Source organism: Rhamphochromis sp. 'chilingali' (genome assembly GCF_963969265.1).
Source record: "Rhamphochromis sp. 'chilingali' genome assembly, chromosome: 20".
NCBI lineage: Eukaryota > Metazoa > Chordata > Actinopteri > Cichliformes > Cichlidae > Rhamphochromis > Rhamphochromis sp. 'chilingali'.
The window spans coordinates 31,044,947-31,186,969 of NC_137947.1; the positions used below are offsets into that span (position 1 = coordinate 31,044,947).

The window sequence follows — 142,023 nt, forward strand, 5'->3', positions numbered from 1 at the left end:
TCAGTCGCCTCAAAAAATAGAGACGACTCTGGCCCTTCCTGTAAAGTGCTGTGGTGTTTTTAGCCCAGTCCAGTTTATTGTCAATGTGTACTCCAAGGTATTTATAGTCCTCCACAATGTCAACACTGACCCCCTGGATTGAAACAGGGGTCAAGTGTTTCCTGGTCTTCCTGAAGTCCACGATCAGTTCCTTGGTCTTTGCCACGTTGAGCTGCAGATGATTCTGCTCACACCACGTGACAAAGGAGTCGACCACAGCCCGGTACTCTGTCTCATCATCCCTGCTGATGCATCCAACCACCGCAGAGTCATCAGAAAACTTCTGAAGATGGCAGGTCTCTGTGCAGTGGCTGAAGTCTGTGGTGTAGAGGGTGAAGAGGAAGGGGGAGAGGACAGTCCCCTGTGGTGCCCCTGTTTTGCTGATCAGATGATGATCACACACACACACACGCAGACACACACCAGCCTCCTCCTCTAGTTGAGTTTAATTACACACATTATCACATCAATTTGCCGGATAAAAAACTACGTCACACTTGGCAGGATTTTCTTTGCTGCCACAGTAACATGGAGCATGACTGTGTGACCTCTGACCTTTGATTGGAGCCTTAAAGGTATTTTGCCAACAGCTGCTGGCCTCTACCCTCGCTCTGCTCACATGACGGCAGCAGCAGTCAGATGATTCATCGGGAAAAGAGTTGGCCAGATGTGGCCTGGCTCAGGCTAGCTGACACGTCAGACACAATGCTGCTGGAGGAGGAGGAGGAGGAGGAAGGCTGACTTCACTTAAACTGTTTCCTTTCAATAGTGCAGAAGGACAGCTCTGAAGCTGCCAAATGATGCTAACTGTTAACTGATGGTTTAATAATGGTTTGGCTCCTTAAATAAGACTCCAGTAAATCCAGCCCGGTGCAGCTCTGCAGTCTCTGTACCAGAAAGCAGGGAGACATTCACATTGCGACTGTCACAGTCTGCTGCGTGCTCCATAGCACAGATGTTGTTGGGACATCTTCCTGCTGCAGCGATATTTCAGACAATAGTGTGTTTGTCCAGCTCGGTGGAAACAGTCCTGGCTTTCAGGTTTGGCTGTTTCCTGTTTCAGTGTAAATGGTAAACGGACTGGTTCTTAAATAGCACTTTTCTACTCTTCTGAGCACTCAAAGCGCTTTACATAACTTGTTCATTCACCCAGTCACACCCATTCGCACAAGCACATTTTTTGCTTTCTCACTAACATTCACACACACATTCATACTCCGATGGATGGATCGGAGAGCAATTTGGGGTTAGTATCTTGCCCAAGGATATTTGTCATGCAGACTAGGAATCAAACCACCAACCTGCTCTACCGCCTGAGCTACAGCCACCCCAAAGTGTCACAATGGCTTCATGCACAAAGCCAGATCCCACAGAGAAAGTGCTTTCCCACTTTGGTTTGGTAGAACGTGCATGAAAAAGCTTTGCAACCTGTGGTAAACAAGCCGGAGCAAAAACTCCATCCAGCATCGACTGGACTTTAGCGTAGCTGCATGGGAGGAAAAACCCCAGCAGGTGTTCCAGTTAAAGATCTCTGAATGTGACTGCTGAGAGCTGTTTCACAGCTTCTTCAATGTAAACAAAATAAAAAAGTTTAACTTTGCTCAAGTGCATAAATAAAGCAGAAAGTGCATGGGATGGGACTGCAGGCGCAGTGTTCATGGCTCTATTTTCCAACAGCAAGCAGGCAGCAACCCCCAGGACAGCTCCAGAGTGCAGTTCCTCTAACATCCACTAGGGGCTGGCTCCAGAAGTCCTGCAAAGAAACTGTTCTGGTCTCTATAGGTGACTTCTGCTTAATAACAACTGTACTGAGGGTACGGTTATATCTCACCTGTTTAAACTGCATTACAGCTAAAAGTTTGCATTATTAGGGGGTGTGGCCTCTTTGACTAACAGGTGGGTATAGCTGCTAGCTGCCTGCTAGACTTTACCACAGCTAATTCGCAGGTGAGTTGCAGCACTTTGCAGTCTGTTTACGTTTATAAATTGGATGTCAGTTATTTGCAGATGATTAGTTCTTACCTCACAGTGTGAAGCTTATTTCCCCTCTCTGTGCTGGAGGCAACATTTACATGAAGACATTCAGAATTCACTGACGAGGCTTCAAACTCTGACTTGAACATGAACACGTACAGTCTGCAGCCTGCCCTGAGAAAATGAAGTGCTCGTGTTCCCACAACGCAAACGGTTCAGAAAAACGTAAAATCTCAATAACTGATGAAGAAAAGGTGCCGACAGAAGGAAAGAGGACAACTGAGTTTGCAGGTGGACACAGCTGGGTGTGCTTTAAAATAATCAGCGTTTTTGTTAAGACCTCGAGTGGACATGGAGGACACACAGCGAGTAACGCTGAAAGCAAACAGAGCCTTTATTGTGCCTGCGGAGCTCGTTTAACGCCTCGCCCGCAGTTTCTGAGTCCTAAGGCTTCTACCTTCCACTGTTTATCTGATTTTCCAACATAGCAGCTCATGTTTCTGCTCAGATGATTCACCCAGGAGAGTTTCATGCCCTTATAAAGGACCGACTGTGGCTGGGAGCAGATTAAACACCCTGGGCGGAGGAGGATGATGATGATATGATTGTGTGTGTTTAAAGAGCCAACCTGCTCCGCGGTCGGCGTGGAGGCGAGGTCTTTGCTCGTATCGCCTTCTCTGGCTGCTGTCTTGCCAAACAGTCGCCACCCTGCTGAGCTGTGAGATGTCGCTTTGGGCTCTTTGGGTTTCCTAGAAAACAGGCTCCTGAAAGAGAGCACAGACTGAGCTTAGCAAACATGTATCAGAGTCAACAGGAAGGAAATAAACTTCATCTCTCAAAATCATATGAAGGACAAGCAAAATGTTACAAATAAAACTTCTCTTCATTATTAAGTATAAGAGTTTTTATGCATTAGCTGATGTATTTTAATAAACTTATAAAATGTTACAGATTTTCTTATTATTATTAACTTGTGTATAAACTCGTTTTATTTCACTTCCCTAATTTACAGTTTTGACCTCGTATTTTTGTGTATTTTCTTGTTTGTTTCTTTGCTTATTTCTGCTTCATTTTGCAAATTCAAAGGGTGACAAGAGGTCAGAGTGTTGCCTCGACGACAGAGATGGTGTCTTCTAATCAGGAGGGAAAATAAATGAATGAATAAAATTAACTTTACATTTGATGCCTTTTGATCGACTCTACAGTTTCCTTTACAGTTTTATTTAGTAATTGTAATCATTTTATACATTTCACTAATCTACCTTAGAAACTAATAAAATGAATCATCACTAATATTAAACACAAAAGTAAAACATCATTAATGTAAATTGTGACATTGCTTCTGTACCTATTTACCTTTTTCATTAATTGTTTATTTATTCGTTTTAGCTCCACACTAATCTGATGACCTGTTCAGGGTGTGCACTGCTTTATGCGATGGGCTCCATAAATCAGTCAGAAGGAATCCTGGTATCGAACATAGATAAAAAGGAGACCTTTCATTTGCTCTAACTTGTCCTGAGCAGCACCTGCTCCGCATGTTGATATGAGTCTTGAAAGCTGGCACCGTTTGAAATAATCAGAAACCAGATCAAACATGCAGACTATCGATGCTGCTTTCTGCTCCGCTGCATCTGACAGATCCCATCATAGCGACGCTCCACGTTAGCCAGACTTTGGCTTTAGATTGTGAAGTTTAGTTTTTAACTGAGCATTAATATTTTTCAGCACTGAAAACTTAATGTGCTGTAATTATGAAGTCATGAATATAAACAAACTGCACCCCCTACATATCTGAGGGCCTGTAACTGTGCAGATATTCATGAAGGTCAGATTCTGCATGGCGTCATTAAATGTACTAAAGTCAGTGTATAAAACTCTGCTCATCCTCACACAGGTTACATGGTCAGTGTCCCTCTGACCTCCTTCAGTGTGCTGATAAAACGTCTTCCCCTTAAAGAGATTCCTGTAAGCGTTCCCTATCACTCAGACATTTCAACACACTGGCAGGTTCCCATTTCATTAGAAGTCCAGCCATCTGTGAAGAATGTAAACTCTGGTCAGAAAAGCTGCAGAGGCCGATTTCAGTTCCTCAAACAAACGAGGAAAGACACGCAGCAAAGACGTAATGCGGTAAATGCTGCAGCTACAGCAGTTTTTTAAGATGATGCCAAAGGAAAAAAGACTGTTTAGGAAAAGCTGCCATATCGACAGTTTTCATTGGGAGAGTCTGCTGGTCAGCCGGCGGGAAGAGAACAAACAGACACAGATATGCATGGGAGCCGGCTCCGAAGAGACGGCAGAGCAAATATTATCCCACCTCGCGCTCTGCAGGTCAAGTTTGTTCACAGCTTCAAAGACCCACACGCTGCATCTGCTGCAGCTCAGCTGTCTGTGCACCACTGCAGCAGCTGAAAAGAATAAGCGGAGCCACAATCGCCGTGTCCCTACACTTTCATTCACTTTGATTACAGAAAACTTGGCTCTTACTCCCTCAGCTGAGATAAATGCTATTGCTGAAGCGTCTGTGGCTCATTCAAAACTTTCAGTCATTTAAAAGGTAATAGAAGGTAATTGTAGACTTAAGTGTAATTAAAACTAGACTATTTTCTTCTCGGTGTAAGCGACAGTGTTTTAGCAGTTCTGTGAAATAAAATCCTTGTTTTTATTATTTTAATGCCAAAATGACAGATAAACACAACTTTATAACTGATGGAAAAACTCCACTATCACACTGATGTCAGTTTTAAAACCAAACAAACTCGTAGATGCTGACAGACTTTGGTTAAAAACTGAACTGTGTGTTGATCTTCTTCCTCTCTTGCGGCTGCAGTTGTAACAAGTGAGAGAAACTCCAGAAATAGAAAAAGGAGAAGTTGCTTTCTCACTAACAGCAGAGGCTCTTTATCTGAGCAACAATGTGACTCTGGTGTAATTACAGAAGAAAGATCACAAACACAAAGAAAGTGAAATGTTCATTCACAGCGTCCTGCCAGGATTCTCCAAACCGCCGAGGAGTGCGCACATTAATCATGCAGAAGAAGAAATGCAGCAGGTTAGACTGTCACTGCTCCTTCCTCAGAAGAACAGCTGACGCGTAGCTTTGTGCTGGTTACATCAAACTGTCCCTCAGATCAGAAGCCTCGTTTAAAGCTGTGGCTGCTGTGACGTTCAGCCTCTGTGGGTGTTTATGTGTGATAAGACCTAACCTCAGTGTTTCACACACAAACTTCAGTAGTGGGAGCCATTCAAGTATCAATTTGTGCTTATTTTGACAGAAATAATCCCAGACTCTTGACTTCCTGTTCCACAGGGCGCTCTCCCGAGCTTGTCCTGACTGATGTAGAAGTCAGAGGCTGTAGAAGAGAATTCAGTAAATTGTGGGGTAAACATTATTCTGAGACAAACCTAACCGAGCAGTTTTTGTAGCGTAAGCTTTGCTCTGTTCTGTTGATCTGCTGCAAGCTGCAGCCTGAAGCAGATGGCCTGGATGTGCTGGGAGTCACTGACGGGAGGCGCAGCTGTTTATCATCTATTATCTATTCCTGCAAAAGTATACGAGGGTCTTTTTATGACTTTGTTTTTAAAAGACACCGTGCTGCCATCACAAATAGAGCGCAACTCTGTGTGAAACACTGAGGCTGCACTACACACTGCATTAATAATTAACTGCAGAGGTGAGCACATCTAACAAAGACCTTAAATAATTAAAGGCTGGTTCGGTGTTATTCCAACAGCTGATTAGAAGCAGGACGTGAGCACAAAGCTGTGCATGTTCAGAGCTGCAGTTCCACTTGTTGTTTAATCTTGGGCTCTTTCATAGTTTAAATGAATCTTTCATTTAAGCCATCTTTCTTCTGATTGGCTGCCCCTCACAAACAGAAGGTTTGAGTGGGAAAACACCAACTAAAACTGACCCAGACGCACGTGTACATAAGCTTAACTTTAACATCCACCTCTGGAAGAGGAGGTGGGTGACAGGAAATAAGGAACAGCACAGGTCCACTTTAAAGTAGCACTGCTGCCTGTATGTGACCCTGGCTGACCTGCCTGAGCTCTGTGGGCCACACAGCCAGAGTGGAGTTTTTCCAGCCGGGCTGTTTTCCCCTTGGCCTTCCTCCTCCGTCTGTCTGGATTTCCTCTGAGACGCTGTGACATTCAAGCCAGCTGCAGGGCTCGCATCCAACCCAAAAAACCAGCCCAGACCCAGATGCAGATTTAACAAACATAAATTTTCCTGCACCTGCCAGTCGGGGACTGTTTTACTACTTCATTAGTCAAACAGAGAAAAATCCAACGCTCAAGTTTCTGAATGCGACCAAACTTTAGGGAAACTCTCTGCTGCTGCATTTCTCTCTTTTTCACTTCCTTGTGTGGCTCAGAGGAACGTTGGAGCTCTTCCAGTAACTATCAACGTAATATAACATCTTTATTCTGCTGCTGGAGTCACTGTTCAAGTCACGAGGGAGGAAATCATGCAGTCAGTTCAGGATGAAACAAAGCAATCCTCCTTTACAGCACAATAAAAACAGGAAACCGAACTTCACCTGCAGCCTTATCTGCTCAAAGCAATTATAAGTAACTGTAGAAGGCAAATATCTGCAGCATATTAAATCATGTGAACTGAGTGCAGCCTCGTGCCCCCAGAGATTCAATTCCACGGTTATCATTCTGATGTTTCAGCCTGCTCTCGTGGAAAAATGCAGAATAGTGATGGAAAATGATCCCATCTGTTCATGCATGCAAAATGTCCTGGTGCTTTTTTTCCTAAAATCACAAACAATCAGAGTAGTTTCGGCACCAGAACTTCAATAAATACTGAATTAGTGCATCTTAGTGTTAAAGTCATATGAAGCAGAGATGATGTGTTCTGTGTGGGACTGTGGTCTCTGGTGTGAGGGGCAGAGTGGACGGCTGGTTTCAATGAGTCACACCGGTCGATGAACAACAACAAAAAGCCACGATGATTGTTTTTGCCATTTACAGACGACTTCAAGCAAATATGAACTCAACGTGGAGCAGCAATGGTCATGATTTCAGATCATAACCCTAAAGCACCAACACTGAAGTGAGGTTAGCTGTTCCAACAGGAGAGACAAATGAAGCCAAAGAGAACGACGGCACTCACAAAGTTCAGCAAAACAAACTAAAACTGGGCTGTTAGATAAACCGAGCCATGTCCCGGAGCGCCCGGCGGGTTTCCACCGCTGCCGAGGATCGTTTGACTAACGAGGTTATGGATGAGCACATATCCGCCAGCAGATCAATCTCCAACCTTGAGACTTCAAGTTTGCTTTCTGTTTGGGTGCTCTGGGTTAATCATCAGTTACCGACAGAGCGTCTCTTCTGTACTCTCAAACAGATACTGCGCACACCTGCATCCACACTTCCTGGCTCTGACTGAGCAGTAATCAATGAGCGCGGCACCAGACCACACCGAGCATGATTAAAATCAGCAGGGCTCAGCATCGGGACCAAATTAGCAGGGTCTGGATGTCCTAACCACCTGCGGTGTTGTGGTTACAGCGGACAAACAAGAAAACTGACTCCAGACCAAATCTAATCAGTCGAATGACAAAAAACGGACCGCATTTCAGGCAAAGATACAAACTTAGACGTTCTCAGCTCTGAACAAACAGCCCTTCAGCTATCAGCCTGCAGGAGGCCGCTGCTTTCAGGTCCTCACCCAACCTGCTCTCCTCTGATTTCTGAGAAGGCCCTGTGTGCTTCCTGTTGAACTGCAGACAATCTGATACATGTAATCGTTTCTTGTCTGAAGACCGACTCCAACAACTGAGGAATTCTGTCAAGTATTTGACCGGAAATTTGACTTTTAATGCAAAGCACGAGTGTGTACTTCCAGCTGTTACAAAACAGGAAGAGATGCACTACAATAAAAAAGACTGCACATAGCAGGAGTAGGTGATAAGGACCAGAACAGAATACAGAACATAGAGTGGGACTTTACAAACAGCTGACTGAAATAAAATGCAAAAAAAAAATGAATTCAGTGTTCGTATGCTGCATTTTTAAACGTGGATGCTGCGTTTTCAGTGCTTCACTCTGACGAGGATGTGAAGCCATCACATTCCACCAGACTCCATTCACAAAAACGGGAATTTTACCTCCAAAAATGTGTGAGATTGTTGTCTAATCGCCTTTGGTTTTTAAAACAAACAAACTCTTGTTTCCTGTGAAATAAAATGATCATTTTTTGTCAGGAGTCTGGTAGAGCTGAAAAGAACGACTCCTTTCCCAGCACGCCATTTCTGCAAATTAACTCTCTTTGTTGCTTTATTCAAAAGTTTAACATTTAATCAACATATACCTTCAAACTTTGACTTATTACTTATCGCAGGACCAGTGCCGTCTCCCTTTAAGAGAAGACGGACAACACTTTACGTCATGCAACATAAAACCGCATTATCTGATTTTATATCTCATTTGAAATGTCGTGTTTAGTCCCGTCAGCTAACATTATCCAGTCCAACAACAGGAGGTTACTTGTATATTTGCTAAGAGGGTCTGTGTGGCGTGTATGGGAAATGACGCCATCAATCTGTCATCTCAAAACGAGACAAAGCAGGAGGAGGGCGTTTCCCCCTGTTTCATTGGGAATATGGAGAGCGCCCACTTCCCTCGGCCTGGGGCTCATGCAATCATTGAAGATCTACTCGACTCTTTCTTGGAACAACAAGAACCAAATTAAAATGACCAAAGAACGGCCATCTTGGTTTGAATAAATAAAAGACCGAAACAAAGCAATCAAATTCAGGATGCACTCAATAGCAGGCTCATAATGGACCAACAGGTGGAGATAACACAGATTCACACAGGTTATGAACTAGCGTTGCTTTTTAGCACCAACACTGTAGGAGTGAAACCTCAAAGGTCACTGAGTCACTGCCCTGTTTATGTGGCAAAGAGTGAGAGGGAGACAGCGCTGTCCCTGCATCAGGACAGCAGCAAAATCATCACAAAGTCATCAACAATCTGAAAATAATCCAGTAACCCACAGCTCAAATCTCTCCAGCTTTGCTCTTATATGTTTGGAGGTTTTGTACATTAAGAGCTAAAGCTTAGTAATTCAGCCTCTCCTTCATTTATTCACCTTCTCTTTTGCTTCAGCGTGACTCGCTTCTTTGGTTAAAAAGGGGAAACGTGTTCCTGTGTTGCTGCTCTGTTGCCTTAATTCTAGCACAGAGGCTAAAAAGCTCCATCTAAAGAGCCCAGACTCTGTTTCAAAGCCTTTTAGTTCAACCACCTGTGCGTGTGGGGTTTATTCAAAGTCGATGTGACACGTCTAATAATCAGCTTTTCAGGAACTGAGAGCATGTAATCTCATTCGTGCCTGATCAGCACACAGTCACAGCATCTGGGCAGCTGCACGGTGGTTACACGGCGTGATCAATCGCCTCTAATGGCTGAAACCGCTCCGGGAAAAGAGCAAAGGGAGCGGTGAAGCCCCGGGGAAAGAGGCAGCTCTGAGTCGATGCTCGCTGATGCCTGCTGTGTCACACATACAGAACTGAGATGTGATTAACGTGCAGGATTTTACAGTGTTACAGGCCCCAGACAGCAGCTCTGAGAGGTCGTCTGTTTAATACAATAAGTGACCTTTAATGTGGAAAGGTGGAGCGAGAAGAGTAGGCGGAGACAGCTGCTGGATGCAAGGATGCATCTTCATCACCGAGCATTTAAATCTGTACATCATGAGCTTTATTTCCTAAAATCTGCATTTGGAAGCACAAATTAATAAAAGTGTGTTTTATATTTTTCAGCCTTATGTTGTTTATTTCCATGAATCTTAAGGACAGATAAGTAAATAAAAGAAGGTATTTCCTATATGGAAAATGTATTTTAATAACGCTAACTAAAGTCCAATCAGCTTTTAAATCTTTATTTTTTTCTGTTTTATTCTTTAAATTATGAGCTTCTTTACTAAAATAATTGAGCCTGGATTGACTGAGAATTAAAACCTTGTATTTTATCCTTTTCAGTTGTCTTCGTGTTGTTTACTTATATTTTAATACAGTAGTAAGACTAAAGCCTTAAGACCATACGAGGAGGGAGGGGGTCCTTGGGAGTTAGCACGTGCACTCTTTATTGCCCCGCAGACCACGTGATCATTTTACCTGGTGAAGAAATCTGCGATGCCGAACCTCTTTGGCATCTGCTTGGGGTCCGAGCTGTCCTGGTTCAGGTCCGGGAGCGTGTCCGGAGCGCTCTGCCGGCGACCCGCCTCCAAAACGCCCCTCAGGTCTTCGTCGTACCCTTCAAAATAAAAGCCCCCATCCTCCTCATCCTCTGGGGACAGCGGGGTGGCGTCACAGCTGAGGGACACGGCCACGTTGGGGTTAGTCCTCAGACTCTGCGGCCTGACGGGAGGTGAGCTGGGGTCACTGAAACCCTCCTCATCGTCCTCCACCTCCTCTTCATCCCTGGTGTTGCGCTCAGAGAGCGGGCTGCCACTGGATGAAGGGCAGGAAGAGGGGGATTTGGCACTTAATCCAGGGGACCCTACCCTCTTCTCATGCCTAGACTTCGATTTAAACTGACAGTCAGGGGTGTTTTCAGGTGAGCAGCCCGAGTCCAGGTCCTGGTCATGTGTGTGGAAACCCCCGTTGGCCACTTTCACTTCTTCACAGTCGCAAACGCAAAGCTGCTGGGTGGGAAATAACCCTGCCTCCCCCTCACAGCTGTCGGCAGCCCCGTTGGGCATGTTTACCCCCGCGGTGCAGGCGCAGTTCCGCCGGTGCTCCCTCACCGCGCATACCAGCTCATGGCCGGGCAGAGCAGTCCTGATACACCCGCCTCCTGTGGCCTCTCCCCCCGGGCTAACACAGTCTGAGTCCCGGGCTTCTTCTTTGCTGTCCCCCCGCATCTTCTCCACTGAGAACACAGCTGGACAGGAAGCAGCTGTGGTGCCCTCAAGGCCAAGCCCTCCTCCTACTTCCAACTCGACCACCGACAGCTCCTCCTCAGTGAACCCGTTCAGGCCACTGTGGTCCCCGCAGACCCCTGAAACCTGGCCGGGGAACAGCCTCTCCAGCATTATCTTCCCTTTCAAGGAGGCGTCAGTGTTTACATCCCTGCCGAGGCCGGTGAAAGCCTTCCCAGCGTCTTGCACCGCGCTGACCCCGGCTAGCAGCGCGATGCTGCGGTCTCTGAGTGCTGATTTCCCCGCTCCGCCACCTCTTTCTCCCTCTTCGTTCTCGTTCAAGTCGACTCCGAACGACCCTCCGTTCTCCCTCACAGTCTCCATGACTTCTCAGTCCGCCAAGCGAGCCTCTGCCGCGGGCGTAAGTTCCTGCAACGAGTCCCCCTGCCCGGTGGGCCGAGCTCCGCAGCAGCAGGTTTTGTTGTTCTTGGAGGAAGGGGCTACCTGCATTTTCAGAGCCGGTTTAACGCTACCTGACACACACCCGGCGCAACATTTCCGTCTCAGGTGTTTAATGCAGACAAAGGAACGCTTCACGGCCGCTTTCTTGCGTCGCCACCGGGCAGAAGATTAATTAAATCCCCCAACTGTTAGCTAGTCGCAGCAGCAGTGGCATCCCGGCCACAGTCCAGCGCCATCTTGAAAATTCCCCAACAATGACGTCATTCACCACAACTGTGTTTTGATTCGCTGAAGAGGTTTACAGTGACACCCTGTGGTCAATCTGTGTAACTGCACCTCAAACCTTTGTTGACCCCATTAAAAAAAGGCACACAAACACTCAAACAAACTCAGAGTTATTACAGTTAACGAATACTAATCTGAAGACTAGACTGGAAAACATTTAGTTCAATTTTTGTTTATATAGCATTAAATCACAACAACAACTGTCTCAAGACACAGTATGTTGTAAGGTAAGACGTTATATTAATACAAAGATGGAGAAACCCTGTAATCAGATGATCACCATTTGAGCAAGCGCCTGGCAGAACTATGCTCTGTGTGCTTTTAACAATCTAGAAAAAAAACTGAAATTATACTATTCGAGAAATCACCTGAGCTTTTGTCATTGTGGTCAAATTTATCAAGCCAGAAATCACAAGGAGGATCCAGTCCTGACAAATACACTCAGCATTACTCACACAAACTAAATGTTTTGGAACAATAAAAACTAAACTGATATGAGCAACTAACTGAAACAAAAATAATAATTCAAAATGAAGTAAAACTAATGAAAAAAATCAAAACTACAATGATGCTGTCCTGATCTTTCATAGTTCATCAGTCAAATCTGATTGTTTATCCTTAATGTCTGCTGGCATATTGACCAGGTCACTCTTGCAGAGAGATCAAACTTTATTCTTAAGTTTTATTCAGGGTAGCGCAGGTCAAAGAGATTCACAGATAAGATGGCAGAAAAAAGTAATTAAAAAATATAAAAAGCCTGAAAAAGATCAGCGTTTGAAGACTGATATTTGATATCTGACACATGATTAACACTGAAAATGAAGCAAAAACTTGCATTTCCTTTTCAAACTCTGGGTTTTGCTGCCCCAAGCCATCGCAGGTCCCCAGAGATATCATAAGGCTGGATTTAGAAGAGAGGCCTGTTTATTCTCTGTGGAAAACGTTATTGATGGATTCGCTCTCTTTCTCACTACCTGGGACTCTACACCGTATTGTTGATCTCCACTGAATACACAAATGTGACAGCTGTAGTCATGTTCCTGATCTTCAGCAGTGGATCAGTGTTCAGGTGTGAACGGCCGCTAAATCTGCTAAAATATACAAGGTCAATGGCGTCTTCCATCCACTCAGCCAGGAAAAATGCTGCACAGGAAACCAGAGAATGTGCTATCTTTACCTTCAATCAGGAAACACTGGCTGCAAAGACAGACTGGCCCAACCGCTCTGCATAACCTCCTGCTCTTTCACTCTGACAGTAACCTGTTAACCTCCCACAGCTCATCAGTGAAACACTCACAGAACCATGAATGAGGGCTGTTGGTCAAAACCATGTTTGGGGATTCTGGGGGAATCCGTTTTCTTTTAGTGCTTTGGAGTGCTGTGCAAAAGTCTTGAGCCAAAGATAACACACTTTGAGATAAAATAACACTTTTGCACCAACACACATTTACAAAGGTGTGCACCACGTTGTTAAAAAATCTGAGGAAACTGGACAAAAGAAGAAGTGTGAGGTCTAAAAACTTTCTACAGCAGATGAGCAGCGAAGGTCACGTCTTTCAGAAAGAGGAAAGCATCCAGCAAAGACCTGACACAGGACCTGAGAGACTTAGAGCAAAATTTGGGTAGCTGGACCACAAAGGTGCAAAAGTAAAGAAGAGAAAACGTATATGTGAGTGAACTATACACATGGTGTATGTGTAAGAAACACTGAAACAGAAACATTGTGGGGCTGCATACAAGGGCAGTTATATAATAAATAAATAAATAAGTCCAGTGAGGGGAGTGGACAGCATCTCTGCACTTCTGATGACCCTCTGTAGGCTCGCTGTTGTGCAACCAGCGTACCGCACAGGGATGGCGTGCACCAGCATGCTCTCGATAGTGGCACGGCAGAAGGACAGGAGGTCAGTCTGCAGCCTGTTCCATCTCAGGACCCTCAGAAAATGGAGGCGCTGCTGGGCTTTCATCACCAGGGCTCATGTGTTTGTGGACCAAGATCGGTCCTCAGATATGTGGGTGCCGAGGAACTTAGAGGAGGACACCCTCTCCACACAGTCACCTTTCATGGAGAGGGGAGGGGGATCAGTTCTTGTTCTGCAGAAGTCCATGACCACTTCCTTGGTTTTCTTGGTGTTTAGGGTGAGGTTATTGTAGTTACACCAATCTGACAGCCGCTGGATCTCATCTCTGTAGGCGGTGTCATCATCGTTGGTGATGAGAGGATCCAGTGAAGGACGGCTGTCAACTGGACCGAAGATCAGAGGAACAGGTCTGACGGAGAGATGAACCCACATCTGACGTGTTTGGCTCAGATTATAGTCAGTATGGCTGTTGGAGATATGAATTATTAACACAGAAAGTTCCATCATATTTTGATCTGCCATACAATACCAGCAGCTTCCTGTTCCAGCAAACACACTTCAGTGCAGTGAAAGCACACGTGGATATAATAACACACCGCAGGACACCAACAGTCATGGAAGGGCCTCCACAGAGCCGACCTCAGCCTGACTGAAGCAGTGTGGGATCATCCTGACAGGGACCAGAACAAAGAAGAAGCCTGGAGACGTCATCCCGAGGATGCTGACAGAGCTGCTCACAACAAAGATTCAGTTTCAAGCTTGTTAGAGTTGTACAAACTCGTTCACCTTGTGTGCTGCACTTCTGCGTTTGTACATTTCACTGAATCATTGCAGCATTTTCAAATTTTGACTCAATCATAGTATTTTTTCTGCTTTGTATCACAGTTATTTGGTACTTCTCGGTTTTGTTTTTCAGTTTTAATTCAAATAAATTCTGAAAAACACAACAGACTCGTACTTGGAGGATGCAGAGCTGTAACTAAGCTGCAGTCTGCAGTGAGAGCAGCACCAGCTTTGCTTCCTTTCTGTTCTTCTGCGTCTGTATGCATCTTTATATTTTGCAAACATTTCTGGTTTTTATTTGTTTGAAATTGTTTCTAAATTGTTTTTCATTGATTTAAATACTGTGTTTTGCCAGTGAAGCTTTTTGTACCTGTATGTGTGATCTGGGCCACACAAATAAAACTCTAGAGTGGAGCTGTTCTCTCTGTGGACACTGCTGCTGCAGGAGAGGACACTGTGTATAACAGCTGACTCCTTGATGAAGCCACACCAAGCTGTTACAACAGAAACCCAAGCTTGTAAAACAACCACAGCAAACAGACTTTATCTGATAACTATTTTGCTTTAAAAAGTAAAATATTCACTTTTATCTACAGCAGGAAATTAAGGCGGTGGTTCAGCTTCAGCTGTGTGTGTTTCTGCATTTACGAAGAGTCTTTCGTTTGTCCACAAACACACAGCCGCCCAACACGGAGCCAGGATCGCCAAGGATCTCATCACAGCCCCTGAAAGTGTGACACAGAGTCCACAGCCGGGGTTTTCTCCTGGTAGAGCGGATTATCGATGGGCTCGCTGTCGCTCTCACTCACCAGGTTCTTCATCCTGCAGGAGAAAGTTTTCACACGCTGTTTCCTCATTATTGAGGATCTCCATCTTCTTTCCTGACTGCTCCCACTCTCCATCATCCTTCTTCCAGAAGTACTCAACAGGCCCATTTTGATCAGCGTCTCCATCACAGCTCAGTCCTCTGAGTTCACGCGACACGCTGGCGGCTGCACGCTCACCTCAGGCTGGGGCACATCTTTGATCTCCACAGTCTGATAAACCAACACTGGACCTGGTTGTTGATCTCCACTGAATACACTCCAGTATCCGCTGCAGTCATGTTGTGGATTTCCAACACCCCGGTGGTCGTGTTCAGGTCTGAGCGGCCTTTAAATCTGCTTTAATATCTCAGAGGAATCGAGCCTTTCACCCACTCAGCCAGCAGGTTTTTACCGTAGGCCCAGGCAGGACTGAGGACCAGTGTGCCACCAACCTTGAAGTATGAGAGAAAAATCTGGGCTCCAGAAGAGTTCAGTGCAGCAAACAGCATGTCCACCAATCAGCACTGAAGTGACAGATGTATGCAAGGGCTTGAACCACTCTCTGCACTGCTGTGTTTCCCTTCAGTGACTGCGGTGAGACCTGTGGCGAAAACTTGAAAGAAGTCAAACCCCAAATTCAAATAGTTATTTTGTTTCTGCTTCAGGGAAACTTTGATGTGCAGCAAAACTTCTCACCTCTGCCTCAAGCTTCCTGGCCAAGCACTCCCTCACACTGAGCCTCACTGACACTGCAGCATGCAACAACCTTAGCAAGAAAAACGTAAACATTTTCACTCAGGAAGACAATTCAACACGCAAAAGGAGCTAACTGAGTTTGCACACTTGTACTCGGGTTTTCACCACTGCATGACAGTGATTTACCAGAAACAGTTGCCTCAGTAAGATATAAGAAGGTGCAGTGTTTGGGCTGAGATGCAGAGCTGCTGTGCACAGCACTGTTACCTTACAGGAGGAAGGGTCGCTGTTCAAACTTCCTGCCGACCTTTCTGTGGAGCATGCACGTTCTTCCACTGTTCAAACACACACGCAGGCTCACTGCAGAGTGTAGATGTCCCTCTGATGACAGATCGAGATCCTCCAGCCCACAGCTTGGGTGATGCTGATCAGTCACAGTGGGTCATGACTGCAGGCTGAGCCGTGCAGAGGCGTCATTATAAAGCAAGCTGGCTTCACTTTTCAGACCAAGAAGCAAAGTCCACCTTTTATGTTGTGTGAGACGTGACGGCATCATGACTCACTGCCCTCTGGCTGGTATAACGTCTTTATGGTGGATTTGGGAAATAAACGGGCTTTTACATACTGTGTGTGGACAAATAAGTGGCTCCCACAGCCCAGTACCACATAATTGGCTTTAAAACCTGTGGACTGGCTTCAGTAATCAAGTGCATGTTTGCTCCCCTCAGCATCAGCAGTAACGGCACTTTGAGCTTTCCAGTCTGACAAACTTCATCATCACTTGTTGTTTTCCAGTCTCATCTGGGACTTCAGCACTTTCAGACCGTTTGCTGTCCTCTTCCAACACTGGCTCACAGCGCCACCCTGTGGTATTGGATGATATTACACAGAAGTAGATGGTGAATGGTTGGCTTTTCTACTCTCGTAGCGCTTTGCCCAACGTGCCTCATTCACACCCGTTTTTTCTCTGTGTTTTCTATGTAAGTACTTTCTATCTCACATACATGCACAGTATGCAGCATCACAGCTGCTGGTAGCATTCTCCTGTAAGCTACTTTGCAGTGAGTATCTTATAACATACCTGTCTATTCTAATACGTCATATTTTGGAGGGTTTTCAGGTGGTGTTTTTTTAATGCTGTGTCTGTACGCGTCTTTTTCCACATTTTACTGAACACTAAATGTAGTTTATAATTGAACACTCTAATATTAGCCATCCAAGCTGAAATATAAAGAGTGCACACAGCTGTGCATGGTGTTGTGATGACACATGTCAGGAGCCTTTGTCTTGTATGTGCTGTAGGTCTTTGTAGTCCTGCAGTAAAGCTGCTTTGAGCCCACGTCCTGCTAATCGGGTCCTGATCCTGCCTCCCTCACACAGCTACAGCTGCTCTGGCTTTTGCTCTCCCAACATTTCAGAATTAGAACAGATAAACAGATAAAGTTATTTCCCAGAGAAGCTTCCCAATAACACACACACACACACACACACACACACACACACACACACACACACACACACACATTTGTGTTTCTGCTGCTGAATCTGCTTTACAAATGCAAGAAGGCTCACAGGCAGCTCGTCCCCCTGCAAGACAACTAAAACAGAAAACCTAAACTGGGAGGAACTGGGATGATGACGGACCCTCCTCATGAATACAGAAGAGACAAGACACTTTCAAAATAAAACAGGAAACATGAAAAACACTGAGAAGTCTAAACACAACAAACGATTAATTATTTACAAGATACAAAACTCAAAAACAGGACCCAGAACCACAACAGCTTTAAAACTACAAACAAGCCACCAGGAAGCTCACCCCCTGCTTGTATCCATCATCACCCAGAGCTCATGACTACAGGTGAGGGTCGGAAACAGATCAGCAGGTATCTTTTTCCCTTCAGTGCTTCCTGTGGTTTCCTTCAGTAGATGTGTGGTGAGCCTCATCATGAAAACATTTGTGAAGGGGAAGTCCCAAAAACCTTTTTATAATCCCTCTGAACCACTGAAGGCTGATGTCAGAGCCTTGACTGACCGCCATGAGATAACAGCCCCGCTTTAAAGACCCACATTAGGAAGTCTGAGCAGTGGTGGAGACAGAAGTCACAGCTTCGTCACCTCGAACTCCTCAGGATCCTCCTGAAGAAGTTCGAGAACTTAAGAAGAAAAATGGAGCTCAAAAATCTAGTTTTGCACTTTTTTAAATAAATGTGGCAGGTCTCACTGAGCATGTGCAGTGTGAACGTTATCATTCAATCTTGTTTCTGATTGGAGGAAAAAGACTGGTTGCAAATGTTTCCAGGTGTTGCTTTAGTCAAATTTTTAAAAGCCATAATGATGTTAGACTGCATCACAAAGCATTTCTCTTCAATGATCGATTTTTTTTTATCAAACTTGATTCTGTTTGATGAAGCAAAGACGCTGGAGGCAGAGACGATGAACAAACGTCAGCTTTTAATACTTACTGTTAAAGAGGGGAAACAGACAAATACACATACTGTAAAAGGCACAAGAACAGAGAAAACTACAAACATGGCAGACCATGGCCATGACAGCCTGGTGATTATCACTGCTATAGAAAATAAGCAGAACAGTTTTATGAGCAAATAAATGTGAACTTTCAGGACTGACGTGCTTTAGTCTTCACCAGGAAACCAAAGGTGATGGTCAACATTAAACTGCATCATTATGACCTTTTCTGTGTTTACAGACACAGACAGAAGGAAGTTTCTGGCACAAAAAGTAGACGACGGCAACAAAGAGCGCCACGATCGCCAGAGATCTCATCACAGCACCTAAAACTATAATCCAGTGTCCACAGTCTGCAGGTTTTATTTGGAAGAGTGGATTAAAGAGAGGTTTGCTTTCTCTCTCACTTACTCGATTCTTCATCCTGCAGGAGAAAGTTGGGACACGCTGTGTTTCCTCATTATTGATGATCTCCATGTTCGTTCCTGACTGCTTCCACTCTCCATCTCCGATCTTCCAGAAATACTCGACAGGCCCAGCAGCGCTGACGTCTCCGTCACAGCTCAGCGTGCAGCTCTCTGAGGTTGAGTTACACAACAGCGGCATCACACTCACCTCAGGCTGAGGCACTGCTTCGACCGCCACTGTCTTATAAACCTGACTCTGGACCTGGTTGTTGATCTCCACTGAATACACTCCAGTGTCCGCTGCAGTCATGTCCCTGATCTCCAACACTCCTGTGCCAGTGTTCAGAGTGGTTCTGCCAATAAACTTGCTGTAATATGTCAGAGGAATCTGGTCTTTCACTCACTCAGCCAGCAGGTTCTTGCCGTATTTCCACACGACGCTGTAGATCTGTTCAGAGACCGGCTGAGGGCTGAGCTGGAGTGTGTCACCAACTTTGAAGTACTTCACAGTCTGATCCTGAGAGAAGCTGGTTGCAGCTAAGAGCAGCACAGCCAGGAGCCAGAAACCAGCCGACGTCTCCATGTTCACAGATCAGTGCAGAAGTGAGTCTTTGCAGCAGTCTTAAAGCTTCCTTTTCTCTAATCTTTGTGGTTTTCTTTTGTGGGAAGCATGATCATGAAAACAGTTGTGACAAGGAAGTCAGCCCAGTGCATAACACACATGAGGACATGAATATAGTGTCTGTGATTATATGAAGAAGTAGACTGAGTAAGCTGACTGCCCCGCTGTAAATGTTCCTGTCTGGTGCCAATCCCGAATTCACAAACCAGATTAAGTTCTACTGGTTGTAAAAGTGGATAGAAGGTAATTTGGTGTTTGTTGCATGTTCCTTTACATCAGTGTGTTTGTGGTGGGGTGTGACTTTTGGCTCTTTGGTACTACAGTGTTTTTAAACTCCAGGAAATCCCAATCCTGAGGGCTGTTCAAACAAACAGCAGGAGTTATTAGATCAGCTCTTGGTCGAGTTGTGTTCAGATAACAACTTCCAGATTCGATCCAGAGATGTTTGGCATGAAGCAGTGTTCACGGTTTCAGAATAAGCTGTCAGTAACCTTGATGACCTGCTGGAGTTAACCAGGTGTTTGAACAAAAGTCTAATAAAAGATTTTATTCCTGTGCTCAGAGCAGGCAGCAGAGCAGATACACAGACAGATGCTGGTGGTCAGTCCAGAGATACTGAGAGGTTTGAGGACCACAGTGTCGCCAACCTTAAAGCACTTCTTTACAGACTGAGAGAAGCTGGTTAAGCTGATGTCTCCATGTTCACAGATCAGTGCAGAAGTAACAGCAGCGTCAGAGGTCCTGCACCCTGTTCCTGTTTTTTAAGCCAGGAAGAGAGGACGCTCCTAAATAAAAACCAGTTCATGAGCAAATCTGTTCCCAGGTCTAAAATGTACTTAAGAACCACATTATACGTCCAGCTGTTTATCCTTTCCAGGTTCGCAGGGAGCATAGACACAGACAGCCACTCACACACAGTTTCTACTAACTGCATGCGTGTCTGGAGTACCCGGAGAGAACCCACGCAAACACGGGGAGAACATGCAAACTCCACATAGAAAGACCCTGGCCTGGTGGAGGAATCGAACTCAGGACCTTCTTGCTGTGAGGCAACAGTGCTAACCACCCATACACGTATAACCACTGGTTAATTACATTATCACATGGCTGCAGGGACCCCACAGCACAAGCATACTTCCAGTTTATTATAAGACTGTGTTGTACATTGTTATATAAAGAGATTTTCTTATTGGTAAAAAAAACTGCAAGAAGTCAAAGCAAAGGCAGAACACGGCACATGTTTAAAGAAGGAAGGTTTATTCATTGAAATTAGTTATTATTAAAATAGACATCATTTTTTTACACATGCTCAAAGCAGCACATCAGCCCGATCTCACACAGAACTGTCATGATGTTAAACAGAAGCTGTCACTTCAGCTCTGTGGGAAATCATAATGAAGCAGTTCACTATGTTGTAGATTCAAGCTGCGCTTCATATGTTTGGCCACCAGATGTCACCAAAGAGCGCTGTGTTGACAAGCTTCGAATAATGAACCGTTTTTCAGCTTCAGAAAGGAAATTGTTTTAGACACATTTTTTGCCAGTGAAGCTGTTTGAACCTGTATGTGTGATCTGGGCCACACAAATAAAACTCTAGAGTGGAGCTGTTCTCTCTCTGAGGACACTGTTAGATCAGGAGAGGACACTCTGTGTATGACAGCTGACTCCTCGATGAAGCCAAACCAAGCTGTTACAGCAGAAACCCAAGCTTGTAAAAACCACCACAGCAAACAGTCTGCACAGGACAGACCAAACTGAGCTTTATCTGATAATTATTACAACAGAATTATTGAACGTCAGCTTTAAAAGGCAAAATATTATCAACACACTACACCAGGAAATTAAGGCGGTGGTTCAGCTTCAGCTGTGTGTGTTTGTGCATTTACGAAGAGTCTTTCGTTTTGTCCACAAACACACAGCCGCCCAACACGGAGTCAGGATCGCCAAGGATCTCATCACAGCACCTGAAAGTGTGACACAGAGTCCACAGTCGGGGGTTTTCTCCTGGTAGAGCGGATTATCGATGGGCTCGCTGTCGCTCTCACTCACCAGGTTCTTCATCCTGCAGGAGAAAGTTTTCACACGCTGTGTTTCGCCATCATTCAGGATCTCCATCTCCTTTCCTGACTGATCCCACTCTCCTTCATCCTTCTTCCAGAAGTACTCGACAGGCCCGGCTTTGTTAATGACTCCGTCACACACCAGTTTACAGCTCTCTGAGGTTGAATTACACAACAGCGGCGTCACTTTCACCTCAGGCTGGGGCACTGCTTCGATCTCCACAATCTGATATACCTGACTCTGGACTTGGTTGTTGATCTCCACTGAATACAGTCTAGTGTCCGCCGCAGTCATGTCCCTGATCTCCAACACTCCTGTGTCAGTGTTCACAGTGGTTCGGCCTTTAAACTTGCTGTAATATGTCAGAGGAATCTGGTCTTTCGCCCACTCAGCCAGCAGGTTCTTGCCGTATTTCCACACGACGTTGTAGATCTGTTCAGAGACCGGCTGAGGGCTGAGCTGGAGTGTGTCACCAACTTTGAAGTACTTCACAGTCTGATCCTGAGAGAAGCTGGTTGCAGCTAAGAGCAGCACAGCCAGGAGCCAGAAACCAGCCGACGTCTCCATGTTCACAGATCAGTGAAGTGACACAAACTATTCGACGGTGTTACTCTTTTACTTTTCTCTACTCTTTGTGGTTTACTAAGTGAGTGCAGTGAGTGTCATAGCTGTGAAAAGGAAACCAGCACAGCGCATAACACACATGAGAGTATGAATGTAGCCTCTGCTTTTCATGAGATATTAAACATTTCCTACTAAACATTAATCATTATGGCTAAAAAAAAATAGGTATTTATTTGGTTAGCTGCAGGTTTTCCAGTGTTTTAATCTTATAATTGAACATGCATGATCAAAGTATTTTCACCTCCTGTACTCGAGTCATGATCATGTTTATTAGCTTTATAATTCAGTCTGGGCTGCAGCTCAGACTTCCTCCTTCTAAAGTCGACCACCAGCTCTTTTGTCTTGCTGGTATTGAGGTCCGAGGTGTTGTCTGCACACCAATCCAACAGCCTCTGAAGCTTTTGTGTCTGATGCAAAAAAAAAAAAAAAAGAGTAGACCACCAGGGAAACTGGCAGCATCACCGAGGATCTCGTCACAGCAACTGAAACTGAAAGTGGACACTGTGGATTATTCTCCAGGTGTCTTTCTCACATTCTCAGTTCTTCATTCTGCAGTAAGTAAGAAAAGACAGACAGAGTCAGACTCCTGCAGTATCTGAAGTGCTCTCAGATGATTTCTCCTCTCAGGGTGAGTAGGCAGCATTTTTAACATGCTGTATTTTATACAAATTGAAGATCGCCACATCTCCTCCCACTCTCCATCTGGTTGAGAGAAGCTGGTTGCAGCTAAGAGCAGCACAGCCAGGATCCAGAAACCAGCCGATGTCTTCATGTTCACAGATCAGTGCAGAAGTGACTGCAAACCACGTTTCAGAGGTCCTACACCCTTTTCCTGTCATGTAAAGGAGGAAGAGGATTTCCTTATTAACACAAATCCCACTGCACTCACTGTGGGATCTTTCAGTCTGATCATGAAAACACTTGTGCAAAGACGTCAGCCGGGTGCTGTTTCAAATATACATTTGTTTTTCCATTTTTATTTATATGTTAGTTTATAACCTCAGTTTTTAGAGATAAAATAAAACAGGAAGTACCATGTTTTCCACACTATAAGGCGCACTTAAAATCCTTTAATTTTCTCAAAAATTGACAGCGCGCCTTATGCATGAATTCTGTTTGTGCTTACTGACCTTAAACCGATTTTATGTGCTACACGGCTCTCAAAAATCTGTTAAAAAATGTTTTAGTACGACTTTGATAAGCTACAAAGCCGCACCGCTGGATGGGTTGTTGGAGCATTACGGCTACCGAAGTCAGGAGCCTCGCGGAGTAATCTGGGGCTTCAGGTCCCAAAGTCAAACGAACACTGCAGCATCACTGAGAGTTAAAAACTGTCTTAATTCTTTCATCTTTAATAAAATGATCAGCGTTGCTGCTTTACCAGGTGTAACAATTAAGTTTAACATCCAGGCATCCATGAAAACAAAATTTATCAAATTTAAAGGAGTAAGAGGTTAGCAGGAAGTTAGCTCACTAGTTTCCGAGTCAACACGATATAGCATGTTCTGACTGAGAGATTTGTGAAAAAATTCAAACGTACAGATGGTTAGGGATAAATGTAATCTCATGGCAGGATGCTGTAAACAGACCAAACTTCAGTCAGGAGAACAACTGAGATAATCCCTCCACAATACGAGGTTAGTCATTCATATACTGCAACAACATGGGAATAGAGCAGCTGCGAAAAAATTCAACATTAGTGAAGTGGAGGAAGCAAGAAGAATGAGTTGAGCAAAGTTTGACTTATCTGACTGTTTTGTTTCGCTTAATTAAGGGCGATCGTGGCTCAAGAGTTGGGCGTTCGCCTTGTAATCAGAAGGTTGCCGGTTCGAGCATATACATACATTAAAAAATTCCCCTACTAACCCACACTTTAAGGTTTTAAAGTTGCTTGTAAGGGGAGAGCAAGAAGAAGTTTGAACCAGCCTTGAGGCCCTGCTGCAGGAACAGTGTAAAAATGCCACCACAAAGGAGCCAGCAAAGAAAGATCGTCCTCCTCTCTTCATTGTCTTCAGACTCAGATGAGGAAGCTCTGCGTAACGGGGCCCTGAGTTTGTACAGAGCAGAATCCACCATCAGCGACACAGACTGCCCGCTGCAGTGGTGGTCCAGTCGAACAGAGACCACCCACAGCTGTCTGTCCTGGCCTGTAAGTATCTGATTAGTCCTGCCACTTCTGTCCCATGTGACAGACTCTTCTCACTTACAGGTCACATAGTAACAAAAAAGAGCTGCCCTGAAAATGTGAACAGGCTAGTTTGTCTAAGTAACTGTCTGAAAGAGATGGAGAGTAAATAAGCATGGGAGGTATTGTGAGTCCAATGGGTTTGTTATTCTTTGCACTAAAATGTTCGATGATCACACTGTTTTATACGGTGGCCCTGAGAGGCCAAACAGACTGCAACTTGAGAAAACACCAGCACTAAGAAAAACGCAGCAAAAGCATACAAAACACAACGGAAATAGGAAAAAACAGATTTCCAAAAGCACAAGGGAAGTGTTTCTGGAACAGTCAGTGGTTGTTGATCAATGGTCATGAGAATTTGCATAATTAAGACTAAGGAACTGGCCTCCCAGCCCATTGTTCCCTCAGTGGGCTGGTTTCAGTCATCATGCAAATGTACTGTTTATAAGTTTGAAACCTGCAGTCAGCTGAGACTAAAGAAGTCACCTGGATGAGTGACCAAACGTTTCTCCCACAAAACGCTGCGTCCAGATGAACAGAATCAACTTTTGGAGATTTACTTTCCTGGATGATTGAGCATACATCAAGATACTTTAATAAATGTTTGATGGCTAGGTGTGCAGTTCCTGCTTTAATGCATGTTTGTATTTTCTTCTATTTGATCTCAAAAAGCTCCTAAAACAGTCAGTGATCACTGTTGACCTCCCTCGGCTTTTATTACCACTAATCATTTATTTAAGCTCAGTTTTTAAAACCTTAGGATGTAACTACAGCCCAGCCCATGCAGCAGTATATGAATGACTAACCTCGTAGTCATTCATATACTGCTATTAAAGTGTCTTGTGCCTCACTACGGCACAAGACACTTTAACACCCACTCACACAATGTACAGTCTCAGATTTTCTTATATTTCCAGATTGTTTTATTTTATTTTAGTTACTTAATCTATAGAATCCACTCACTTACTATAATGTCCTCCTTGTATATGTTCACTTACTGTATATAATGTTCTCTTTTTGCACCATCGAGGAGCATTGTGTTGTACTCGTATAACTACGCATGTGACAAATAAAGAATCTTGGGTCTTGAATGAAGCTGACTAACATGAGGAAATCTCTCTTCTAACATGTTTATGGTCAGCGATAAAACTTTAAATTGGAAATGCTCACACAACGCAGAGTTTTTCTGCAAATCGAAGCATTTTATTCCAGTAAAGTGGAAATTAAAGAAATCTATGAAAGTCAGAGTGGTACAGCTCATCAGGACCGAACAATGAACAATCATTTTAAAAACATGAAATAATTAAAGATAAATAATTACTTTCTAATTACTTTCTAAACACGATCTGTATAAGAGTTGCAGGAAGAAAGGACACTTCAGGCAAGAATCATTTTTCAAAGGTGAGTTTTAAATGCAAAGTTCAAAGAAATAAAAAATCATGGAAAATATTGAACCCTGAAGGCACTTCACAGAAAATATAAATAAAGACAGAGATGAAAAAAACAGTCTGACACAAGAAAGTCAGACATATAAAACCACAGACCTGAGGGGGCGAAACTAACTCGGCGCTACGAACACGAAGGACGGAAAACTGACAAAAACAGGAAGTGAAAACATCAAAGGTGCAGAAAACACAAATCACCATAATGAGTAATGATGAAAGAGGAACTAATATATCAATGACAAGTGCAGACAAGGGAGATACAAAAACTCTAAAAAAGACAAGAAATGATTTAAAGAAAAACTACAAACATGGCCGACCATGATGATCATTAGTGTGGAAATAAAGCAGAAACGTTTTACAAGCTAACAAACATCAACTTTGGTTTAAGGAGAGCAGACAGGCTTTAATCTTCATCAGGAAATCAAAGCAGATACTCGACTTTAAACTGCATCATCATCATCATCACTTTTACTGCATTTACAGACGTGGAGCGTCTCTCGTTTCTGCCTCAACAGGTGGACGACCACAAAGACCCCCGCGACCCCAGAGGTCACAGCGCCTAAACTCCATTTGTAATCTGGGCCTTTGTTAGCGGTTCACTCTCTGTATCGTCACTGACCGTCATCGGTGATGATGAAGATGGAAAGGAAGGCATTTGGAAGAGTGGGTTAGGGAGAGGTTTGCTGTCTCTCGCACTCACTGGATTCTTCATCCTGCAGATGAAATTCGTAACACGCTGTGTTTCCTCATTATTGATGATCTCCATGTTCATTCCTGACTGCTTCCACTCTCCGTCTCCGATCTTCCAGGAATACTCGACAGGCCCAGCAGCGCTGACGTCTCCGTCACAGCTCAGTGTGCAGCTCTCTGAGTTTGAGTTACACAACAGCGGCCTCACACTCACCACAGGCCGAGGCGCTGCTTTAATCCTCACAGCCTGATGAACCCGACTCTGGACCTGGTTGTTGATCTCCACTGAATACACTCCAGTGTCCGCTGCAGTCATGTCCCTGATCTCCAACACTCCTGTGTCAGTGTTCAGAGTGGTTCGGCCTTTAAACGAGATGTGATCTCTCAGCTCAATCAAGTCTTTCACCCACTCAGCCAGCAGGTATTCATCACAATACCACACGATGCTGGTGATCTTTTCAGAAACCGGCTGAGGGCTGAGCTGAAGCGTGTCGCCATCCTCAAAGTACTTCTTTACAATCTGATCCTGAGAGAAGCTGGATGCAGCCAAGAGCAGCACAGCCAGGAGCCAGAAACCAGCCGAGAGCTTCATGTTCACAGATCAGTGCAGGAGTGACAGCAAACCACGTGTCAGAGGTCTCAAACCCTTTTCCTCTTCCGTACAGCCTGTGGTTTCCTACACTGAGCGCAGTCTCAGTCTTTGCTGATTCCAGGATGTTCCTCCCACAGTTTTGCCAAAATGACCCAAATGCAGCGAGCAGACAAAGTAAACACAACGAAGTTTTAATTAAAGTGAATCTAAAAGATCCTGAACAAACTCCTGAACAGACAACAACAAACAAAAGAAGTAAACAAAGAGCAAAGCACAACAGGAAGTGACTAAACAGCAGAGCACAGAACCAAAGACAACAACTTAATGATGAGAGATAAGAAGACACCAGGAAGGCCAATGAAGGACATGCAAGAAGTCTAAACACAATACTCTCTGTTAGAGAACTCCCAGTAATCAGTTAGATATGTGTGTATGATGACATATGGATACATATGAAGATTACTGTTAATCTAGAATAATCATAGAAACAAATGATAACAAAACTCAGTCTAAACAAACTCCAAACTCTCCAGAAGTTTATCAACAACTTCATGTCTAATTAATTTATGTTTTTGCTTTAAACTCCAAATAAAGATAGAAAACATCACATATCTGTGACGTGGTAGCCAAACACATCTACATTAGATATAACTGAGAGTCTGATCACCAGCCAGGCAGCTGCTGCTGGTCGCTGTTCATTATTGTTTCAGAGCCAGAGTTCAGCCAGAGTGATTATTCTGAGCAACACCCGCTCAGCAGCTTTCCTGGAGCTGTCAGCAGAGTGCAGGCGTCAACTTTAACTCGGGTTTGATGTTTCTGGTCGAGACAAAGTTTCATCATCAAGTTCGTCGTCACTTCCTCCTCTCCTTTAGCAGCTGTCTCCATCACTCAAAGCTTCTCTGAAGTTCACTCGTTTGCTGACCCGGTGATCAGGATGTCCTCTCCTTACACCGACTCACTGCTTTATCATCCAATCCAATAATATATATAATCCAATCTGTGCAAATGATTCCAATAATGCTGAGACAGTCGGGGGGGGACCCTGAGGACAGCGCGCTCTCAGAATCACTCAAGTGAAATCTAACAGGTGATATTTAGTTTATTTCAGTTTTATTTGTTCCAGTTTGGCTGAAACTAAAGTTGTTTCATTCGGCCAAATATAGAAAGAGGAAACAAACTTACGCCGACCAGCACGAGGAAATCTCTCTTATAACGTGTTTGCCTTTACTGATAAAACTCGCTGAAGTCTTGGAAAGCTGCTGCCTTTTCTCACTTCCATGTGAAACAGTTACTGTGACTATTAACAGTAACTCATCTATCAGTCAGACGTGGCAAAAGCACAGACATCCTGTATCTAAGTAGAAGTATAGATAATACCATTAATAAATTCTCCAGCAAAAGTTGAAGTACTGATTAAACTTCTTTACTCGAGTAGTTAAAAAGTACAGGCTCTGAAATGTACTTAAAGTAAAAAGTAGCTCTTTGGACGTTTCTACCATCTATCTTTGTGCAAAGCTAACTGTTAACTATTAATTATAATAATAATATAATATTAAGAGATGGTAAATGGACTGATTCTTATACAGCGCTTTTCTCCTCTCCTGGAGTACTCAAAGCGCTCTATACAACATGCCTCATTCACCCACTCATACAAGCACAACCTAAACTACATTCACACTCCGATGGACGCATCGGAGGGCAGCTCGGGTTAGTATCTTGTCCAAGGATATTTGGCATGCAGACTGGGGGAGCCAAGGATCGAACCACCAACCTTCCGATCAGTAGCTGATCTGCACGACCACCTGAGCCACCCAGAGATCGAGATACAACTTTTATTTCAGTCTAAATTTTAATTCTAATAAAGGAGCTGAGCATGAACCGGTTAAGTAGAACATGAGGAGAGAGAAAAAAGGATTATAAAACATATCTTGTTTTCCTGACTTTACCTCTAAACAGGAAAGTGGGTACAGCCAGAGATTAAAATGGGCGTCTATCACAGTGCAGCAAACTAACCTGTTCATCCTGCAGAGGATTTTATGTAAGCGGTAAATAACACAGCTGCTCTACCTCAGTTTGATCTGCATGTTTCAGAAAAAGAAAAAAAATACTGTCACGTGTACAAACAAAACATGAGGATTTACATGTGAGCTTTATATGAGCAGTCCTTCGCTTTAACTCTTCTTCCGACGATATGAAGAGCGGACAATGGACTGAATACAGTCCATTGTCCCCCAAAGTCATGTCCCTGATCTCCAACACTCCTGTGTCAGTGTTCAGAGTGGTTCCGACTTTAAACTTGCTGTAATATGTCAGATCAATCAAGCCTTTCTCCCACTCAGCCAGCAGGTTTTTATCGTATTTCCACACGATGCTGTAGATCGGTCCAGAGACCTGTTGAGGGTTGAGGACCACAGTGTCACCAACCTTGAAGTACTTCTCTACAGTCTGAGCCTGAGAGAAGCTGGATGCAGCCAAGAGCAGCACAGCCAGGAGCCGGAAACCAGCCGATGTCTCCATGTTCACAGATCAGTGCAGGAGTGACAAAAACCACGTTTCAGAGGTCTTAAAACTGTTTCCTTTTTGAACATCCTGTGGTTGCAGCACAAATATGTTAAATATGTTAATACGTTAACATTTCTGTTCTGCAGTGTTAGTCAGTGAGTGACTGGCTGCTCCAGTATGGGATCAGAACGATGCCACCTTATCCCACAGTCCAGCCAATGATGGGATTCACATTCTATACGCAGCTAATCCACGTGGTTGACAGGCTGTGACAGCGTCCTTATGTGCCGACACCGGTGTTGATGTGGAGTGAAGCCACGTTAATGACAACATGTACAACCATTGGAGATGTGAGCAGGACAGACGGAACAACGGACGGAAACAGTGTGGACTTTATACCAGTTTTTAAATTGTGTTGATCGGCCACGTAAAACCAGAGTTATGATAAAATATCTGCAGTGTTTGGTTTTCTTCCTGAATACTGTCGTTGTTTATATTTACTGCAGGAAGAAACGGTAAAAACGGCGTTTTATAAGGAAAACGCTCGAAATCACTCCGCCTGTGAACAAACACAGCCCCCCTCCAGCCTTTCCTATTGGTGGAAAAATGTACCATGTGGACCAATCAAAACATGATATGGCAACATGGCATTTAGTTGTTTAGGGAGGGGGAAGTTTTAGGAGTGACAGCGGTGTTTTGAGATGTGAGAGATTTGCGACGTTTAGCACAAATCGTGTGTAGTTAGTGTGTAGTTAGTGTGTAGTTAGTGTGCAGTTAGTGTGTAGTTAGTGTGTAGTCAGTGTGTAGTGTAGTCAGTAGTTTTGTTGTGTGTTAGAACAATGAGGCGCCTGCTGAGTGTTACAGGTGTTACAGCAGTGACACATCTGCTGCTGTCAGGCCTGCAGGTATCAGGCTGTTGTTCTCCTTCATCTCATAGTGGACAGAAATTTTTTGGAGCGGCACAAATAATTTGTGTGGCATCAGAGTTGATGCAGAACAGCTGATTGTTCTGTAAATACTTTGAAATGTTTGTTTAAAAAAAACGCCTTGGCTGCATTTTTAGGTAAACAGCTGCAAAAAACTTTGTTTGCATAACTCAGTTACTTTTTTGAAGAAGTAACTATATAGTTAATTTCCCAGCATTGGTCATTATTTACTGTATTTTGCAGACAGAGAGTTACAGACTCTCTCCCAGACTCAGACTCATCATACAAGTCAGAGCTTTATTGGAGTTCAGGTTATTTTTCCTTCCAATAGTGTTAACATGCTACAGGTCATGAACAAGATTTGTTTACATTTTCATTGTAAGTGGGCTAAAGCAGTTAATTAAAAGTCGTCTAACATAAATGCTGTAATTTGATTATTTTAATAAACATGTGACTTGGATGGATTCGATGCTGCCGTGACCACAGTGCACACGTCTGCTGTCGCTCACAGTGGTCCACGGGACGCTCAGGGAGTTTGTGTGCTCGCTCAGACAAGAAGAATTTGAGGGAGCATTGTTCACACCTTGTACATGTCCTGCTCCACCTTCACATGTTTCTCTGCTCTGCTCATCACTGTTCTTGACAGTCAGTACCAGTACACTTCTTCTCCATTGCTCAGGCATCCTCTCATTCTGCAGGATTGTGTTAAGCAGTCCGGTTAAAAAGTCTCTTTTCTAGACATCTCTGCACCTGCACAGGTTTCCATGTTTTTTCATCCTCTTCATAGCTGCCCTCACTTGCTTCTTACTAATCCTTACAGTTAATGTTTCCTTCCAGTATCGTCACTGCAAACTGCTGCAGTCTAAAGATTTAAGCCATTGCCTGCCTTGCCTGGTGACGAGCAGTGCCACTGAGTGACAGCGAGGTGCACAGTCTGCACCTCTGTAACCTCACAGCTGGGCGTCATTCGTGCTCCTAGTGAGATACGGCTTAGAGAGCAAAGCCGAGTGCAGCTGAGAGCAGCAGTGCCAGGAGCTGAAAGGCAGCCGACGTGTTCACAGATCAGTGCAGAAGAAACAGAAAAGTCTCTCTTCAGAGATCTTAAAGCTTTTCTTCTTTTGAACACTTTGTGGTTTCCTTCAGTGAGTGTGGTGAGCTTATGGTGAAAGCAATGAAAAAGGAAGTCGGCCCTATTGAAGCAGCGTGTTCACATCCACAGACGTCACACTTTGTGATTTCTTCAGATGCCGTCTGGATCTCATTGTTTGGTCTTTAAAGAACTACAGCTCCCAGATTACTCTGCTGCTTCTGTTTGATTGCTTTTAAGACCCTGATATGTTAGTAGTCGTCTTTACTCGCTTAGCCAGGTGCAGGTGGTTCGGCTGAGATCAGCTGTTCTGTCTCACAGTATAAGACTCTTACTGTAGACTCTACTATTTTTATTCTTTATCATGCTGCTGTAACACAACAACTTTACTTATGGGATCAATAAAGAATCTGTTTATCTAGAAAATACACTCTTAGTGAGCAGAATTATATTCATTCCTATTAAAATGAAGCTAACACAGAGAGAACTGGCGTATGCTGGGTTTAACACTGTGACATCATAGCAACAAGGTCTGTAGTTCGAATCTTAGCCGGACTGGAACAGGTCGCAGTGTCTCCTCAGGTGAACTCCACTGCTGTACTTCCACAAAGTAAAAGTCACAGTTTGATCATGAAACATGTAAACACTCAAATTCTGATTTGCTTATGGGAAATATTCAGCTAACAGTATCTCAGTGCATCTGCAGCAATCAGCTCTGCAGGTCAGACTTTAAAACCTCACCCTAATGTCAGATCGTGCAGCTGGTTTCGTTCTGCACTCACAGTCAGCGGCCCCATTTCTCGTAGTTTGCTGTGAGCTGATTAATGTCTCTGCTGCAGTCCCGTTTGAAACGAAATGTAACACTTTTTTATTCATGTCACTGTGCATGTCAGTGTACAACCTGTTCTGTGGACATTTATTCAGTTGTATTATATTTATATAACCAGGCGCTTCATATTGTAAGTTGAAGCATTTAACCCGAGGAAATCAGCGCCCAGTTCAAAATGGTCATTTTCATCCAGCGTCCAGTCAGAGCCCGCCTACGTCTCCTTACATGCCCTGTGGTGTGTCATTTGTGTCCAAGCAGAAAACCATCCAACATACGATTAACATGTTAAACTGTTTAAATCTCAGCTCTGTGCAGAGAACGTCCACCTCTGTCACAAAAATGGAGCCAGACTGAAACTCTGAAGCTTCAGCAGATGCTCAACATCTTTGTCTGGCTCATACAAAAACCCACAGCAGTGTTTGAATAAACCAGTGCTTGTACTGGAAAGAGCAAACCTGCACACTGACAGCAGGTCTGAGAGCTTTATTTACAGGATATGTAGGAAAGACCAACACAGGTAACTACAGGAGCTCTGCCAGCCAGGAAACAGGAGTTAGTGGCGAGTGCTTTACACTGACCTTGGTGAAGAGGTTTGTTTTGACGTCTCGCTTGACTGTCTGATCTTCTTCCATTGACCTGTGGACTGGTGCTGCTGAGCAGGAAAGCAGCAGAGAGCGTGCAGGCTGTGGACAGGTAACAACCAGGTGCTGGGTCCTTCAGCCACAAACAAAGAACGACCCCAACACACAGTAAAGGCATAAAAGAGCCAATTACCACCACAGAGGCTGACTTTAAATACTATTCAATGACAGGAGATGAGACTGAAGCTCCGCCCAGCGAGAACAGCCGGCCCACAGCTCGACCTGAGAGAAAACAGACAGCGAGAAGGAAAGAAAACCCAGACGGCCGGGACCGTGACAAAACAGGAAAGAGTTTCAAATGTAAGACAGTGCAGCCAGAGATGTTGAACAAGACAAGATTTTAATGTTACTTTGAGTTCAACCTTACAAGGAAATCAAAGAAAACAGAAACAGATCAAATAAAAATAAGAATGACGGGTAGATAAATACATTTAAAGCTATAAATACACCGAAGTAGACAGTGAAGCAAAGAAATCCCAAAGAAAAAAGAACTACAAACATGGACGACCGCACCAGTCTGAAGTGCAGAACAGTTTTACAAAGCAAAGGAATGAGCTGCCCTTTGACGGGCTTCAGTCTTCATCAGGACTTAAAGTGCATTTTCATCGCTGTCAGCAGTTTTTCTTTTACAGTTTCTGAAACAAAAAGCAGACAAACACCGCAACCACCGCCAGGACGGCAGCGCCTACAAGAGTGAGGATCCACCATCTGTAGTCCAGATTTCCGTCCTGGTGAAACGGGTTGGTGATGGATTCGCTGCGTCGCTCACTCACTGGGTTCTTCATCCTGCAGGAAAACATCTTCACACACTGTGTTTCCTCAGAATTGATGATCTCCATGATTTTCCCCGACTGTTCCCACTCTCCATCTCCGATCTTCCAGAAATACTCGACAGGTTCGGCCTCTTTAACGTCTCCGTCACAGCTCAGTGTGCAGTTCTCCAAACTCGAGCCACACATCGGCGGCCTCACCGTGACCTCAGGCTGGGGCACTTCTCTGATCCTCACGGCCTGATGAGTCTGACTCTGGGGCTGGTTGTTGATCTCCACCGAATACACCCCAGTGTCAGCTGCAGTCATGTTCCTGATCTCCAACACTCCCGTGTTCGTGTTCACCTCTGATCGGCCTCCAAACCTGCCGTAATATGTCAGGGGAATCACATCTTCCACCCATTCGGCCAACAGTTCTCCGTCCCACTTCCACACGACGCTGGTGATGCGAGCAGAGACCGAGGCAGGTTTGAGGACCAGCGTGCCGCCAAGCTTGAAGTACGAGTGTATAATCCGGGCCTGAGCGAACCTCACTGCGGCTGAGAGCAGCACTGCCAGCAGCAGAAAGCCAGCTGATGGCTTCATGTTCTCAGATCGGTACAGAAGTGAAAGAAAAAAATTGGCAGAGATCTTTTTCCTCTTTTCTGCGCTGGCAGTGATTCCCTGCAGGGAGTGCGGTGAATCTTGTCATGAAACCATTTGTGAAAAGGAAGTCAGTTCCCTGTGTGGTCGCACTGAACTGGCATGTTCTCATCCCAGTGCGTCACACGCTGACATTTTGTCAGTAAAATCCTCCTGATGCTTACAACCATGTGAACGACTTTGACGGTCAGCTGCTTCGCCCTGATGCAGCATAAATACACCACAGTTTGTGCTGGTTGGTGGCAGGTTGCATCCAGTGAGTCACGACCCCATGGCTGGTCACAACCATGGGTTACAGCAGAACTCTGGAAAGAGTTTTCTTCTTCTTCACCTGCAGGATCCACATGTTGGTGGTGCACATTTGTCTTCCTCATAGCTGCTTCTCACACCGATTGGGTGGCGGCGCTTGTTGCCTGTGGGACGCCCTTAAATTATCCCAAATGAAAGACTAATAGCCTGATTTTAATGGCCAACCATTTTGGGTGACGTGCAGCTGGGGTCTGTTAACCTGCTTGGTCTGAGTGCAGCCTTTGAAACTACATCTCATAACATCTTAGAGCAGACGAGCTTCAAGTGGAATTATTGACACACCCTTAAACTGGTTTAAATCTTATCTCTCGTACCAAACTCGGCTCATTCGCTTAAAAAGTCAAATTCCCGTCATTTCCAGTTACTTCCAGCATTCGCTGAGGATCTGTCTTGTACGGAGCCCCACAGGGGACATGGGAGGAAAAAAATTAAGACGGACTTTTGCGAGATCTCGCAAAACAAACTTAGGATCTCGCAAAAGTTTTAGCCGCATTCTTCGGACGCCGGCTTGAAGCCGACCGGGAGGTCGAGGCACGATGTGCCGGGAAAGCGGTGTTCCTCCTGGCTGTAGTAGGTCTCGACCTCCCGTTAGCTTCGAGCTAACGGGAGGTCGAAGGCCAAAGAATGCGGCTAAAACTTTTGCGAGATCCCGAGTTTGTTTTGCGAGATCCCGCAAAACTTTTGCGAGATCTCGCAAAAGTCCGTCTTAATTTTTTTTCTCCCATGTCCCCTGTGGGGCTCTGAAGTCTTGGAGTCTCTCCAGTGTGTAAATCTGTGTATCTACTTCCTCTTGGTCATATTTTCTATAGTAAGTATTTCCACTGACAGAGACACAGAAGACACAAAACCTCTTTAAAAACAAACAAGAAATGATCCAAAAAAAACTACAAACATGGCGGACCATGATGATGTAAGCAGTTTTTCAAAGCTAAATGAAGTAAAGCCGCATGACAGAGACAGAAAACTAACCATCAGAGTAAAACAGGAAGTGAATAAAATGAATAAAGTTATCAGACACAGCAGGTTGAGAAACACTGAGCGCATAAACTGAACTCTGTAACTGTGACTAACACATTTCAGATGCTGATGTGACTTTCACGCGACCGCCTTTTAAGGTGGTATGCATCTCCAGAATACACAGCACAGACACACAGGAGAAGTTTGAATGTTTAGCGTATGAGAGTTAATGCAAACTTCACCGAGTCCTACCCTCACATGTTTACAGCTGAGCCCTGCATGTTTCTGCGCCTCAGTAATAGACAACGGGTATTTTAATGCAGAGCAGGAACATGCATGTGAGCACAAAGCGACTTTCGTGGAGTCTTTCTTTCGGTCTTCTGTAGATCAGAGATCCTATACGCCTGAGTCTCGGTCCTCAGACCCCACACAGTCCAGGCAACGTCCAACAGAGTTTGTTATTGCATGAAAGACATTGATCCTCCTGCAGCTCCGGCTCATTGATCTGAACTGCTTCGCTGTTTTCAGAGAGAAAATCAAAGTGTTTCTGATATGAGAACGAAGTGTTTTGTTGGTAGCTGAAGAGGCTTTTTGGGCTCTGGGAGGCTGAGATCTGAATTCTGGAGCTCAGGACTCACTCAGAGAGGCTGCGCAGTCATAAATGAGCCTCTGCTGTAAACCTGGAGTCTGTGTGATAGCTGAGCTGTGGCAGTATCATCTATCATCAGCAGAATACTGCAGCAGCTTCCTGCTCTTTAACAACTGGCATAAACAGAAGTGACTGTGTGGTGATGCTGCAGCGGCATGCAGAGGGACCAGTGCAGAGGGTGTACTGGTAACCTTTGTCAGCAGTCATGCTTTCACTGGGACAGCATGCCCCCTCGTGGTGGCAAGCTTTACAAAGCAAAACATTAAAAAAGCCTCTTAATATTGGCGCTTCCACCTCTGAGGATTCAGGAATGAAAATCTTTGTCTGGAAGTTTCACACGCAGTGACAGAGACAAGTAAACACATTTATTACAGAACAGCTCACATAACAGAGATAATGTGACGGTGTGATCACCAGCCGAGCAGCAAAGCCTCCACTGTACAATCAACATGTGCCACAACTGCAGGACAAAACATTTCACCATCATCATCGTCGTCTCAGCTCTCTGTCTGCGGGACGAAAGCTGATGCTCGTGCAGGTTGAGCACATAACATCTGAATATTTCCACCTTTTTCTGCCTCGTCACAGCGTTTAAAATGCAGGAGCAGTGAGACAGGGATGATGAACCACAGCAGAGCTTTTAGTTCTTAAAGCAAAACACAGGAAAGTCCAGAATCCTGACCAGATAAATAAGAGGGCAGGAATGACGGGCATATGTGGGAAAACACACTAATACCAAGAGAAATACATAAAGAAGTATAAATACACAGAAATAAAGAAGCAAAACTAACTGAACAAAGTAAAACTAGATAAAGACAGGAAGTGAAAAAAACTGATTACCAAAATAAGGTCAAAACAAGGACAAATAAAGACAGAGAAGACCAAAGAAAACTACAAACATGGCTGACTATAACTGTATGCTAAATAATGTTTACTGTAGAAATGCAGCAGAGCAGTTTAACAAAGCTAAACATGAACTTCCCTCTCAGTACAGCTGATGTGCTTTACTCTTCATCAGGAAGTCAAAGGCGACAGTTCATTTTAAACAGCATCATCATCACTTTTTCTGCATTTACAGCCAGTCTGTAGTTTCTGACACCGAAAGTAGACAACCACCACAAAGAGTGCGAGGATCGCCAGAGATCTCATCACAGCACCTAAAGTTGTAACCCAGAGTCCACAGTGCAGATCGTCACTGTTTGCTGGTTTTATTCGGTAGAACACGTTGGAGAAGGCGTTGCTCTCTTTCTCACTAAACAGGTTCTTTATTCTGCAGGAGAAAGTTTCCACACGCTGTGTTTCCGCATCATTGATGATCTCCACGGTGTTCTTTCCAGACTTTTCCCACTCTCCATCATCCTTCTTCCAGAAGTACTTGACAGGCCCAGCTTTGCTAACGTCTCCCTCACACACCAGTTTACATCTCTCAGAGCTTGAGCTACATACCAGCGGCTTCACTTCCAACTCAGGCTCGGGCACTGCTTCGATCGCCACTGTCTTGTAAACCTGACTCTGGACCCGGTTGTTAATCTCCACTGAATACAGTCTAGTGTCCGCTGCAGTCATGTTCCTGATCTCCAACACTCCTGTGCCAGTGTTCACAGTGGTTCGGCCATTAAACCTGCTGTAATATGTCAGAGGAATCTGGTCTTTCACCCACTCAGCCAGCAGGTATTTACCGTATTTCCACACGACGCTGTAGATCCGTTCAGAGACCGGCTGAGGGCTGAGCTGGAGTGTTTCACCAACCCTGAAGTACTTCTCCACAGTCTGGGCCTGAGTGAAGCCGACTAACAGCAGCACTGCGAGGAGCCAGAAACCAGCCGATGTCTCCATGTTCACAGATCAACACGGAAGTGACAGGTCTGTGCAGATGTCTTTGGTTTTGTCCCATCTGTGGTTTCCTTTGGTGGGCGTTTGAAACAAGGAAGTGAGCCCTAAAACAGCTTTGCAACCCTTTATGGTCGTTCTGAAGCAGCATCCAGCAGCGTCACGTGACAGCCGGTCTCCTCGGTCAGCCCCGAGTGTCGATATCCACCAACCGACCTGTAACAGTCCTGTTTTTAAAGACCTGCTGGGGATAAATTCTGCTGAAAAGCAGCATCAGGACACAAACCAGAACATTTCTAATGAACCTGAAGTTATACCGCAGAGTGAAACATAATCATCGTTTATCTGCCTCACGGTGAAAAAACGAGACGAGGAAGTTTTCAAGTGTTTACTGTCTTTATCACAGAGAGAACAGTTCATGAGCATCATTTATCTCTGTGCATACCGTCTATGTACAGAGTGCACACAGTGCTTACAGCAGGGAATCAAACATCTGCAGGCAGATGATGTTTAACACTTTCCAAAGTGCTTTTTCACAGTAAAAGGCTGCAGTCGAAGGCACGGCAGGAGGAGGAGGAATGCTGGAACACTTTCATTTAATTACCATCAGCTGAAGGAGAGGACCCCGACGGCCTCTTTCAGCACGAATACAGACGTGAGTGTGTTACACACACCAACATCAATAAAAACAGGAAGTAATCACATTTAAGAAACTTTGCAGAACACAGAGCTTCTTTCCTTTTTTTAAATATGTTTATAGATCATATCGCTGCAAGTTTTCCTCCAATGGCAGCGTCTCTCACGTTACAGAGGAAACGAAGCAGACTGTAAAACGACTGCATCAAACTGGCCTCACAGTCCTGAACGTCAGAGGAAACATCTGAGGACCGGTTTCAGCTCCTGCCCGATCTCCAGGCTGCAGAGCTGCAGTGTGCAACCTGTCCTTAATTGATTGTCCCTCACACCGAATGTACAGTTTGCTTTTTCACTCGTTTAACAGTTCATATCATCTAAAACCTGGAAACAAAAACAGATTCTTAGGACATCAAGTTTTCTTGTTTCTGGTTTTCTAGGTTCACCATCGTCATCGTCACATCTGAGAGATGTTTTTTTCGACTCTCCCGGACGCTTTAAAAGTAAAAAAAAAATCAGCAGATAAATGACTAAGTAATGAAAAAAAGGAAAACATCTGTCCTTGACGTTAAAAACAGCTGGTGATTTTACCTAGATAAACACATGAAAACACTAAGCCCACAGACGATCACATGATCACCATCAGCTGCTGTTTGGGAACAAGGAATAACGTCTGGGTCGTTCCCGTACCAGGCTTCCTGCTCCATCCTCTCTCCCTTGTTTATTAATGAATCTATAAACATAAATTTTCTGTCCCCACACAGATATTCATGGGTGCAGTCGAACACTCAAACACGATTGGTCCAGGACCAAACATCTTCCCCTGACCTGTTCTACATATTCCACGCTCTGCATTTAATGGCTTAATAATAAAAACTATTATGATTAATGCGAATTAAAGTGATGGGAATATAATCCATTCATAGTAAACTGAGCTGCCTGAAGATCGTCCACCATCAAACCCCAAACCAGTGAAAACACGTTGAAAGCTGCTGTTTTAAAGGGTCGGGGGGGGGGGGGGGGGGGGGGTAAAGCCTCTGTTTATGAGGGGCAGCCAATGGGAAAGATGCGAGCTTTAGTTTGGTTTCTGCTCTCGTCACGTCTGGAAAGAGGCGAGCAGATCCAACAAGGCTTCTCATGAGCTGCTCAAACTTTCTAATTTACCCTTTGAAAGTGAAGTCGCTGCTCGGCTGAGTCGTGGTAGAAAAACAGGAAGCTGAGCTCCAGCTGCTCAGTTCATATATTTACACTTAGTTCTTTTTCATTATTCAATCCATTAAAATGTTTCTGTAAACCTGTAAATAAAAGTGAGTTTGATTATGTAGTTAAATTAAACCAGCCTGGTTTTTATTTGTGTTTGATAAATCGAGGTAAGAGAAGCTGATGGATCGTCTGAGCCTGACACGTGTGGACGTTTCTGACCACAGAGAAACCTTTCATGACTTTCTTAGTTTCTTTTAGACCTTTTTCCTGACGTTAAATCAGAGTGAAAATAATGATAATAGTTCCTGTCTGGAAGAAAATCACAGCTGACATAAATAATCTGATTATGTGTAAACTGTAGTGACTGTAAGCTGGTGTCCTCTGGTGCAGAGAGTCTTTAACACATTTCCTCCTGAAGCAGCAGAAGTCTAAAAACGTCACTGGAGGAAATGCTGTCGGGCTTCAGGAGCTGTCAAAGGTTTTTGGTCCCTCTTGTTAAATTCCCAGGATCTGGAATGTAAAGCGGATCATGACTCTCAGTCCTCGGTCTCTAAATTCGCCACCGCAGCGTTCAGGAATCGACCGCGACGCTGCGTCTTCCTACGAGGTCAGCTGACGGCGTTTTCGCTTCCTGCAGCGAACGACGGCTCAGAAACCGTTAATTAACGGGACCGTTTGCGGTTCTGAGCGATGAAGACGAGGCCGCCAGCTTCATTTGTGGGTCGATGCACAGCTTTCATCTTCATACAACAGAGGCTGCAGACAGAGAGGAAACAAGGACATGAGCGAGAAAACAAAATCTGTCTGACTGAACCGTCTGGTTTTATGTTACTTGATCGTCGGCTGTGGCTGTAGAAACAGAAACGTCCCACAAACACCCAGCGGTGCCTCACCTTGCTCTCCAGCACTCGGCCGAGCCCCGGGCTGCCCAGCTCCTCCAGCGTCTCTGCTGCTGGTCTGTTCAGGGTCTCCGGCAGCAGGAGGCCCAAACAGGCCGCCGACAGGCCGCTCAGACAGAACACGGTGAAGGGCATGGAGGTATGGAGGGCCCGCTGCGACACACACAGACACACAACCGGGACCTTTTACTGTCTGAACCCTTCAGCCCGTGTGTTTACACAGTGAATATTTACACACACTGATCAGAAGGTCCAAGAGTGAGATCAAAACATAAATCAAGAGCAAATTGTTTGAAAAGATCCTTAATTATGTCCTGCTGGGGGATCAAATAAAAAAGTGTTTTTTTAATAAAAAGGTTGAAAAAGCAGCAAAGCAGCATCAGAGCTAAAAGAGGAGGACTGGTTAGACAGATGTGGCACTCCGCCTCGACCTGTGGAGAGATTCCTGCTGTCACATAATGTTGCATGTGCCAGCACAGATAAAGTCTGCACTCAGACTCATTTGGAGTTGTGTGATGTTTATTGGGGACAAAGTGCAGGTAAGAAAGCAATAACTAAGATGTGATTCAATAATGTGTCTCCAGTTCCTACAAAAACACTCCAAGGAATCGGACCTCCTACAAGATTACTGAGAAAATGAAATCACATCCAACTGTGAAACTAAATATTTGTTTTTACTTTGTTGAGCAAAATCTTCTTCTTCAGCAAATCTCTGGATAAGACCGAGTGACACAGGTCTCTACTTTCTGCAGAAATCTCGTGAGCACGAAAAACGATGGGAGATTTTTATAAACACGCCGGCCTTTTCCACAACAATGAGTCGCTCGTTTTTCCCCTCGTGCCAACATTTCATAATGTAATCCGTCTCGTATCGTTTGCTCCTCCTGAGGTCAGGTTTTCCTGCGTCTGTGAGTGTTGCCTTCACACTCTGTAAAACACCATTAACGAATGAGAAGCTGAGGTTTGTGGGTAAAAAGCCGACCTTCATCCGTTCAGATAAACTCCACAGCCTGGATGAGCCGTTTGATTAAAGGTCCCGCGCTCGGGCTCCGAATATCTACTGCCACGAGGACGCGATCAACACTCAGGTTTATCAATCGTGCTTTTATGAAAGAAAGGCTCTTCAAAAGACACGGTCGACTTTGCTTTCACAGCTTCGGTATTTTGTTTTTTAATTGTTTTTGAAATGCAAATAAGATGAAAATAATGTAAATTATCTGCCACGGCAACAGGAAACTGCAGCTGTGACAGAAAGTTGCAGACGGTGTTCTTGCAGGAGATTACATATATTTTTAAAAGAAGAACATTAAGAGCTTTTTAGCTGAGATTTCTGTAAACGCATGTTCGTTGAGCTTCCCTGTATCACCACTAGAGGTCACTGTTTATTTAGGTTTGGAGCACATGACAAAACGAGGTCAAAGGTCAGTGTGACACATTAACAGAAGAAACCAAAACAGTCATTTTCTACTTTCATGTTTCACATGTGACTGTTTGACAGGATTTTATTTCCCTGTGAAACTAATATGTTTACACACTTTGATCTGTTAGAAATTTAACTCGTGTGAAAGCGAAACGCAGCAGGTACGAAGTACACAAAGCACAGCGTGTGTTTATAAATCAGACCTGTGGTTAACGACAGCAGGACGGTGCACGAGGGCGGATAAATCATTACGGATAAACTTTCAGGCAGGAAAACCTGCAACACATTAATCAGGAATGTGTGAATCGGTGAGGTCATTAGTAAAACTGCATCAGCCAGTGAATGCAAACGATTTCCTGGAATGAGGTGTGACCTTGTCACTCAGACGAGCTGCATGAACTCCGTTTCCTTATAACTTTGCAGAAACAGCCTAACACAGATCAAAACCACAGCAGGACAATAAGTCCAGCAGACTTTCCAAGATCACGGCTGCGTTTTCCAGCATTTCTAGCCTCTGACGTCGCGCACCCAGAAGGGTGTAGTCAGGGCGACACTTCAGCAGTCAGTGAGTCATTAAAAGCTCCACCAAACAGATTTTCCCCTCAGCGTCTCGATGGTTTCACTTTGGAAATGCTTCACTTATTGAGACGTAACAGCCAGCGAACACTGAATGCCTCTGCGGCGCTGCGCACACTCCCTCTGAAGTTGAAGTACAAACACTGTTTCCTTCCTTTAACAAAAACGAGCTGCATCCACAGAGACGACAGGGCTGGTGGAGGGGATGTTGGCACACTTGAGGTTTCGCCGTCTATCACTTTTTAAAATTCCCCCGCTTCGTTTCAGAGTACAGAAAGCATGGATGTTTGACCACAGGCTGACATCACACTAACACTGACAGGCTAACCGTTCTCCCAGCTCACCGCGCCCTCCAGTATAAATAACTCAAGACTTTAGCAAGAAGCCGCTGAGCTGTCGAATGCAAAGATTCACACTTTAAGAAACCTGAGCCGGAAACCCCCACAGGCCTCGCTGATACTTTTACTATGTATGAGGCATAAATGCAACCGCACGAAGCAAACGGGGCGACTCGGCGCCTCGTCCTCTCGCCCCTGCACACACCGGCTAAAATATTTATACCAAGATGCACAAAATACATTTCAAAATAAAATCTCCTAAAAGAACAACATTTACAAGCTACCAGATGCCCTTCTTCATCATCACTTTCCCTCCTTTTTTATTATTAAACCCTGTTTTTAATGATCTGATCTCCATGCCAACAACAGCTCCAAACAGGAAATGCTGAAAAAGGAAGTGATACTGTTACCACTGCAAACGGGGAGCTGGTTGCTGCCTTTTCAGGCTCACAGCTTCATGTGAAAACACCAGCCTCCCACAGTCACAGGTCGCGCTCACATATTTCACTGTTTTGCATTTTAAACTCACATTTAAACGTCTGCTGGTTCCTGAGAGCTGCTGAGTGGCTCTGAAGATCAGATCGAGTGCTTCCTGCTGCTGGCTCAGGCTTGTTCCAGAGCATTTACTCCTAACCTCTCTCACACTCACAGCCTTACCATGGAAGGAACGAACGGTGCCAGGATTCCTCCAACTCTGCAGGACATGGAACAAACTCCCAGCCCAGCGTTCCTGAAACAAACAATCCGTGCACGTTAAAATCAGTCCGAGCGCACAGCTTTAGGACACGCTGACTTTGAAAACACAGGAATTATCACTTAATTGAAGGGTCTGTGCCAGTGTGACGCTTTTAATCTGGCTTCAACCGAAATGAGACATTTACAAACTCTGGAGGCATCTCAGCAGCTTTAATCCCGTCGGTTTCAGATTAAAAGACAAGACGTTTCCTAAAAGTTTCTGAGCTTGTGTTGATGCTACAGTTAGCTTTGACCCAACATACAGAAAAGGAGACGACGCAGAAAAGGCTCAATATTTTGTTCCTGGACGCCGACTGAACGCCCACCCAGGTCTCATTAACAGCAACGTTTTTATGAATGTGACCAACAGAAACTACGTAAATATGCACCCGGCTCACCTGATGACTGTGGGGTAGAGCTCGGACGTGTAGACGTAGGCGATGTTGAACGCTGCGCTGACCATCAGTTTTCCCACAAGCGCCAACGACGTCACACTCAGCAAAGCTCCTGCCAACACAAACTCAAACTGAGAGCTTGTTCTGATTGTTCACCTCACAGCAAAAACTCATCTCGTTCCCTCCCCGAGGAGCTTAATGATGTCACAAACCTGCAGCTCTGAACCCTTAAACTGACGGCTACAAATCTGCAGCACCAAAAAAGTTTTCATGCAACCTGTGTGGTTTATTATTCACACAAGACAATTTATTAAATATTACAATAAAATCTGCTTCATGTTTAAGAATGCAAGCAGTTTATTATCTGATGAAATGTGCATCAGTTCGCCCACTATTCCAAACACAGCATGTGTAGCCGGCAGCAGAAAGGTGCAAAGATGTGCTGATTTAACCGGTTTCATGTCTTGCACTATGCGAGGCATAACTATCATTCTGTTCTGCTTACACAACAATCACACACTGTGACACTTCTATCCATGCATATGGAAATCAGTATTTTATGCCAAGTGTTTAACACCTAAACAAGCCTTTTGCAGTTTTTTTTCCACTGGACTGAAATATGTTACAGACGCAGGTTTCATCTCACTTCCTCTTTACTTCAGAGTGAAGTCACTGATTTGTCAGGCTGACAAAGGCTCTTTCATACATGCACCGGCAGAGCTGCACCTTGGTAGGTGTTACCCAACGTGAGCAGTGCAAACATGTCTGAAGACGACTACTTCCTGCAGCTGCACATATTCCTCTGCAGTGCCGTCGAATATCAGAGCCTCACCTGCATTTTCAGGAATGAAGGTGGTGCAGAGGCAGGCGGAGCCAGCCAGGCACAGGAAGCTTGCCATGCTTTTCCTCCGCCCAGCCCTGCAGGACGAGACAGACATTCATGCAGGAGTTAGTGAGTAAGCAGCAGGAAGACCAACAGAAAACAGGAAGCAAAGTGAGGTTTTTCACACAGGCTCCACAGAAGTTCGAGCGCAGCTTCAAAAAGTTTGACTAACAATTTAAAATCCAAACAGGCTGTTTTTGGACGAGTTGCTCAGAGCTCATCCCTGTATTGCTGTGGCTGAGTCACACACCCTGTGGAAGAAGCTCATTTAAAGCTTGCATCCTCAGTCTTGTTCTGTCGGTCACTACCCACAGCTCACAGCCACGGCTGAGGGCAGGATCGTAGATCAGCCAGTAAATCCACAGCTCCACCTTCACTCTCTGACCAGGCACGCTGGTGTATGAACCCTAGAGAGCTGCGAGGGGTTTGGGGTAGAGATGGACCGATCAGATATTACGTGTCGGTCCGATACTGACCTAAATTACTGGATCGGATATCGGAGAAAAATAAACAAATGTAATCCAATCCATTAAATATCACGAAAGCACCTCACAAAACTTGCAACACCCCGTAACTCACCTCAGAACGTTAGCACGTCGGAGCAGTATGCATCACGTGATAGAGCGGCTGTGGCATGCAGGACCTGTCGGTGGTCTGGATAGCATGTGGAGCTTCGCTAGCAACCCGGCATTTCATCTCCGACAAAGTTATCCCCGAGAGAAGTAAAGCAAGTGTGTAAGTCCACCTCTGAATGTTTGTAAAGCATTCCTGCGTTAAGCTTAACAAGCGACTGCCTCTCCTGCTGCTACTTCAATCATGAAACTGCTTAATGATCAGCTGATCGGCTTTTCTGTTGCGAGTCCCTCTCTGTTGTTTGCTTTTGGCCCACTTTGCACCAGAAAGAGGAAACCAGCGGCTGAACAACAGCAGCACGTTTAAGCTTGATCAGCTGTTGTTAGAATTTATTTAATATTAATTTCTACTCGAGGATCTTTTTCTACGTAGCTGACGCTGGTAACTGTGCAGGGGCGCATCTAGCAAAGTTTAGCCAGGGGGGCCGATAGGGCATGAACAGGGAAAAGGGGGCACAAAGACATACTTTTCTTTCTTATTCTCATTTAAAATGTCTAGCTTTTAATAAATAATTATCTTACACCCAAAGTTTTAATTTGATGTAAAATGAATAGAAGTCAATTACTGTATATAGTGACTATTAAGTCTAATATATACACCCTAGTAAGCTATAGTACTTTTTCCTTTGGGAAGGTACCATCTGTGCAGTCTGCAATTTTGTTGAAGAAAGATGTTGAATCTATTTAATATTTCTTGAAAAATAATTGATTTCTGTGCATTTTTTTTCACACTGCATCAAATTAAGGTTGATTACGTCGATTAAGCATCATGAGGTGGAGCGTGAGGGGTGGTTCCCTATTTTTTATTTATTTATTTTTGTTGTTGCTGGGAGTTGGAACCCTATTAGTTAGGTTGCTTAATATTTACGCTAAGTACTCTTTAAAATACCAGAATAGGGAGGATGGTGTAGGTTTAAGTTTATTAGATTGATCAGTATTGCTGAACTATGAAATATTTTTTTTTTTTTTTGCATACAGGTATAACAGAATAGCTTTAGTGTAGTTGTTGTTTTAAACTTGAGTATGAACTTATACAAAATGCAGCAAGATATTAAAAAACAGTTTTGTTTATTAAAAAACACTATATCGGATTCATATCGGTATCGGCAGATATCCAAATTTATGATATCGGTATCGGTATCGGACATAAAAAAGTGGTATCGTGCCATCTCTAGTTTGGGGCCTGACTGATCCCAGACCTGTTTCATTGGAAGCTCCTGATAAAGTCTCCTAAGCCAAACTGGTCGCTGTGAAAGGCTAAACATGATCTAAAAGACCTCTATGAACCAAGGGCTCATGCTAACACACAGGACCCTGTTTGATGTAGGATCTTTTTAAAATTATTTTCTTACTGCTGTCTACATCCATCAAGTAAAAGCAGCAGCTCACATTACAGCTGAGCGAGGACGCCGGCTCACAGCTACAGTTACACCAAAGGTAGGAGTGTGGCGGGAACCATCCTCTTCACATATTTCACAGGTCACAGTTAAAAATCACACAGCAAGTGTCGTGTGTGTGTGTGTGTGTGTGTGTGTCTGTCTCACCAGTGTTTGTTGATGAAGTATATGCAGAGTGGGTATGCCGGCAGCTCCACGAGGCCGTACATCGCCACATTAACGTAACGGCTACCAGACGTCTCGCCGGCCCCCAGAGTCAGCCCGTAGTACACCAGACTGCAGGCGTACCTGACACACACACACACACACACACACACACACACACACACACACACACACACAAAATGTTTGTTGATAATATTTGAAAAAGACAGAAGAAACAAACGAGTTCATGAACCTGAAACTGTTCAAACTGACGACTCGTTAACAGAGCAAAGAAACGACTGTGCAGCATCAGTTCTGCTGACTGTGCAGCAGACGCCTACTTATTTGAGGATTTCTTTATTTAGCTACTTCCGCTTGTTACTTCTCTTTAAACTTCTTTTTCTGTGATGCATTTTATATTTTTGGAAATACTGGAAAACCCCCAGTATAAGACCTTCAGATCATTTTTGTTTCACATACATGTGGTTGTTTAAGTGTATTAGAAGAAAAAACTGATCATTGGTATCGATTTCAATGATGCCGTCCTGCATCATTTCTACTTATTTTATGGTTAAATTCAGATCTTGCTTGTTTTAATTTAAGGGTTATTTTGTCTTTTTATTCCTTATAATCCTTCAGAAATGTTTTCACATCACTGGGATCTTCTGGAGAACGTCAGCAGGTCGACTGCGTGTGAGTCATTAAAAGATGTGTTCACAGGACGAGCAGAGCAAACGTGTTTAAGGTGAAATCCTGTTTGTTGTGCTAACTCTGTGTACGTTCAGAAGCTTCGACCTTTTGCTGTTTGCTATAAACACATCAGAAGACGCAAAAGGTCTGAAGTGTGGGAAAATCAGTCAGCCCGAGCTGCTCCACTTCTCTAAAAGAATGAATCAGCTGCTGAGGTTAGAGGCCTGCAGCACTCAAGCTGTAACTTAAACTGAGCACAAAAGCAAAAGAGATGAAGTCTGTGAGCGATACAGAAAGTGTAAAAGCTGAGCAAAGATCAGCGTCAGAGCCTTTTCTCAGGGACGAAGGCAGCAGGTGTGACGCACGGATCCAAACATGGCAACAAACCACAAACTGCAGCAGCTCAGTTATGAACATGCTTATTTAAAGGTTACGCCGAGCAGCAGCAGAAACAACAGGTTCAACTGTTACTGCAGAGAAAAGAGGAAATGCAGGAGCGTACAGAGACTGACACATGAGAGCACAACACGGCTCAGCTTCCATCACGAAGCGTCACCCTGCACCGCCCGACCGAGTCTGTGTGCATCAATAAGTCAAAGGAGATGAACCGAAGAGAAGTGAGGAAGAGGAGCAAAGCTAAAGCAAAAAGAGGAGCGAGCTGGATGTTTGGAGGTCTGGACTACATGACCTACATGCGTCTACTCCCATGAGATAACATATGATGGTATGACTGCGCTCTTTGTGTTTTGGCCTTCAAGAGGTGCTCCTATCAAAGCGCTCACTCTGTGGAATGTCCAGAAGTGCCGGGAAACACAGACTTCCTGTTCCTGTTAGAATTTCCACAGTGACACAGCCTACGTGTGGATGCTTATTCAACCCACAAAGTTTCTCTCTGCCTCCAACACAAGCAGCTTCTTCTTCTTCTTCTTCGTGCTCTTTATTCCTTCACAAGAGGTGAAAGCAGCCCGACAGCCGGGAATCCACCACAGACACGTTTTCTCTAAAGATTAGCTAAAAAAAAAAAAAAAAAAACAAACCACAAGAGACGTTGCAACAAAAAGCTGTGGTAATAATCTGCTAAGCCTAAAAATCACACCAGTTCCTTTCTAGGCATTTGCACAGGAAACATCCAACGGCCTCCGCCTTAGCTTACACCCTGCAACCATGGCCACATACAGGACTCACCCTAGGCTGGAGTTTCACCATAACACTCAGCACCATCCAAACTAGATCCAGCCAACACACATGAGACGACCTTTAACCTCTGACATGTCCCTAACAAACATTCCCTTTGCCCCACATTAGGTTTGTTCGGGTTAGGGCTGGGCGATATGGCCTAAAATTCATATCGCGATATAATTTAAAGCATGTGCGGTAACGATATATATCGCGATATATTCTTTTCTTCTGTATAACATATTTTCCACACTATAAGGACTTAAAATCCTTTAATTTTGTCAAAAATCGACAGTGTGCCTTATGTATGAATTCTGGTTGTGCTTACTGACCTCGAACAGATTTTGGCTGCAGAAATCTGTTAAAAATGTTTTAGTACAACTTTGGTAAGCAGCACTGCTTGATGGATTGTCAGAGCATTACGGCTGCCGTAGGGAGGAGCTTCGCGGAGTAATCTGGGTCCAAAACTCCGTCCGTTTCAGGTCCCAAAGTCAAACAACACTGAGAGTTAAAAACGGTCTAAATTCTTTCATCTTTAATAAAATCATCAGCGTTGCTGCTTTACCAGGTGTAACAATTAAGTTTAACATCCAGGCATCCATGAAAACAGAAGTTATTAAATTTAACGGAGTTAGAAGTTAACAGGAAGTTAGCTCGCTAGCTTCCACCTAAACATTTCATAGCATGTTCTGACTGAGAGATTTTTGAAACTAATTCAAACGTACAGCTCTGCTACCACTTCCAACATAAATGAAGACAGAAAACTAAACAGCAGTGGCGTTCGCAGGGTTACTGAAGTTGGACTACCTGGTATATAATGTTGTGCTACGTGATTGCTAGCGACACAGCTATGTTAGCATAACATTAGCACAGTGAAGCTGGAGGATGAACGCCAACTTTTTCTTCCACTCGATAAAAGTTAACGTGACGGATTCTGGTGGTTTGGGACAAATGCAATCGCATAGCAGGATGCTATACACGGGCCAAACTTCAGTCAGGAGCACAACTGAGATTATTCATCCACAATACGAGGTTGGTCATTAATATACTGCAACAACATGGGAACAGAGCAGCTGCGAGAGAATTCAACATTAATGAATCAATGTTACGGAAGTGGAGGAAGCGCAGTTTTTGGCTTTCCCCATATTTCAAAAGTGCTTCATCTCTTTGCTATGACTGCCGCCCGCCATAATTTGCAGATGATAATGGTTGTAGCCGCTGCGATGCTTTCGACCGAAACAGGCGCAGTTTGATGACATCATCAACATGCGCTATCGCAATAGAGCGTTATAGTCAAAATCTATCGTTGGCCAAATTTATATCGTTTATATCGCCCACCCCTAGTTCGGGTCACCCAGCAGGAACGCAGTCGCTGCATCCAGACGAATCTCTGGGATCCAGATTAGTTTTAAACGTTTCTCCCATTTCTTTCTGACGTGCATTTAAAATGACAAATCAGAGAATAATCCTAAAAACAGACCGAGCTGCACCTCATGGGACAATTTCATCAAATCTGACCAAATGTGTCAATAAACCTGCTACTGTCAGTGTGATAAAACGTGCTGATCAGCTGATCTTTAGGACGGTGACCTGTAAACGGGGTCCATACCAGCTTTAATGCCCTGACATCTGAGTTCATCTCTAAAGCAGATGGAATAACTCTGAATGGATTACACAGGCTGACGATGAAGCTTCTGCAGATGAAAGTAGGTGTTGGTGATACGAGGAAGAAAACCTAAACTTGGACAAAAGATCACAAATGAACAACCTCCTTTGTGGAGCAGCAGATTATCCAGGAGAAAGCACTCTGGGTTTGGATGACGTTAACAAAGATCAACCCAATCACATCAGCTCCTCAGGAGATAACAGGAGGACAGAAAGCCCTGAAGAAGACTTCCAGGCCTGTGCTGACAGCAGAGAGCACGTATTTGAAACAGAATATTCAGTCACTGCAGTGGAAACAGAAGCACTTTCAGTATCAGCAGCATGATGATGACAGAAGTGATAAAAATATGAGCGTCAGTCACAGCGACACTGACGTTACTGAGCCTGAAATACAGACCGACACCAGAGCTCACACACAAACTAAAAGAACAAGAAACGTCTGTGCAGGGATGCATTTACTCAACTTATCAACTATCACCCACTCACTGTGTTTGTTCATAGCAGCAGGATTTAAACCAGCAACCCTGTGCTCATGAGTCATAATCTCTGACACCTGCAGGATGTCATCAAGCAGCGACTTCCAGGAAACGCCGAGTGTGACCCTGAGATGAGGACGAGGTCAGATGTATTTATAGAGCAACAATAAAACAACAAGAAATAAAATGGGACAAAAATGTTTAAAAGTCAAAGCAGAGAATAAACGATGTCACGCTGGAGCCGAACGCCAAGGAGAAGAAATGCTTTAATAAAGATTTAAAGGAGGCACCGTCACAGCTGTGTGGGTGTGGACATTATTCCAAATGTACGAGCACATGGCAGACTCGTTATTATAAACCCATCACTGATCAATAATCAATGATTAGTTCCTAATCAGTCACACTGATGGAAAAATGTGGCACTGCTGGATCTTTCATGGGAACATTTGAGTGAAGATGAGGCTGAAATGACTTTAAATAGATTTAGTTCTTACTTAAAACGTATCCTGCAGATGGTCTGATTGTAATCTGATTACATTTCACTCATTAAATCATGTCAAACGTTTAACAGCCACAGTCTGAGTCTGAAAATGACCTGAATCCTCCGCAGAGGCTCCACCCAGAACCAGATCCGCCCCAAAGTGTCACAGCCTCCATGACGGGTCAGTAAACACTTGTTATCAATCTCTGTCTCTCTTCCACAGCATGTCTTTATCCTGTCTTCCTTCTCTCACACCAACCAATCACAGCAGATGGCCCCGCCCCTCCCTGAGCCTGGTTCTGCTGGAGGTTTCTTCCTGTTAAAAGGGAGTTTTTCCTTCCCACTGTCACCAAAGTGCTGCTCATAGGGGGTCATATGATTGTTGGGGTTTTCCTCTGTATGTATTATTGTACGATCTACCTTACAATGTAAAGCGCCTTGAGGCGACTGTTGTTGTGACTTGGCGCTGTGTAAATAACATTGAATTGAACCATGTCCGGGTCAGATCCCAGGGTGGTGCTTAAATCGGGGGAAATAAACTTGCAGTTAATTGAACTAACTCTGATCAGCTGATGTGGAGCAGAAACAGTTTCTGAGACTTTACTTTTAAACTCAGTCCTGCAACGTTAAAATGACCAAATTTACAGCAGAACTACAAAACTTAATTTCAGGACGGCCGTCACAAACGCTCGTATGCAGTGGCAGCGCCGGTTTAGAAAACAGGAAGTGCAGGGTTTAAATCCCAGAAGTTACATAGAAACAAAAGAGCCAACATGTGCGCTTCGCTCCTGACTCTCAACTTATAAAAACACATCCAAACTCTAAAATTATAGTTAGTAATTAAATAGGACATGAAAGCAGGAGAAACCTATGCGGTATTAAAAGTGCTCCGAGCTGCAGTTCCTCTGAAGGCAGCCGAGGGTTAAACCCTCCAACATCTCTCCTTATACTCACCACACATACATGAGCACCATCGTGCGCAGGCGGAGCACCGGGTGGATGATCAGCTGCAGGACGCCGGCGCCTCGGCTTTTGTGGTTACCGGCTTTAGAGACACCAACGCGCTGCAGCATCAGGTGCTTCACGGCGTTGCCGTTCCTGCTCGCCATAAAACGCAGGACCTATAAAGCAGAACCCAGGATCAGCCACGTGATGCTCGGTGTTCCTGAAAGTGAACAAAGGAAACGGGACGCGCAGACCCAACGGGTCGATTGATGTGACTTTACTTTAGCTCGCACTTCTCTCCAGTCTTTAGAGGGAAAGTGTCAGGATTCGAACCTGGAGTCTGCAGTTCTATCAAATGCAGCTTTGCAGGTTTATCTGCATTGAATCCATTCACACTTAAAGCTAACTTTTCTCCCTCGACAGAACAGCTCTCCTCTGTTTGCTGTTTCTAACACTGTGCAGGCCTTTGTCAAACCCCTCATTCTCCCTCCTTTTGCTTCCTGCTGGTTTTTCCCCACTGAGGTCAGACGATATCAGCGTCCTCGCCCAAACCTCCTCTGAGTGTAGGAGGAGAAAACATCTAATCACGAGCGCTTCAGACTCCAACCTTTGGAGAGCTTACTGAGGCTAAAAGCTGGTTTCTCAGCTCACTGAAACATTTAAAAGCACCTGATGAACGGAGTAAAGGAGGGTCTGTTCACACGTTTTCAGCTTCTCAGTTTTAAATATCTGTGATTCACACAAACATGCAGAGGTGCATTTTTCTAAATCCCGGGAGATTCTCACAGAGCGGCTCAGGAATGCTTCATCGCGTTTACCTCCTCAGCTCGCTCCGCCTGGCCCTGGGAGTACAGCCAACGAGGGGACTCTGGAAGAGTGCTGCAACCACAGAGGATGAGAGGAGGACATCACTGGGTGTGTTTGGTTCATTTTACAGACACAGCGAGTGCAGAAACATTTGAATGTCACAATCAGAAACAGCCAAAGCATTTATTTCACACAGATTCATTAATGTAAACACATTTCCACGGTGATGAGGAAAAAAACCCATCTGGTGCTGATCAAAAACTCAAACATAATAATACAAGATCCACACTTTGTGCACGATTCCCAGTGTATTTATAACACGGAGCCTCCCTCCCTCCTCTGTATGAAACCTTTCCATCCACATTCCTTACATTCATCCTAAATCACACTTCCAGCTCCTGCAGGAGGGTCCGGAGCTCATCGCAGGCCAAGCAAGATGCATGTAATCTCTCCCAGTCTAACCCAGGGTCTCCTCCTATTGGCTGCAGCTGGAAAACCTCCAAAGGGAGGCGCCCTGACAGTGCCTGAACCCGTTTGGACCATCAGTCTCCACGATCAGAGCTGTAGCAGGAAGCTTCACAGCCTTTGTGTGCAGAGCCTGGATGCCTGTTCTCTCTGTGGTGTTTACAGATTAACACTATAAAGCTGAGCGTATCAATAAACTGTTAACCTTCCTGGTTTAAATCCCAGGAGAACACGAGCTCTGTGTGTTTACGACGTCGCCCTGATGCTTCCAAACATCCAACACAAACTTTACTGGTTTTTCGTGGCTGTGTGGGGCGACTCGTCTCTCTGGGGTGTGTACTCACACAGACAGCAGGAAGAAGAGCACGCCGGACGAGTTGGCCGCCGTCGCCAAGCTCCTCCACGGCTGGATTAAGTAGCCCAGGGCGCCGAACAGGGCGATGCCGACGGCAAACGTCATGCTGGTCAGCGTCCCTGAAAGAAGGAAGACGAGGGATCGAGATTATTAATCTTTAACACCTAGAATTAAAGCCCTGCCAAGTAAATAATGTGACCGTGCCGGTGGTTTCCTACCCGTCATGGCCCAGTAGGACTTGCCCACGTACTCCTGCGTGAGGACGAAGCAAACGAGTCCGATGCCGCCGTTCATCAACCCCACCAGGAAACGAGAGGCAGCAAAGACCTCATAGCTGGGCGCAAAGGCGGTCACATAGCCGAAGACGACCTCAAAGAACAGGCCTGTGGAGGAGGAGGTGGAGGAGGAGAGGGACAACATTTAGTCAGGGAGAAGGAGAAACACACGAGAGATGAGGATGAGGAGGAATTTAAAGGATTTTAATGTATGTCGTCATGTGCAGACACGTCCAACAAGCCTCCGAAGAAACAGAAGAATTCGTTTGACTCGAGGCAGCAGATCCTCTGGCAAAAATTCAGATTTAACGCTTCTATATCTTATTTTTAAAAACAGAACCGTACGAGCAGCAGCACTGACACAATCAGACTGAGGCACAACGAGCAGGAGACCACAAAAGTTTAATGATTTATGGCCTGTTGTGGCACCGAGGACAGAGTCTGCAGCCAAATTCATGCAAATAAAGATCAAAGACTAATGATCTCGTGATTTTCAGATGAAGCCGTGGTCGATTAGTCGTTAACAGATGTGCAATCAAAGATTACATTAAATTTCTGACAGATTTTTGGAGAATCACCGAAAAAAAACAAAAACAAATAGAAAATAACTCAAACTCTCTTCAAAATGTGCCAGTTTATAACACGACTGACTTTCACTTCCTGTTTCTTCCTTTATCTCAGTCGTGCTCAGTAACATGTGAGCTCGTTCAAAACATTTGTGTCCAGGTCCAGTTCAGGGACTCTTAGCCGAGATGAAGCCGAGCACACAGCTAGCAGCTACCTGTCAGTCAAAGAGGCCACGCCCCTAACAATGCAAACCTAAAGACTCGATACATTTGAGACAAATTAGTTACAAAAACTTATGACAGCTGCAGCTCTCTGCTTTTTCCAATTCAATTTAATTTACAAAGCAACACAACAGCTGTTGGCTCAAAGTGCTTTGAGGTGAACACAGAGAAATCCAACAAACCGTCTCTCACTGTAGCCACTAACAACACAACACAGCTGAAAAACACTGTCGCTGTAAACTGGAGCTCTATAAATAAAGTTTAACGTCCTGTGAGCTGCCTGTTGGTTTGCAGCCATGCGAGAAAAGAAGCACGCCTGTGTAGACTGATAACCTTCTCTTTTACTACATAATTATTTATCTTTGTGCATTTGAAGATCTCCAACATCTTCAAGCAGATGCTTCAGAGTCTGGCAGGCGATTAAAGAAACCCTCAGAAATCTGTAGCTGGTGCAGGGCCCGGCCTCCAACAGGAAGCAGAGTGATACAAAACCCGAAGCCTAAAAAACCCAAAAATTAATCGCAGGGTCAGCGAGCAGTTTACGCAGCCACGCGCACTGAATGATGTCATTTTATTATCAGTCATAAAACTGTGGCCTCCGGGCTACAAGAGGAAAAACAAGAGCGGCAAACAAAGAGTTTCAAACTTTAGGGACAAATACAGCAAACCTATAAACAGCAAAACATGAACGCTCACTAACATCACAGACGTATTCATGAACAATGCAACTGTCATCAGCCTCAACCTCACCTGTCAGGTAAACGGGTCTCCGGCCAATCTTATCCGAGAGAGGCCCAAAGACGACGTTCCCGATTAGGAGCCCGGCGAAGAAGAGCGACCCGGCGAGGCTGACCTTGTAGGCCTGCTGCTTGATGAGGAACCACTGAGGAAACACAGAGACAGGAGGCAGGTTTCACCTGTGGGCTCTCAGGTTAGCCGGATGAGCATCCTGCAGGAGTCTGCCGCTCTCACCTCAGTCACGATGGAGTCGACGTTCTCTGTAAAGGTGACGTGCTGGCTCACAGGGACGCCGTCCTGATGCGGCTGCTCGATGCGGTACTCCGGTGTAAAACCAACCAGGACGATGAGCATGGACTGACAGGCCATGTACACCTGAAACAAACAGACACACAGTCTGGGGTCATCACATGCAGACTTTTTATAAAAATTAGAGGCTTTGTTAATGTGGGGTTAAAACTGTTCACACATAGAAGGACCGAAACCTGACTGCATTCATCTTAGACACCTGAGTCACACAGGGGTAATGTCCCTGCTTACACAGGTGAAAATAACGGGCCCTCCCAGTTGTAACACACACTTATGAACACAGGGATGGCTTTTAAAAGGAATGTGATATGGCTAACTGCAAAATCTGTGAAGCACAATAAAAAAAACTATCAATGTAAACAATATATGGACATATCCTATACAAGCATCATACCAGGTATGTCAGCTTAATCAGTGCAAATCATTAACGTCGGTCCTCAAATAAATCCTGTCAAAATAATGGAAACTGTGTTTTTCTTCAAGCCTGAGTAAACTGAAGTACATCTAGCTAGATGGAGGGTTAGATTAACGCTTAAACCAAACTCCACTTTAAAAAAAATCTAGTCCGTCGTTAAATGGTTTTTACGTAACTATATATCAAAGTGTGGAGATATTTTTTCTATACTGGGATATTTTAGGTGCTTAGAAAAGCGTCGGCTTTTGTTTGAGCTGTGTCTGCGCCATTTTGGTTGAATAATCGTGTAAAACAAATAACAGGTGCCCGTTAGCGTAGCCAAATCACAGCGGCAATAAAAAGGCTAGCTACGATTATTACAAGTTTAAATACTTGGCCGAATTAAAGGATGGCTGGAATAGATATCTAAAGAAAATCAAAATATGACTAGGAGTAAAGTGCAACTTGACATGACACAAGGAAACATTATTTTAGTAGTTTCTTGCAGGCAATCTGGAGAGCACTTCACTGCCTGGAAAAGCAGCCCTTCTGCACATCGCTAAAATGTGAGCTTGTAGTTACAGCTCGATGTTGTAGTGTTATAGTAATGAAACCGTAATAAAAAAAAATGTGTTAAATTAAGTCATAAATGTGTCGTTTTGTTGAGGGTCCACAGTTAAATTCCTGAAAGCCACGTATGCGCTACTCAAGCTAACTGCTACTACGTTACTGCGCGCACACTTGCCGCCATTTCCCGCGAACTAAACGCTAATTTTCACATCCGCTCACCTGAGTCAGGACGAGGACAGCCACCGCTCGTTTCTGGTAGGGCCCAAACTCTCCGACGAGCTTCAAAGCGTCTTCTAAATCCATCACAGGTGAGACATTCATGCAGCTGTGCGCGTTCCTGAGTGGAAGGATCTGCGCAAGCTAATATTCCACCGCGCACTTCCGGCTTCGCTTGAGCCGGGCGGCCATTTTATCGCGCTCGGATTTTGGGAGGTAAAATAACACACCATGAGTCTGTGTAGCACTGCCAGGTTTATTTTGAAAGGCACCAGTTTCTAATAAATAATCAAACTGCCAATTTGTAAAGAAGCTGATACGACAGAGTCGGAAGACAAACTTTAAAAAAATAAAAAGTAAAAAGGGAGCACAGAGTGTAGAGCCATGTCCTATAAAGCCATGTCGGGCATTACAGGAGTACATGATTGTGAGATGAGCTTCATAAAACGTCCTCCATCCTCTCAGGTGCAGAGAAGCAGGGCTCCAGAGTGGATTTAAACATGCGTGATCCAACACAGTGAGTCCAGTGTGCCCTTCAGCCTCCGCGGCTGTGACGGGACATTAAAAGGCACCTTTTTCTCACTTTGCCTCCATAACATGTGACCGCTGCACGTGCACAGACGTCACAAACGTCCTTTTCCACTTTCTGAAACAGTTCTGCACATGTTTGTCCTCAAGGATGACGCCACTAAAATATGCTAAAAACAAAGCTAACAACAGCACACATTTACAAAACATCACTGAATGTAAGTTATCGGGGCTTTAACACAGCGATGTACACGTTCATGATTAAATGATTGCCTCACAACATGATTGAATTTAGCGAACGGCACTCATTCCACTTTGCACTGAACTCAAACATCACATTTCTTTACTGTTCTGGCATTGTCATAATTTTATGTTTCAGAGTGGATCTGTTCTGCTTTTATCATACGTGTAAAAAAGGAGCTAGTCTGCTTGTTTCAGGCAGAGGATGAAATGAAGGGTTAGTACATAAAGGATTATTATTGACCTGTGAATCATGCAAAGCCATCATAAAAGATTCAGAGAATAAACATGAGCAGGACGGATCCACCTTAAGAACACTTTTATACACGTCTTGTAACTGTACTTCCCAGCTGTGGTACTGATGGTATTACTTCAGTATGAAGATAAAATTACTTCTTCATAAACTGACAGTTTGTACACTGCAGGATTATTTTCCTTCTCTCTCCAGATGCAGGCAGCTGTGGAAATCAAACATTTCTCATTTCATTCATATTTTATGAATAATATGGCCACAGCATCACTGTCTAGTGTCCTGTTCAGCGGTCAGTGCATCAATCTCTCCCTTCTCATTCATATTAGTCTCAGTTGTTGTTGCGTTTGCTGCGTTTGTTGATTTCTTGCAGGGCAAACAAGAATCAACCTTGTTCTTGAATGGTTTCCAAATAAAGTAGAGCAGTATAGGTACAGCTACCAATAGGATTACGACTAAAACAATCCCCACAATCACCCCCGAACCAGGTGAAGATGGCTCCTTGGTCGTTTCCTCCCGGTAGAAAGGATTGTCTAAGGCGTTGCTCTCTTTCTCACTAAACAGATTCTTTATTCTGCAGGAGAACTTTTTCACACGCTGTGTTTCCTCATCATTGATGATCTCCACGGTGTTCTTTCCAGACTTTTCCCACTCTCCATCATCCTTCTTCCAGAAGTACTCCACAGGCCCGGCTTTGCTAACGTCTCCCTCACACACCAGTTTACAGTCCTTTGAGGCTGAGCTACACGACAGCGGCTTCGCTTCCAGCACAGGCTGGGGCACATCCTCGATCGCCATAATCTTATGAACCCGACTCTGGACGTGGTTGTTGATCTCCACTGTATACACCTCATTGTCCGCCGCAGTCATGTTCCTGATCTCCAATTCTCCTGTGCCAGTGTTCAGAGTGGTTCGGCCTTTAAACTTGCTGTAATATGTCAGAGGAATCTGGTCTTTCGCCCACTCAGCCAGCAGGTTCTTGCCGTATTTCCACACGACGCTGGTGATCGCTCCACCGACCGGCTGAGGGCTGAGCTGGAGTGTGCCACCAACCCTGATGTACTTCTCCACAGTCTCCACAGTCTGGGCCTGACAGAAGCTAACGTTAGCCACCAGCAGCACCAGCAGCGCTCCGAGAACCACAGACCGACCCATGTCCACTGATCAATACAGGAGTGACAGAGTATCGATGATCACATCAATAAAAACTCACTCGTCGAAATCTTTTCAGGCAGGTCAGTAAAAACCGACGAACATGAGGCGGTTTGAGTCGCTGATAAAGAAACAGACCTCCGCCCTTCTCTTCCTGTGGAGCAAAACGTCTCAAACCTGCTGCGTCCCTCCCTACTGAGGGCGGAAACTGCCGGTCACTTTCATAATAAAAGCACAATAAAATACTCCTGAAGTATTTCAACCTATTTCTACAGTCATTGATTTAAAGCCATATATTCTAACCAGTTTCGGTGATAAATTAAACATCTGTTAATTCTGTAATATTTCTCAATAAATTAATAAAAAAAAATTCTTTTCTTTGTCAGAAGAGTCAAAGTTAATTTGGAGATCTGTGAGGTGAAAGTCAGTAACAAAAACTCGCATCGGTTGTATAAAGTTGGATCCAACTGTTGTCCATGGGATTTATGGTTTCCCTTCCTAATCCTTAAAGGCTCGCAGGTGAAAGTGATCAACACAGGTGAATACAACACTCAAACTAACGCCTCAGCACCACGAGGAGAAGAAAGCAACCTGAATGCGAAGATGAAAGAAGAAGAAAGAGGCAAACAGCTTATTTTTACAGCTATATAACACTGCTGTTAGTGTGAGCGTAACATCAGGTACCAATTCAATAACGTCATAATCAGGAAAATCCTCAGGAACATGTAAAAAGAAAGAAGAGTTTATCAGAGGCGCTGTTTGAGGTTTTACTGCTTTATTCCTTAAACTGCTTTATTGCTGCAGTCAAAACAATCCTCGCTGATATTGTATTTATATTATTAACATGACAATTCATGTTTTATATGTGCAATGAAGCAGAACAGCGACGCAACACGGCTTTATTTTGAAAAGCGCGGAATCGAGTTTCCTTAGAAAGTGAAAGTAACTCTAAAGTAGGCCTCGGTCCTATTGTCCCGCACTTATTGTAAAATGGTTTGTCTGTAGCCACATAACGTCTGTATTAAGAACTAAATTAGTCTTAAAGAATAAAAGCGACAATTTGACAGCAACCCCGAGAACCCCACACACACACACACACACACACACAGGCTCCACGGGGAGGTGTCTGACCTCCACGGGTGCCCGAAGTGTTGCAACCACGATCAGAGCAGTTTGAATTCTCACATAGGAAAAACCTATGTGCTTCTTAGGGACAGAATGTGTATGTAAATACATACATATATGTATTTATATGTAAATATGTTTACCTATAAACATGTCTGTATTTCAGTTCATCCACAGAGTGACTGCAGGGAGTGTTCAGGGTGAATTTAATATTTACAATAAGAAAAGCATAGATGGTTTTCTGGTTTTCTATTCAGAGATTAAAGAACAAAGCTGTCACATGAGGTAAATGGGATGGACACAAGTTCCAAACCGGAAGCGAGACAGTGAGTGAAAAAAAGGTTTATTTCTACCCACAATTAAACACAAGCCAAATCAAAACGACGCCACTAACTAGTGGGCGCGCCGTCAAAACTAAGTCAACTAAAGGTAAACTAGACAGTTCTAGAATGCAGCAGAACAGCTGTGGCAGTGGGGAGGAGAAAACTGGGCCGGAAAAGTACTATGAAGTGACCGGGGCGCTGTAATGAGAGGAGAGCACAGTCAGAGGGGTCCAGCAGTCAGTCAGCGATCCTTCACAGTTAAACTGAGTTGCCTTACTTGGTTTCAGGTGGAGGGGACAGGTGGGGCGCGAGGCCCGCATGAGGTCGAGGCGTGGAGAGGCAGGCAGGTGAGAGGTGGGCTAGTTGGCAACATTGTACCAGCAGCTGGTGGCCCAGGTCCAGAAAAGCAGAGATAACTGAGGCAAGAAGCCCACTCCAGGAGCCAACTCTGAAGACAGGAACATTTTCACACAGGATCTGGACACAGCAATTACACACCACTGACTAACATGGGATAGCAGATACTCATGCGATGACTGATTGAGTGTGCAGGTCTTATATGCTGCCGGAATAATTGCCCACAGGGAGGAGCAACCGATCTCCGCCCAAAGGAGGAGGGCTGCTGTTGGAAACCTGCAGGTACCCACCCAGACCATGACAAAAGCCTCCTCTCCTGCCTGAATGTGTTCCTGTAAATCTTTGCACATAGGGCCTGTTCTGTGTCTGCTTCCTTTGGAGTCTGTTCATATCTTTTTTTATTTATTTTTTGCCATCAGCTTAATAATAATGAGAAGAAGGCTAGTGCCCTGTATTTGGGTCCTCTCCTCTCCCGTATCCATGACAGAAACATCTTTTCAAAATGTGTAAAGCTGTCTCTGATAGATAGATCATGATGGAGAGCAGTCTGTTCAGTGACCTCTGCTGAATCAAACACTGGTCAGCTGTTTGGTCCTGGACAGCCATCAGAGCTGCCTCATTCACAGCCTCTTTCTATGCTCTAGTGCTTTTCATCTAACATTCACAAACATACTATGATGGGGAGCAACCTGAGAGCAGCTCAGAGCTGAGGCTCTGACTCATGCAAAGCTGCTCCAGAAGAATCAGAGGACAGAAAACAAGGAGATTTTTTTTATTCCTTTATTTATCCAGGTGAAAATCTCACTGATATTAAAAATCTGTTACTGGTAGTTGAGCAGTTTCTTTTCACTAGAACACTGAACAGTTCAGAGTTCCTGCTCAGACAGAGGTGGCTGTTAAATAACACAAACATTCATGCTGCCGTGAGTTTATCTGCATGTGTGTCTCTCCTGCAGCAGGTCACAGTTTCTAACGCACAAACAACAAACCCAGGCTGATGACGCTTCACACAGAGTTACACGTCGCTGACATCTGTGGGACAGAATTCCTGCCTTCGAGCTTCTTAATGGTCTTCTGGATAAATTCTCTCTGACAAAATGCAAACAGAGCCACAGAAACCAGGGCTGCAGCTCCAAAAGCTCCGCCCACAGTGACCGCCACACCTGTCCACCCTGCAGAGTCAGGTGGGCTCCTGTGTCTGTAAAAAGGATTATTGATGGGCTCGCTGTCTTTCTCACTCACTGGGTCCTTCATCCTGCAGGAGAAAGTTCTCACATGGTGCAGCTCATTAACATTGAGGATCTCTATCTTCTTTTCTGACTCCTCCCACTCTCCATCGCCCATCTTCCAGTAGTAGGTGATGTCCTCAGTGTCTGCAGTGTGTCCATAGCAGTGCAGTAAACACCGAGAGGAGGCCTGACTGCAGGCCAGAGGTGTCACAAAGGCCTCAGGCTGGGGCACCTCATCCATGGCTGCAGCTCTGTAGAGCTCGCTCTGAGGCTCGTTGTTGATCTCCACTGAAAACACTCCAGCGTCCTCTGCAGACGCAGCGCTGACGCGCAGGCGTCCGGTCCCGGTGCTGAGCTCTGACCGGCCTCTCAACCCTCCGTAGTATCTCACCTCACGCTCTCCCTCCGCCCACTCGGCCAGCAGGTCGTGGTTGCGTTTCCACACCACGCTGGTGATGCGTTTAGTGACCGGCGGCACAGGCTGCAGAACCAGGGCGTCTCCAAGCCGAAAGTATGCCTGAATAAGCCCGGGCTGGGAGAAGCAGGGCACGGCCAGGAGCAGCAAAGAGAGGAGGCAGAGATCAGCTGATCGCTCCATGTTCACAGATCAGAGCAGGAAAAACAGAGCGAGCACAGAAAGAGAGAAACTCTCCTCATATCCAGAAAAACACGGACATCAGCTCCCAACCCACCTCCACACCTGACACTGAGAGAATGAGCTCGTCCAGAATCCACAACAACAAATGAAGGAACAAACCGAAAGTAACTCTGGGTGCTTTCCGTCCGACCTCAGAGCTACAAAATACCGTAACCGGCCAACACAGCAGCTCAAACTATAATCACGGTCACATGACCTCATTTATTCACAATTGTTTTATTTCACACTTCAAACTCCATCATTTAACGTTTTTCTTCTTCCGCACGCGCACACACACGTACACGACATACTAATATAAATATCATATTTGTATATCGTGTATATAAGCAGTACAAATATTACTGTAAACAGGACAAGGTCAGCGACAGTACCACCTCGCCCTCAACAAGCACGCGCACTCTGCACGTATCAGCGGGGGAATTCCGCAATGACGTCATCAGAGGAAAACCGCAGTAAACTTTGGTGCTTTCCTCTCAAAACATAAACCAGACAGACTTCTTTTTCACTCGTGGAATTCTCGGGGTTTTTCTTTGGTTTCTCTAAGCATGCGCAGTCTGACGTCACGGTATATTTGCTGGGATGTCCACTTATGAATGAGGACTCAAAACTGCCGGGAGCTGCTGTCTCCACCTGTGAACTCCCACAACTTCTGCTTTTATACAGACGCTCACATCAGCAGGACTCCATGAACGACTATCAGCACCGGGCTCCTGTTTACTCAGAGTCCCTGTGGAAACGTGAATGTTTTCCACGTTCTGGCCCTGTGCGTTAAAGACACGGCGTGTAACACAGCGTGCTGCTGTCGGCCACGAAACATAAATAGTGAAAGTTCATGAAGCAGCACAGAAACCAAAGAAACCTCACAGGCTGCAGTGTCCTCTAGCCCACCCGACAAAAACATTTGAACTCTTCGTGGTTTTGCTGAACCCACTCTACCCGCCATCGCTCCACGCCACATTTCATAACGTCTAACCGGGAGAGCCACACGTGTCCTGTGCTGACGTCATAACCGAGGACAAAGCCGATGAGCTGGCTGAGTGTGGCAGATGGAATAATTAACAGCAGAATAAAACAAGAATAAATCTTTAATTTTACAAACAATTTGCAGGTGCTGAGACACAAACCACAATAAAACAGTTCATGAGGACACGTTTAAGATGAAAGAGGTCAGAAAAAAGAAGAAACAGTAATAAAGTTACTAAAAATAAAGAGAAATAAGGTTTCAGTTCTGACAGCGGAGCGGCAGTCTGGATTTCTGAGGCGTCGACTCCGCTTCGTTTTCCGACACTTTAGACCGGGACGGGATCTTCGTCTCCTTTTTGCCTTTCTTCTTCTGGAAAAGAGGAATGAAAACAAGCTTTAATGTGCATTGGTATTAAACACTTGACCTCTGACCCCCAGTCGCTGCTTCAGCAGCTTTTTCAGTAACAGCTGCACGGCTTCAAACTTCCCCCTCACCTTGAAGAAGGGGACCCGCTTGCTCTCATTGAAGACGAGGTTCTCGTCGATGAAGGACGGCTCTGTGGCCAGACTCTCGTTGCACGTGCTCAGATTGTCCTCCAGCGAGTCCTGATGATGCAGCAGAGAAGAACGAGGCCAAACATCACGTTTATTTACATTTAAATGAAAATGAATCACAGCTCCAAGATAAATGTTCTGAAACTCACCGGGTCAGTCTGCTTGTCCTCCTCCTCCAGCTCCTCCTCCTCTTCCGCCTCCATGGCGGCCTGCAGCTCCTCCTGCTGCCTCCTCAGGCTCTCCAGCAGCTCGCTGCGGCGGCGAGACTTCACCAGCTGACGGGGATACACAAACTCCCGCCGCTGAGGAGTCGCACCTGAAGGCAACAGGAGGTTAATGTCCTGCTGAGAACTTTAACTTTTAATTCAAGGCAGAAAAATAAATCTGTCACCAGTGGGAACGTCTTCCTGCAGCTCGTCCCGCAGGAAGCTGTGGACCAGCTGCTCGCTCGCCTCCACGTGCTGCAGGAGCTCAGCCCGCTGCTCCTCCAGGACGCTCCAGTCGACGGAGGTCTGATCCTTGACAGTCGTCAGAGCTCGCGTCACCTCCTGCTGCTGGTTGGATATATCGGCCTTGGCTGCTCGCAGCTGCTCGGAGCGGCAATCCTCCACGCTCTGCGGGACAGGAGGCACTTTTACTGAGTTCAGAGTCGTCGGGTTTGGTAATAAGATATGACGGTCGTGTCTCTACAGTATTAAACTGAGGGTCTGCTCTGTGTTGGGGTTAGGACAGAAAACCTCGAATTCTCACCTGACGCAGGTCCTGAGCTTCAGAGCCAACCTTCCTCATCAGCGTGAGGTGCTCCTCGGCTCGTTTCTCAGCGTGCTCCTTCACTCTGGAGCTCCACTCGAGGTCACGCTCCAACAGGCCTGCAGGGACACAAACACACTGAGCGTGCTGTGGATGAGGGATTACAGCGAGCAGCAACAGAGGAGAGGAAGAGTTTGTACCGGTGACGGAGCTGTGGATGTGGGAGCAGCAGCCCGACATCTCTTCCAGAGACTGCCGGCTCTCGTCCGCGGTCAGACACAGGGAGGAGACGAGGGAGGAGGCGGAGGAAGACAGGAGGTCCGCCTGGGCCGAGACCTGGTGCTCGACTGTGCTGCAGCCTCTGCCACAAAGACACGGTTTCAATGTTTCAATGAACTTTGACGTGCAGTAGAAGAAAAACATGACCGTTTAGTGCTCGACTCACCTGCTGATGTCCTCCTGGAGGCTCTGCAGGGGCTTCTGCAGGCCTCTGGAGGCCGAGTACAGACCAGTGAACTTCTTCTTGACCTTCACAGTCAGCAGGTTGAGCTGGTCCTGGAGGCACTGGATGGTCTCCTTCATATCCTGACCGAAGCAAACGGAAGCAGTGTCAGAAACACCCGACCCACAGAACCAGCCAGCGCGTGAACACTCAGATGTAACAGGTTTATCTGCCTTTATTAATGCATGAAACTGTGCCACACGAGGGCAGAACAAACGAGGCACGATGCAAATCACACCCATCAACTTCAGAATCTGTCGTCATCCTTGTCATGTATCCCGTGCACTGTTATTCTAACTTTAAATCTCCGCCTGTTTGAGTTGTTGAGGCTGCAGACAGGCTGAATGTGCGCCGACTGCACCTCATGCTCAAACAGATCATTGAATGCTGTTGAAGTGGATTTAAAAATGGAAGCGAAAACCACTACAGATCAGTGCTGCTGGGCTTGAAACCATCACAGGTCCAAAGTTAACGGTCTGCTTCAGGCTAGGGCTGGGCGATATATAGAGTTTTTTTTTTATTTTTTTTTTATAAATATCGATATATTTTTATACCAAATATAAGAAGTGACAATATCGTTTATATCGATATAGTCTATGTTGTGTTATAATTATACTTGTGGAGCCGCAAGTTTGCCTCTATGCTGCGTTACTCCCCCTCCCCCATAACTTCACCTGCAGGCGACGACAAGATGGACACGGCAAATCTCCGTTAGCGAGTTAACCAGGCTGCAGCCCAGAGAGGCTGCACGGCCTAAAATGCTTTCATTTTCTCAAAAGTTGACAGCGCGTCTTATGTATGAATTCTGGTTGTGCTTGATGACTGCAAACCAATTTTATGTGCTGCACGGCGCTCAGCAATCTGTCAAAAATGTTTCAGCACGACTTTGCTAAGCTACGGAGCTGCACCACCTGATGGGTTGTTGGAGCATTACAGCTACCGAGGAGCCTCGCCGAGTGATACGTACTGTGCTTCAATGTAATATTACTGTACTGTGTGCGTATAAGGACCATAAATGGCACCTGTTCAGAGACGTGGTTACGAAGAGGATTTCAAACTCCAGGCTGTCAGTCACGCAGTAGAAGTTAGGAACAGAGCAGCTGCTTGTTATTATGCTCGGCGTCTGTTAGTTTACATTTTGACTGCACAGTTGTGAGCTCTTTGTTATGCACAAAAACAACAGTTTTCTTTTATTTATGGAGCATTATTATTTAATAAATGCTGATAATTTGAGTAATTTTTTTTTCATGAACATCTACGCTGTTTGTTAATAAAAGTGCCCCTGTGACATCTGGGACACAGCTTTGACTAAGAACTGTTTGTTCTGACTTTATGGCTTAAATTAAAAAAATAAAAATATTGAGATATATATCGTATATCCCCATCCAGCTAAAAATATGGAGATGAATTTTGGGTCACATCGCCCAGCCCTACGTCAGGCCCCAGGACATCTGGCAGCGTCCTCGTCCAGCAGACAGAGGTTCGCTGCCCTCTCTGGTCAGCTCTCACCTTCTGCTCGATTTCCTCCTCCGCCTGCCTGATCTTGTCCTCCAGCTCGTCGCGTTCAGCCTGCAGGGCGCTCAGTCTCTGCACGGCGGCCTCCCGCATTGCCGCCAGCTCTCGGACCAAGCTGTCGAACACCACGCCCATCTCCTTCATTGCCTCCGCCTGAGGAGGAGAACGAGAAGAATCAGATCAGAGCTTTGCCTCCGAGATCGAGCGTACGCCACGTTTGCTCCGTGTGGATGTTACTGTCGTGGACCAACTTTGTCGGCCAGCGCTCGCTGCTTCTCCACCGAAGCTCTCAGGCTGTCGTTGAGCTCTTTGGCTGCTGATAAACCCATCAGAGTTTGGACCACCAGCACCTCCTCCATGTCCCGTCGGTGCTCCTCCTGCACACACACACACACTTTAGTCACACAGCACTGATCTGAGCGGACAATGCGGCCGTGAGCGCGCTCAGACACTCACCAGCAGCTGCAGCACGCTCTCCTTGTCCTGCAGACACAGCGTCTCGTTCTGCTGCACCTTCTCCTCGCAGCGGGCCACGCTCTCAGCCACCAGCGGCCTGACTCCGCCCACAAAGGATTCCACAGTGGTCAGAGCGCCCTTCAGTGCCGCCTCGTTCATCACGAGCAAACCGTCTGCACAGGAAAGAGGGCGGAGACGCAGGAAAGACCGCAGAGTTGTTTTAAACACCAAATCATCTTTTTCAGTTCAGTATTTCGCTTCAGAACATACTGAAAAAACCCCCCCGAGTACTAACAGTACAAACACCAGAGTCACCATCAGGCGGGCAAATTTAAAGCAGCCGCAGTAAACCGTCCCAGCCCGTCACCCACGCCTCTGTGAAACCTCTGCGCTCTTACCGACAGCCTGCGAGTAGCTGCTCAGCATGTGGCGCTGTTTGTCTCCGTGCTGCTGGATGCAGCGCTGCACGTCTCTGAAGGAGCCGTCCATGCGCTGGGCGAAGCTCTGCTGCATCTCCCTGTTGTGCTCCTCCACCTGCAGGGTCAGAGGCAGGTTTGTGCTTCAGAACATTTGTGTTTTCAGGAAGCTCCAAGTTTCAGCATCAAGTCATAAAAACCCGGTTTACAGCACCCTCTGCTCTGTCTGGATTCATGCTTTTAACAGCCAAAGCACCTGAAACCCTCTGAAGTCATTTACATCAGCGGTCTCCAACCTTTGTTGCGTCACTACGGAGCCCCGCAGGGGACATGGGAGGAAAAAATAAATAAATTAAGACGGACTTCTGCGAGATCTCGCAAAACAAACTCGGGATCTCACAAATGTTTTAGCCGCATTCCTCGGAGGCCGCCAGCTCGAAGCCGACCGGGAGGTCGAGGTACGATGTGCCGGGAAAGCTGTAGCAGGTCTTGACCTCCCGTTAGCTTCGAGCTAGTGGGTGTCAGATCTCCGAAAACGTCGGAGCACTTTTGCAAATATGTGATGTCTTGTAAACCGAGCAGGTATCTGACGTTTACACAACTACATTCACGCCTCAAAATAGCTTAAAAGTGTATTTTGTGACCCAGAAAGAGTAATATTACAACTAAGTAGCTGCCGCCATTGTTGGAATTCAACTTTTGCGAGATCTCGCAAAACTCAGTCTTATTTTTTTTTCCCTCCCATGTCCCCTGCGGGGCTCCGTACGCCACGGACCGGTTTATGCCCGACAATATTTTCACGGACCGGCCTTTAAGGTGTCGCGGATAAATACAACAAAATAAAACTAGTACCGGTACCGAAAAAAGAAGATTTATTCATAACACACGTGAAAAGACCCAGGAAAACCGAGTAAACGATAAAAACCATACATTTCACACCTGAGCCTCAACTCCCGCGGCCCGGTACCGGTCCGAGGCCCGGGGGTTGGGGACCGCTGATTTACATGGATTTAAAAAAAAAAAAAAAAAAAAAAAAAAAAAAAAAAAAAAAAAAGGTTGATTCTCAGGTTTTAATCACAGTGGAAATGACTCTAATCAGCCCACAGACGTAAAAATAGTCGGATCTTAACCAGCAGCGATAACAAGCCGACCGACTTCCCTGTCACTTCTTTCCCAACTGTTCTGTGAAGCGGTTGATGCTTAAAGGTGTATTTTCAGTCACTCGGGGAGGCTTACGCCACAGTGAGTGTTTCTTTCTCCTCTAAAAGGAAGTCTGCAGAGGAAACTCCCCACAGTGGTCACAGATAAGAGCGTGTTCCACCCAAAACCCGCTGAGAGTTCCTGCTGTGCACCTGCAGGTTCCCCAGCTGTTCCCTAATCTTATCATCTGTGACTCAAACCTCTGATTTATGACACCTGCTGTGTCATTAGTGCACGGCAGACACAAGCAGCCGTGTCATCTTCACTGGAATCTGTTACTCAGACCAGATGAAACATTTAAACAGGAGAAATGTGCTTTTACGGGTTAAACAGCGAGGCTGGTAGTGTTTGCCTCAGCTGCAACTACAAAGTAAATAAGACACATCTGCTTTGATTTAACATCTGTTCTAATCTGTGGCTGTTCACATCAAACATGGACAGTTTATAGTGAGCTGTGTGTGTGTGTGTGTGTGGAAGCTCAGCAGTTTCTACCAGTGGACCTGTAGTCATGAGGACAGATCCCTGATGTGATGAAGCAGCTTCATCCACTCACTATTCAAATTGTGACAGCCAATCAGAAGGATGCCAGCTCAAAGGGGGAGGGGCTAAATGACCCATTTCAGACTGCAGGAAGGCCCAGCGTGAGACCAACAACCATCTACAGGCTCTCTGCCCCGTAATGATACTTCACACTGCGGTGACCAAGACGAGCCGAAGCGAGCGCGTCTGCGGACGCCACGTATTCACCGCTTTAACAAAAACAAACGTGACCTTTTTCTTCCTGTTCAGCTTGTCGTGGAGGCCCGACACGTCGCTGGTGCTGGCGTCCGCCGTGCTCAGCAGCTGAAGGACGAAAGCACAAAGTTTCAGACTCGAATCATAAACATCTCACATCTGAAAAAGGGAAGTTTGGTGAAACGGGGCGAGAGTGGAAGCTGAAGATTCATTTTAAGAGGTTTTCAAATAACAGAGAGAGAGAGAGAAAAGGAAGCGATGATGAAGTGAGAGAACGTCTAAATATCTCCCCCCGGAGTGGAGCGTCGCCTGTACCTGCCCGGCCGTGTCATACAGCGTCTCCTGGGCGGAGGAGAGCTCGGAGCAGATGAACGCCTCCTCGCTCAGCTTCACCTTCGTCTCCCGCAGGTCTCTGCTCGTCTCCTCCAGCCTGAGAGGCGCACAGGAGAAAACCACAACTTTAAATCAAACTGCGCCCCCTGGTGGTGGTTTTAATCCCACACCTTAACAACAGCCCTGCACCTCTGCTGCTTTTCGTCCAGGTCCGCGGTGCACTGCTCCAGTCGGGCTTTGCTGTCCGCAAACAGCTCCGTGACCTGCAGAGAGAACACGACCACATGTTCACGCCGCTTCAGGACGTGTAAAACGATGCATCGATGGCGAAGACGCCAAAACAGACACCTCGTAATTCCTTTACAGCCAGTTAGTGGAGTCTTTTCTTTGGCCACGGCAACAAACAGTCTCTGTAAAGTTTGTGTGAAGTGCTTAACAGTGAACTCCTGAAATGCAGATTAATGCAAGACTGCAGCATCTGCAACCGCTGCATTCAATTAAATCTGCAGCTTTAAAATCTGCACAGAGGCTCAAACAGCATCTTCAACTTCTAAAGATCAAAAGTCAACTTTTAAGACCTCAGTAAGTTGAATCAGGCTCTGATTTGCAGCCGTCCGACAGCGGATGAGGATCGTACCTTCTTAAGCTCCTCCTCCATGATGGCGATCTTGTCGTTGTACTCTGTAACCTGCTCCTCGTGGGCGGTGATCTGAGCCACCATGCTCCTGCATGAATTAAAAACATAGTCGTGGTTAGGAGCACCCGAGATGGTCTGTCAGGTCAGCTATTTGGGTAAAAGCAGCGTTGACGTGTCAGCCGAGACCTACTCGTAGTTCTCCGAGGACAGGTAGACGCCGTGCTTGTCCCGGGTGGCGGCCAGGTCGCGTTTCAGACGCTCGATCTCCTCGGTGTATTCCTGAAGGACAGAGAAGGTCCTGAAATCTGGTGTTTGGACTCAGTGTCACATTTTCATTTAGATTCTTCTGGGTCACAGATTTAAAAGCTTCCGATGTGACCGTCACAGATGTTCCTGACTGAGTTCTGCTTTTCCAGGCAAACCTGCGACGGTGCCATTTGAAACCCGAACACATGCTGAATGCCGCGTCGACCTCAGATACCTTAATGAGCGTCCTCTTGGTGAGCTTCTGGTTGACCTCCGGCTTGTTCATGATGTTTTTGGCCCTGCTGGCGTACTCGAGGGTGCTCAGCGTCTCCTGCACGCACAACCGAGACTCGTCAGCACAATTACACTCAGTGAAACCAACGCGGGCTAAATAAACGTGCTCGATCAAGAAACACTAAAATATAAACATGGTTACGTCCATCTTTTATATACAGTCTGTGCTCGAGTGGAAACATTGACACCAACAATAACAGACGTGGGTGACGCGAGACGCTTCAGGATAAATATGATGATGAATCTTTGAAAACATTCATTTTGTTTTTGAAACGCACTTCCAGGTTGCTGGACGACGGCGACACGGTGGCGATGATGGAGGTTTTGGTCCGCCCTCCCAGCGAGTCCTGAAGGATTCTGGTGAGTTTGGACTCTCTGTGGGAGAAAATAAACCGATCAATACAGCTCCTCAGCTCCGCCCCCACGACGACTGTACAAGGTCAGGGGAGGCGGACCCGCACAGACACCCCAGAGAAGACGGACCTGAACGCGACGTCCTCGTGAGACCGAGGAGGGTCATTTCTCACCTGTACGGGACGTGAGGCCTCTTTTCCACCAGAGCGGTGATCACTCGGCCCAGCGTCAGCAGCGATTGGTTGATGTTTCCCGCCTCGCGAGCTCGCTTGTCCACGGCGCCGGAACGGCCGATGTTCTCGCTGCCGGCGAGATCGACCTGAACAGGAAGCGTTTGGGTCATTTTAGACGCTCTAGGCTGCGCCCCCTCCTCTCCCCCTCATCGCCAGATTATTACCAGATTGAGTTTTCCGATCTTCACCAGCTCCTCTCCTTCCAGAGTGATCTCCTTCATGTGGATGGTGACGGAGAACACCGAGTGGGAGCGACTGTGGAGAAACGGGAAGCGGGTGAGCAAACATAACTGACATGGCGGTTGGCAACGGAGTGAGAGTGCTTTCCTGCGAGCGGGTACCTGGAATAGGCGTTCATGAGCGTGGAGGCGGTCCTCCTCTTTGCTGCTCCGCGCTCCAGGATCTGGTAGACTTCGTCTTTGTTGTGCACCGTCACCTCCTCCAGACCCTTCACCACCACGCCGCGCTGCGGAGGCAAACACAGAGGCGTCAGATTCCCGGAGATTTCCGCAGCGGGCGTTCATTTCATCCGAGCTGCGTGACGCTCACCTTGTTGCGAGGGTCGTCGAAGAGCTGCAGCCGCTCGTTGACGTCCTCGGTGGGGCTGAGGAGGTCAAACAGCTCCTCGTTGTAGATCTCCAGCAGCGAGACTTTGACGGAGAACTCTGTGCCGTTCTCAGAAAGCTTTTCAAAGATCTGATGCAGCGTGCGAGGGATGATGCCGGCCAGCGGGTCCTAGAGACGCAAAAACACGGGAATTTATTTCAGCGCTGAGCGCACGGAGCTGTTTGCACCATTTCCACAATAATTAACAAACAGCTGTGGTGGCGTTTGTCACCCTCGTTCGTTGCTACTTGTGAAACTTGTAAATAAAACAGGTTTTATTTTGGTGATTTGACACATTAATGCATCTGAACTGACGATAAAAAGCCGGCTGCATGTACGCAGCATCCAATAACACCCCCCCCCCCCCCCCCAAAGTACAGCTGACAGGTACTGCATACTACCCCTCTGCAGGCTTCCAGAAACTGGCCAATAAGATGAACGAGGGCTTGTAAAGGATGAGCTGAAGGCCTGTACGGAGACCCAGCACAGGACAAAGGAGGATTATTATTAACTATGAATCAAGCAAAGCTGCTCTAGTACAGCCCGAGGCTGAAATGAGCAGCAGGTCTGAGCAGCTACTGATGATCTGAAAACAAGACGTCCAACATCCACGTGCAAAAAAAACGGACACGGGGAATTATTCAAAGCCAATTCATGCACATTCAGGATGGATGCAGTCGGACTGCGATCACAAAACTCTGAATTTGAAAACCTGAAAAAGTTCATTAATGTTAGACAGTCAAGACGTTTCCCCTTCCTATACTTCATGCACGCTGCTGCAGGATCAGTTCATTCACACTCTGAATTAGATCCACATGCAGGCTTAGGGTCAAACAGTAAACCAGTGAGCCCATTTTAAAGCAGAGCTCACCTCCTCCCAGGTGAACTGCTCGTCCGGGCTCCTCTCTCCCTCCATGGTGAACGTCTTTCCCGTTCCTGTCTGACCGTAGCTGTCATCAATAAAAAAAGATGGAAACAAAAGAGGTTACAAACAGGTTCATCCGGGACGGCTCACGCCGACGCTCACGTATCTGGAGAGCACTCACGCAAACACGGTGCAGTTGTATCCCATGATGACCTCGTCCAGGATGGGACAGACGACGCTCCGGTACACTTCGATCTGCTTCGCAGACGGACCGAACACCTGAGGGAGAGAAACGCAGCTGCAGCAATGAGCCAATCCTCATCGAGAGACACTAAGAGCTGCTTCTGCTTCGAACGCAAGTTTTGTTACTTCACCTTAAGAACTTAAGACTAGGGCTGTGCGATAGGACCAAAATCTCATATCTTGATAAAACATTTATCGTCCTGACGACGACATAAAAACACAAAAATGTAACATTTTCTGTAAATTCTGTGAATCTCGGGCAGTTTTAGTGTTTCCAGCTGGGCGTCGCATACCTGGAGTCGAGTGTTTTAACCGATGCATGAAACGATACATTTTTAGACATAAGTTGTAACGGCCGCCGTTTTCTTTCAAAGTTTAAGTCTAAGGTTTATTTTTAGCACCTGACGGCTCTTTTTTGCTTCTCATCAGTAAACTCTCTGCATGCTCTTTCCTGTGATTCAGTTTAATTTGAAAAGTCGCAACAGGATCTTGAGCTTTATTGTGAAAGGTTTACGTAGAAAACAAACAAGCGGAGAGCGGAGCCACGCGATGGTTTTACCGTCGTTGCTGTTAACGACAACGCATAAAAACAGGCGCTTGTCTGTAGTGTGGTTATATTAAATATAAGAGAAAGAGAGAACTTTAAGGAATTAATATAGCCACTACAGTGACCATCAGAACCATGAAAAAAATATTGCTGCAAACAGTTTATTTTACAACACCACGAAACAAACGACAGCGTAAAAGGAAACGATAGATGTTTTTATATCGTCATCAGATATATATCGTTATATCGAACAGCTTTACTTAAGACATAACACAACAGGGGAAACGGTCAGCCAGATGTGCGAGCACAGGATGCGCCATGTCCATTTCTCCTCTCACCATGTCGAACGTGTAGGTCTTCCGTGACGCCTTGTCGTTCATGCCTCCCGTCCTCACCATCACCTCTTTCCGGTTGTGATCGCAGTCGACGACGCCGTAGGACGACTTGCGCTCCATCGTGTTGAAAGGCCTGAAAACGCAGCAGAGGAAAACCTCGGTGACAAAGACTCGACGCCTGAGACTTCTGCAGCTCTGCAGTCATAATAAGGAAGCTTCAACATCAGCTCGAGTCACACGGTCCTGTTTGTAAAGATCTAAAAACCCTCACAGCGCGCCGACACCAAAGCTTTGACTTTGGCTCAGATTAAAATCAGTTTTCTGCTTCTTTCTGTCAGAGCAACGTTCATTTATGTTTTTGAAAAAGTCCCATAATAAAGATTTACTGCTTATTATAATTAAAATACACACAGGGTTTGTACTCTGAGCTACATATGAAGACATCTAAAAAACACATTAATGCTCGTTTAGGTTCAGATGACTAAAGTTCAGTAGAACACAGACGTAAGTATACACAGATCAGTGACGCTCATCCTCTGAGGCCTCAGAAAACCAGAGTACAAAAAGGAAATCCATAACATTGTGAGCTTATCATGAACAACGAACCAGATGGTGGGCAGCAGAAGGAACAGATGAATTAACCGATTTAGCACAAATATGGGATTTAAATTAGATCAGTGTCAACGTCTGCAGGCCTCAAAACATCTTTAAGAGGTTTCTAAATATCATCTTAGCATCATCTGAGCCTCCGCCACAGACTCGCCTGCACGGGTACGGGAAGATCAAACCGCGATATGACGTTACGGACGCTTATCTCACTCTGTGTCAGTTTCAGAGCTGGGACACCGCTAACCAAAAATCCAGAGATAATCAGTTCGTGTTCACACGTGACAGAAAAGCAGAAACTAAAAACATTGAAGCTTCTTCAAAGCTCCTCTGAGCCATCAGTTTATCTTCAAGCCATTTCAAGCCAACTTTCTTCTGACTGGCTGCCCCTCAACTTGGTGGGCGGGGCTTCTGTACTCTGACATCATAGAGAGCTAACATTACAAAAAACTATGTGAAACTGAGTGTTTAGTGCCAACGGAGGGGCTGATGGATTACCAGTTTTCTTTTCGCACTAATAATTGTTAAATGGAACCACGTGGAAGACGACTCCAGTAATCGGATCGGGACTACAAACCCATGTTTGTGTCCCACGACACAGACAATCACACAAATCTAAACTGTCAGGGATCAATTAACAGCCAATAAAACTTAGACAGCTAGAAAATAGCAACAGCATCCAAAACACCCAAAACCTATTTAGTGTGATGTTAGTGCTCAGTGTTTGACATGTGCTTGAAATATTTGCATCTAGACGAGTGGGGGCGTGTCTTTGCTCCACCTGCTGGGTTTTTAAAAACTTATTACACCTTTATTCTGCTAAACCGATGTGTAAGTGAGCTACGAGACCTCAGAAAAGGATGGTTTTATACTCTTTTTTTTCCACCTTGGGTTTTAAACCTGTTAAAACAGGTTGAAGTACAATTAAACTGGAATGAACAGGCTTTCACTCAGTCGTGCAAATTCATCCCCTGAATGTTAAAAATGCTAAAGAGGTAAAACACGCTTTAAAGTCTCTTCTAGGAAAATGATGAATAAATTAAAGACCAAATACATGAGCACTGGGATACTGAGAGACTCAAACACGTGAGGCTAGTATGATGGTTATCACTGGATGTCCTGTTTCCATCCTTTTCCTGTATTTTTATCATCATTTTGCATTTCTCTGTGGTTGTGCAAGTATTTTTGCATCATTTGTGTGCACATTTCTGTATTGACTAACATTTTAACACACCCATAAACATATAGAAGAAAGTAAAAAAGAGAGACTCAAATTTTATTGATAAATTAGACGCCACATGGGTTAGGGTTCCCTCAGAGGCTCAAATAGTAACTTTAAGACTGCAAGAACTGCTGATTTTTCCACACGTAAGCTCAGGCTAGTGTTCTCATTTAGCTTCTGACTGTAAAATGTCAGTGACCTGTTTTATGAGTACACTTTTAGCCTTTTTAAGGTCTTCCAGGTAAATACACCCACTGAGGGCAGTTGAACATACAGCTTTAAGGTGGATTTGGTGATGTTTCTGCATCTTTTGCGATGTTTTGAGGATATTTACGACATCTAGAGTATGTTTGTGACTGACAGCAGCAAACACAGACACAGCTGAAACTCTGTTTCCACTCCTTACCTGCATCTGACCACCACCTGGATGTTCCTGCCCTTCTCCTCCCGTTTCCCCCCGCTCTGGACGTTTGAAGACATGGCTCAGAGCTGCTCCCGGACACCGTTATATCACGCACTTCAGATTAAACGGGCACATTAATGAAGCAGCACAGTCATCAATACAGAAATGAACCGCAGGGAGGCGGTTTGTCCGCTTTAAATGTGACGAACCGAAAGAAAAGCGACAAATAGCATCATAATGTTAGCTAACGAAAACTCACCAAATATCGTTTTGCGCGTCACTTCCTCCCCCTCTGCGGGTTATCCGAATATAAATCCAAAGTCTTCGATATCTTAATAAATCGTATAATTCAGCTTTTACGGGCTGCTCTGAAAGCACAGGCCGTTTTCCTACAACTTCTCTGGCGCACTAAAACCTTCGACAGGACACTTTTCAAACTGTACTTTTAAATTTTCATCGGCCAATAGCAGGAGAGTAATGGTCACTACGTGGCCGTCATTGGGTACCACGATCATGTGACACTGCCATCGCAGAGCATCACGGGAGCAGATGTGATATAAATATCGATGTACGTCCAGCAGGTGGCGACATTGTTCTGAGAAATATTTAATAACACGAAAACAAACATGATTTTTATTTATAATTATAAACAACTACTAGAGATAATAACGTATTTTTATGTTCCCAAATAAATAATTAGACTTTTAAGTTTACGATATTTGATTCGGGTTTCTTTCAATTAATGAAAAAAGGTTGAGTTTCATATGGTTAAGCCTGGAAGTGACCCGAATGATGCTGGCGGCTTCCCATGATGCACTGAGTGTTTCTTCATGCGGTCATTTTTGAACTTCTTTGAGGTTGTTTGTCTCTTTTATGCTCTTTGACTATTTTCTTCTGTTTATTTTTCACTTTTTTCGTTGGAATTAAGCATCTCTTAATGATTGTTGTGTTCCTTTCCTCAATCATGACCTTTGCACTTCTCCCGCTTTCATGTCACTTGGTTTTCTGTGAATATCTTTTGCACATATTGTGCAGATTCTTTGGCACTTTTTGTTGACTTAACATCATCTTTTTATGACTCCGTTTCACTTTTATGTTGTTTTTATGTGTTTGATTTGAATCTTTTTGTTCACCTATGTCATTCTCATCTGTGTTCTGTGGCTCTTTTTGCTAGTTTTGCATCTTTTGTGTGTTTATATTCATTTTGTTCCCTCAGTTTTGCTTCTTTGTGGACATCATGTGTTCACTGTGCAAAGGTGTTGGTCTCTATGTGGTTATTTAACCTAACATCACGTCTTTGGTCTGTGGGAGGAAAACCGACTACGTGAATGACTCGATCGTTTCATTGAATATTTTGATGTGTTTCGTTATTTAAGTAGCATTAAAAAAATCAGCCTAAATAAAAGTCCAAAGACACCATAAATGACTTTGCGAAACAAAATGATCCTTTAACTTATTATCATTATTATCATTATTCATGTGTTTGTGTCTTTTATGGGGACTGTGCATTATTTTTTGACTGTTTCAGGTGATTTTATGACTCTTTGAATGCTTTTTGTCATTTCTCTTAATCTTTAACGTTTCCTTCTGAGGAACCTTTTGATTATCTCATGCTCAAATGTGCATAAAAATCATAATAAGTGCTTCATAACATATGATAACACACACAACTGGGTTAAAATCAGACTAGAATGAGTAGAAAAGAGAAAGAAAGAGAAGAAATAATCCAAAAACATGATGTCATTGATAGACTTCAGGCTCCGCCTCCGTTCCAGGTTCATGAAGTGAAGGCAGGCGAGCAGCAATCCATCTGCTGAGGACCGTCCGCCCACTCGGCCTCCTGAGGACAGCGAGGGGGTTGCCCTTTTTGCTCTGGAAACCTCTTCATTGCACACACAGACACACACAGCTTCCCTTTGTCTGATATCTTACAGTATCTCACAGCGCTGTTGGAGGTCCTCTTTGCTGCTCCGGTCGGACTCTGCAGCACCTCTCGCTTCATTTTTCACTTCTGCAGCTGTACAGTGTAACCAGTGACTCGTTTATTTGGAGTAATAGTCACAATCCTGCTACTTTAGAGAAGCTTTATTGAGCCATCTAGGCATGGATGACTATCGTGACAATGAGTCTGCCTGCATCCTCATGCAAAGCACTGCACATGTCCCTCCAAAGCACGGCGAGTTTGGTCATTTCAGCTCCTTTAAATCTCTGCTTCTCTGTTCACAGCACAACTTAAACATCTCTAAGACTCAAACACTCTTTAAAGAAAGTAGAAATCATCTGACCTAAAGAGCTTTGTCCCAGCTTTTGTTGAAGACAACAGTCCAACTCGGATTGGAGTTCATTGTCCTGGACACTGTCTCCAATGATTTTTCTGCTCATCCCATCAGACACTCTTAGCTGTATGTATTAGAAACATGTTGGCTGTAATCCATCACCAGAAACCTTTTTTCCTGCACAGGAGAAGTTAAACGGTGCAGGTCTGGTGGTGCTGAAGAGCTGCACAGGGCACAGGCACCAGCACAAGGTGACAAAACACTTTTTTAGGTGGACGAGTGAGCCAAGCGCCAAGGAACACATCACTAGATCTACAACAACAGCACAGAGGAGGAAGCAGCGAACAGCAGGCGAGAACCATCAGGCCAAGTCAGAGAAATGAAGCCAAACTCACGCAGGACACAAAAGAAAACTGACCTTCAAAGTAAAACAGGAAACAACCAAAAGAGACCAAACACAAGGGTGAAAACTAAGACAGTAACACAGATACGACACAGAGGGGGAGGCACAAACTCCAGACACTGATCATCATCTGGACAGGAAAGTCCACAATATCACCAAAAGCCTCAAACAGTGAGACCAGAACCATAATCAAAACTCCACAGCAAAACACTGAAAACCAAAATGACCAGAAGATTTACAGTCTTACACATTTCCTGTACTCCAGGATTTTAAAAGCAGTAACACTGCAGATGATAACAAATGTTTCAGGGACCTGAGACTGTGCCAGTGGTACTCTGTGTGTACTGTAAAAGCTGCAAACGCTAATGAGTTGCATCAACTTAGGTAAGAAGTTCAGTCATACATTTCTTAATTTTAAGATTTCTGCTCATGTATTTAAGGTGAAGACATTTAAATTAATACATTTGAACAAACTTGGTTCTAAGAAATTAAAAACATACAAGTTTTTTGATACTCAAAAATCTTTTGCAATGTTGCCATAATTTTTTTAATTTAAATTTTTTGTGGAATTTTTTCAAGTTTTTCATATCAAGATTTGTCGACATTTTCTCTAACCAAAATTACCGTCTCCATAAAGTCAGCAGACGGTAAGTGTACGTCCTAAAAATCTGTTTTTCTAGCGTCTAAGCAGAAGCAGCACCGGATATTTCAGCTGTGCTAAAATCAAGCAGTGAGCTAAAAATGAAACTAATAATATATATCTAATATATTAAACAAAGGTCAGGACATTCAAAGAAACATTTCCCCAAACCAGCTGAGTAAAAACATCAAAGGCACATTAGCTAACATTAGCTAATTAGCACATTAGCTAATTAGCACATTAGCTAACATTAGCTGGTGTAGAAGACAAAGGTCTGTAAGTTTCTCTAACTTTAATCATATTTTGTATATATTTGGTAATAATTTTGATTTGAATTATTATGGAGATGAATAAGCACAAAATAATGGGGAATTTCATTTGACTACAAAGTCATATTTTAGTTTAATATTGATTGTTAAGTAGAAGTGGAGGCTTTAACTAGCTGCAGGCTAATTCCTGTGACTTCAAGCCTGGAAATAAATGTTTGCTTGTTTGTCTTCAACTACGAGCACTTTGTGGAGTATATGACGTGCACGAGGACACGTCTGACGTGACTACCAGTGAGTGTTTTCTACAGGACAGCTAACATGTCACAAAATGTGCAGTTACGCATCTGAAAAATTGTGGGGTGTGGTTAACCACTTCCCGTGTTGAAACAATAAAAAGTATCAAAACATATAGCTCACTGCAGAACATAATCTGATTATCTGATTACGCTGTGCTCCAGGTAAGCATACAAGTTAAACTGTCACAAAACCAAAACAGGTGTGGACATGAGTATCTTCTCACATGTTCGCATACGCATGCGATGTCATGACTCACAAATTTGTGTGATTATGCAACTATGTATACATTACCAGAAAACCCCAATTTTCCCATTTTTTAAAAATTGAAAATGATGCAGTTTAATGTCTCATTGCACTCTGAAATTAAAACATTTTGCAAATAAGCAATTGAGTTAAAAAAGAAATCATAGAATCAATGTATGGACCAGCATGTATTCTAAACTTCTGACTCATTGGCGTAGCCACCTTTGGCAGCTATAACAGCTGAACACACACATAAAATTCTTTCTGCAATAGAAATAAAATATTCTTCAGGAAATTCTTCCCATATCTGTTGCACAAGTTCCTGTGAACGTTGACACCTGTCAGTTGTTTTGCTTTCACTTTTCTGTCCAGTTCAGTAAAAGCAAAGAATAACCTGATAATTTTATTTGTTTACCTGATTTTTGTTTTTGATAAAAATGAGATCCAGGACATTTGTTTTAAATAGAACAGTGGCAGTTTAATGTCCTCGTAAGTGGATATCAGGCCCTTGTAGAGTAAAATTCAGTATTTTGGTCCAGACAACCCAAAATGTGATGTCCACATATGTGGACACCAGGTCCTAGAAGATTAAACCTGGAGGCTGTGCTGGACACTCCGTGTTTACAAGCTCACCATCTTCTACTTTTTCCTGAGGCAGTTCTGGCACAGCTTGGACTTTGTGTTGGGTCATTATCTTGCTGTAGGATCAACCCCTCACCAACTAGGTCCATACCAGAGAGTATACACACTTCTTGGACCACATAAAACTCTCCTCTCTCTTCCAACACTGGCACTATTCTGTATTGTACTGTTCAACTCTGAGTATTGTATTTATTCTGTGTACTATTTATTTATTCTCATTCTGCTGCAGGATGCTGTGGTAGCTGGTTTGGTTCAGGGAGCCTCTCACTCTGTACGAGTCACCGACCCTGGATCAGCAAACAGCCCCAGACCATCACACTGCCTCCTCCATGTTTGACAGTTGATGCCACACACTGTGGAACCGTCCTGTCACCTACTCAACGTCGTACAAAGATCCTGCGTGATGAACCATCAGTCCATAAAACCTTCTTCCAGTCTTCAGTAGACCAGTGTCGGTGTTTCATGGTCCAGACAAGCCTCTGTGTCTTATTCTGACGTCTGGCTTTCTTGCTGCAGCTCGTCCTGTCAAACCTGCAGCTCGAAGTCTTCACAGTAGAAACTGAGACTTGCTCACTACGACCACTATTAAGCTGCTTGAAGCTGTTGTCCTGTGAGCCGCCAGTCAGACAATGTTAACTCTCAGAAACATGTCCTCTGATTCAGTCGTGTCTTTGGGTCTGCAGACCTGTCACAGTTTGTTTCTGAGTGTGAAGGAAACTGGACTCACTCACACCCTGACTTTCTTTGCAGTTTCTCTGTAGGACAGACCTGCAGTTATAAGTGTTATGATGGTCTGTCTCTCTTCCACTGTTAATTGCCTTTTTGCTCACAACACTCAACTTTCTGCAGTCAAATTCTGTTCAACTGATGCTCACGAGGGTCTGGTACCACAGTGTGTTCCAGCACTGCTTTATGCAGACAGAGGGCGCTGTATGTAATCCAGGAAAGTTGGAACACCTGTAGGAATTAGTAGCACCAGCTTTCATGGTTTGATCAACCTCATAACTCAGTATAATTATCCGTTATTTAATAAATCTTGGCAAATTCCACGTGCTGCATTAATAATAGTAGATAATGTGACACGGCATGCGTCTCAGGCCTCGCTAACATGTCTGTGCATGCGGTGTGGTTTTTGTTACCACAGCAGATCCCCAAACATTGGGGCATCTGTGACTCTGAGAGTTTCTAAGTGCTGGACCTGCATCACAGAGGGCCTCAGATGAGGACACTGGATGTTCCTCTGAAATTTAGAAATACGAGTGTCTAAACTTCTTATGACACAAGAAGAAGATCACGAGTGGAACATGTTAAAATCATCTGCTGAGGCGGAGAGCCTGCTAGGACTTTGAAAAAAACCTCTTCACCTAAATTAGTTTGATTCATTTGTAAAAACCAAGCCAGGAGCTCCACTCAGGAAAGTTATTCTGACCTGGAAGGAATCACAGCAGGAAGATGGTCCTGGTGTCTGATGGAGGTAAAAAGGAGACGTTTGTGTGCTCTAGCTTGTCCTGAGCAGCCACCCATAATATGAACGTGCTAATTCAGCTGTCACGGAACAAAAAATCAGGCAAATGTTGCATAATTTCAGCTGTTTTTAAGCCAAATTAACAGAAAGTTTCATTTTTGCTTCTTTTATGCAAGAAACTGATGGATTCGTGTTAAAACATCGATGGTACTGAAGCTGGTTTCTGACGCTGTAGCCATCACTTTGTGTTCAGACTGGATGTGACAGCTCAAAGGTGTTTTCAGCCCTTTGGGTTTGACATTGATTCGTCCCGTATTTATGAAATTATGATGGAAAAATTATCATAAAGCACCAATTTTTAACCCCTCAATGAAAAGTTGTTGCATTAAAACCCATCTGACGCGTCAGGAGGAGGCACTGCTCGGGTTCCTGACCGTCCTCGTGCGCTTTGTTGCGACGATGTCAAACCTTCACCACCTCCATCGTCCTCATCCTCACGTCCTGAGCTGCTGCATCTTCCTCCACTCCCCACAAACTAAATAACCCCTCTTCATTACCATGACAATTTTAACTGCGAGGGTGGAAGCAGAGTGAGGTGGAAACAATCGTATTGTCTCTCCCCCCTCCACGCTCTCCCGCTCCCTCTCTCTCTTTTTGTCATTGGCAGCCCACTCAGACCCCGGGTGACGATGACCCTTTCCGGGGGCGAGCCACGAAGCCGGAGGAGCGGCTAAACTTTTCGATCCGGCGTCCAAACGTCGGGCTTCGTTCAGCTCAGGAAGCATCTCCGTGTCTTCTGTCGTCGATCCGACTCTTGTCTTTCTCTCTCTGGGTCTCCAGTCGCCTCAGGAGGACGAGGAGGACGCCGGCGTCGACCCGGACAGAGCTGAAGTGAGTCTGATTCTTGATCTTTTGTCCAGTGGGGAGGAGGAACCACTGCACCGACTGGATTTCCTCCTCTTACTGGTCGTTCTGAGTTTCTGAAGCTCAGCTTTAAAATCTCTTAGCTGGTCTGAGAGGAGCTTTTAGAACGATCGGATCTGGTTTCAATCGGTCAGTGTGGGAAACTTTAGCATTTTTAGGAGCAGACCTTCAACTTGCTCCTTTTCTGAGAAGCTTTTTCTGTGAAATCTAACATTTCTAATGTTTCTGTCCTGAAGTCTGAGGTGAGCTGATCAGTAAAGTCTGGTTTCACCAAAAGTGATCCATTTGAGCCTGGAGCTGATTTCTTAGTAAATTGTAGATATCAGAGATTATTAAGTTGATCAAATTCAGCACATGTTGAATAAATTCAGCTGCTTTTAAACCAAATGAACAGAAGTTTGTGATTTTGGATTCATTTATTTCCCTCAAAGTAAAAAAAAAAATCACAATCAAGGACTAAATCAAAATAAAGATCTTCCAGTTCGACTGTTTCAGATAATCAGACAGCAAAAGCTCAGCAGTGAGTTTATACTTGATATATGTTTATAAAGTGTGTGAGACATAACCGCTGTAACCAAAGGCAAACGTTGGGATAAGTGATTATAATTTATAGTTATTTCCAAAACCAAAAGAACAAAAATGAAATAAAAAGGAGCATTTCCTGTTTTTTATGTGAGAATTTCTGTGTTAAATTCAAAAACTGAACATTTAATGAAAAAAATGAAGCAAACATTTTTATTTCTGTCCTTTTGGGAGCAGCTACACGCGGGAGTTTCTGTTTACACTCAGCTGTGTCATGAGCTTAATTTGAAATCAGCAAAAGGGCAAAAATGAGTCGGGTGTGTTGGAATGTAGAGCAGATGTTACTTTTCTTGGTATATTGTAGCTTTTGTAGATTTTAAGGCAAATATTTGATCATTTGTAAAGAATTCAAATCATTTTTTAACCAAAGTGACAGAAAACATTGAAATCTTTGCCTTTTCTATGTGAAAATTTGATCAATTTCTTCATTTTAAGCTAAATAATTTAACATTTGAAGAAGTTTCCAAAACTTTTGGGCTGAAATTCTTGACCGATCCAATATTTACAAAAGATGCATTTGTGAAATGCAAAAACAACCTTCTGTAACAAACTGCTGCTGCTGTCTGTGGAGCTTCAAACCAGATTTAAGGTCTCAAAGTTTTGTTATTTTTGTTCCTTTTTGGTGAAATTTGCATAATTTGACTGTAAAAAATACCAAATATGTGAATTTTCCTTCATTGATCAGTTAGTAGATAGGAAACTGCCAAAGCAGCTCCACTTCCTGGAAGGTGACTTTTTGACTGAGGAGCGTTAAAGGTCACGAGTCCATCTGTGCTTAATGTGGTTTGAGAAACGCTGTAAAAACGATCTGAAACATGTCTGCGTTACAGAGCTAATTATCCTCAGCGCTCATTCGTGTGCCTGTCTATTATCCAACACTCAGCAGTCAATACATTTCCCATGAATATGCAATCGCCTGTGTGGATGTGTTAGGTGGAGGGTGCGTCGCCTCAAGTGTCCAGACCTGGCCTCATCTGCAGGATCTGCAGGATTTCAGCCCAAAATTAAAATCTGACCAGTTTAACATGAACAATGAGGCCAAATGTGCCGATTTACTCAATCACAACACAGAGTTCGCCTTCAAATTCTTCAATCCTTCCTTTATTTCATCACCCAGCTCCTCGTCTTCCAGCACGATGAGCGCTGCAGGGTTAAACTGGGATGGGGGTTTCCTTCCACAAATGAGTCATCCGCTGTTTGAGAAACACCTACAGCTCCGACGCTAAAGGTAGCGGAGAAAATTCAGATGATTTATGGTGTTTATTTAAAGTCTGAATGTCCAGATTCACCCGGGCTGATTCACGACTTTCAGAGGACGAATAAACCTGCAAATAATCTGCTGTGTGCTCCGGTTAGGCCAGAAATAAATGAAGGGAAGGTTGCAGTGTGAGGGGCATTTCTGGGACAGAATAATGTAGCATGGTGAAAGAGAGGGCTCAGTGTAACTTTCATGGAGGAAAATGACTTTTCATTGATTTCCAGGGAATTAGATGAAACTTTCTTTTGTACAATTGAGACAAAGTGAAAAAACTAGCGTGCAAATGCCAAAGTGTACCTATGTAGAGGTTTTGAAAGTCAATAAGAGGTCTCAGAGGTGACAAAGGTTGCTGGGGCAGCAGCTGATGGCTTCAAAAACCTTCATAAGGTGCAGAAAAGGCCCGTTTGGTGGTTTCTTGGTTTGGTGAAATGGAAAAGAAGGCGGCAGGCGGTGAGCAGGCCGGACCTGAGCGTCGTTTTAGGACTGAGACAAAGATCCATATTAACAAAAACCGCAGATGACAGATGATTAATCGGCGTGGTGGGGTTTGCCGAGCTGCCGGACCCCCGGCTGACACCCCGAGCCGCCAAACACAAAACCAAAAACCCCCCAGAGCCTCGGCGGCCTGGAGGAGCGTGGGCGAAGGGTGGAAGCAGGGCACCGTCCCCACGGAGCTGTGTGAGCTCACATGTGTGTGTGTGTGTGTGTAAAGAGTCAGAGCTACAGATTTGAACTGAAAACGAGAGAATCTGTGTGTGTGTCTGTGTGTGTTTGTGTGGGAGTGTTTAAGCATCAGAAAGTGTGTGTGCATGTGTTTCCTGTGAATGTGTGTGTGGACAGAGCAAACCCCCCATCTGCCACAGGGTGGGCGGCTCGCCACACAACGACAATACACACCAACATTTTTGTAACTGTGGGCGTTCAAAAGGCTCGGAGAGCTGCAGCTCAGCAGAAGGCTTTGGCTCCAGCAGCTCTCCAATCAGCACAGCAAACACACGCTTTCAAAGCTCCTGTTTAACCTCCAAACACTAAAAACCATTCGCTTTCTCTTCTGCGGGTGATTCCTGCTGAACACAAACAGAACGTAAGTCACAGATTTGGTCAAACGGGTTCAGCCTCGAGTTCAGGCCTGAAGAGCTGCAAACACATATGTTAACGTGCCGTTGATTAGATTTCTAATTCTTCCTCCGGGAGCTCGAGCGACTCCACAGGGTTTCATAAGACATCTGCCCAGAAACTGCTGAGATCTCCAAAAGAAATGCGTGTGGTAACCAGTCCACATTGAAGTGCAGCGTCAGTGTGTATGCAAGGTCCGCTCAGGTCTGAGGAACATGAGCTTCATCATCAGAAGATCATTTAATCCAAATACAACACAAACAAAGTCTAACACAGAGTTCTGGGGCCATCAAAAGGTTAGAGTGTGCTTATTTAATGGTGGTGTCGTTTCCACAGTCATTTCTCTGGTAAATTGAAGGACCCGTCAGAAAGTGCTTCTATGTTTTCACACGACACTCAGTCGTCAATCCACATCTGTGTCTGCCCACTGTCTCACCTCTAGCACACACTCAGTGTGGCAGAGCTGTAGGGAAGACCAACATGACGACCGGTCATTGGCGGGGACATCGCGTGGGTTTGGTAGCCAGCAGGGTTAAAGAGGACTTTGTCACCGGGATGGTTATGAAGGTGCAGACGGTATCTGGTCTTTGTGTTTTTGTGGATGATGAGGTTGTGAAGAGAGTTGGCACTTCCAAAGCTGAGGCCATAAAAGGCTGGAAGCGTGCTCCAGGTTGAGGAGGAGTTGTTGGACAACTTCAAGCATCAGGTTCTTGTTCATGAGTGGGTGGAGAGAGGAGCAGCAGAGCTGATTTACCAGTTGATCTACATTCCTCCCCTCACCTATGACCACAATCCGTGGGTAGTGACCTAATGAGATCAAAGGTATCAGAAATGAGCTTCCTCCGATGTAAAGATGAGGAGATTGTTCACTGAGGAGGAGCTCCGGGTAGACCTGCTACTTCTCCACATGGAAAGGAACCAGCTGAGGTGGGTCAGAACCTGACCAGGATGCCTCCTTGGGGAGAAGTTTCAGGCAAGTTCAACCAAAACGCTGGAGACATCACAATCAGACCTGGAGGAGGCTGCTGTGTCTGCTGCACCTGAATAAGAGTCTGGATGGATGGATGGATGGATGGATGGATGGATGGATGGATGGATGGATGGATGGATGGATGGACGGACGGGCGGACGGATGGATGGATGGATGGATGGATGGATGGATGGATGGATGGATGGATGGATGGATGGATGGATGGATGGATGGATGGATGGACGGATGGACAGATGGATGGATGGATGGATGGATGGATGGATGGATGGATGGATGGATGGATGGATGGATGGACGGACGGATGGATGGATGGATGGACGGACGGATGGACGGATGGATGGATGGATGGATGGATGGATGGATGGATGGATGGATGGACGGATGGATGGATGGAATACATCACAAATTTCACAGACGAAAAGCAACACGTGGCTGGGTTATTCATAGACTTCACAAAGGCATTTGACTCTATAGATCACGATATATTAATAATAAAACTGGCACGTTGTGGTGTCAGAGGGGTAGTTTTAAATTGGGTTCTTGGTTATTTAAGAGACAGGAAGCAGTTTGTGAAATTAAACTGTTGTTGCTCCTTATGTGTGGACATTGCTTGTGGTGTACCCCAGGGGTCACTGTTGGGCCCAAAATTCTTCAACTTACACATCTTACACAAATTTGTGAAGGTCGGTACTACCAGAAAAAGCGTTTGTGTTTCTGTGCGTGGAGTGAAACTGTGGAACAGTTTGAATGTGGAGTTAAAGAAACGTCCAAACATAAAACAGTTCAAAAAGAGTTATAAAAATATGATCCTCGTGAATTATAAAGAAAGGAAACATGTTGAGATTCAGTGAAATTCTCTGTTTAGAAGATTTCATGATGTGATGACAGAAACCTGTTCGCTAATTTTACTGCAGATTATATCACTGAGGAAACTGACTAAATGTTTATGGAAAAGGGGCGGGGTTAAATAAGCGTGTAATTCTTCCAGCTCCTTTCGACATGTAACTGAATCAGAACAGTTGAAGCAATACTGAAATGTAATAATTTTATTTTGTATAGCATTTTTCTTCTTTTCTTTCCTAAACGTACTTGTTTGTTTACACGATGGAAATAAATTATCAAGCAAACAAACAGATCCCAGCTGATAGATAAACATTTGTGCCGCTATTTCAAAATTCAAGATGCAAAGTGAGCTGCTTCTGTGTTCCTGCACATGCCAGTGTGTTCATGAATGTTCGCCCGATCCTTCCTTCATGTGTGCAGGTCAGCAGTTGTTATAAACCCAAACTGAGCCTTTAAAACCTTTGAAGCTTAAAAGCTTCAGATAAAATTCAGAAATGATCATCAGAAAACTCTGAAACATGAAGCGTGTTTTCAAATCCACATCAGTCCAGTTTGAGCAGCAATAGAAGAGAAAACGAGCTGATTCATATTCATAAGTGTCAAACTTTTCTGTCTAAGTTTGAATTCATTTATTGAAACCGTGTGCAATTTAGAAAATCCTCCAATGAAGCTGTAAATAAGGGCCGAGGGGGCTGCTGAGTGGACAGACTCACTTCTGACATCGTTCACAAATCTTTAAATCTCAACACAAGCGGTGTCTCTCTTGGAAATGAGATTTTTAATCTCAATGAGATTTTTTACCTGGATAAATAAAGGATTAATAAAAATTTTTTAACTCTTTACTCTGTGGATGCTAGTTTAAGTTTCAGGTTAACTCAATTTTTCCAGTTAAGTGTGAGTCAGTAGGACTGTCTGGCAATGTCTACTTTCCCCCCCAGTAGCTTAAACAAGCTTCCATACCTGCTAAACCAGTAAATACCTTTAATATGTTCATGTATGCTCGGCAGACCGAGAGCTCTGAGCTCACCTGCAAATATTTTTTTGGGGATGAGAGACTCAGAGAAGGTTCAAATGCTGAAACAGAGCCTGAGAGAGAATCTGTTTGGTCATTTTACACGTTTTAACACTTCCTGATCCTCAGCTTTAACTTACAGGACTCTCGGCTGATGATCTGATGTTGCACTTGGACGTTTCTTTTATTATCTCACCCATGTTTGTACAAGAGCAGCGATGAGATGATTCCAATGATTATTCTCCCCCATCCATCTCACACCGGGCCAACCATAGCGGGACTCAGTCAGAGCAGTAATCTGTTCCTGACAAGACAAGAGCGAAAACAAATGGGTGTGCGCAGTCAGTGTGTGGGCTCAGCTGGCACGAAGACAACACAATGCAACCCAATTTAACCGGATACCGCCATATACGTAGGCGGAGCTCCTCTCACCTCACCGGAGAGTCCTTTTATGGAGACAGGGGGACCGGAATTCCGAATAATGGAACATCTTTTCTTCCCCCTTTATATGAAACCAAAACAACGCAAAGCACGTACGCATGATAGTGATAACATGCTGAAATTGAGCAGTAAATTTTAAATCCACTCTTGAAGTTTTGCGAATGAACTGAACATCATTTATTTGGTCCGTGTTTCGTCACGGGAAGCTCCTATTTCTGGAGTTCCCTCTCCTTTTTTATTATTATTCTTATTTTTAAACCCGACTCCATATTTGGTGAATGACGCAACGGGACACCGGGAGATTCCCTTTATAACCCCGCCGCGCCTCCGCGGAGTGGTTAACGAAGGATGAGAGGCGGACCGGAGAAAATGAGGGAAGACACCGAACACGTCTGAGAGTCGGTGAACATGAGCGCTAAGACGGCGGCTGAAGTCTCGGCGTCTCTCGGCAGCATCCCAGACGGTGCTCCCAAAGATGTGTGCGCAGAAACGGGGATGGTGTTCAAGGAGGAGGCCGTGGGGCCGGAGGGAGCTGAAGGGCGGGACGGTGGTGGGGATGGAGGCGGTAAGCGTTCGTGTGTTTCAAACACTCGAGGATGTGGACGGACAAGTTAGATGGAGGTACTGAGCTTGTTCCTGTGAATGTGTCTGACTGCGCTCTTCTCTGTGTTGCAGGTGATCTCGGCTCACCTGAGCTCTCTCTCCAGGGCCACTTGGCGCAGTACGTGGCCACTTTACGCACGCAGCCGGTGGCGTTTAGCGGCAGGTTCTCCCTGGACTCCGGGAGCGGGGGGCCAGGCTGGGCGCAGGGGGACGTGATCAACGTGGTCAGTGCGGACATCGCCCCCCCGGGACCGGCACAGGGGTCCGGATCAGCATCACCCAACATTTACGCGGGAGAAGCAGCAGGCGGAGGACGAGGAGGAGCGGGAGACGGGAACATGGCGCACGGCCAGCCGGATATCAGCCACATGTACGCGCCCCCCCACCCACACTCACACCCCCACCCGCCCCAGTCCTACTCCTGCAGCGGGGACGTGTACCAGGACCAGGGTTACCTGTCCACCTCCACCTGCGCGGTGTCCTACCACCCGCCTCCCGCCTACAGCTCTGCGCCCAAACCGGCCGCTGATGGCGCGCTGCTCTCCATCGTGCCGGAGTACGGAGGCTTCTACCCGCAGAGCTGCCAGAGGGACATGCACGCCGGCTTCCCGGAGAGGAAGGCCCTCCCGTACCCGCTGGACTCGTTGCGGGTGCCTCCGCCGCTCACGCCTCTCAACACCATCAGGAACTTTACGCTCAGCGCGCCCGAAGGCCCGGCGGTCGCCCCCTTCCCCGGCCACCAGAACCTCCCCCTCAGGCCCATCTTAAGACCCCGGAAGTACCCGAATCGCCCGAGCAAGACCCCCGTGCACCAGAGACCGTATCCGTGCCCGGCGGAGAGCTGCGACCGCCGGTTCTCCCGGTCGGACGAGCTGAGCCGGCACCTGCGCATCCACACTGGCCACAAGCCGTTCCAGTGCCGCATCTGCATGCGCAACTTCAGCCGGAGCGACCACCTGACCACGCACATCCGCACGCACACCGGAGAGAAGCCGTTCACCTGCGACCAGTGTGGGAGGAAGTTCGCACGCAGCGATGAGAGGAGGCGGCACATGAAGATTCACCTGCGGCAGAAGGAGAAGAAGACCCCCGCGTCCTAATCCGAGCCCTCCGAGCCCAAACGGTGCCCCGTAGTCTAAGTTAACCTCAGAAATAGCCGCAAGTCTCTTTAGAAGCCATATCATGAAGAAGAAATCAGGGAGAGCCAGAAACCCGGTCCCCAGGTGTGTTACTATGACTACAAAAGCCACACGAGCGGAGCTGGCCGTGCTAGGATTAAATTAACCTCCAAGAACAACATCTCACAACCTGCTTTTAGTGAACACTTTGTCTGCTGTCTATGCTTCAAGCTCTCAGGGATTCAGTCACGTGCCGGGCAGCACAGGTGCGACAGGTGAGTCAGGTGAGAGGGTTACTGCTGCTCCAGCTTTCATTTGGAGTTAAATGCACAAAAACACTCCGTATAAACGCAGAGAGTCACGGAGGCATCACATATGACTTCCGGAGGAGGACTGTGAGGAACCGTTAGTGAAATTCTCTCGGATAACGCGACACCAGCCTTTTCTATATTTGTAAGAAAAATCCTTTAACAACCTTCAGTCCAAGTTCAAGGCTGAGTGTCTTCAGACTGTTGGCACTCAAACGTTCCTCTGCACCATATTTGAAAAGAATGAAAGTCCAACACTTTACAGTTTTTAGGAGAAACCAGTGAACGTCAGAGTGAGACACGTGGATGCCGTGGCTCAGGGGGTCTGCGTTTGGCTTCTGACGTTTCTGTATGAAATAAACTCATTTTGCGCTGCTTTGTTGTGCGACAGGAAACAACAGGCCACAGACAGAAGGTTGTTTTATGACATTTTATAGTCGTAAATGAGTAAAATGACTGGCGTGAAGTTAGGATAAACAAAAATAACATTTTATTCAAATACATCAGAGAGAAGCTGATCATGTTATTGTATTAAACAGCCTGAAACTACTTAAATTATTTCAATATTTTCAAAGTAAAAATCCTTTTTTGGGGAGGGGGGATCAGGACTAAAATAATTTTAAATGATTTTTCAAGATAAAAGCCTTTAATTAGTTGTCTAGACGTTATCAAGGTAATTTATTTCTGCGAGAATGTCAAAATAAGAGACCTTTTTTTGATTGTGTGAAACAAGTTACGTTCGCTTATTTCAAAATAAAAGCCGCCATTAGTTATTGGAAGTTACCACATTTTCTACATTTAATCCTCTAGTTAGTTGGGAATTCATTGAGATTATTTAAGATGACGGTTGTTGTTTTTTTTTGTTTTTGTTTTTTAGTTAAAAAAAATAATCTATTCAGTTACTGGAACTTGTCTATTTTGCTAGATTTTCAAAATAAAACAATATAATTTGTTAGAAAGCTTTCATGATGCTCAGAAAGACCTCAGATTGTGTGAAGTTAGTCAAGTGTATTTATCATAGCAGGTTTCCAAAATAAAAGCTCCTGTTTTTCCGGGCTTTTTCACATAAACCTCTAAAATTTGCTGCTTTTGCTCACTTGAGTCAGCCATCTTTATTTTATATTTTTAACCTTCTGAGATACGAGACAAATGTTTTGGTTAAAAAAAACTATTTAACTGACCTAAATAAGTGTCCCATAGCACATATAGCACACCGAACATCGGCTGAAAGGTCAGCGAGAGATCAGCCCTGTGTTTCCACACACACGCATGTATTTGGAGCAGCATGGCAGCCACGGCGTCACGTGAACTAATGCAGTATGTAGGTGTATATGTGTGATGCAGCATCAGAGCACACTGAGGGGATACGGTGATGTCACAGCTTGAGGCTGGGGTACGCTGTGAATGGGATGTATTGATTGTAGCCTGATAATCTGTTATTTCCTGTTTTTGTTTTTGGATTTCTTGCCAGTCAATGTGAGACAAAGAGACACAGAGTAAGTGGGCAAAAAGTAAAAGTTTGTTTTTGTGTGTTTTACTATTTTATGCAAACGAGAGAAAGCACTAAAGCTTTTATTCTGAAGAATTGATGCTTCTTGTCAATGCAAATAAACGTGGAACTGTTCAGTCGCTGCTGCCTCTTTTTTCTTTTCAATGAAAGTACACACAGGTTAGCTTTGCACGATTCTTACTTCAGACTAATCCAACTTTGTCTCACACTCAGGCCTCGAGAAACAAGGAAAAGCATAAAACGGTCGCCTTCAGGTGCAATGTTCCCTCTAAGCTGCGCGGGTGCGCAATTGCGCACTGCTGGCACGGTCTCTGCGCACAGAAAATCTGTGTTGCGCACAAAAAAAATCTAACCTGAATTGAAATGAAAATAAATACGTTAACATTTCTGTTCTGCAGTGTTAGTCAGTGAGTGACTGGCTGCTCCAGTATGGGATCAGAACGATGCCGCCTTATCCCACAGTCCAGCCAATGATGGGATTCACATTCTATACACAGCTAATCCACGTGGTTGACAGGCTGTGACAGCGTCCTTATGTGCCGACACCGGTGTTGATGTGGAGTGAAGCCACGTTAATGACAACATGTACAACCATTGGAGATGTGAGCAGGACAGACGGAACAACTGACGGAAACAGTGTGGACTTTATACCAGTTTTTAAACTGTGTTGATCGGTCACGTAAAACCAGAGTTATGATAAAATATCTGCAGTGTTTGGTTTCCTTCCTGAATACTGTCGTTGTTTATATTTACTGCAGGAAGAAACGGTAAAAAACGGCGTTTTATAAGGAAAACGCTCGAAATCACTCCGCCTGTGAGCAAAGACAGCCCCCCTCCAGCCTTTCCTATTGGTGGAAAAATGTACCATGTGGACCAATCAAAAAATGATATGGCAACATGGCATTTAGTTGTTTAGGGAGGGGGAAGTTTTAGGAGTGACGGTGTGTTTGAGATGTGAGAGATTTGCGACGTTCAGCACAAATCTTGTGTAGTGAGTGTGTAGTTAGTGTGTAGTTAGTGTGTAGTGTTGTCAATAGTTTTGTTGTGTGTGTCAGAACAATGAGGCGACTGCTGAGTGTTACAGGTGTTACAGCAGTGACACATCTGCTGCTGTCAGGCCTGCAGGTATCAGGCTGTTGTTCACCTTCATCTCATAGTGGACAGAAATTATTTTTTGCAGCGGCACAAATAATTTGTGTGGCATCAGATTTGATGCAGAACAGCTGATTGTTCTGTAAATACTTTGAAATGTTTGTTTAAAAAAACGCTTTGGCTGCATTTTTAGGTAAACAGCTCCAAAAAACTTTGTTTGCATAACTCAGTTACTTTTTTGAAGAAGTAACTATATAATTAATTTCCCAACATTGGTCATTATTTACTGTATTTTGCAGACAGAGAGTTACAGACTCTCTCCCAGACTCAGACTCATCGTACAAGTCAGAGCTTTATTGGAGTTCAGGTTATTTTTTAAGATTTGTTTACATTTTCATTGTAAGTGGGCTAAAGCAGTTAATTAAAAGTCGTCTAACATAAATGTAAATGCTGTAATTTGATTATTTTAGTAAACCATGTAACTTGGATGGATTCGACACTGGCGTGACCAAAGTGCACACGTCTGCTGTCGCTCACAGTGGACCAAGGGACGCTCAGGGAGTTTGTGTGTTCGCTCAGACACATGGAAAATTAGAGGGAACATTGGTTCAGGTGTATATGACAGATTCTGCCCCAGCTTCCTCATATATGGAGAACTGACGCTGTCAAAATCAAAAATATATGGACAAAAACGTGAATCAGTAAATGGTCTGTCACTAAATTGCTATGTGGGCATGAAAGGTACCTATTCCAAAATTTACTAAAGCTAGGAGCGGACTGTGAGGATACACCCGCAACTTTATGTTCAAATCATCTGTTTATTGTGTCCAAAAAATATCAACTAAAGCTGAAATATGGCCAGGCTGCACATCCATGTAATACCAGTTTCTACCACCAGATGGTGCAGCGACGCAGGGTTACCTTTATTTAACCAAGAGAGATAGTAAGAGCACATTTCCTGTGTGAGGACAAAGATGCTATAAAACACCCATCAACAACCACAGCGGGGGAACACCGCCCCCTGGTGGTTCATTTAACTTTGAAACAGACAAATCTCTGCTTTTATTTGCTCTCGTGTTTCTTGCATTTGTGTGGGAATCAAATCCAAATTTCTAAAATGTTCTCATTTGATCTTTCAAGTTATTTTCTCATTTATGCATAAATGTATTACATACTGTATTTACATGATATTATCAGTGCTATGGAGGACTCTAAGTGCCAAAATCATAACACAATAAGGAAGTTATATGAATAACAATTAAATAAAAATTAATTACAAATAAATTCCGGCGCTAATCAAACTTAAGGATGAACAGATTTCTTTTCTCTTTATTTTGTAATCACATGGACATTTTCTGACATTTCTCTTAAAGACACTTTGTGCTGATAAACTCGATTTAGTGCACATCTTTCAATCGGAGATACAAACATGAACACAGTCCTGAGGAGTCTCTCAGAAAGGAGAAGAAGAAGAAAAGGCGGCGACGGCGTAAAGAGTCCTAACACGAGAAAATCTGCAGCTTTACGAGATTTCAGTCTTCAAAAGAGACCCGAAGCTCTGACGTCACAAAGCCTGAAGCAGGAAGACGAGTAAAGAGACATCAGCAGCCTGGGACGTTTTTGCTTCCCCTCATGCGGAGAGTAATACATGGTAGCGGCTGGGTACACGTGTACGGAGAACCAGAGAAGCCAAAAATATAAATTACATTATGGTATTATACATTTGCTAATAAAGCCATCAAAGTGAATATTAATGCTACATGGACATAAATGAACTGATTTCTATTTATTACTGTATTTATTTCAATTAGCAGTACTTATTTATTTTAAAGTACATTACCCCCCAATTCATTTTTCATTTTATTTCTGCTTTGGGCAAAAGTATAAATGTTTACCACTGATATGTTCATTTGTGATTTAGGCAGTTTTACAGTTTTATTATTTGTATGTTTCAGATGGTTTAGCTGAAGCAGAACAGTAGAAAAAAAATAAAGTAAAAATAAAAGATATTTGGGGAAATAAATCAGGTGACAAGAGGAAAGGAAAATATTTAAAGTTGGTTAATAAAGAAAACCAAAGTGAACATAATTAAGTTCATAAAAGTGTAATTAATGCTTGCATTTGTTTCCAATATGGTTTTGTTCCTAATAAGTAATTATTTCAGCAGTTACAGTCCTCTGTAGTTGTTCCTGTACCTGAAACCTTCTTTTGATTAAACACCGCAAGTCACTCATTACCAGTGAGGTCCTCCGACTGAAGGACATGAAGTACTGACGTGTATTAAAACATCCCAATTATTATTGTTATTGTTAGTATTATTGAAAAATTCAGTCAAAATGAAAGCAGAAAATTCCAGACTTTTCTCAAACGCAGCATTATCAACTTTCAGGTGTGAAATAAAAACACCTGGTCTGATTTTAGCTTTGAAAATCAGTCCAGATGTGACTGTAACGAAACAGCTGTCGGTCAGATTCAGATTCAACACTTTATGGAAGACTGAAGCCGCCAAAAACACAAATTTGTGCAGTTAACCTCTTTCTGTCCTTTTTAAATTCATTTTCTATTTTGGCATCAATCCACCGAAATCAGAAAGTTAACATCACAAACATTTTGATTTTACAAAAACAAAATTTGGAAACAAAGAAAAGAAAATGATTAACAAAATAATAAGAAAACAAAAACTGTCACTTTATAGAATAAATATTTAAATTTAAATTATTTATCCACCACCTGCTCATTTATAAATTAATAGATAATTAAAATACTAACATGTATTATTGGGTCATTTAATACTTTCACAGCTAAGTTGCTTCTGCATTATTTTACTTTATTTTTTATATTTCTTTTTATGTTTTCCTTCATAGTCAAACCTTTGGCCTAGAATCTCTTTAATCCCTTATTTATCTATACATTCTTTGAAGAGTTAGCAATGCATACAAACAACATGGAGTTTTCTGATGCTCATATTCCTACATATTTAATGGCGAATCACAAATTAGCGTATTACCTAGAACTCTATACCAATTTTAAATCATTTTAAACACTTTTATAAACGAATAACTGGGAAGGTAACGAAATGGGAGAATTATTTTATTATACAGCAGTAAATTAAATTTTATGAATCCAATATTCATCTATGCCCATGGACTATTAATAAACTTATTGATGCATTAAGGCTTATTGGCTGGATTTCACTGTGGTCGTTTCAGTCCTGCACATCTATTTTTCCCCCATTTTGACAGCCTGGAAACAAGAAAACTGTCGATTCAACAATGGATTTGTGTGTGATTTGGGCAGCTGGGGTCCTCCATACAGGTTAGTGTCACTGAGCAGAGTAAATATAAATTCCGAGAGAGGTTTATGAGCTTCAGTCAGGTTTCAGGACAGACTCTGGCTTAACTGGAGTCTCTGTAGAGTAAAGAGCCTCAGTTTTTAAAAATAAAACTACTTCCTGAAAGTCAGCACATCAACAGAATGATTCAGATGTGGGTTCCTGACCGTCACATCCACGGGGATCACAGCACAGGCAGGAAGTCGTTTACTGTTGCCTGAGGCTCCGATGTTTGTCCAACTGAAGCAGAAGCTGGGGTGAATAAAATTCACGCTCCAGAGTGTGTGCTGCAGGGCTGATGCATCATTTCTACCTTTTACCACAATTTAATCCCACATTTGGCCCTTTACTCTGCGCCTGCTGGCGGCTCTGATGATGACTGTGGAGATCCTTTGTGGATCCAGCCAGGCTGCAGGGCTCCGGGAGGGTGGAGGGGGGATCAGAGGCACACCTCCGGGCCCGGGTACGGCTCCCCTCCGCACCAGAATTCCGGAGGCTGCGAGATCTCCATGAGCCAGACCTCCTTCTCCGTCTGCTCCGAGTCTTTGACCCCGTCCCCGGGCAGCACCTTGTAGTAGTGACAGTCCCTGCCGTCGTCCGGGTCGTACGGCGGGGCTAAGATGTCCATGAAAGCTGTGGGCCCATCCACGGTGTCAATCTGGTGGAGGTTGTCCCGGTCGGGGGAGAGGACGCAGGGTCCACTCTCCTCCGTGTACTCCCCGGTGGAGCGAAGCACGTAGCGCCGCAGAGCGCCCATCTCCGCCCGGGGCAGCGCGTCCCCGCCCCCGCCCGGTCGCTCGAGCCGGTCGAAGCAGCTTATCCGGACCTTCCCGTACATGACTTTGAGCACGCCGTGCATGCCCGGGTGGTCGTGCAGCGGGATAGAGGCCCCGCTCTTCAGCAGGAACACCCCCATGCTGAACTGGTCCGTCTCACAGATGTGCATGTAGGTGACCGGGGGCGCACCGCGGTGATACGGGTGCTGAGCAGGGGGCGCGTCGCCGTCCTCGGCTCTCCGCGGGACGAGCTTCAGGTCGGCAGCCCGCACTTCCGACATCAGGCTCCGGAGCTTGCCGTGGTTCTCCAGGAAGGACTTGGAAGCCTCGTCGCCCACCGCGGGTGTGTTCCTGAAGGTGACGAGAGCCTGCCGAGCTATCCTCTGAACCAGGGAGGCCATACTGCTGTCACCGGGCATCATACCGAAGCGAGGAGCCGCCGCTCGGTCCGCTGGTCCCCGTTAGCTGTAGCTGTGTGTAGCTAGCGCCGAAGATCGTGTGACCGCGAGAGGACTCACTCCTCAGGGGCTCGGCTCACTGGTTTCTGCCCTCACGAAGATCAAAGCCTAAAAAAGAAACTGCAGAAACAAAAACGACGAAATTAAATATCATAAACCGAATAACGAGAAACAGCAGGGCTGGTATTCATCCTTCGGGTGTCCTCCCACAGAGTCTGCGACGGTTTACAGCGCCGCCATCAGTGCAAACGTAACTCCGCTGTGTGAAGCCACGGAGGACCGAAGCGGCCAAAATTGCAAACTTCACAAATAAACAAACTAATTTGTTATTAAATTAAGTTTTAGATAATTTCTCGGCTCCTTTCATTATTACTTTCAATTTTGACGTCCATCAACCAAAACCTTAAAAATGTGACCTCATGAAAACACTTTGAATTTGCAAAAGGAAACAAATACAGAGGACGGCAAAGTAAAAAAAAAAAAAAACGTTAATAAAAAATGATTATTTTAACAAAAAAACCCAAAACAAATAAAAGTGAGTAGGTAAATCAATTCAGAAACAATGTCACATATTTTTAGGATAATTATTTTAATTAGTTCCATTTATTTGTTGCATATTTCAACAACCCTCTGTGCATAATCACATACGGTGTATGCTACCGTTTATTATCTTATTTATTTTGTATTTGTTTGTATTTTTCTTCTGCTATCTCTACCTGAGTCGAGGTAATGCACACATTTCCCCGTGTGGGATCAATAAAGTCTTATCTTATCTTATCTTAACTGTAATTAATCCATACAAGGTGACTCAGGGAGCCGTTTCCCTTGTTACTGGGTTTCAAAAATGGCAGTTTAATTTTCGGGAATGAGACGCTCTCGTGACTCATCGAGTGACACCACTGAGCAGCCAATCGGTGGCATGCGGTCTGATGACATCACATTTCAGTACCTGCTCAGATAGCTTTGTAGCCCAGCGAGCAGGTACTATTTTAGCACCTGTTCAGGAAAAACCCTGAAAACAATGATTGTTTTGGGTCCCACTGAAAAAAGCATCAAGTGTATTTGATGAATCTCGTGGTGCGTTTTAGAATGCATGCACTCTTATATTGTACATGTATTTATTACTCTCAGATTTAGCCATTCTTATATTTTTGCGTGTTTTATGTTATTTGTATTTTTGCACAACTCTGTTGCTTGCGAAGCTCACACACAAGAATTTCACTCGCATGTACTGTACCCGTGTACCTGCACATGTGATGTGACAATACAAGTGATTTGATTTTAAATTATGATGCCCGGACTCGAACCCGCTGGGGCCTCTCTGTGAGGTGTCTCTAAACTGGTGACCTGTCCAGGTGTGCTGCAAGTGTGTCTGAAGCTTCAGTGGAAAAAGTGTTGCATTCACACAAACATGACGTCATGGATCATAATCATTAACCCGACATGAACTGAAAGAAATCCCACCAAACAGCTGATTTTAAAGCTAAAATCAAAAACACAACGCATACGTCACCGGTGCGATCACCACAACAACACGTGGCACGTTGACCGCCGTTAGTCTGGTTTTGTGCATTTTTCTTTGGACGGAATGATTTCCGGTGTCCGGAAACGGCAGCAGAGTGAGACCTCACCTGCTTCCCTGCGCTCACCTTTTTCACAGCCTGCTGTCCTCATTCATTCCCGTTTTTGTCGATCAGCGCGTGAGGCTCCGCGAGCAGCACACAAGCAAGCTAAAGAGGCAAACGGACACAAAGCAGGAGGAGTCGGAGAAGCTCGGGGAGCTTCGGGGTGTCTGGAGGCCTTCGTCACACTCCGCCGCGGTCACTCTTATCTGCTCCGCTGCCCCATTTTTGAATTACTGTCAAACACGTCCGCACCGCGCAGCGTTTCACGGGTTCACACCTGGTGCATTGTGGGAAACGAAGTCTGTCGGGCCTCTCGCGTGGACGTCCACGACACCAAATCAGATTGAAGTCAAACGGGGACAAAATGAGCTTCGTATTTAGGTCCCTCTCCTCCAGGGTCAGCGCACTGCGAACATTGTCGCTTTATCCGCGAGCTTAAGGTCAAGCGAATATCTAGTAGCACTACATTACCCAGCATGCCTCTGAATATTTACTTCTTAATGCTCTTTGCCCCCAGTCATTACTGAGTTACAAACAGTCGACAGGAGTAACCCAGCAGCGGGCCAACATCGGGATAAATATAGAGTGCATCAACTGTCTGAAGCATATTAGTCTGAAAGATGAAGCCTCGTTTCCTGGAACGCTTTATTCCAAAGAAAACACTCCACGGTTCACCGTGGGAGCATTAATGTGGCACTTTACACTCGGACGGCCTCGAGTTTCACATTTATCACATCTTGTTTATTAAAGATGTCAAAAAGCAGCGTTCTGGTGATTAATGTGGACATAAGTGTCATATATGCTTTTACTTATAATAATTCACCGCTCCAGCTGGATTTGAACCCTCAGCCTTCAGGTTATTATCAACAGAAACGCCATTTACAACCACATTAGCCTCGTTTCAGCCTGTCTTTATCAGGGAGCAGCACAAAAACATTGATCTCATGACCCGATTAAGCTATCAGCTATTTTCCATCAGTTCTTGGCAGCAGACGCAGCATGAAGTAAACATAAAACACAAAAACATGTCAAAAACGTGAGATAAACCAATACAGGCAGAGCTTAAAAACTGCAAAATGCTCCGGCGTCATCCTTCCCCCAAGACATTTTGAGGCTGACGCACTTCTTCATGAACTTAACAAACATTAAATATTCACAGTGTCAAAGAGACAGATGGCCAATAATATAATAAAAATAGTGAAATGGCAAAAGGGACCACATATCCTCAAAAAAGAGAAAAAGAAACATGATAAACGAGACAGCTCATCATACTCAGAACAACAAGCTGGGAAGTTCTCTCTTCTTCTAAACAGCTGCAGATTTTAGAGATCGTCACATCACGCAGTCGTACCGAAGTCTAAGTTCTTTAGATGTGTCACCACCGAGCTCTGGAAGGAAGGAAGTGGGTTAGGATCTCCAGGAACAACCTGGAACAGCCAAGGCTGAAGCCCGCCACAGTGAAGCTCATTTTACAACATCATGGACAGGAAGGAGCCCCGGCACCAAAATCAACACCTTCAAGCTCAGCTGGAATTCACAGCTGCCCAAATGGATGAGCCAAAAAGACGAAGACTGAGCTGTTTGGCCACAAGGACAAGAGGCATGTTTGAGGGAGGGACGGTGAGAACACAGCACCGAGCATGGTGGTGGTAGCATCAGGATCTGGGACTGTGTTGCTGCTACACCGTTTTCAGCTTTTATGGAACACATTAAAGTTGAAACCTGGTTGTTTTGTGTCTACATTGAGTGTTTGGTGCATTTTTCATAAGGTTTGTAGTTCATTTGTGCCTCTTTTCACTCATTTTGCAACATTTTGTGTTTGTTGGGTCATTTTTGCACATTTTGGTGTTATATGTGATATGTTGTAGTTTTTTGTGCTTCTGTAATTGTTTTGCATCTTTTCTGTCATTTGAAGTTGTGTTCTGCTTGTTTTGTGTTCATTTTCCGTCTGTTTTTGGTGCTTTGGGGTCCCTTTATGCCTTTTTGTGACTTTTTGGTCCCTTTTGTGATCATTTTTGCATTTTTCCTGAGTTCTTTAGTGTTCCCCTGCAGGCATTTTGCATGATTGTGGGCTTTGTGGACATTTTTGCCTTTCTGTAGACATTTGAAGTATTTTTATGTTAATAGTAGTCACACGGCATCATGTCTGGTCATTTTTAATCATTCTATGTCTTTTTTGTGATTTTAAAGGTGTTTCCTGTCTGATTTGTGTCTTTACGGTCATTTCCCTCCACCTTTGGCCGTTTGGAGTTTGCGGCTGTCTCGTCCCCTTTTTGTCACTGCAGGATCGCTGGACCTCTATAATAACCCCACTCACGAGAGGGTGTCAGCTGTATTCATCATATTTTGGGATAAAGCTCTTCAGCTGTTTGGGGTCCGTCACTCTGCTCCAAACGGAAGAGGACACTTTAATGAAATTATAACATCTTTGTGGGTAAAAAACACACTTTAGTCCTGAAACTCTAACAGTGACTCATCTGTAAGCGTGACTCACTAGTTGAGTTTGGCATTTCATGATAAAGACGTAGGCAGCCCATTTGGGCATCTTTCTGCTGGGAAACACCCACCCACACACACACAGCCTACTTTATGGAAATTCACCCTGATAAAGGCATTCGTTTGGCTGATTTCTGTTCACTGCTGACATCAAACCAGAGAGAAACAGGATGTGGGCGATCCTCCTCAGGATGTGTTATCCTGTTAGGGTGCTCACAGTCCACAGCCAACTGATTTGTACCTGTTTTAAATATGTCAGGTACAGTTTTACAGATTTAGGGTTGAAATGGAGAGTTTACAGAGGTTCATCCAGGACTGTAAATCTGAAAAACAAGCTGACACAAACCAAACTGCATGTTTCGATGCTCTAAAAGGATTCGTAAAGTTCACAAACACCAGGCATGCTGTTTGCTGTGTGTTCACTTAAATGCCCATACGTGCAGTTTGTGCCAAGCTAAACAAACACTTTGTGTTTGTTGGAGTTTGTTTTTAGGTCATTTTGTATATTTGGGAGTTTCTCTGTGGTTGTGTTATTATTTTACGGCCACTGTGTTTTGTTGTGTGGCAGTTTTGAGACATTTGTTACCTTTTCTCACAATTTTGAGATTGTTTTGAATTATATTGTGTTCATTTTAATTTTTTTGGTGTGTTTGTGTTTCGATGCTGTTTGCACGGAATTTGCAGCATTTTGTAGTTTTTTGGGGGAGTTTTGTTTTTCACCTATTTGTGAGCATTTGATCTTCTTTGGCGTCTCTTTGTACTTTACTGCATTACTGTAGATATTTCTGACAATCTTTTGTGGGTTTTTCTATTTTGATGTTGTTGTGGGGTTTTGGATGAGATGCTGGCTCTTTGGGAGAATTTATTTCTGTTACTTTCCATCTTTTTTGTCATAATTTTGCACGTTTCTTATTTTGGGGGTCTGTTGTGCTCATTCTGAGTTGATGTGGACCCTTTTGTGGTAATTTTGTACCATATTTTAATTTTACATGCATTATTTTGTGTCTTTTTAGGGCCATTTTTCATTACTATGTGAACCTTTTTGTAGTCATTTAGGCTTTTTTGGTGGGTCCTGTATCAGCTGTTTCCATTAAACCTTTGCAGAGTGCATCAGTCGAGTTTCACAGTGACTTTTGTAGAGTTTTCCAGTTGTAATCAGATCATTGATGACATAATGTGGACAGGATCTGGAGCCACCATCATGCTGACTCTTTAACACCTCAGTAATACTGTAGTGTGCACTCGGGCTGTGAGCGAACTAGTCACAGAGATCTCCCTCCACCCGTCCGTGGAGATGTCACCCGCTCCCACACAGATCACCTCCTCACTTCCCTTCAGTCCGTAAAAACTTCTCCTGACACCCACCCACTCACAATGTGACACAGAGGCCTCGCTTCCACACCAGAAATACTGCCGAGCACGTGTGCGGTCAGCGTGTGACGCCACAGTTCTCCTGAAGCGACGTGCTGTTTTTATTAGCAGGAAGCGAAGGCCTGCTGAAAATAGACGGCGTGATGCAGAGCTCGGACGCTTTTAGCCCTGATGGAGAGCCAGATTGTGGAAGCCCCGCGTAGGCTGTCCTCCAAATCAAATAAACAGTTTAAATTATTCTGCAACAGGCGGCTGCTGTGCAGCCAGCACACACACACAAACACACACACACACGGCCAGCCTTGTATATTTATAACAGGACAGTAAACAGCAGAGGCTGTGCATGTTGTGTGTAGACTGCAGACTCTTTTGAGGTTTGCTGTCCTGTGCTTACTGCACCAGTTCACAGCTTCATTCTGCTCCTGGACACTGAAGATCCTCCCATGATGCACTGCATTAACTCGATATCTTCCAAGATCACATTTACTTTAGTCTACAATCCAAGATTATTTTTTGCTACTATATCTGCACATCCAATCACAAATTGTCAACTCAAGTCAAGTGGCTTTTATTGTCCTTTCAGCCATGTGCAGTGGGACAGTGCAGAGTGAAACGAGACAGCGTTCCTCTGAGACCCTGGTGCTGCATATGACATAACAGACGATCAACACAGAAATACATAAAGTGTGTGTGTGTGTGATACTGCAGATAAGTGCTCGGCAGTGATGTGTATGCAGCTGTGTGTGTCACTGAGTGTTCAGGAGTCTGACGGCTTGGGGGAAGAAACTGTTCCTCAGTCGGGCAGTGAGCACCTGGATGCTCTGGTACTTCTTGCCAGAAGGCAGCAGGGTGAAGAGTGTGTGTGAGGGGTGTGTGGGGTCCTCCACAATGCTGGTGGCTTTGCGGATGGAGCGGGTGCGATAGCTGTCTGTTATGGAGGGAAGAGAGGCTCCAATGATCTTCTCAGCTGCTCTCACTATCAGGTCTTGCAATCCGATACAGTGCAGTTACCATACCAGACAGGGATGCAGCTGCTCAGGACGCTCTGGATAGTCCAACTGTAGAACGTAGCAACACATCATTCTGAGCATCAAACCGTGCGTTCAGCGCATCTGGTAGGGATGCGTGGTCACAGATGTGTACTAAGTTGGTGCGGTCAACATTTGTTGCAGCCTCCCTAAACATGTCCCAGTCAGTGTGCACAAGAGTCCTGAAGGGCGCTGAGAGCTCCTGCAGGCCAAATTCTCACCTGTCTCAGAACCAGTTTGCAGCGTCTGACGAGTCTGTTAGCAAAACAGACAAGTGGTGCGAGTGTCCGAGGTGTGGGCGGGGCTCCTCTCTGTATGCGCAGACCTTGTCCTTCAAATGTAGAAATTTGTGATCAAACTTTAGTCTCAAACTAGTTTGTGAACTATTTTCAGGATGTCAGTGAGCTCGAAGTTTGGGGCAAATTTTTAAAATACAGTATTTTGGATTGTGCAGGACGCGGGTGGCTGAGTTCATCCTCGAAATCTCACAAAGTCCAACAAAAACTTTATCTCCATTTTATTCTGATAAAATGGAGATAAAGCTGAGGAGACGAGGCTGAGATGGTTTGGACCTGTGCAGAGGAGGGAGGGCGGATACACTGGAGCTCTCAGGCAGGAGGGAAGAAAGGAAGACCTCGGAGAAGATTGATGGATGGAATGCAGGAGGACATGCAGAGGGTTGGTGTGACAGAGGAGGATGCTGAGGTAGAGGGAACTGGAAGCAGACGGTCTAATGTGGAGACAGCGAAACGGAGCAGTCGAAAGAATAATTATCGGAAAGTCAAAGAAGAGAGAAACATGAAAATAAAATTATTTATTTTAGTCTCAAGAGTCCTGGATTCATAACTGCAAAACGTCATTTTCCACACAGCGGTTGATGACAGCTTCAGACGCTAAGACACAATAAAATCCCAACTCAGAAGAAGTGAAGACGATTCAGGAGAATCCCCCAACCCCTCTAAACAAATAAACAAAAACAAACAAACACGACTCATGACAAAAACATGCTTCGTGTTTTTGTTTCCTGCCTCTTTGTGGTCATTTTTTAAACTTATTAAATTGTTTGTTTGGTTTTTCCATGGAAGTTATTATTGTCCCTTTTATTGTTCGAATCAGTTTTTATTTGTTTGTGTTTTTTTAGTTTCTGTGTCTTTATTTTGCATCTATCCCTGACACTGAAACTCACAACGAAAAGCACTTTGAAGGGACTGTTGTGAATCCATGCTGCATAAATAAAACTGAAGATCAAAGTTATTTGTGCTTTTAGTATCTGTGTGTGTGTGTGTGTGCGTGCGCGTGTGTGTGCGTGTGTGTGTGCATGTGCGCGTGTGTGTGTGAGTGTGTGCGTGTGTGTGTGTGCGCGCGTGTGTGTGTGAGTGTTGGTAATTTCACAGGTGGATATCTTATGAAAATGTTTTCTAAGACAAATTTCACATTAAAAAAAAATCCAATATGTTTCCATTTTTTTTCTCTGCAGCTTCCTTCTCTCACCCCAACCAATCGCAGCACATGGCCCCGCCCCTCCCTGAGCCTGGTTCTGCTGGAGGTTTCTTCCTGTTAAAAGGGAGTTTTTCCCTCCCACTGTCACCAAAGTGCTGCTCATAGGGGGTCATATGATTGTTGGGTTTTTCTCTGTATGTATTACTGTAGGGTCTACCTTACACTTGGTGCTGTCAATGTTAATCTCGTTAAAATGACGTTAACGCCATTACCGCATTAACGCGGTAAATCTCCGTTAGCAAGGTAACGCTGATCGCCAACATTAACGCTGACAGCGCTACTTACAACATAAAGCACCTTGAGGCGAGTGTTGTGATGATTTGGAGCTGTATGAACAAAACTGAATTCAGCTGATGTGTCTCTGACATTTACAAAGTTTTTGTGCTTCGACGTCACTTCATGAACACGTCAGTCAGTTTACTGCATGTTTGTAATTAGCATAACTGACCAATAGATGTGTATTGACTGTAATTTACTGTATTTTTAGTTACATTCAGCTCAGCTGTGCAGTCGTTATACTTTTTATTATTTGTATTATTATAGTGATAATTAGCGTGATGCTAGCTCGCACACAGAGCAGCTCTACAGTTCCCTTCATGCTTTTCCGAGGTAACACGGAGCTCCTTGAAATTGGAATTTGAGCTTTGCGTAACAATTTCTCTTTTTAACTTTTGCCAGCATTGGCAGCAGAGCTCTGTGTGACATTTCCAAGACTAACTGGCTGAGGGAGCTGTCGTCCCGGGGGTATCGTATAAATGTCGCTCTCGGGATGACAACTACTTTGCCCTTTCAGGATGTGTGCTGCGCTCTGATCGGGAATCTGCATTTCTAAAGGAGCCCAAACGGAGCTAAGTTTAGGTTTGCGTGCCGTTGTTCCTCAGACACTTCAGCTTGAGTGGATCCAAATGTGTTTTCTGACAGACTTTGGTCCACAGGGTATAGACAGGAAGCTGGATCTGAAGGCAAAAGAATCCCACAGAGAACCTTCACATGCACATGACTCTGGGATTCACTCTGTAAGTAAATGATGGTGGTATTTAGCCCAGAAACAAACTATCTTGATGGACCTTTCTATTTTGGGGGTGATATATGTAATAATATTAACAATTACTGTCCTTTTAGGTTCATATCAGTTTTTCATGACTTCTCCTTAGACTCTCGGGATCTGGACCTGATGAAGTTTCATGTTATTTCTGTCTGGAGGATTCGCATGGACTCGTTTCTGCCTTATTTTGTGCTTCGGCCCATTTTTGGATGGTCATTGTCTTTATGGTGGGTCAGCTTATGTTGTTAAAACGTTCCTGCAGAGGATATACACACACAAAATCATTTTTCTTTTAACGGTGTCGACTATGTAGCGAACATCAATGATGTTTGTCCACTTCACAACCATTAGCTACAGTTGCAAGTGCTAAAAAAAGCTACACTCAGAGTGTTGGCTCACTCCTTGGCGGCCGCTTGTCGGGGCCTGGGGCCTGGGGCTCGCTCGGGCCCCTTTGGAGGTGGGGTGCCCCCGGCCTCTCGGCCTGGGGCTCGGTCACTCAGGCACAGCTGGGGGCCGGCGGAGCTCACGGGCGCGTCACTGCAACTCCCCCTGACTTCTGCTCCGCGGCTGCTGGGCGAGCCCTCATCTGGGACTCTCCTCAGCTCTTACTGGAACAGTGGCGCGGCTGCCCCTCTGTTGGTCTTCCATGGTCTCTTGTGTTCTGGGGGCCTCTGGATGTCTGGAGTTTTGATCTCCTCCATACCCGCTTCACACCCTGGAGGACGGGGCTGTGGCCCCCCCACACTCCCTAGCAGATCATTACATGGAGAAACCTTTGGAATGCAAGCATGCTGATCCACACAGGTATGCACACATGGGTATTCACAGACGCGGACTAAAGCTTTCTTGGCTGCTGCCTCAAAGCACACTGTGCGCTGTCTATCTTGCGTGCTGCACAATATCGTTTATTATTTAGTAAATATTGATATCTATGACTAGCTAGTTTATTGTGATGGTGCTTTGTTTTCTCTATTATTATGTTACTCTTTGTTGTTTGCTGTCTCCTCTGTTTGTTTTTTTTTTGTTTGTTTGTTTTTTTTCTCCATACAGGTGACCCAGGAGTTCTTTTTTTTTTCTCTCTCTTCCCCCCCCCCCCCCCCCCCCCCCCCCCCCCCTTCTCACCGTCTCTTCTCCCCTTTGGTTTTCTTTCTTTCTCTCCCCCTCTTTCTCTCATTCATTCCCCCTGTCCTATTTATTAAAAAAAAAAAAAAAAATGACAAAGGATGAACTGAAGCTCTGCCATCACGTAATGTCGCATACTGCTGTTTCTGATGTCATTTAGAAAAAAAAAAAAAAAAAAAAAAAAAAAGAGTGTTGGCTGGAAACCTGGCACCAAATGTTGGTGAAAAGGAGACCTTTCACATGCTCGAACGTGTTCTGAGCAGCCACCTACCCCACATGGTAATAAAATGTAATTTTTGAAGTTTTATCTGGCGATTTCTCAGAGAATAGATCAAAGATCTGAGGCACCAAAGCCTGTTTCTGTTCCTCTACATCACACATGTTAACCTGATGCAGTTTATTCAGACTAATAGATCATAGATCATCGTGCTGAAGCTCAGACTTAGTGAGATTCCTGAATCTGTTTTTTAAGCACTGAAAAACATCAAGAGCACCTCGCGTGAAAGACCACATGGTCTGGAACGATGCTCAGGTTGGTGCTGCACGTTAGAAAACATCCACATGGATGGCAGGACCCAAGGTTTCCCAGCAGGACATGGCCCAAAGTATCACACTACTTCTGGGGTCCAGTTTGGATGCTAAGGGGCTCATTGGTGGTGCAGTTCAAACACCATGAACTGTAATGATCTGTGTATACTGACACCTTTCCGTCAGAATCAGCGTTACCTGCACCAAGTATGAACACACAAAGCTACAACACTTAATAGTACTGTTTATTTCTTTTGAAATAATAAAAATAAGGTCTAGTATTCATCACTTTTCTTTTAAAATGCTCCAAAGATCTGAAAAAGTATAACATTACCTCCTTTTAAATAGCTTAAAAGAACTTATTTAAAACACTCAATCAAAAAACACAAAGCTTTCGTTTACAGGTAGTATTAAAGTACTGAGACGTATAATTCAGACTGATTCCTAAATGCTGGGAAGTGACACCGTCGGTCAGAGGCTGTATTATGAATGCTGCCTCTGAAGTCAGCCTCACGCATGTCTCCTTTGTATCAGAGCAACAACAACAACTGTGCTGTGTGTCTGTGCTCCCAGAAACCTGTTATCTGCAGCCCACACGGCCCAGGCGCCACGGTTACAATCTGTAGATGCGTCCGGCGATACGCCGACCGGCCGCTTCACACAGCGTCCTTTTTCTCTACGTCAAAGCCACGATTTCACGGCGGAGCGCAGAGGACTGAGAGGGCCGTGCGAGCCTCCGCGGTGACGTCAAAGTGCCGTGTTATTGTGTTTACTCTCTCCATGAAAGATCAACACCAGCCTGCAGTATTTACTGACAGGCTGGAGCGCAGTTAGGAACCATAACATAACAAGACATTTAACATTCTGCCGTGGCCTCAGGATCGACAGCCGGATGGTTTTTCCCAACACGCAGATGGTGCTGATGTAGGTCAAAAACCAGGAGAAGAAGCAGAAATAGAAACAAATGCTTCATGTGAAGAATTTCTGTTCAGATGGGAGGAAAACAGACATGTGGTGGACACGATGATCCAAGTATTTACTATTTATTAAGCAAAGTGACAGAATAGTGACTCTGTCAATATACATCTTTATTCAACTTTGAAGTGGCTGCTTAATCAAATTGTGAGCTCTGCACTGATTTATGTCAAACTGTCTTCACACCATCAGATGCTGTCAGGGGGCTGCGAATTCTGAATTCTCTCTGCTTATTAAACATTAAGAAAATGTTACATTTTTGTTATTATTACTTTGTTTTAGTTGAGTTTTGGTCTAGTTTATGTTTTTTCTGTCTCCTGAGTCGTTTCCTGTCCTCTGTGCAGTCTTACATGTTGTCTTGTCCACATTCTTTTAAGTTTCCTGTTTTACTTTGAAGGGTCTGCTGTTCCATGTTCAGTGTTCCCTGCTGTTCAGGTTCATTTGTGTCAGCTGTGTTTCTTCAGGTGTTCTCACTTCCCTCATTGCCCTCCTGTGTATCGTCTTCTGTCTTCCTCTGTTCAGCATCGTGTTCTTCAATTCGCAGGATTATTTTCAAGCTTCGGTTCAGGTTCATGTCATCGTTTGCTTATCCGAGTTCTTGTTATAGTTCACCTTTGCTTTTTGTGTTTCTCATGAGCCTGAATAAATGGCTCGCTTTTTAACTTTCGTCCTGTCCTTTGTGTGTCTGATTTTGGGTCCACACCTTAAACACACCGGCCATCCTGGCCATAACAGATGGTTTACTTCAGCAGCTGTTGGATCATATATGGTTTATAAAACGTGGACATAAACACTTTCTCCAGTTCTTTGAGTCTCACCGTTAGTGTTTTGTCCTCTCCAGTTCTGTGTTTTCTGATTTTTAAGTGATTATATTTGCTGTATCAAATCTAACACTAGTTCTTTACTAATTTGGGGTCGCTGATGTCATAAATAACACCCGTTGCAGATGTGACACAAGTAAACACGATCGCGAAGCTTTCATCTGCGAATGCTTCACTTATTTTGGTTTGAAACCAGAAAACCAAGACGACCTATGACACCTGATTCAGTGTGTTGGGCGTGTGTGGATAACTTGATGGTCATGTTTTGCCTCCAGATGCACATTATTCTGGTGATGAAGACTTTGAAGATCCATCCCCTTGGAGCTCATCAGTTACTCACTTAGCCAGAGTTAAATGACTGAGTATGAGATCTGCCAGAGGAAGCAGCTGTCGGCTCAGTGAGAGTAACCTCCTGCCTCCAGGAGCCAAATTTGCTTTTTACAGGCATCACAAGACCGATCTTAATCCAGTGTTTGAAATGCACGATGACCTTGTGTGTGTTGTTGTTGTTGAAGGTCTTTGGGGTGCGCTGGGCTGTGAGAGTGATGCAGATGAGTGGAAACTGTTCGCTGACAGCTCAGAAGCCTAAAATATGTCCTGCTGCAGTGACTATGAAACTATGCAAACTATAACAATACACAATACACGCTGATGGACCGTTTACACGACTGAATACATTTACTGGCATTTTTAAACTCAGCGTAATTGAATTTGGACATGTCGGATATTCTATTAGGGAACTTAATTTTTTTAAATGCAGAGTGATGAATTAGTTATAACACTGATGCTCCAATGAGTGCATCAGGAACAACTCTGGGTTTGGTATACTGCCTAAGGAAACTTAGACCAAAGCAGCCAGGAATTGAACCTGCAACCTTCCAATTAGATGATTTGCTCAGCCTCCCCTAATTGGACTATTAATCAGGCAAAGAAAATCCTTAAATCTCAAACTAGAGCACAGGTTTCTGTTAATGCAGTAAAGCACACGGAAAACCGAAGTACTGGATTAAAAGTCTCCAAAAGTACAGACCAGAGGTCCAGTTACTGTAGCTGGGGGACTGGCTCGCTTTTTGGAGCCTCATGTGGACACTAGAGGAACTACAGTTTATGAAGCTTCATGTTTCGGGCCCACGCATCGATGCTTTTACTCACGGCACACCGATCACGTTTACTGTTGTTCACAGTCCACCCTCACGTGAAGCCAGCATCTTCACTACGATTCCGTCTGTTTTCAGAGTTTTGGACGGACGTGAGAAACAGGACAGCGTTTTAGCCTCACAGAGTATTTCTGTGCTCTGCCTCCGGCTTCTTTGGACATCTTGGACTTGAGAAACAATCATCAGAAAGATGAAAAAAGAAACAGAGCTGTCATCTTAATCATGTTCATATGTCCTCACAGACAGAGAGGCGGGCAGACGAGCCCCCCAGAGTCCAGGGGGGTTGGAATGAGCTGTGGCTAACCGCTGGTTTCTTCCATCCCGACCACTGTGCAAGTTCCCACCATGCCCTGTTCACACACATCACACGATCACAGGAACAACAAAAATATGTCTGAATATAAAAAGTTACAATTTATCACTTCATACCTGCAGAAATTCCTAAACAGATTTTTCTTCTACCGTTTCATCTTTTTTAAAAGGATTTCTTTCAAGTTAAAAACATTTCCTGGAGTCGTCATGTCAGCACCATCATATGGAAGAAGCTCCCTCTAACAGATCTTCATTTACACTGATCTATAAATCTGACAAGACACTGACAAACTGAAATGTCTAAACCACGGATGAGGCTCATTCAGCCCAATTTGACCTTAAACTCCACTTTTCTGTCTCAGATATCGTGATAGAAGAAAAAAAAGTGAAATCCCAACAATACATCTCAGTTCTTCGATATGAAGAAGAAATACTGTTGCAGTAAATGGATGAAATCTGTCAGCCTGATGTTTCTGGATTAAATGTTAAAAAATAAATGTGCAAAATTCCTGAAAAATGGTTCAAATTCCCAGATTCTCCTTAAATAATAAAGCAAAGGAAAAAGTCTTTTCTATGAAAAATATTACTTTTTTTCAGAGAGTAAAAAAGAAGGAACTTTTTACAATCATTTAAATTTTTATCCATTACCTAAAAACTTTAATGAAAATATTGAAAGTATTTTACTACCACTTATTTTAAAATCTGTGCCCTCCCTTCCAGAGCCACGCAGTGGGCCGGGCTGGACTCTTAGCGGTCCAATTCTGGCCCTCGGGCCATAGGTTCAGAACCCCTGGGCTTGTTTTTAATGAAGGAATCTTGACTTATTCCGAACAAAACACCGTAAAGACATTAAACCTGTTTACAGACTTTACGCCACTCTCTCGTTTCATTTCTGTGATTCTGCTGCACGTATGAGTCGCCTGTTTCTAAGCAGTTTGTAATGATTTATGGTGTTTACAGGACATAACCTGTAACGCAACGATGAGCGGGCGTGACAGAGGTTTAGAAACGTCTCCCGTCATCTACTGCGAGGATAACAGCCTGAACATTCACAGAAGGCATTCTGGGAAATGCAAGAATAGCAACCAAAGAAGTAGCGAAGGTGCCACACCTGTATTTATGTGAGAAGAGTGACACCAAGTGGCCAGATACGAGTACTACCATAAAACAGTTGGATAACTACAGGTCGGTTACTTTGGTTAACTCGAACAGAGACTTGGGAGAAGTTTTCCAACAGTCAGAAGACTTTCATGTTGGAAACGTTACATTCAAAAACACACAAATCTGCTTGTTTTCATCTTTTCCCAGCGTTTTCAGGCTTGCTTGAAATTTATTCTGAATGTGTGCATCTGGATGTTGGGGATCTGTAGGCCATGCTAGCTTTGCACTTACCTCTTCTTTTCGCAGGTACACTGTTATTAAGTCACACCTCATAATCTTTGAATGCAGGCGTTCCCAGTCCCATTGCCACAGGTGCACCATGGTCCACAGCTGCAATAAGTCAGCTCAACGAATTTCCTCCCTGATACGCTGTAAGTGGTTCAGTTGCAAAGCTGAAGTACAGCAGCTCAGCCAGTAAGTGTCAGACTAGAGTTACAGAGTGAGGTCACCGATTGCTGAGGTGCGTAAAAGTGACCAACCCTGGCTGACTCAGTAACTCCGCAGCTGCAGAACTCCTCCGGCTTTAACATCAGCACAAAATCTGTGTTTCAGGAGCTTCATGACACGAGTCGTCTTAATATTAATGGGTTAGTTTTGCAATAAACTTTGGACAATTTAATGCTTCCAACATCTCTGCGACATCATGGCCGTGACAAAGCGAGGCTCATACAGGCTTGTTTGGTGAGGAAGAACTTGCACAGTGGGAGGTCATAAACCTGCAGGCGTACCACAAACAGCCAGCGGTTGGTAATGCACCCCTCGCTGCTTTTTTAAAATGTTCTAGAAATGTTGTCTCCTCGTATCGAGGGGCTCATTCATCATTATCACTTCTAATGTAGCAATAACTTCATTATGTCATTAATCACTCATTAAACTTGCACAGCATGAACATGAAGCATGAAACTGACCCCCTTTTTAAGACTTCTGTTGAATGATCTTTTATAAAAGAAAAACAGACAAAACAGCAGATCTCGTCTTGGCGTCATATTTGTTCTTTAATCTTCGATGGCTATCACACATACCGACCGACGGGATTCAACATAAAGTGTTCCAGATCTTCACAGTATTGCATTTTTGCACAGTGTTTTTTTTTTTAAGTTTGTTTTTTTACAGAGTACAGGGTTCTTGAGTGAAGGCACAAACCTAGAGATTACTTATGCAAATGAAATCCCTACGGACAAAAGTTGAGAAATCAAGAATATCAAACAGAACGCTGCTGCTAGAAGTTTTACGCAAACAGAAAAGCTAACGTCACCTCTACCACCTTACTGCAAGAAAGGCAGAGAGTCATATTCAAACAAACAATACATCAGGTACAATACTTTTCTTTTCTTGCACACTTGAACCGCCTCTTGCACATCGATCACCCCAAACATTTCAAAACTCTTTCAAACCTGTGCACGAACCCTGCTGATTGTCCGTTATACATCCCTCTTCCCATCGAAAGACATCCAACAGTGCCAAGCGAAGCTCTCTTGGATGGTTTAGTGCAACTCTCCTTCAAATACCATTAAAATAGACCTCGCTCTGCTACAAAAGTACACATGGTAGTACAAGATAACAGTATTTTATAGGATTTTTTTGCTACATATGAAGCATGCTTTCACAGTAACACAATAGCTACATATGTAGTAGTAGTAGTGGTAGTAGTAGTAGGGCTGCTTCATGCATCTTCTTCCATTTTCCAAATACAAAACAGGAAGCAGTTCAGAGTCGAACCCAACGCCCGCACACTTCCAAGAGATCTGCTGTTGTCTGAATAAAAAAACCCAAAACTTAAAGCTGGTACGTCATCCCTGACCGGCAGAGTAAAGTGGCATCCACACAGGAAGAGGAAGTCGCCAGAAACCTCGAGAAACTTCATGAAATTCAGCAACTTGTAGGTGGAGGAACCGCACGTGCACAGAGCCACTGAATGTTTACCAACGGGAGTGAAAAACCACTTATTGACTGTCACATGACCGTACAGCAGCAAATCATGAGCTACAAAGCCGTAATGTCTCCCAAGAATACCGTTATGTTTCATATCCAGAGACCTGCCAGACACCATGCAGCAAGCTTCTACCAGGATATGAACACATTACCAGATGGCAGACAGAGGATGACGTTGAACTGTTCATGATGAAGGTCTCCGATGGCCAGAGACAGATGGCAACTTACGGCAGGAAAAAGATGCTAAAAAAATGAGGCAAACTTCAGCCGAGAGAACATCTGAGAAGATCCGTCCACAGCATGAGGTTAGTCATTAGTGTGGTGCTGGATGGTTTGGATCACTCCCCGATTCTAAGCTTAATGCCCATCAAGAGACGGGGTTTTTATGTCAACAACAGCAGTGCTCAGTGGTCGGTTTATCCAAACCTATCAGCATCAGGTTTCTCCAAGCGGCGAAATTCAAGAATACCGTTTCAGGGACACGAATCCAATTTTTGACCACAGGACATTAATATCAAAGATATACTCTACATTACTACCAAACGTCTCACATCTCAGTTTGATTCCAATGAAAACACAAACATATAATTGGCTTTAAATATATTCTAGTAAATCTGAAATTCAAAAAGGGTGCCTGGAAGCTCAATTCTCGAAGATCTGACAAGGTCAATCGAAAGTCAAATTCACACCGACTAACTGGAAAGAAAGAGAGAATAATAGATAATACAGATTTCATGCTGTAGCGCCTCAGCAGCAGCAGGGTAATATGCTTCCATAATTACATATTTCCAAGACGAATTTGCATGACATAATTTAGGAAATACTGAAATGTTTCCAGAACCTGCACCCTGTTAGACATAAAATGATTTCTATTTGCAAGTCATACAAAAGTCCTGTCAAGTTATAGTACTGTAGGACCACCACCTCCACTTGATGACATGAAACAGCTCTGTATATAAAATATCAACACCATCAACAAAACCTAAACCGACGACAGCAAAGATACAGTTTACACCAAATACTGCCTTTTTTACATTTACATTCTAACATTAGATGAGTGCAGAAATGTAAACGGATCGAGGAATGATTCTGTTAAACAAGCCGTCGTGAGTCGTTAAGAATACTGCAAATGGACTGTACGCATTCACGGCACTGTTAAGTCACTTTGGATGAAAGCGCTGACGTGACGTCATTCGTGTGTGATTGGAGAATCTCCACCCGTTTAGACGTGAAGGAGCGCGAGCTAAAGCCCGAAACGTCGGGACTTGAAGCACGGCGTCGCTTCACTGTGAGCTATAAATTAACTCATACATTCGTTAAGTGTGTGGCGTCCTCCAGACCTGGGCCAAAGCGCTCCTTCATGTACCTGGACAGCTATATTCAAAAAAGCAAGCCTCTCCAAATGCATCTGCACTTGTTGGGGACTATTTTCAATCGTCTCCACTAAAGGGCGTCGGCTACGCCAACAAGCCTTCGGGTCTTTTTTCAGTTCAGATTGTCTGAAATGGGACAAACCGTCCAAAAAGTTGTGCTGTTTTAGTTTTTCTAAGTCCGCCACACCACTGATGAAATCCTGCTTTGGCAGCAGGTCGGTAAGTTTCTCACCGATGGATAGCATGACAGCTCCTTAGAAGTGAAGTTAAAACATCTTAGCAATGGGCGTCATCGTCTAGGACATGTGACATCATCTACAGACGTCGCAGTAATGACTCAGGACACGATATTGAGGTCCCACATTTTGCCCTGCCCTCGGTGTTATGATAAGAGACAGGCAACCGAGCAGCTACAGATCATTTTACTCCAACAAGTGTCCACACCCAGAGTCCAGAGGGGTGGAGTCGAGATGGTGGCGGCACCACATCAAACCCACCGCTAAAATATCATCGCCCATTTCTGCAACATTTCGTCCTTATTTGAGTAGTGTAGAAGGAAGCGGTTTCCTCCATGTTTACTTATCACCTGTTGTCATCTTTCCTCTCTATGCATCAAAAGCAGATCGATCTTCGAAGGAAACTCCTCTCAGCTACATGCTGAACAGATTTGACCCGGGTCTGGCATCATCGAACTTGTGCCTGTGCTTTAAAAACCAAATCAGTGCTGACAAGGAGGCGTTACTGAAAATCAACTTCACTCAGAGCGTGTCCGAGGCTGGTGCCAAAAACCGCAGAAAGAAAGACGTTGTATGCTCAATAAAGGACAGTTCAAGCACAACCCAGTCGTGTGTGTGGGTCCTGTGTTACAGGACCATCCTAATTGCTCAAACCACCTCAGCCGATTCCTCTTTGTACAAACTAAACTGGTGGTCATCAACAGCTTACTGCAATCAACCACATCACCCTCAGTCTTATTATCACTTTACTCGGGAATGGGATTCTCAGATATACATTTTCCCAGATACGTTCACTGAAGAATCACCTCATTATGCTGATGAAGAGGGCTGTGTGCCTCTGTGATCCTGGGAACATCACTGTTTGAGAAAAAAACCCTGCTAGAGTTTTCCAAGGCGAACAGGTCCCGGGTGTGTTTGGTTTTCTTTTCTGAGTAACCTCAATAAAAACTGACAACTAGAAGTGATAAACGTTGCCCAGAAGCTATCAAAGCCAAACCAGGGGTAATGGTGATGGGTGGAGCCCGAAAGAGCTGGAGTTGGGTATCACCTGAAATAGCCACGACTACAATGGCACTGAATTTGGTTCCATCAAGCAAAGAAAAAGGACTGTGGCTATGCAAACCCTTTACATACCAGGATCCTCCCTTGGAGAGGAATAGCCCAGACTATGAGCGGAAAAGGATTTAAACCAGACCTTTGAAGCAGCCTTGAAACATGGAACCAGTTGGGCACAGCCCAAAACAGTCAATGCTAGAAAGGATAGACAGTAGAGTTGGGTGCACCATGCAAAGGCAAGGACCCAGGATTTCTCTTGGAATAGTAAGAATTTAGCTCCTTGTACCTCCTCCTTCAGCAGAAAGCCAAAGTTTCACTCGTGATGGGCTGTTAAGATGTGATTGAACAATAACAGACTAAACAAATCTTAAACTATCGAGATGGTCCCGGGTGATGATTTGGCTTAGAAAGCACAGGCAGAGACACGATAACTTGACTGATCAGGAGTTTTCGAGCGAACCAGGCCAGGATGTGAAGGTCTGACCAGAGGAGAGGACGTGTCATCAGGCGTCAAATTCAGATTCTGTGATCAGACGGGCATTAAATCATAAATCAACAGACGAATAGAAAGCACACCTTTGTACCTGAAGATAAAATGAACTATTATACTTAACAGACAGAATTCAGTTCTATGTTTCAATATCGAAGGTTTACCCAGTCATACATCCAAAGGAAAAAGAACCAAGTGTAACAGTTTACACTTCCACTCCAGTTTAATAATCTATGGAAAAGTACCAAAATTACAGCAATCAATTAAAAGTGGAATGTGTCTGATGCAAAGAGCTCATGGAGTCATATTTGTTATTGCTTTATGTTGTAAACCCTGTTCGGAGGAAGCAGCCATGATAATCTGTTATCATCTTCAGAATTATTTTATCCAATAGATTTTATGTAAAAGCTGGATGCACTGGGTCAAAAACCAAGTAAGCAGAACCTTTAATGGTGACATAGCCTTCTTCTTGTCATCAGACTCCGCCCCCTGCTGGCCATTAGAAAGAATGCAGGTTTAAGGCACTTCCACACTGGCACCACTTCTCAGACCTGGAAGCTACGTCCATCTTTTATATATAGTTTTCCCTCCATTATTATTAGAGACCACGGGTCATTTATGGAGTTTTCAGGAGGAGAAGCACTAAAGTATAAATAATTAAATATTTTTAAATAATCTGCCAGATACAAAAAATCCTTTTTAAAATCATTTTAGAAAATTTGGTCTAAATTTGCAATGACAAAAATATTCATGTCAAATTTATTACTGTTTAGTATTTGAATACTTAACTTTTGGACTCCTGGGAGTCAGACTAACAAATCCAGCTTTAAGATGAGAAGTGGTGTAAAAGAAGTCTGATGTTGATGGGAGCTACTTTTCCATAGGTTAACGTACTGGAATGAAGTCACCGTGTGATAAAGTCTTGCCCCCTGACACCCCTCCCTCTGGTCTTTCTCTGCTGGTCTAGTCCTCGTACCCAGCGGACCGGCGCCGCTGATGGTTCCAGATGTCGTCTCTGTGTTCAGGCCGGCAGAACAGCCGGGATGACTGAGCTAGGCGCTCCCGGTGTTCCCGCTCCCGATCTCGGTCTCCGCCTGGTTTGAAGAACGGAGGACGTCCGCCGAACTGGGACGAGGACTGAGTTCTGCTGTCAGCGAGACCAGACGAGGACAGCTGACCTCCTGCTGACCTGGAGACGAAACTCAGACATGAACGAACAAACAAACAAGAGAAGGAAGCTGTCATTTTAACTTCATATGATGGAAACACTCACGCCTCAATTACATTTTACACAGTAGGAGCGGGTAGCCAGTCACATTGATGATAAACCAGAACTGTCCCTGGTTGGTGTCCAGCCTGGAGACCATCAGCACCTCAAATGCTGCCTTTTCACCTGCATCACCGATGATCTCTTTAAGCTCAACAAATCCTTATGAGTTTGACACGAAACAAGAAAGAAAAATGCACCAAACATCCTTTTATGTTCAGCAACTTTACATCGAAGACACAAGAGTAACCCGATCAGGTAAGACATGAAAACTTTCAAAAATGACAAACTTCCATCTAACTGCAAAAACAGACAGAACCTGCTGTGCAACATTAGTCGGTTTTTACGGACACGCTGGACCGAACAGCTGGTCTCACACGACGAACAAAGTTCAACAAGAACCTTTGAAGATAAACAGCATCTGACCTGAGCGCACACAGAGAGAGTGTGGTAATCCCTCTGCAGTCACTGAGCGAAAGCACAAAGCATCCCATGTCGAGCCATGAATTAAACATGAGAACACCACAGAGAAACCCGACAGATGACACGAGAAAGCTCCTGGATGATTTTGACTTTGATTTAGACCAACAGCAGCAGATTACCTGCTCTGTCAGAGGCCAGTTCCTGCTGAGCAACAAACCTTTTTACACCTACACCCCATCGGTTATTGACGACTTTCCTCCCTCTCAGCTCAAATTCAAATGATTTGCAATAAAAAGCCAAGAGGAAAAGGAAACAGCTGCTGTAATGCTGCACTTTCAGAGGAACAAATATGGATTCAAATCTACTTTATTTATATAGCACAAATTCACAACAACAGTCACCTGAGGGCACTTTATGATGTAATTATACAGAGAAAACCGCAACAATCAGACAAACCTGTATGAGAAAACACTTGGTGACAGTGGGAAGGAAAAACTCTTTTTTAACAGGAAGAAACCTCCAGTAGAACCAGGCTCAGAGAAGGGCGGCCAGAGTTTAATACGATTTTAAATCCTACATTTTTTAGCAGTATTTAATAATATAAGTATAAGGTTCAACCTGTTTGTGTCCAGTTAACACTTTAATATTTCTCCTTGATTTCAGTCTGAAAATTTGCTAATACTGTTTATTCAAAGTAACGATGGACTCACCTGCTCTTAGTTATTCTGTGAGGGCCGTTATCAGTTTTCTGCTGGTGCTGCTGAGGTCATAAAAATCACAAGAATCAGGCCTTCATCAGAGCAATAACCCACCACAGTAAAACATCATAACTGGAAAAGTCAGGATCAATTCAGTCTGTCAGTGTAAAAGTTATTTAAAAGCAGCTGAAAAAACAAACATAAAATGACATAAAGAAACACAAAGACTTACAAAACAACTAGAATAAATAAATGAATGAATAAAAACAACCAAAGACAGTACCTTGTAGTGGTTGCACTGTGGCGGACTACCGTTGACCTGGTAATACTCCACCAGCCTCTCGGCCAGAGCGATACGTCTCAGCAGATTCTCGATGAAATGCTGGATTCGAACTTTGCCGCACGTCTCCTGGCGAACCGCCGCCTCCAGAAACTTCTGGATGGTTAACACTTCCCTGCAAAGCAAAAATCACCCAATTCATAACTTAAATATACCATTCACCCCCAGCTATGCAAGAGAGGCAAAAGGGAAATAACGGGCTGCACCTTCAGATCCTGTCCATGAATATCATAAACAGGATCAGAGACAAGGAGCAACCCTGGAGTCCAGCACCATCCACCTGGCACATCCTCCAGACCAGCGGTCCCCAACCTTTTTTGCGCCACGGACCGTTTTATGGTCGACAATATTTTAACGGACCGGCGTTTAAGGTGTCGCGCATAAATACAACAAAATAAAACCAGTACTGGTACCAAAAAAAAGGAAGATTTATTCTTAACAAACAAAAGAATAAATCCCTGAAAACATAAATTTCACCCCCGAACCTCAACTCTCGCGGCCCAGTACCAAACGACTCCGGTCCGTGGCCCGGGGGTTGGGGACCGCTGCTCCAGACCACATCAGTGAGATCCTGCCCGCCTCACCTCTCTCGCCGCTCCAGCTCATTCTCTGAGGCGTTGAGCTGCTCCCTCAACGCGGCAATAACCATCACAGCCACATCCACCTGTCGGCTAAGCGACCTCTCCTTGTCTGCAACTTCCTGCCTCTCCTGGGCCAGATGCTGTGAGTGAGCACGCTCACACAGGAGCTCCGTGTCGGTATGAGCCAGCTCGGTGCTCACCCTGGCCAGCCGGCGCTGCATGGTGCTATCGGCCGCCCTCAGAATGCTGGCCAGCCGCTGCCGCACTGCAGCCGAGGCTGCTGCCGTCTCCAAACCGGAGTAGGAGTTATGCTCTGGTAGGTGCAAACAAGACGAGACGTTACTGCAAAAAACAGATGTATTCTGATACTGCAACACTCTGCTACAGAAACCCACCAGTCAGATCCAGATCCAGGTCCAGATCTGGGTCCGGTGGAGGGCCAAGTGGGGGGAACAGTATGTGATGGTGGTTGATGTGGTGATGGTCTGACTTTTTTGAGGAAGTTTTCAAATCCTCCTCATTTCTGCTTCCACTTCTCTCTTCACCCTCATCGTCCTCATCCTCCTCGTCTTCTTCCACATCTTCGTCTTCTGTCCCCACATCGATTTCCTCGTCCTCCTCCTCCTCCGCCTGCGTCCCTACCCCAACGCTCTGGGTGCGCCTCCTCGCAGACCCATATGAGTGGAGGTATCCGCTGTCTCTGCTGTCGCTGAGAGAGCGGACATGAGGTGGCCTCCCTGTACTTTGCTGCCCCCTACGCGTCGGGAGGCTCATGTCGTGCCACGGGATAGCTGCCGTCAGCGGGTCGGGGAGCTTCCCGGTAATGCTGAACCCTTCAGTGACCATGTCTGGTGAGCGATACGAGTGGCGGTACTCGAGGTGAGCGCGGAGGGAAGCCAAACTGTGGAAACGCTCTTGCTCGCCACAGCGGGGACAGCGGAAGGGGAGGTCACAGGGAGTGACAGTGTCCACAATCGCGCCGCAGGCCTGGCCGTTCCTCTCTAAAAGGAAGGATCCAGAACCTCGGGAACACAACTTCTGCTGCATCACCTTACACCTGAGAAGTACGGAGGGGATTAGTGCTGAAAGACTGAAGACCCTAATTTACTGACTACAAAAGCTGCATTAGCTCAAACACCCACTCCATAGACTCCCAGGTTAGAATGTCCAACTTTACAGCAGACACAAACTTGGTAACCTTTAGGGTGTCTAGAGATAACCCTGCCTGACCTCATCTGTCCATCACCACTGCAGACAACAAGGGGCTCAGATCAGACCCCTGATGTAAACCCACCTGTCAGCCCTTCACACACCCCACCTCATACATATCCTGCACCACCTTCACATACTTGACAGTCTATCATATGGTTTCTGTAGATCCACAAAGACACAGTGCAACATCACATCCTCGTTTCAATTCAGTTATTTAATTTATTTAAATGTGCAGTGCATTTCTTTTTTACAATAAAAAGACAAAAAAGATTATTATGGGCGATGAAAGCCTCATTTTACACAGCTTATTTGTTTTGTTTTGGGGGTTTTAAACACATATACATAGTCATGTACACCTGGGCTAATGTTAAGTTTCTGTTACCTTGGAGGATTATTGTGTTTGTAGTTAATATAGACCGAAAATATGTGATTTTAAGTGAGCTCGGACCGGCTGAGCACAAACGGAGAGGACTTCCCCCTCGGTTCCCCCTCAGAGTCTGTTTGATCCCGAGTCTGAACAACAGGTACCTGTCGTTATCACAAAGCTGCACCGTTAGCTTTACCTGGCTGCAGCTGCTAGCCTAGCCTAGCCAAGCGGGTTAGCAGAGACCGAAACAATCGCTGAATCACGGCGGAAGGATTTAAACTCTCTTACCGCGCGCAGCTTTAACGGCTGCCTTCAGATGACACTCCCAGATGACCCGTTACTGTCTGAAGGAGTCCGCTCGCAGCCCGACGCAAACAGCAGCCTGCATGATGTCATTCATTCAGGACACATAGGACCAGACAGCAAGCTAGCAGCGCCGCTGACCAGCCACATCCGGGAAAACGTTTCAAAATAAGATCAAATGCGTCACTTCCGTCCAGGGTGCGGGCGAAACTGTTGGTTTTGTTCATTTATTCATATTCAAGGTTTTTATTCTTTCTTTCTTTTTCCGTTTTAAACGTATTTATTAGAAGTTTTCCTCTTTTTTTTTTACTTTTACTGCTGTCATATGACTGCTCAGGAAAAACCTGAAAGCTGGGATGGCGATGCATCACCACCAACAATGAGACTGACATGCACTGTGAAAACTAGTGCAGTAATCGGTGCATGAACAACTGCGGAACTTTTTCCAGCAAGTTGTAAGACTGTTGAACTCTGGCACTGCTCTGGAGCCTCTGAAATGTTCACTCTCTGCCTGAACATTTTCTTGTTTATAATAATAATAATAATAAAAGATTTTCTTATGTATACTAAATAAGACTGTAAATGTGTTTTCTGTTCTGTTGCTTTTGTGTCTTCACTCTTTTTGGTTTTCAGGTCTCGCTGGACTTGGGTGCAAATGTTCGTTTCATGTGAATACATGTGTAAGAATGACCAAAAAGAAAAAGCATTGAATCTGTCTTATTTAAAATGTTACTTATTTTTACTTTTTGTTATGTTTTATTTGTACCATTTCGAGCAATCTTTTATTTTTACAAAAATAGCTTTTTATTATTTTATAACATTTTATATGAAGCTATTTTATTAGCTTCGTTTTGGCTACTGTAACACAATATCTTAACTTCTGGGGATAGATATCATTTTTATTTCTTTTTAGATACTTTGTTTATCTCAAAAGTGGAAAATTCCTTTGTAACAGCAGTTACTTTCAACACAACATTAAACAAACAGCTTAAAGGTTCAGTATGTGGAATTTTTCACCACTAGATGTCAGTAGATTGCAGGTTGCAATCAGCTGAATTCTGTTTTCTTACTTCTCCCAATTTAAGTGTATTATTCCAGCTATGGTGGCTGTTATAGGACAAACAGGGTTTTGTCAGCCATAGATAAAAAACATTACCATCAGATTTTATCCCTTACCAGCCACAGCTGGCTGTATATTTCTACTACAGTTTGTTTAAGAAATACTTTTCATACAAATTACATTTGAACATATTTGAATAATATCATCACTTAGCAAAAGATCAGGAAATACAAAAATGAACAGTTTGTTGGATAATTTAATTACACACTGTTCCATGGACATTTATGGATACAGTATGCTTTTAAAAAAAAGACAAAATAGCCAGAAAAAGTACTGACTGTACCTTAAATTAAGATTGAAAAGCTAAACTTTTGAGATTTAAGATTAAAGTCATCCAACTTCCTCAAAACATTCAGATGTCCCCCGAGAGTAAACTTTAAAATTGTTTCATCATAAAAAACCCGACAGAGTCAAGACAAAAGAGATCTATTGTTTATTGCAATGATATCTTCCAGCGATGTGCTGTTTGTAGTAATGTACATGTAACTCAAAATGTGACTGTTTTACAGTATTGTTTGATTGCCACAGAATCAGCCACAGGAGTGTTTCCTGAACTGCACCATCATGGTTCCAGGTAGCTGCCGTTCGAACGAGTGTGCTCATTTGATTTGAATCATCAGGAGTACACCAAACATCTCTCACTTTATCTACTTTATGTGATTTAAAGGAAACAAAAAGCGGTTTTAGTTTGAGTTAGTTTTCCTTATTTCCTGGTCTAATGATGGATGTTCATATTAAACTTGACCAGAGTTTTAAATAATGAGATACAATAATCCCTGTCAGTCAAAAGCTCCGGTTGCAGACTGCTATAAACACTCAGTTTGTGACAGTTTTTTCTACTCTTGGATCTGTATGATGTCAAAAAGAGGTCATCTGAGGCACAGGAGCCCCACCCCCATCTGATGTTCAAATTGAGAAGTGGGTGGTGCATATATTGCTTGAATACTGGTGCTGTGAATAATGCAAAGTTACTCCAGTCCAAGGATAGAAATATGGAGCTGGAAATGAGCAGAATAGGTTCTAATCACAACACAATCAGACTTCGGTTGAAACTACATTTGCATATTGGGGTTAAAATGCTTGAATCATGAGATCGGTTTTCCCTCTTTCTATCCCTTTTTTTCTGCTTGTTTTACTTGAGATTTTAACAGTGGGTCTTTGGCTGTGAACTGAGCCTCATCCACTAATTTAAGTTTAACAATATTAAAGGTAAACCCACATAAAGATGCCTTTTCCCAAAGCTCTCCTGTGTCTTCCTCCTACTGACAGTGTGCTTGATAGTTAAGTTTGGCTCCTATCTTTGTTCCTGCCAGACGTTTGTTGAAGACCTCGTCCATCTCTCGGCTCTGCTCTGGTGTGAAATGGTTCTTCCAGTCTCCAACCTCACCTTTGCAGGGACACAAACATCACAAAGTGAAACAGCTGCATTTGGATTCCACCTGAGGATTGATAAGATGTTGGCTAAGTATCACAGTATGCATTTCTCGCTTTCTAGGCTACTTTCTGGGCACCTTTCCTGAAGAAGACATTCCCCATATTGCCGTGGGAGCTGCTGGAGCTTTCCTTCATGGCTTTGAAGGTGCTCGCATCTGCGATCTGCTGCACCTGAGCCTCTGTCAGGCTGAAGCCGTAGAAGCTGGAGATCCTACGGATGTTCTCGCTCAGGTCCTACGGGAAACAGAAGAATCATTACCGCACATTACCACAAACCCCTGCGGTGTCTAACTGTTCTATGTCAAATGCAGCTTTACCTGTTTCAGCTCTTCATATGTAACGACCATGACATTGGGGTCGTCCATCTTCTTCTCCCAACCTAAGGCGTGGTCAAAGTAAGACCCCCAGGGAACTACACACAAACAATGACAAAAAATTAATGAATCACCAGGTCAGAAGATGGCCCCCAAAATCGAAGCCACTCTTTCCCATGCTTAGTTAGAAATGCTTCTGTAATTCTAGTCTTCAGATTTAAAATCAAATTTTATAGATTTTTTTAATCTGAATAAATTATATATATCATATCAGAATATCTCAATTTGAGACGTGTAATTTCCAGGTCTAGGTTCAAATGAATTAATCAAAAACGATTTGAATCTATGAAGTCATTTTTTCACAAAAACATATTGTCAGGGTTCTTCCCAGTATTGACGATGGCTTGATTTCCAAATCAATAATCTCATTCATTCTAATGCTTCAGAAACAGTTTTTTCAGAAGCTCTGAAGTAATTTTTAGGACCTAAAGGTAACCAAATTATTGCTTAACCCATTCTTAACGCCTAAATTTGACCAAGATATTTTTAGCATCCAAAGCTAAACTAAATAGTTTTTATGTCTGTGAAGGTTCTCAGTCATCGTAGTCTGAGGAGCTCGGAAAGAAAAGCGTCATCCAAGAAGCTTCTTCAGTTATAAAAGCAACTGGTGGAGAGTCCCAGATTTTAAGGCCTATGGGAGTGTCCCCACGAGGGTCATGGTCCCCAGTCGCCCACTCACATCCTGGGCCATCTGACCTCAGGAAATCACACGACAGGGTGGGGCCAGGTTTCACAATGAGCTCACCCTTGGCTGATTGTGACCCACACCCGTTTTCACACCTTGGCTCAGGCGATTAGAGGATCATCAGGGGGTCCTTTTGTCCCTCTGTGGGGGGAAACTCCCACTAGGTTTAAATCTGGGACTCTCCACCATTTGACCTTAGAACTGAAGAAGCTTCTTGGATGAGAGGTGAAACGTCTTCAAGCAACTTAAAGAAGTCCAGACGCTTTTCTTTCCAAGCTCCTTTGACTAAATCGTTTTTCACACCTAAAGCTGAGTAATTTTAGCAAACCAAGTACTGTCTAGTGATAAACCTGATGGAATAATCTCTGGTGTCTCAAGCTAACCAAGGCCTTTTTTTAATACACTCTTGGCAGTAACTTCTGTGCCACTCGTTGATAGTTTTCTTTACAGTCAGAAGAATTTATTTTAAATAATTTTTGCTCTTTTTAAATCCAATTTCAGAATCACAGAAACTCACAGTCTTGGACCGAGTATTTCTTCTGTACTTTTTCTCTTTTAATAGACATTATAAATCTCTTACTTACAGGTTATGGTATCTGTGTTTATTATACTCTGACAAGCATCTCTCTGTGCTCAGTCCAGGCCTGATAAGCAACTAAACTAACTGTTTTATTGCAGTGCTTCATAGCAAACTCACTAAGTGGGGCCACAGCAGCTCTTTGCCCCACTTGGACCAATCCAACATTTCCACCGTGACCCTGCTGAGTCAGCACTATGTGCTGTTTGTGAGGCCACAAGTGCAGCAAAGCTCAGGATTATGAAGCCAAATCAAAGAGTGAAACAAAAGCTGGTATTTTTATGGACAAGGTTTGGACCACAGTGTGTCCAGCGTTCCTCACATTAATAAGTATTATGCTCGGTTTGTTTGCTCACCTTCTCCACTCATGAACTGGGAGTAAAAGGTGTCCCAGGACTTTGCGGATGGGAGCGCTGGGTTGCTGTTGGAGAAATGATAGAAGGAGACCATTGTGTCTTTCGGGTTTCTGAAGACCACCAGAATCTGTGCAAGAAAAACCACACAAATGAGATTTTATTGACCTGGAGAGAGGAGAGAAAGGATACAAGAACAGAAAGACGGGAACAACAGTTACAACTACTCTGAACATTGGCCACATTTTTCCTCAAAGCAGGGTCCATGCGTCGGTCTGTTCTTTTTCTTACAGAGTTTCCACTGTCATCAACCAAGCATCTAAATCCTGGGGTTACATTTGGAAAAGCTGCAGTTCGTTGTGGGAATGAGAGCTTGAGTTTTACACAGATGCTTGTGGCAGCAGTATGCAGCTGAACGTCTCCTGCAGAGCTCGTGAAACTCACCTTAGTCTTCTTTTCGTAGAAGGAAGCAGGAATGTTGTCGGGGTGAAGGTGAGCCCCCAGAAGTCTTGGAGAAGGAGCTTCTTCCACGTTCTGAGGGTGGACAAAACATACCATATTTACCCAACATTTTGTGACATGCACTTAGAGTCTTGTTGTGGTGAAAGCAGGGAAGGCGTTGCTTGTGCAAACACTTTGGCCCAGGGTGTGGCTTTTCAGGAACCCAGTGTACCAAAGGTCTGCAGCTTCACATTCTCTGGGTCGATTCAGTCTGCTTAAAGCAAATTTGCAGAATTTCCAGACTTTGCTTTTAAGGATTTTGCTTCCTGTGCTGTAATTTGTCAGGGTTGTAATGCTACAGGGTTCGACTCACGATGAATTACTGTCTGCACGTTTGTGACTGAACAGCTGCAACACGTCCAGATGTGCCTTTTCTTTCAAACAGGAAGTGAAAAAGCACCTTCAGGGAATCACATCTGCTCCTCAGTGAGCCAATCGGCTGCTTTTCCCAGAGTCAAACCACAAAAATGCTGAACTCTGTTGACTTTGTTGACTGCTATAATCTTATGTGCAGCACTTTGTGATTCTGTCTTGAAAGGTGCTACATAAATACAAATTTATTTTTTTATTTTTTTATTTTTTTATTTTTTAAGTATCTTTGATTTATTTCCAGCTAAACCGAATTTAAGTTTTGGAAAATTATGAGGAAAATGCTGTGAATCCAAACAGGAACAAACAAAGCAGCTGCTTCACATGATTACGTCACACCTGGAAGTGATTTCAGCTGCAGTCAAGCTGTAAACACAAACGTTTAAACGTAGTTTCAGGATTTATTCTTTTAAAATATTCACTACACAAACTGTTTGATTACAGTTAAGTTGGCGTGCTTGAATCCAACCTTTCACCTAATATGACTTCATACAAATATATTAGTTCTTCTACTTTAGGCAGGCACGTGTGATCTAACTGTACTTTTTAACTTGCAGTTATTAAACACAGGTTTTACTGGTTTTTCTTCCTCAGGCGACTCTGGGATCAAATCAGTGCTGTCAAAAGAAACTGAGGAAAAGGCCTCCATACTCTAAACATGAACTGTGTAGGAATCAGCCTATTAAATGACTTCCACATGGGAGCAGACAAACCAACTTCCTGAAGAAAGCAAAGACTGAAAAGACATTTTGCTCTGTTTTTACATAGATGTGATCTTCATCTCGGGGTCTGATTTAAACCTTTTATCTCATAAAATGTTGAAGCAGCTCACAGACGTTCAGTGACTGAACGCTGAGGAGAAGCCTGACAGGAATCCAGATGTGGATCAGGGACCTCGTCAGTACTGTGCTGTAAAATAACATCCACACAGCTCCTCATCAATGTGTGCTCCGGGGTTCCAGTACAACGAGCCCTGCTTCTTTAATTTATTTGATGTGTTTTGGTTTAAAATTGTAACGATGAGAAAACGGACAGCCTTCTCCCGGTCACATAGAACTGAGAGAGTCCGAATAATTGCTAATTACTTTATGTTTATATTTTTTAATTGTTAAATTGAATGAACAAGGCTCGGCCAGTAGCAGCAGCTGATGAAATATTGTCTTATTTTAGTGCATATTTTACAAACATCAGTGTTCAGACTGTTAAATTAGTAATCTGGGTTAGGGTTTTAGCCCACAGTCGGCCCAGTACGATATAAATGCAGATTATTCTGAAGCGAATCATGCAAAGCCACTGTAGTGGAGCCTAACAGTAAAAATGAGCTCACATTAAAGAAAAATGCATGAGGGGAAAATGCACTTCTGTGGTTTCTGGGTTTGAATGACATCTTTATTTTCATCAGAAGGTAACGGCTATAAACTGTACTGAGAGACACGAACGCTGCAGACAGTGAATGTGCCTCCCCTGGAGCAAAGCCTTCCAGTTTCTTAAACCATGCCTGTTTATCATATAGCTAAAAGCACCACACACACAAGTGCTTCAGACGTGTCGCCGCGCCCGCGCTGTTAGATGGTATCTGTGTTTGCACAGGAGCAGGTGTGTCACACAAACACAGAGGCGCTCTGCACGGCTCAACCTTTCACCTGTACAGCACACCTGCAGACAGGAGGCCGGCTTCTAACAATAACTGTAATAATAATGACTGATTTTTAGTGTCTCATATACATTATACAACACACACACACACACACACACACACACACACACACACACACACACACACACACACACACAACCTTTAAATTTTCTGGTCCATGAAACTCGATCAGCGGTGGGAGTTTGCTTTCCGACTTCACGCCTGTAGCCGCTGTGATGATCTTCTTTATCACCCCGACCATCCAGTTGAAACCTGCACACACACACACACGCACACACACACGTGCGGTTGTGCTATCATTGCAGAGATTACACAGATATAAGGCCTATAACCCTTTCGTGCTCTCTTTGGTCGTTTCTGTGCAGATCTGTTTGCTTATATTTGCGTGACGCTGGCTTTGGTGGAGCATTAGCCAAAGAGCCGCACGCTCACTGGCTTGTCAATCATCAGCTGTTAGTCAATGAGAATATATTGGATAATCCTTTCTGACACTTCAATGACCAAAAATGTACATTTTACTAACTGAGCTAAAACCTTTTATTCAATATGACCTGAAATAAGCAGCCAAGAGCATGAAGTCATCAGGAGAGTGTTTTTAAGAGGTCCCAGCAGAGGGCAGACTCAGCTACCATCCACTGACGGCCTTTAAAAAGTTTCTCCAACAGAAAACAAGTTTCAACTTTTGCTGTAACCTGGTAGATTTGATATGAAGTGGTGGTGAATGTTCACATTAAACATGTTTCTAATGCTGAGCTCAGTGTTTCCCTGTGAGACTAAAGCTCACACAGCTTTTATACTCTCAGATCTGCATGATGTCACAGAGAGGGGTATCCCTTTGCTCGTCTGAGGAAAAGGATCAGTGTTGAGCTGTTAGTCATGCACAGCTGTCTAAGAACAAAATAAGGAAGTAAAACTGAGCCGAGCAGGTCCCGAACTTCAACTGTGGCGGCTTCCCCGTTTTTCCCTGATACTCGTCTGTTTGTTTTTTGTGCTCTCATTTCAGACTCGTCACTTCCTGGTTTCACGTGTTTCCCGCTGTTGTAATCTTTGCCCTGCCCCTAAAGTTGACCTCCTCTCTGTCTTTGTTTTACAGCTGGTTTCCCTGTTGGATTTGTTTGCCTGCTCTGATTAACAGAGGTGTGGACTCGAGTCACATGACTTGGACTCGAGTCAGACTCGAGTCATTAATTTTATGACTTTAGACTTGACTTGAAAAAATGTTCTAAGACTTGTGACTTGACTTGGACTTTTACACCAATGACCTGGGACTTGAATTGGACTTGAACCGGTTTACTTGAAAAGACTTGATATTTCACCCCAAATATAAAACTTAACATGCATATTATATAGAGATTGAAAATGTGATGTCATTCAGGGGTAAAACCGCAAAGGATTCTGGGAACTCGTGGCAAGAGGTACTAGCGCACGCAGGCTTTCAATTGAAATCAGTCACACAGCGATAAAAAGAAACACAAAAATGTCAAGAAGCCGTTGTATTATTAACTGCAATAGCCGGTCGCATGACAGCCACGGGAAGCCGACGGGTAAAGAGATCGGTTGTTATCGGATTACGTCGTTGAAGAGAAATTGTTCGAGCCATGTTTCCGAAGTAACAAAGAGGTGACGGATGGCCTGGATTGCAGCCATTCAAAGACCAAATATAACGTCCCAGAACACTCCAGCTCACAGGTTAGTCTGCTCCAAGCATTTACACGAAGGTCAGTGTTTTTTAGTAGTTAATACGTCATTTTCATAACATAATTGGTGATATAGGTTACAAGCAAGTCTGGCGCTGAACAGAAATGGTCGCGCTATGCTCCTTTATTTATTGTGCATAAATAGTAAATTATCCTGACACAATATTGTGTTTCGCTTCTGTTATTATGGTACATTGACAAAAACATATACTTTTATTCACAGGATAAAACAGGTTTTTTGTATCACTAATTGCCCAGTACGATTACAGCATACAGTATTATTGTCACTGCTACATTTCTGTGATGCTACCAGAAATTATTTCCACTACTAATTAATTACCGTTGAGCTCAAAGGTCCTATTAATAAACGGTTAACGAATGTGTATTTATGACGACGATTTGTGAGACTGGTAAACTTATGATACATACGATGGTCTTTCGTTCTACACGGTGCATTTCAAGGTCCTGCACCCATCCGTCGGTAAACTGTACCTGGGCTTGTTGCAGTGACCTGAAGTTACTAAACTTCATGAGTGTATGCACTCACTCCAAGAACCGTATAATTATAAATATGCATATAAATATGCTACGATGAGATAGCTGACTTCATCTAACTAGCAAATGTTGTCCAGGCTACGTTGGTGATACAGTTTTTTTTAATGTGTATGATATTTTTGTCATGCGATTTTAAAGCTGGTCCTACAACCGCATCCAAGAATAACATGCAGCTTATCTCAGAACTGTCGGTGAAAATTATTCTTGGAGCTAGGTTTAATTGAGCTGCATTTTAAAGAGGTGCAATTTCACAATTTGTGTATATTTTCTAAGTTCACTATTTTGTCATGTGTTGAGAAAAACACAGATTTAAAAATTACATGGTCTAATATTTACATTTAGCATATAACTGCAACATGCTTTTTTTCGGGGGGTTTTAAAGACTCGAAAGGACTTGAAATTCAAAGTTTCAGACTTGTGACTTGACTCGGACTTTTACACCAGTGACTTGAGACTCGACTCGGACTTGCCTGACATTACTTGAGACTTCACTTGAGACTTGAGGATAAAGACTTGAGACTTACTTGAGACTTGCAAAACAATGACTTGGTCCCACCTCTGCTGATTAATATCCGGCGTGTGAACCTTTTCCTCGCCTTTTAAATCATCTCTGAGTAGTCGGCTCATGATTGATTGCACATTGTCGTGCACTCTTGAGGGAGTCTGGCTGCTGCAGAGTGAAGAGTTCAGGGATTGCACCTAGAAAGCTCATAGGTCAGAGGTCACACCGTCTGATGGAGTTTAAACACGACTAAAAGCATGTTGGTGTTTTTAAATGAAAGGCTCTCATCTTCAGCTCATTAACAGATCTTTTTGACTCGATCAGCATTACTCACCACATTTGGGGTAAGCCACCAGCATGATGTCGTCCTCTCTGGCCTGCATCTTCTCCAGACACTTTAAATGCTCCTTGGGAGACAGGAGGGTCGAGTACAGCACACCATTGTATCTGTACACCTTCTCCTCGTCGCTCATCTCCTTCGCCTTCAGCATCTTGGCCTGCAGCGGGCCCATCGGTCCCTCGCCGCTCATCCTGACTTACGCACGGAGCAGAGACTCAAAGAGGAAGGAAACTCGGGAGAAGCTGCAGACGCTGCTGGAGCTGAAAGTGAGAAAGCAGAACTGAGACACAGAGGAAAAAGGGTGTGTGTGTAAAGTAGGAACAACGGGAGGAGGAGGAGGAGGCATCAAGCACCTCCCCCTCCACACACACACACACAAATATGCAGAAAACCCTGGATTCATGGAGGCGTGGCTGAAGGCTGAATGGAGATCTCTGGACAAGGTTCACCATATGGAGGTGCCAGACTGACTCACACGCACACACACACACACACACACACACACACACACACACACACACACACACACACACACACACACACACACACACAAGCGTTACAGATGAGCTTCCTGTGCTCCTTTCTGGTCGGTGAATTGTAAACAGCTTCCTGAAGCGATCCTCTAAATGTGAACTATTAGCCGACAATGACGAGTGGCACAGGAAGCTTTTTAAACTGCTGCTTTAGTGAAACACATTTAAGCATTCGTGTCTTTTTTGTCATGTATTTGTCTCTTATGACCAACTCAGCCCATCACTGCACTCCTGCTGCACAGAACTAACCAGTTGTGGGGTTTCATAACCTGACACCTGAATACAAGTGAAGCCTTTATTTAAGCCTGTGTCTAATTCCCGGACACCGAAAAAGTTAAGAAAACTTGTTTCATGGCCAAAACGAGAGCCAGGCTCCAAGAGCAGAGCGTGCTATAAGTGGGCGGGGCTAATCCTCATTCATTTATCATACAAACCTCAGGAAGCTATTATGTGTCAGTCTCTTAGAAAGAGGCCTCAGTGGCTGCACTGAGGGCATACACAGCTACATTCCTCCAGAGGAAAAGCGCCCTGCTCAGCCCCGGTCCATGCGGGTCCCTGTGGGTGAGGCTGTGAGTTATCTAACAGTCCTCCACACGCGATTCACTCGTCTGCCTTCGTGTCAGCGAGCTGCTGTGCAAAAATCGTTTGAAAGTAAACAGTTCCCTGACAAGAAAAACATGTCACATTCCTCAAATGCACCACGACAATAAAGTTGTTCAGCATCGAGACAGCACTAAGCTTTATTTAAGTGTCAGGCAATTCAAACAACCCAGCAGATACAAATGCTGACAACAAAGCTAAACTACTGTGAGAACTAGAAGATTCAACTACCTCTAAGAACAGAAAGTCAGTCTAAAATATTTCACAAACTGAAACGAGTGAAGCTCTGGGAACAGACGCAGCGATCGGGACACGACTGTTATTCACTCTCTCATTTATAATTATTATTAATGTAAAAATGTCTGCTTATCAAATATCAAAGAGCAGCTGAGGTCTGCAGGGACTAACTCTTTGTTTCATATTTGCATTGTAGGCGTGGCCTAAAGCCTTCTCTTTTCACCAGGTTTATGGTGCTTAATGTTAAAATGTGAGGTCAGCATGGGGGCGGGTTAGAAGACAAAGGGTACCTGGATGCAGCCGCCCCACCCACAGCAACTATGTCTGTGGAGCATTAAACTGTGTGCCGACGTCTTTAGGACCCCTCTAACTGGTCGCAGCAGATGGCCCCGCCCCTCCCTCAGCCTGATTGTGCCAGAGGTTTCTTCCTGTTAAAAGTTTTTCCTTCCCACTGTCACCAATTTATATACATAAAATTGAATTGGATAGTCTTTAACCCCCCATCGGTTTCACCCCTGCCTATAATGTGGATACAAGCTGTGCATCGATGGAGCTGAAGGGCTCCAGCAACAATATCCAAGTTTGTCCCAAAAAAGAGTGAAAGAAGTTGTTTTGCTGTTACATTGAGTACAATAGTTCGTGTAGACGTGGGTGGATTTTGACACTGATCAGTGAAACATTCAAATATTAGATTTAAGCTGCATCGTGTCATTAACTCGGGCTCCCATCGAGCGTCTATGTCTTTATATTCTTCTGCAGCTCAACGATACAAGAGCCTCCTCCTACTGCTCGCGTCACTGTGACAGAAACTGTTTTTCATTAGGATTTACATTGTTATTGTTCTCTCCAGTATTATAAACAGATAAATCATCATGAAATCGTTTTGTTAAAACAATGAACCTGTGGTGACGAGCTCAGAATCAGCTGACTGATTTCTGAACAGCAGCTTTAGTGAGTTTAATGAAGTCGGCAGAGAACGCAGAGGCGTGCTGACATTGGGTGATTAAGCATAAAGTAGTGGTGCTGTGGTTAGCACTGTTGGCTCGCAGCAGGAAGGTCTTGGGTTTGAATCCAACATACACAAAGTGCTGTGGGAGGACCTGCATGGAGCTGAATGGCTGTGTGTCTCCACTGAGACAGCCGTGTGTCATGCTGAGTCGTCAGTCCTGCAAACACGTGAAGAAACAGGATGAGGAGGAGCTGCTTTATGCAACACTTTGGGCTTTTTATGGCGCTACGTTTGTCCAGTAGCTCCAGTTACCACAAGTTATCACGTAAAAGGCCACAAGCAGTTTATTCCTCCTTCATTAAAACCCTTCACCTCTCATTCTTCCTCTTTCCTGTTCCCCCGTCCTGTGCATTCGGATTGTAATAACTCAAAATAAAAATAAATAAATAAATAATTATAATAAAGGTCAAATAAAATATGACAATCAAGTAAACCAGTATAGCAAAAGCTGTACTGGCCTACTTGGGAAAATAAATCTGTTGGGTATTTTTCTTGTCCTTCAGACAATAACTGTGATTGCTGCAGAGCCGGACGGGAGATAAAAAGATAAACGTGTAGAAAATTCATTTATTCACAGAAAATGTCCTTGTACTTGTCATGAATCGCTGTGTGGCAGGCAGGAATTGGACCCAAAATGCAGGCTCTTAGACACAAGGGGTGAACTCAAAACCACAGCTTTATTTGCTGGCTGGGAAAAGCAAACCAAACTGGAGAATGACAACCTAAACTCACAGGGAGATCGACACAGGGAGATCGACACAGGGAGATCGACACAGGGAGATCGACACAGGGAGATCGACACAGGGAGATCGACACAGGGAGATCGACACAGCATGAGGGATGACGCAACACTGACTCAGAGAAACACAGGGTTTAAATACACTGGGAAGTAACGAGTGGAATGAGACACAGAAGGAGGGCACAGCTGGGAGAAATCAGGACTGACGAGACAAGCAAAGCAGGACGCATTCACATAAGACACAGACCTTCAAAGTAAAACAGGAAGTATGACACAGAGACGCAAACTTGACACAGTGGAGACAGCAACTAAGAAACACAGAGACACAAACCATAAGGCAGAGGACTCTAAGAACCGAGAGACACAGAGGGGAACTCAAACATGCAGACACAGACTACACAGAACAGAGGGGACACAGAGAAACATGAAGGGCAAGGGATCGAAACTAGAAACCATAGAACAACTCACACAAGTACAATAATACAAAAATCACAAAGAACTAAACATGCTGGGTGGGGAGACCCAGGACCCTGACAGCACTGTTGTATGGGTGGCAATGAGTGGTGGGAGTCTTTATCAACAGGGAAAACTACAGAACTTTAACATCTGTCCACTAAAGCTGTCCAGTGGGCTCACACCTGAGTCACAGTGTGACGACAAAATAGACGTCTGACGTCTGAAAAGAATGAAGAACAGCAATCGACAAACTGTATAATAATTACCATCAAATACACCCTTTATTTAAGAGTATTGAACACTGTAAACAGGTCATCATCAAAATGTTTTCAGGTCTTCAGGTGGAGTTATCCTGAGACTCACGAGGTCACCATTTACTCATAACATGTTCTAGGTCGTGTTTTATTCGTCCCTTTTCTGCTTGGTCTCCTTGCTTGTGTTTGCATGTGTGCGTTATTTGCATTATCAACACACATAAGCCCCTCGTCACTTAGCAGCTGCACATGAGGACCGACTCTCTGTGGCAGGATCGCTCTGAGCCAACTCTGACGTATGTTGTCTGTGAAGGTTCTCAGTCATCCAGGTCATCGTAGTCAAAGGAGCTTGGAAAGAAAAGCGTCTGGACTTCTTTAAGTTGCTTGAAGACGTTTCACCTCTCATCCAAGAAGCTTCTTCAGTTCTAAGGTCAAATGGTGGAGAGTCCCAGATATAAACCTAGTGGGAGTTTCCCTTTGAGATCCCTTCCCAGACGCCTTAACGCCCACTCACATCCTGGGCCATCTGATCTCAGGAATTCGCATGATAAGGTGGGGCCAGGTTTCACAATGAACTCACCCGAAACTCTGGCTGATTGGGACCCACGCCCAGTTTCCCACCTTGGCTCAGGCGATTAGAGGATCATCAGGGGGTCCTTTTGTCCCTCTGTGGGGGGAAACTCCCACTAGGTTTAAATCTGGGACTCTCCACCATTTGACCTTAGAACTGAAGAAGCTTCTTGGATGAGAGGTGAAACGTCTTCAAGCAACTTAAAGAAGTCCAGACGCTTTTCTTTCCAAGCTCCTTTGACTCTGACGTATGTTAAAAATATTATTGTTACACTGCTGCTCGTGGTCTTTGCTCACAGGCTCACAGTTTGTTGGTTGGTGAAAAGGGGGCGGAGCCTTTCAGTCTGTGGCACCAAGGCTGTGGAACAGTTTCCCACCACAACTACGTTTGTTGACTCTGTGGAATCCTTTAACAAGCAGTTAAAACGTGTTTGTTTAAACAGGCCTTCAGTTAATCAACACTTTTGAATTGTTTTGAATTTGCATTGTTTATATTGTCTGTTTTATTACTTAATGTTTTCTTTATTTTAACCTTTGTTGCCTGTCTACGAAAAGCGCTTAATAAATAAACCTGACCTTATTTTATAATATCCTAACATGCAATGTTAATGCCATCTGTATGCAGATACTGCTTTCATTCATAAATGTCAGTTTTCTAAAAAAATTACAGATGATTTTGATGTTTTTGTCTTTTAAATTTGTAAACCTTTAAAATAAAAATCAAACTTTTCCATTTTTATTGATCTCGGGTGTTTTTCCATCACCTGCGTGTTTGTGTCTTTTTCTCTGTAAATTTAGATGAAACATTTCATCTCATAAGTTCTGAGCCGGCTGGTTTTACTCGCAACCTTTTTCTCTTCGGGTCACGTAGAGCAGAAAAATCAGGAGAGAGACTGAAGATGGAACTCAGTGATGCTACGTCTTAGTTTGATTTGCACCAAAATCTAAAAGCTCAAACAATCAGCAGCATCCCTGCTGCACCGGGACACTTTAGTTCTGAAGGTTAGCAGATGTATCAGAAGCAGATCCTTTTTCAGGGCTCTGAGATGAAGCCGGACGGAGAAAAATACCTTTGGTCTAAAAACAAAAGAATCTGCCAGTCTCAATCGCTCGCTTGTTCTTCTGGTCCCTCACCCTTCCTCTTTGCTGTCCTCAGATAACTCCCCTCCCCCTCCCCTCTTCACCCGCTGTCTTACATCCTGGCTCTCCGCCCGGGGCCCCTCTCGGCCACAGCGGCGATCGGGGCCTCACGGTGTCATTTGCAAACTGTCCCAAACAAAAAACTCCATTCAGCTCCACGCAAAGGAGCAACCACAGATTCCACACACACACACACACACACACACACACACACACACACACACACATTTCCACGCCTGAATCCGTCACGCTTCCTCATCTTTCTCTTAAAGTGTTTAATTAATGAATGATTTTACACCCTGCTGACTTTTCCTGCTGGCGTTTCAAACACCTACAAAGAAGCGTCTGTTTCTGCTGGGAATGATTTCACTTCATCAGAATGATGCCAGGCCTGTTCCCGAGTTTTACTGATCGCCATAATCACGATTAGAAAGTAAATAAAAGGCAGCAGAGGTTTGAGTAAAATGGAAGAACACAGATTAGTGACAGAAAAGGTGTTGGCTGACGTTTATCAAGTATGAACATATCTCAGTTTACTATTTCTTTATATCAAAATTCTCAAAAAGTTGTAAGTTCGCATGACATGTGAGTAAAAACAGAATGCATTGATTTTATTCACAATAGAAGACAAAACAAATGAAATGTTCAAACTGACATGTTTTATTATTTCATGGCAACAAGACGTTGTTAGCTGGAGGCAGATTTTACAGGTGACTGCATCTATTCCAGCAGCACGGCTTCGTAGGAGAAAAGCCGCTGAACCGGCCCGCCATCTGGAACATCTGGAGCATCACGA

At 44.3% G+C, this 142,023-nt stretch overlaps 11 protein-coding genes and 1 pseudogene across 14 annotated transcripts in view; 1 reads left to right on the forward strand and 11 right to left on the reverse strand.

Moving 5' to 3' along the window:
* LOC308388740 (TBC1 domain family member 12-like) overlaps positions 1-11,598 on the reverse strand; it is a 21,944-nt gene extending 10,346 nt beyond the window's left edge. Inside the window, exons 1-2 of the mRNA XM_080869619.1 lie at positions 10,149-11,598; positions 2,642-2,777 (exon numbers count right to left, since the gene is read on the reverse strand). Coding sequence (XP_080725745.1) covers positions 2,642-2,777; positions 10,149-11,278 — 1,266 coding nt within the window. The 5' untranslated portion in view covers positions 11,279-11,598. The remainder of the gene's footprint in view (positions 1-2,641; positions 2,778-10,148) is intronic.
* Positions 11,599-17,891: 6,293 nt separating this feature from the next.
* On the reverse strand, positions 17,892-19,247 carry LOC308388806 (annotated as a pseudogene). Its single transcript has 2 exons — positions 18,669-19,247; positions 17,892-17,927 (listed from the first exon to the last, which is right to left on the reverse strand). The product of its transcript is annotated as an uncharacterized misc_RNA (transcript).
* Positions 19,248-20,684: 1,437 nt separating this feature from the next.
* On the reverse strand, positions 20,685-22,335 carry LOC308388448 (SLAM family member 9-like). The gene has a single exon (XM_080869201.1). The coding sequence runs from the start codon at positions 21,912-21,914 to the stop codon at positions 21,147-21,149; it is 768 nt and encodes a 255-aa protein (XP_080725327.1). The 5' UTR covers positions 21,915-22,335; the 3' UTR covers positions 20,685-21,146.
* A 3,227-nt stretch (positions 22,336-25,562) lies between these two features.
* LOC308388527 (lymphocyte function-associated antigen 3-like) lies at positions 25,563-29,400 on the reverse strand (the record flags this gene model as incomplete). The annotated part of the gene is made up of 2 exons (XM_080869300.1): positions 25,563-26,655; positions 29,173-29,400. 2 exons carry the CDS (start codon positions 29,398-29,400, stop codon positions 26,161-26,163), a joined length of 723 nt encoding a protein of 240 aa, XP_080725426.1. The 3' UTR covers positions 25,563-26,160.
* Positions 29,401-36,607: 7,207 nt separating this feature from the next.
* Positions 36,608-38,265, reverse strand: LOC308387943 (uncharacterized protein). Its single transcript, XM_080868342.1, has one exon. It carries the CDS (start codon positions 38,029-38,031, stop codon positions 37,237-37,239), a length of 795 nt encoding a protein of 264 aa, XP_080724468.1. The 5' UTR covers positions 38,032-38,265; the 3' UTR covers positions 36,608-37,236.
* Positions 38,266-38,399: 134 nt separating this feature from the next.
* Positions 38,400-57,766, reverse strand: slc22a15 (solute carrier family 22 member 15). Of its 2 annotated transcripts, XM_080868340.1 has the most exons (13): positions 57,634-57,766; positions 56,376-56,516; positions 56,154-56,286; positions 54,559-54,723; positions 54,330-54,459; positions 53,532-53,592; positions 52,723-52,889; positions 47,284-47,424; positions 45,057-45,142; positions 44,228-44,336; positions 43,752-43,824; positions 40,755-40,913; positions 38,400-40,617 (listed from the first exon to the last, which is right to left on the reverse strand). In XM_080868340.1, the coding sequence occupies exons 1-13, from the start codon at positions 57,733-57,735 to the stop codon at positions 40,573-40,575; spliced, it is 1,512 nt and encodes a 503-aa protein (XP_080724466.1). In that variant the 5' UTR covers positions 57,736-57,766; the 3' UTR covers positions 38,400-40,572. The 2 variants fall into 2 exon arrangements, 1 of the variants encoding a protein (XP_080724466.1); XR_013970015.1 differs by lacking the exon at positions 38,400-40,617 and having other exon boundaries at positions 40,773-40,913; positions 43,624-43,824.
* A 100-nt stretch (positions 57,767-57,866) lies between these two features.
* LOC308387942 (uncharacterized protein) lies at positions 57,867-59,997 on the reverse strand. Its single transcript, XM_080868341.1, has one exon. The coding sequence runs from the start codon at positions 59,801-59,803 to the stop codon at positions 58,916-58,918; it is 888 nt and encodes a 295-aa protein (XP_080724467.1). The 5' UTR covers positions 59,804-59,997; the 3' UTR covers positions 57,867-58,915.
* Positions 59,998-64,559: 4,562 nt separating this feature from the next.
* kif11 (kinesin family member 11) lies at positions 64,560-77,933 on the reverse strand. Its single transcript, XM_080868779.1, has 27 exons — positions 77,768-77,933; positions 77,512-77,622; positions 75,281-75,410; positions 74,334-74,431; positions 74,159-74,237; positions 73,231-73,416; positions 73,023-73,147; positions 72,846-72,936; positions 72,622-72,767; positions 72,373-72,469; positions 72,036-72,131; positions 71,745-71,833; positions 71,555-71,642; positions 71,107-71,180; positions 70,900-71,014; positions 70,621-70,692; positions 68,632-68,767; positions 68,234-68,406; positions 68,029-68,154; positions 67,772-67,930; positions 66,206-66,345; positions 65,961-66,121; positions 65,761-65,879; positions 65,402-65,624; positions 65,160-65,326; positions 64,951-65,061; positions 64,560-64,825 (listed from the first exon to the last, which is right to left on the reverse strand). The coding sequence occupies exons 2-27, from the start codon at positions 77,583-77,585 to the stop codon at positions 64,715-64,717; spliced, it is 3,186 nt and encodes a 1,061-aa protein (XP_080724905.1). The 5' UTR covers positions 77,586-77,622; positions 77,768-77,933; the 3' UTR covers positions 64,560-64,714.
* A 6,511-nt stretch (positions 77,934-84,444) lies between these two features.
* LOC308388212 (early growth response protein 2b-like) lies at positions 84,445-94,568 on the forward strand. The gene is made up of 2 exons (XM_080868790.1): positions 84,445-84,634; positions 91,586-94,568. Exon 2 carries the CDS (start codon positions 91,852-91,854, stop codon positions 92,611-92,613), a length of 762 nt encoding a protein of 253 aa, XP_080724916.1. The 5' UTR covers positions 84,445-84,634; positions 91,586-91,851; the 3' UTR covers positions 92,614-94,568.
* A 1,897-nt stretch (positions 94,569-96,465) lies between these two features.
* Positions 96,466-101,952, reverse strand: LOC308388697 (2-aminoethanethiol dioxygenase-like). The gene is made up of 2 exons (XM_080869552.1): positions 101,756-101,952; positions 96,466-100,226 (listed from the first exon to the last, which is right to left on the reverse strand). Exon 2 carries the CDS (start codon positions 100,068-100,070, stop codon positions 99,312-99,314), a length of 759 nt encoding a protein of 252 aa, XP_080725678.1. The 5' UTR covers positions 100,071-100,226; positions 101,756-101,952; the 3' UTR covers positions 96,466-99,311.
* Positions 101,953-116,217: 14,265 nt separating this feature from the next.
* On the reverse strand, positions 116,218-125,675 carry znf365 (zinc finger protein 365). 2 transcript variants are annotated; one of them, XM_080868545.1, is made up of 6 exons: positions 125,511-125,675; positions 124,039-124,700; positions 123,647-123,956; positions 123,006-123,177; positions 122,735-122,781; positions 116,218-121,523 (listed from the first exon to the last, which is right to left on the reverse strand). In XM_080868545.1, exons 2-6 carry the CDS (start codon positions 124,688-124,690, stop codon positions 121,298-121,300), a joined length of 1,407 nt encoding a protein of 468 aa, XP_080724671.1. In that variant the 5' UTR covers positions 124,691-124,700; positions 125,511-125,675; the 3' UTR covers positions 116,218-121,297. The 2 variants fall into 2 exon arrangements, with proteins under 2 accessions (XP_080724671.1, XP_080724670.1); XM_080868544.1 differs by having other exon boundaries at positions 122,735-122,784; positions 125,511-125,674.
* Positions 125,676-126,401: 726 nt separating this feature from the next.
* sult6b1 (sulfotransferase family, cytosolic, 6b, member 1) lies at positions 126,402-135,980 on the reverse strand. The gene is made up of 7 exons (XM_080868645.1): positions 135,684-135,980; positions 132,735-132,847; positions 130,513-130,602; positions 130,072-130,198; positions 128,397-128,491; positions 128,157-128,313; positions 126,402-128,032 (listed from the first exon to the last, which is right to left on the reverse strand). Exons 1-7 carry the CDS (start codon positions 135,877-135,879, stop codon positions 127,905-127,907), a joined length of 906 nt encoding a protein of 301 aa, XP_080724771.1. The 5' UTR covers positions 135,880-135,980; the 3' UTR covers positions 126,402-127,904.
* Positions 135,981-142,023: the final 6,043 nt, after the last annotated feature.

Coding starts and splice junctions, on each gene's coding strand:
- LOC308388448 (XM_080869201.1), bottom strand. CDS start 21,914: ATGGAGACGTCGGCTGGTTTCTGGCTCCTGGCTGTGCTGCTCTTAGCT.
- LOC308387943 (XM_080868342.1), bottom strand. CDS start 38,031: ATGGAGACATCGGCTGGTTTCTGGCTCCTCGCAGTGCTGCTGTTAGTC.
- slc22a15 (XM_080868340.1), bottom strand. CDS start 57,735: ATGAATGTCTCACCTGTGATGGATTTAGAAGACGCTTTGAAGCTCGTC. Junction 56,287..56,375: donor TCGACTCCATCGTGACTGAG/GTGAGAGCGGCA, acceptor GTGTTTCCTCAG/TGGTTCCTCATCAAGCAGCA. Junction 52,890..53,531: donor AGGCGGAGCGAGCTGAGGAG/GTAAACGCGATG, acceptor TCTGCTTTATAG/GTCCTGCGTTTTATGGCGAG.
- LOC308387942 (XM_080868341.1), bottom strand. CDS start 59,803: ATGGGTCGGTCTGTGGTTCTCGGAGCGCTGCTGGTGCTGCTGGTGGCT.
- kif11 (XM_080868779.1), bottom strand. CDS start 77,585: ATGTCTTCAAACGTCCAGAGCGGGGGGAAACGGGAGGAGAAGGGCAGG. Junction 68,155..68,233: donor AGAGCGTGCTGCAGCTGCTG/GTGAGTGTCTGA, acceptor GTGTGTGTGCAG/GAGGAGCACCGACGGGACAT. Junction 66,122..66,205: donor CTCCAGGAGGACATCAGCAG/GTGAGTCGAGCA, acceptor TCTTTGTGGCAG/AGGCTGCAGCACAGTCGAGC.
- LOC308388212 (XM_080868790.1), top strand. CDS start 91,852: ATGGCGCACGGCCAGCCGGATATCAGCCACATGTACGCGCCCCCCCAC.
- LOC308388697 (XM_080869552.1), bottom strand. CDS start 100,070: ATGATGCCCGGTGACAGCAGTATGGCCTCCCTGGTTCAGAGGATAGCT.
- znf365 (XM_080868544.1), bottom strand. CDS start 124,690: ATGCAGCAGAAGTTGTGTTCCCGAGGTTCTGGATCCTTCCTTTTAGAG. Junction 123,957..124,038: donor CCTGGATCTGGATCTGACTG/GTGGGTTTCTGT, acceptor TGCACCTACCAG/AGCATAACTCCTACTCCGGT. Junction 121,524..122,734: donor CACAGAATAACTAAGAGCAG/GTGAGTCCATCG, acceptor TTTCGTCTCCAG/GTCAGCAGGAGGTCAGCTGT.
- sult6b1 (XM_080868645.1), bottom strand. CDS start 135,879: ATGAGCGGCGAGGGACCGATGGGCCCGCTGCAGGCCAAGATGCTGAAG. Junction 130,199..130,512: donor TCTACGAAAAGAAGACTAAG/GTGAGTTTCACG, acceptor TTTCTTGCACAG/ATTCTGGTGGTCTTCAGAAA. Junction 128,492..130,071: donor CCAGTTCATGAGTGGAGAAG/GTGAGCAAACAA, acceptor GTTTGTGTGTAG/TTCCCTGGGGGTCTTACTTT.